General features: G+C 46.1%; 1 protein-coding gene across 5 annotated transcripts; it reads left to right on the top strand.

The window, feature by feature from the left end:
- The first annotated feature begins 8,076 nt into the window (after positions 1–8,076).
- On the top strand, positions 8,077–88,947 carry LOC144115642 (uncharacterized). 5 transcript variants are annotated; one of them, XR_013311485.1, is made up of 25 exons: positions 8,077–8,245; positions 8,767–8,798; positions 18,753–18,931; positions 19,342–19,413; positions 19,541–19,619; positions 19,719–19,811; positions 22,881–22,952; positions 24,559–24,712; positions 25,867–25,955; positions 29,389–29,598; positions 32,938–33,094; positions 33,974–34,047; positions 34,135–34,201; positions 34,527–34,637; positions 38,007–38,143; positions 43,737–43,778; positions 46,148–46,290; positions 49,239–49,343; positions 57,840–57,904; positions 59,951–60,104; positions 65,553–66,032; positions 75,976–76,102; positions 83,573–83,628; positions 84,696–88,135; positions 88,430–88,947. XR_013311485.1 is itself a non-coding variant. In XM_077650080.1 (24 exons), exons 1-24 carry the CDS (start codon positions 8,217–8,219, stop codon positions 84,777–84,779), a joined length of 2,811 nt encoding a protein of 936 aa, XP_077506206.1. In that variant the 5' UTR covers positions 8,077–8,216; the 3' UTR covers positions 84,780–88,947. The 5 variants fall into 5 exon arrangements, 3 of the variants coding, with proteins under 3 accessions (XP_077506206.1, XP_077506208.1, XP_077506207.1); XR_013311486.1 differs by lacking the exon at positions 43,737–43,778; XM_077650080.1 differs by having other exon boundaries at positions 84,696–88,947.
- Positions 88,948–144,179: the final 55,232 nt, after the last annotated feature.

The following is a 144,179-nucleotide window of genomic DNA, read 5'->3' on the forward strand; positions in this document are numbered from 1 at the left end:
GCTAAAAGATGCATCAATCCACGTTAAAAGATTAACATACGAAACCTTTATAAGACCTAAATTAGAATACGCGTGCATTGTTTGGGACTCGCATATATACTACCACTAACATAAAAGATCACTTGAGAAGATCCAAAGAAAAGCTGTCCGTTTCATTTTTTCGCAGTACAAACTATTTCCGTCTCAGCGCTGATCCAATCGAATTTAATCCGAAGTCATGCACGTTCCCTTCTTCCCCTAAATCTTGTTTTTTTTCCTCCTTCCAATTCAACCACACCACATCGAAGATTACAGATTATACAGTGTCGAATATATTCGCAGCTATTTACAATTGCGGCAGCGCTGCTTTGCCGTCAGGGTACGGCCTCTCTGCACCGTGTCCAAAACTGTTCTTGTCATCTCAGCTGTCGGCCTCGTCCTCAGGAGCCCTTTCTTCCCCTCATCCCCCGGGCTGAGGGCTCCTGATCAGCGGGTCCATGCTCGCTTTTCCACTCTTCCTTTCCCAACGAGCTCTGTGTGGCCTCCGCAGACGCTTCCTGCGCACCAGGAAGCCAACAGTCTCTGCCGGTTCTTTGAAACGCGTTGTTGTTGTGCAGAGTTCCCCCACTTTGCACACGGGTGGCTAGCTCCTCTGGGGATGGCTGACGAAAGATCCAATGTCTCTTCGAAGGCTGCGCATGTGCTGGCGCGTCGTGGCGACCGACACCAGCCGAGTGGCGCTGGCTTCGGTGGCTGATCACAACGGAGAAAAGCGTAGCCGGGCCGTCACACTCAACATCGACCCCGACGGCATGTAGTGGGAGTTTCAGGCCATCCGAGGGCGATTGCGCCTGTCATGAGATGCACCGACCATCCTGAAAGGGATTACTGACCAGATGACTGAGAGACTGCACGTTGCCCACTTGTTGCCCCCATTGGTGCACCAAGACCCGTGCACGATATAAAAAAGTCGCGCGCGGCTTTGCAGGGAGATAACGGAGCCACCGTAGCAATATGCTAGATCCCGGGGCAAGAAGGTCACCTTGGCAAAGAAACAGGCCCACGATCACTGGCGAGCGAAGCTTCACAACATCGCTCCAGGCGTGGAGACCTGACGCCAGTCACGCTTCCGAAAGACCCCGATGAAAAGCGGCGATGCCGTCGCCAACAAAGACGGCGGGAGCCACGAGGTGCCCAGGTGTTGCTCACCTGGGCGCAATCAGGGTGTGCGTAGAGACGACGTTCTCGCCCACTGGCTCCGCCGAACGCAAAAAGACACAACACGCAGACCTATAGCGACAGATTTCCAGAAGCATCCCTACCATTGAGGCGGTTCGCCTGCGGACGTGAGGCTACCACCACGATACGGCACCTTGAGTGGGGCTGCCCAGGGTTGGTGAACAGACGCGTTGAGAGCACCGTGTGACCTGAGTACGGTGTCGCGAACTGGTTGCGCGTCGCCAACTTGTTGTTGTTGTTGCCTGAAAAGATTATGGCACATACCCACGGTCAAACAAAACAAACTGAGATCAAACTGAGATCAAACAAAACAAACTGAAGCCGTATTTATAATCTAATTAAAAGAGCCAATAAGAAAGGAAAACACCGAGAGAAACACACACTCAACACGCGTACAACACTACAGAAATAAAGGAAAGTGTTCCCCAGGTACTGAGCGTACGAAACGCCGGGTACGAAACGCCGGAGGCTTAGAGCAGGCTATCCAAGAGTGCCTTACGGCAGCACGGACCTTCAGTCCATCGGCTGCCACCTCCACGCTTTCAAGGAACGCAGGAGGCTTGCGTCAGTGACCCAAGGGAGGTCCACGGCAGCACGAACCCAATGTCCGACGGCTGCCACCTCCACGCTTGAATGACCCGACCTCCGCTGCGCTGTCTACCTTCACACCTCGGTTTTCTGACACGTCAGCTCTCCGCTCCTCGTGCTCGCCAAGTTCTTTGTCGCCGTCGCCTCGCACACACCATTCGCATGCGCAAACGCGCAACGCCATGGGCTGGCAGGAGCAGCACTCCGCTATCCGACGCACCACTATAGACGCACCGCGTTCAAAAATCCCCGATGATTTGGTGTGCACCTCACATATGCCCCCCCCCCCCCCCTCGAAAAAGTTTTTTCGCATAGAAAAACTTCCGTTGGTGCACACAACACATGTTCATGTACGGTAAACAGACAAGTACGACGCCGCCGAAGGCACCGAAGGCACTTTACTCAGTGACACATGGAGGCACATGGAAACGCGCACAGAGGGAACATGGGGTCGAACCTTATATATCAGGCAAAAGGGAAAATAAAAACCTTACAAAGCATCAGACACAAACTTTACATGCGTCTGTACCATAAAGGTGAATATATGTACACACTGAACAACCCATAACCGGAGAACGAATGAAAAAAGAAATAAAAACCACCCACAAACACTACCAGGCAACATTTGCACAGGTAACAGTTGTAAACACCGGATAATAGCACTGTACATTGGGCATCACCCTCCGGCAATTTATAAACCACTCATGCAATCAGCGCCTACGTTTTCTGATGCTGTCAACTTCTTCGATTACAACGAAAGATGACGCTTGCACGGCCTCTTGGGACGCACGCACTTCGTATCGCTTAAGCATATTGATGTGGCAGAGCTTCTTAGCGTGGCCCAAGTCGATCCAATAATCCACGTCGTTCTTTTTTCCACAAACCACAAATGGACCTTTCCACTGCATCAGGAATTTATTGTGGCTACTCGGCAAAAGAATGAGGGCACAATCTTCTTGCTTTTCCTGTCATAGTATCTCTTCTTAGACTGTTGGGCACGCAACAGATTTTGATGTACCGCTCTCACAGTTTACTCGAGACGTTCTCTTAGATTGAGAACGTAACCATAGGTCGCCTTCGTGTCTTTTCCCAGCTCTTCCCTGGTCCAGAGCTCTCTGAGAACTGCGAGCGGTCCTCGCACGTGGCGTCCAAATATCAACTCAAATGGAGGAAACCCCAGACTCGCCTGCGGCACCTCTTTGTATGCGAACAGAAGCGGAGCGATATAGCGATCCCATGTTTTATGCTGCTCCTGGCTGAGCTTCCGCAGCATCTGCTTGATTGTGCCGTTAAATTTGTCCACCCTTCCATTGCACAATGGATGGTAAGGGGACGTGCTGAGATGTTTCACAGCCAAGAGATCATTGAGCTCTCTCATCATTTCGGAAGTGAAACAGGAGCCCTGGTCACAAAGGATGATCTCTAGGAAAACCTATTCGTGAAAACACCTCCACCAAGCCTGCCACGGTCGCTGAATCTATCTTTGGCAGAGCCACGGCGTCGGGATACCGCGTGGCAAAATCGACGAGAGTGAGAATATGGCAGTTTTTTTTTCACCGATATGGGCGATGGCGGACCGACAATATCGACAGCGACCCGATCAAAGGGAGTGTCAATAAGAGGCATGCGTCTCAATGGAGCTTTCCCTACTTTGCCTTTCGGGCACATCCTTTGGCAAGTGTCGCGCGACCTGACATACCTCTTAATCTCCTCCTACATTCCCGGCCAGTAGAATTCTTCCAGAACTCGATCTGTAGTCTTATTAATGTCCTGATTCCCCGGCAATGGGCTATCGTGGGCAAGGCTTAACACCTGTGATCTATAGACTTTGGAAGTACTACCTGTCGAACCTCTCTGCTGGAAGCGAGATGATATAGGCTGTACAGTAAGCCCTTTTCAACGGACGAGTGCGAAGTGCCGTGCTTGTCATGGAACACCTTTCCTACTTTCCCCCAACACGCCTTCAATGACTCATCGTCTCTTTGCTCTGCTTCTAGCATTTCCTTGCTGCACCTCATGGGACCAACGCTTAAAGCTGTACTTTCCCTCCTTCGTCCAGAAACTTCCTTTCCAGCCAACACCACTTTTGGGCCCTCGCCCTCACCATTTTCACTGGCAACCTCGTCACTATTTCAGGACATAATTTAGCAACGCCCTCCGATTTCTTCCAATTAATACCCGGATTTGATGGCTCACGGGCCACTGGTATATTTCCAATTTTGACATCGTACAATGGTGTCTCCATGAACCTTACTAGGGTCATGCCAGTGAAATAAGGGGAAGAGATATAGACTTCTGCTTCGGGAACTTCCAGACTACTGCCATCAACAAGGAACACCGTAGATCTCGAGCCGGTGAGAGTTGAGTCAGGAACTAGAGCTCTCCGCACAACCACTGTACTGCTCCCCGTGTCCCGTAAAACACGCACGGGTAGGCATCGGAGCTCGCCCTCTGGTACAGGCATATGTTGGGCGTCTGCAGGATTTTTCCGGACAAGTCCGACCACCACCTTATGCTCAGCTGGTTCTAGCCTATCTGCTGTTGTGGACATCGTTCCAGGCGCAACACTCTCTGGCTGAACACAACAGGACGACTGCTTCTGGTTTTCGGGCTTTCTTGAGCAGGAGCTTACATCATGCCCTGTTTTTCGGCAATAGACGCAGTAAAGCTGTTTTAGCTTAGGGCGACAGTCGGCAGCCTTATGTCCAGGTCGGTTACAAATGAGGCACCTTCCTGACTGTCTACTTGATGAAACATCCTTCTCTCTCGATCGGGATGCCCACCCCGAACGATTCTTTGTATAAAGACAAATTTCTTTGCCGCTGGGCCTCAAGGAAGTTTTCTGCTGCCTCAGCCATTTTGTCTAGCGTCTTGCGCTCTCTTTCTCGAAAGGAAAATCGCTAGACGACTATGACAGTTCCTCAGGAACTGTTCGGTCACCACCAAGTCTCGTAAATCGTTGTACGTTGTGGCCTTTCCCGACATCTCGACGCATCGATCGAAAAGACTGAGCAACCGAGCTGCGTATTGCTTGCCTGTTTCTTTATCAAGCGGCTTACATTCACGAAACCTTTCGCGGTAACCTTCGGCTGTAAACAGAAAATGTTGGAGCAGGGCTAGTTTTGCCTTATCATAATCCATTGAATCTGCCTGGAGACAATCTACAGAACACACGGAGTGCCTCTCCTGTCAAAGTCATGCTCAGTGCTGTAGCCCATTTTTCCTTGGGCCAGCTGTGCCCTTCTGCGATACGCTCAAAACGATTGAGGTATGCGTCCAAATCATCCCTGCGATCGTCGAAAGGTGGGATCAATTTGTGTGGGCTAACCGCTGCTGAGAGCCCCAAAGCGGGTTCACGATTACCCTTACCAGCTTTTGCGAGCCTTAATTGGAGCTGCAATCTACGCTCTTCAGCCTCTGCTAGCGATTTTGCATGCTCGCGTTCGGATTCTGCTTGCGCCTTGGCATGCTCACGTTCGGCTTGTGCTTTACGCTCTTCAGCCTCTGCTTGCGCCTTGGCGCGCTCGCGTTCGGCTTCTGCTAGCGCTTTTCCATGCTCGCGTTGAGCCTGGCGTTCGGCTGTACTTGCTGCGCGTTCCCTCTCTTGCTCGGCAGCCACCCACGTGCGCAGCTCGGCGTCTTTTAACCCCATGCGTTAGCCCAACTCGACCAAGAGAGAGAGAGGGGTTTATTGATAAGAAAGGCAGAGAGGTTGGCCTGAAAAATTAATATCTGGCCTGCTACTCTGCTCTGGGGGACGGGAAGAGGAGATAAAAGATCACGATGGGGGACGATGATGATGGGAGGAGGCAGATGAAAAACTACTTTAAAAAAAAAAACTCGACCAAATCCTTTAGTGTTGCCATCGTTTCTTTAAGGACTCACGAAAGAAGAAAAAAAACACGGCTTCGTCCTGTCGCGCGGACGCCAATGGTCGAGAATTGGTAACGCGTCCCCGACTTTCCGAAGGGGAATGCTGTCGCGTGCAGGTTCGAACAAGAGAAGAGAACAACAGATCAAACAAAACAAAACGAAGCCGTATTTATAATTTAAAGGAAAACGGCCAATAAGATACGGAAACGAACACAAGAAAAACACGCTCAACACGCTTACAACACTACAGAAATAAAGGAAAGTGTTCCCCAGGTACTGAGCGTCCCAGGTGAAGCGGGGATGTCTTGCAGACAGGGCGGACGCGGGTGGTTGTAGTGCGACGCGTCGCTGGCGTTACGTCGAAGAAAGCGGCGGAAGGGAGCCAGGTGGTGGTAGGAGCGGAGAGAAACACAGGGAGACGCCAGTGCACTCCCGTCAGCAGCCCGAAGAACTTGGCAGCAACAGAAAGAACAATCGTATCCAGGTCCCGTCGACGGCGTCACGAAACGCCGGAGGCTTAAAGCAGGCTATCCAAGAGTGCCTTTAGGCAGCACGAACCCTCAGTCCATCGGCTGCCACCTCCACGCTTGCAAGGAACGCAGGAGGCTTGCGTCGATGATCCAAGGGAGGTCCACAGCAGCACGGACCCAACGTCCGACGGCTGCCACCTCCACGCTTGAATGACACGACCTCCGCTGCGCTGTCTCCCTTCACACCTCGGCTTTCTGACACGTCAGCTCTCCGCTCCTCGTGCTTGCCACGCTCTCTGTCACCGTCGCCTCGCACGCTCACACTCGCAACGCTGGGCTGGCAGGCGCAGCGCTACGCTGTCCGACGCACCACTGTCGACGCAGCGCGTTCAAAGATCCCCGATGATATGGTGTGCACCTCACATACGGACGTACGAAGTTGAATTTGGCCGCGCGGTGGCACAGACACTGGACGCGCTGGGCGCTTCGTATGCGAGGCTGCCATAGCCGGTAACAATGTATCCCCCACCGCTCATCCATTGCGGACTCGAGCCTATGCAATACAGATTTCTAAACTGTTTTGAGGCCTCTATGCCATAACACTGCTGCACATGGCTGAAATAAGCATATTCGCTGTGCCGCACCGGCACTGTGGCATCTTGAAGATAATATATCGGGCCGACGAGGCTGGGGCTAACCGAACGACGTCCAAGATCCGCATTTGAATTTTGAAAATACACTGACGTCTCTTATGCCCAATAAAAGAAAATATAGCTTCTTCATTTTATTTAATTTCTTGGAATCAACCGGATCACAAAACCAACAACTCAGAATTGTTGGAAGTACCGCCGCCCGCGAACTTAGCCCTAATGCTTTTGCGCGTGGATTTTACAGAGATTATCACCGCTGAGCATTGGTCGCTGGGTCCGAGACCCCGCTATGGTAGCTGCAGGGCATCCGCCATCGTCAGCCACCGCATACCCACCGTGCAGCATGGTTTCGACCCAGCTGTCAACGCTCATCTTTGCGAATGTCTGAAGCCACACGTTTTAACATTCGCGTTAGGTTTGCAGGAGACGCTACATGTTCGCGTGTTCCGGCCCTTTGGTATTACTCCCTGCAAAGCAAACCGCAGGGGCAACAGACCGAGGCTCCGAAACAAGGGGAAGGAGGCTGGGAGGAGGAGGAGCATTTCTTCGCCGATATGCAGGTCCTTGCCCCCCCCCCCCCTCACATACACACGCACGTGCACTCATTTCGCATCACTCACGCTCACATTCACATCTGTGGGTGTGGATCCCTAGTGGATGTGTGCGTGGGTGGATGAGTGTGAGTGAACGGGCGGGAAAGAAAATACTCTCATAGTGCCGAGGTATGCAATATCACCCAAAATAGACTTCCAGAGTACAGAAACTATTTGTGATGTGGAAAATTTGACATTGAAATGAGTGAACAGCAGCAAGGGTACTCCTAGCCGCATCTTAGTTTTTCACCCGCATCAGTTGAAAATCATCCCTTGCATTCTTGGCCAGTGCGTATGTTAAATGAAAGCAACAAATAAAAGGCTCTGACGAGAAAGGTACAACACCGCGGGTGCAGGAAAGCTCCTCCATCGTGTTGTGTCCACGCTGATCACGCGAATAATGAGAATTCGCGAAGGCTCGACGTGGTGTAGGTTTATGATTCGTTCTGTGCAAATTTGCCTTCGTTTTTTGAATATGGCGGCAATGGCGGTACGAACATAACACATGTATGTAATACCTTAATATAAAGCACTTAAACTTAATTATAACACTTCGTTGCTTTATTATTTACATCTATTTAACTTGAGTGGTTTCTATTATTGTTTTTGTTTTATTGGGTTAAATATTTAGCGCCCTCTAGGGTAGCATTGTGCCTTTTTGTGCTTGGCGGTTCTGAAGAAGCCTACGGTTGTCGGGTGTGTTTGTAAACGTTCGGACGGACGCAAGATGGGTGCCAGCGTTTGTAGTCTTTTGTACAGCGCTGCAAACTGCGCCTGAAACAATCTGTACCACGTGCTGTCCGCCTTTTTTTAACGCCGTAGAAATGAAGGCATCAGTTTCAGAAATACTGAAGTAAGTAATCATTATTCAGGTCGCCGGTGTACTGTGCTCGTATAAAGAGACTCGCTTTTTCTGTTTCGAACGTTGTCTGTGCGACGACCGCGTGCTTGTTTCGCTGTGTTTGCGAAAGGAGATGAACGCGAAACATTTTTCTCGAGGAGCAGGGGGTCTTGAGCAGCATTTCATCCGTTCGATTGATTGCCTGCCGCTTGCCATGTTCGAAACGTGATGTAAAACGGTGAGCGGTAACTAGCGCTGGAACCAGCGTTGAGGCTCACTGCCTTGCATCAACCTTGATCTTTTCAAATGATTCGTGCGTGCATATTATTATGAACTGGTTGGCAGAGTAACTAAAAGCTGTCAACGTGAGCATTGCTTATTCTGTGGATACGAAGAACGCAGTGTGCGTTCTTCTTAGCCATAGTTGCTGCTTTTTTTTTTATTTGTTGTGTGCGTCTCGTTTCTCGTTGTTCTACTGTAGCATGTTAATCGTCTTGTTAATCATGCTAATTGTGGCATGCATTTTTGTCCAGGGAGGCTGAAAGTGTCAAGTCAGCCCTGGCCGGTAAGTCTTATCTTGCTAGCTGAGCCGCTGGAAATTGCGCAGCTGGCGTGAAGTTTGCGTTTCCATGAGAGTGCTGTTGGCAGCATGCATGTATTCTGTATGCCTTTTTCTGTATTGCTTGCACTTACCACTGCTGCAATTTGTGTCCTACGGTCGATCATTGCGTCAGGTGTTGTGGCGGGACGCGCGTCGCTATTCGTTCGAATACGCTCCTAGTTCGAAGTGAGTGCGCGTTCGATCGTCAAAGTATTGTTGTCTGTGTACTCTAAAAAGGGCTGTCGCGTAGAATTTCTGCATAACTTTTCTTGTTTCTGTTTTGTATTACAAAGGTGAAAAAAAAAAAACGAAAGGCAGTATTCATAGTATCATCGACGGCACTCTGGGCTAAAGCAAGGCTTCTAACGTTGCGCCACGCGCACTTTTCAGTGCCGCCCGGCACCACTTCTAAGCAGCTGTCGTGGGCCTTTGTGATCGGGCGTGCCGAGCCGCTGGTATATATATGCTCTCTCGCCACGTAACAGCTCTTAAGAAAAATTGTCTTGAGCCATGTATTATCAGTTCGAAGCGGCTATTAAGGTGTACGGGCTTCCATTGGCGGTACAGGAACGGCAAAGCAGTGTGAAGTGTAGCTAGGTGGTGGTTTTCAGGTGAAGTGAAATGAGGTTTTAATCTTTTACTGGTGCTGTGAATGTATTGCTCTAGTGTTATTAATTGGCTCTGGCTCTGCATCTGCAATGTCACTGTCAAGTGCACGACACTTCCCTGCCTTACAGCGGTAATTCCGACATCTCCACTCAGTTTCTGTGATGCATAGAAGTGAACATGACTTTGCTTATTGACTCCACAGTTGTACTGAGGCTCCTGTAACAACAATCTTACAAACACAACCAGTACTATGGGCTCACTGCTTTTACATTGCAAGTGAAATGTGCTCCAAGAATGGCTCTTAAAGGTTGATGGACAAGCTGCTGCTGGAAACATGAGAGTTTAAGCCCCAGCAGTGCCAGCTTTCTGTTCCTTTTTGTTGTAATTCGTTTCACACAGCTCAAAGTGCACTGCAGCCAACTCGTGCTAGAAGTAACGTGCATGAACCAGCATTTCTGCAGCAAGTAGCACTCTCTGTTGGTACCTGTACAAACCACAATGAGCATTCTGCATTGGTGATTTCATTCTCTGAAAGTGCAAAAATACTTGCTCAGAGCTACCACGTGACATAAAATGTCCATTTCCGTGCAATTAAACTAGGCCCTCCAATGACCTAAGTGTTATTGGCGGTGCACTAAGTGGATGAATCTAGGTAACCATTTTAGAAACCACTGCAGTGGGGCGCCATAATGTTCACTTCAGATAGCATTGTAAATGTTAGATAGTTACATCTGTAATGTATATCTAGTAGCTTCTTTTAAATCTAGCGATAATGCTACAACTCTGAACTTTAAAACTTTTGGTGTTCGAATAACCGCGGAAAAATCACACAGGGACAAACTGTTTAACGATAACAAAAACATTGGCTATATTCAAGAAGCATTACACACGTCTTCTTCCGACGACTGTTCTTTTCGCACTGGCCCCGTCCACACGCTTTTTCACCCTCAGTGTCCACGAGGCACTCTTTCTCTCTCACCCGCACGTGCACATGGTTTGGTGGTGGCGTCCCCACCCCCACACTTGCGCCGTGTTTCACATCTGGAGTTCATTCGAGAAAGAGACCGCTTGCGGGCGTGTAGCTGAAGCGCCGTCTGTAGCCGACCGCGCGGCTCTCCCTAATGTCGCTGCCCATTAAAGGCGCCAGGCTGTTGGTGGTCTTTTGTCCGCTCTCTTCGGGGTGCCGCCGTTCGGGTGTCTCCAAGGGCGCCCAGGTTTCTGTTGCCGTCTATTTCTGCTTTGTAGCACTTTACTCAAGCTAGGCGCTTCTTTCCAGGGAACTGCTGTTTCTGCTTCTTCGTTTCCTTATTTCTTTACATCCTCCCCCCCAAAATGAGTGTACTCATTTTATGTTCGTTTCTAAGGGGTAGAGGAGCTGTACCGGTCGTCTTATGATGACCCCGGATGGCATCTTGACGGTGCATGATCGGATATGTCCATCTCGCCCCTTAAAGACCTCCACAACGCGAGCAGTCTGTCACATATGCCTCGGCGCATTTTTTTTGTGCATGATCACCAAGTCGTCCACGGCTATGACACTCGCAGGGCTTGAAGAGGCGAAGTGGGCTGACCGTAACTGAAGGATGTACTCCTTCAATCATCGCTTCCAAAATGAATTCATTATAGTTTTCCGGTATTTCCATCTCGACCTATGTCTGTTGCTGTGGCCGAAGGAATGGACGCTGTCCTTGCTTCGGGCAAAGCGATCAGCCGTTTGCCCGTGATGAGATGGGAAGGCGTCAGGACCGATGGTTCCCTTGGGTACTCTTTCTGCATGCCCAGCTTCCATGTAACTTCTAATAGCCGAGTTGTGCTGTTCCAAAAGTTCTTTGTTCCGCCCAAGTCGCCTCGCCAAGCTGTTTAGCCGTTGCACCGCCATGTGTCTGTTGTCACTGAGTTCTTGCGATGGGTCTTTCCATGGCAGTGCAACTTCATAATGCTGGCCTTTCTTTTCCAATTGTATTTTGTCTAGTGGTCGCGCGTTCGGCATCTCTGGGTAATCTTTTATGCCAATGGTGTCCAACTCCCAGAAGTTCTGCAGCGTAGTGTGGACTTTTTCAGCCGTCTCCAAACCTATTCGTAATATGCAAACATTGTTTGCTAGTATGAGGTTGGGGGTCACACTGAACGGCCCTGGATGGTCCAGCCAAGCCTGGTGTTAACGGCTGCCAACGCTTCGTTTTCGTCGCTTCGCTGCACTTCAACGTTTTCGTCGCTTCGCTGCACTTCACCAGTTTGGAATTTCCAGAGGTTATCGGCGCCAATTAATAATCCAATTCCTGGGACCGATGCCAAGCCGGGATAGAGAAATTTGTCTGCGATTAATGCACCTCCGAGCTCCATCTTTTGCACAAAATTGTGATCTGCGGGCACCTGCCGGACATCCTTGCATATAAAGGGCACCTCAATAGCCTCTACTCTGGTTTCTTGGCCGCTATACTGGCTCCGAAGGCGAAGTTCTACGAGCCGGCATCTTTGCAACTGCGTGGCAGGCTTCCCAAAGGTGTTCAGATGGAATTCGTTCTCTCCCAATGTCTTCAAACCAAGTGTTTTTGAGATGTCTTCTTGAATGAACGTTTTCTGGCTTCCACCGTCCATTATGCCCCGGATGTAGCCGTATTTAGTGTCCCCCACAGCAAAGGCACGGAAAGTCTGCAGCGCTGTCTCTTGAGTCTATTTTCTGTTAGCGGTTTCATGCACGTTCGTGGCAGTGACCTTCGTTGGCCCGTCGGTTTTGTCTATTGTCCAATTTGGATTGCACATTGAGGTGGCGTGTCTTCTTTCGCAATGCTCGCAGCTTATCTTTCTCCTGCAATCTTTAGATCTGTGCCCCCACTTCGTGCACCGAAAGCACCTTTTTGTCTTGGCTAACTTCTCTGTCTTTTCTTTGTTTGTCAGCGCAGCTGTGCAAAACTCTGTGCCGTGCTTGCTTGAATCACAGAACGCACATTTCTCAGCATTTTCCGATTGCGTAGAAAGCACAGCAGCACTGGCAGTATGCTGATTCGGACGTTTTCCTAAGCGGTCCATGTGATATGGCTTCTTCTCTGCCACAATGACAGGATCTTGCTTGCACCGCTCTCGGCACTCGGTCTCCACTAGCAGAAACTCTAATATCTCACTTAACCTGCTGCAGATCTGTCTGCTGTGTGCGTAGAGGCGGACTGCTGCGCTGGCGAGGCGGGGCTGCTATCGGCTGATGACAACGCATCTGTCTTTGTAGCTCGGCTTGTCAGTCGATGAAACTCTACCACCATGTCTCGCGGCAGCGCTGTTAGTACGATGTCGCAAAGCATTGCAGAGTAAGCATGCGTGGTCACTCCCAGTCCCGCGAGTCCGCAAATGTGTGCTTGCACATGGTCGTAAAGCCGGCGGAGTCCCCTCACATCTCCTGAAGACGATACAGACGGCAGCATCCGTAACTTGGTAAGGTGTTCCAGCTCTATTTGTCCCTTGTCGCCGAAACGGCGCTGCAGCATCTGTACTGCGTTGTCTTAGCAGGCCTCTGTTGCCTGCAATCCTCTTACTGCCGACAAGGCGGGCCCGGTGAGGAGGCTCTTTAACTAATGGAACTTCTCCGCTTTCGACAAGCTCCGATTTTCATGCACCGTCTCGCGGAAGCATTCCCAAAAAGTCTGCCAGTTGGCAAGCTCACCGTTGAAGGATTCTAGATGCAGCTTCGGGAGCTTTATGCCACTGTGCCTTGGTGCCGGCAGCGACGCTTGCGTCGATTCGGCACTGTGTACTGCAGGCGTTGTCGGTCGCGAAGCTGCAATCCGAGCCTTGAGTAGACCGATTGTGTTCATGGCCCGGTCGTCGTATTTGATGGCCTCGGTGAATTCGGTCTCGAAAGCTTGCTCCGGTAGATGGTCCTCCATGTCGTCGTTTAACTTCCGCAGTTCATCGTTGCTTACTTGTAATCTGTGCAGCAGCGCTGTCAGTTGATCAACGTCGGCTGTCGGCAGCACTGCTGCGGCCTCGTTGATTATGATGGTGTTCTGCCCTCGTCGACTTCTCCTCTTGGCCTTGAGCTTTTCCATGTTGTATTTTCTTCAGCTCAGTCTTTGCAGTCCCTTGTGGTCCGTTTGGATTTCACCGCTGTCTTCTCATCCCGGGTTTCGGCACCATGTAATGTATATCTAGTAGCTTCTTTTAAATCTAGCGATAATGCTACAACTCTGAAATTTAAAACTTTTGGGGTTCGAATAATCGCGGAAAAATCACACAGGGACAAACTGTTTAACGATAACAAAAACATTGGCTATATTCAAGAAGCATTACACACGTCTTCTTCCGACGACTGTTCTTTTCGCACTGGCCCCGTCCACACGCTTTTTCACCCTCAGTGTCCACGAGGCACTCTTTCTCTCTCACCCGCACGTGCACATGGTTTGGTGGTGGCGTCCCCACCCCCACACTTGCGCCGTGTTTCACATCTGGAGTTCATTCGGGAAGGAGACCGCTTGCGGGCGTGTAGCTGAAGCGCCGTCTGTAGCCGACCGCGCGGCTCTCCCTAATGTCGCTGCCCATTAAAGGCGCCGGGCTGTTGGTGGTCTTTTGTCCGCTCTCTTCGGGGCGCCGCCGTTCGGGTGTCTCCAAGGGCGCCCAGGTTTCTGTTGCCGTCTATTTCTGCTTTGCAGCACTTTACTCAAGCTAGGAGCTTCTTTCCGGGGAACTGCTGTTTCTGCTTCTTCGTTTCCTTACTTCTTTACAACATCCATATTTCAATATTCAGCCACTGCAGTGGCACAGTGATTATGGTGCCTGGCTGCTGACTTAAAAAACACGGGTTCGATCCCGGCCATGGTGATCGCATTTCGATAATGGCGAAATGCTAGAGGCCCCTGTACAGTGTGATGTCAGTGTTCATTAAAAGACCCCAGGTTGTTAAAAGTATCCGGAACCCTCTATTACGGTGTCCCTCATAGCCTGAGCTGCTTTGGGGCATTAAGCTTCATAAAACGAACCATAGTTCACTATTCAAGACTTGTGTACATGTGTATTACTTACTTGCCTTGGAGGCTATTGTTCTTGTTTAGAGTATATTTCAATCTCAATTCAAAACCTGTACTGTGATGGTCAGCTAGGCAAGCTGTGCAGTTTCCAGCTGCTTCTTTATAGTTTCTAAATTTCTTTTTGTTCTGTTTTCATTTATGTTTGGCTGTATGTGCTGTTTTAATTTATCATCCTGTTCCTAAACAAAAATTGTGTACTAAACTTATGGGCAGGGTTGTCAGATTGGGCTATTAATAGCAGAATCGGGCTGCTTTTTGTCTTGTCTTTTTGTCTTTGGCCTCAGAATTTTTTTATTTTTTTTTGGCTATGTGGCTATTTTTGGGCTACATTCTGTTTTTCAGTTACAGCTTTTTGCGGCTTTGTGCCAGCGATCGATGCATGTGCGAAGAGGTGATTTCCTCTTTTGAAGCGCTGTTAGCTGATAAAAAACTTGAAATATTGTGTGGGCCTCGGAAGAGGCGGGCCAAGTGTCCTGTGTGGGCAGCCCAACACCCTTTACACAAAAATAAAGGCAGAAAATGCACGTTTCTAAAATGTGTGTGTGTCATTCTCTAAAGCTAGCTTCTAAGCTGACCATCGATGTGCTACCCATCCACATTGGCTGCCTTGTACTGAAATTCTTGTACGCGAAACCTTCAAATTGATCATATATTCTCCAAAAAGGCAGCAAGAGTACAGGGGAATGTACGCCGCCATCACCTCGGGCGATGTCACTAATAATTATTCGGGACATAACCCGAGGTGATGGCGGCAGTGCTGGACATCTTGTGATGGCCATCTTATTTCATCTACCAGCTTCTGTGTGACAAGATGGCTAAGCATTGTACCTGCCTTGCGATGAATCGTGAATCAATGGGCTGCACTGGAAGCCCGCTTTGAAGCAGTGAAAAGTATAGAAGGCTGCTACGCAGCAAGAGTGCTTGCTAAGCGTACACTGTACACTGATAAGTAAATTTTGCTTTTTAATGAATTTTTAAGCCCACTCATCGACGAATTCGAGCGAATGAGCAAGCTCCTTCGGCGCGAGGCCCTGACCCCTGTTGGTCTAGATAACAAATTTATTTCTTTTGCGAAAACATTAATGGAAAGAATTGTAACGTTTGCACATGCGCAGAATGACAGCGCTGAGTGGGAGCAGCACATATTTCATTTTAGGGCAGGCGTTATGGGGAGTTCTTTTTCTCGACAGCTTCGACACGGCTCCCCTCGGAATCTCTTACATGCGTTTTCTGTTGGATAGGTGCCACAACTTTATTTTTGCATGCATCAAAAGTGCGCTGAAGAGGCTTCCTGCGAACCTAAAGCTTGTGAGCGACTAGCCCCTTCCCAAACCGAAAATTAAGAAGTACTCTTTGACTTTCTCCATTGCTCATTTGGTGGTTTTATAGCAACAAATTCAATTTATGCAGAATAATCTCAGTATCATCTGCTCCAAACGAAAGTTGACTATCTGGCAGAGGATTCAAAATGAATTCTGTGTAATCATGCGAAATTTTTAAAATGTTGCCGGCAAGCCGATGTCCACTGATGCCTGAGCTGGCACACTCTTCTTTGTCACTACCCTTATCAAACGCCATTGTTGAACGAGTGTTCAGCCAGGTCTCGCTCACTAAAACTGACCTCCGAAATAGAACGTTTACTAGACTCTGCAAGCGCTCCTCTACATGAAGTTTGGCCTGGCCTGTAATGGAGGCTGCTACAAGGATTTTAAACCAGCCAGGAATTATTGCCCTGTTTCAGCTCTAACATTTTTTATGGGCTATGCAAATCCACTTCGAAATCAGCTCATGATGCCTGAGACTCCTCTCTAGCCTACTTTCTTCCGTCCATTGTGCTAGGTTTGTGCTAGCCGCCACCTGTACTAGATTTTATCTTGCAATCTGTTGTAGTAATTTCGTTTATTTTGTTGTGAGTTGTAACTATACTGTAAGGCTGAACGCACACCATTACTCAGGAAGCTCATTGTGCGAGGCTATTTCTGTGTTGTTCTTTTTGTGATATTTTATTCTTTGAAAAAAAAAAAGTGATGAACGCCGCATTTGCCTCATCATGAATTCGCTTGCATGGCAGCTTTGCTCCACTCCTAATAATAATACTTGTGGAAAATAATTTACATGGCTAAGGAGTAACCTTACAACAAACAAAGCCTTTCGACTACTTTTGGACTGCCTAAAATTTTCGCTTTTGGCTACATTTAGGCTACAGTGTAGGCCAGTTTGGCTACCTGCGGCCGGAGCTGTCTGACAACCCTGCTCATGGGTTGTATTAAGGTTATGTGCCAATTAAATATTGTTCACCAAATAATTTAATTAATGTCATTATATTTATGGCCAGTTGAGTAATGAAGATACTTTTTTTTAATCTTATCTCAAGCAGTGGTAACTCAGTTTGGAAGTGAAGTTTCTAAGAAATGCAGCAATTTTTCAGTCTAAAGCTACAAGTATCTGTGGTGTATTATGGGCTTGGTGATCCATATATTGAAAGTGAAAAGTGCAAAACAAAGCACAAAAGACAAGAAGACCATACAGCAAGTGCTTATGACAAGCACTTGCTCGGCTTTTGTCCGTTCTGTTCTGTCCCACGCTTTTCACTCTTGATGTAGCTGTCAGGTGGCTTGACAAACCACTGCTGTAATCCCTGCTTGGGGTCATTGTGTAGGCTTGCATGTCCTATTGAGGCAGAGGTGGCCATGTTGCTGGAGTAGGTGAAATTGGGTGTATTATTGGGGTGCAGTGAAGTATGGTCAGAATGAAATATGAGTGTGCTTTATGCGTTATTATTCACGATGCATGAAGGATATTATGAGTAATAATGCGCAAACATCGCTATTCATCATCGGTGAAAATTCATGATGTGACTTCAAGGTGGAAGCAGTGCATAATGTCCATTAGGTTAGGAGGGTCTTTCACACGTGAAATGTGAGTCGCACCAGTTGCCTGCATGAGCGGCCGTTGTGTGTGCATATGGGGTAGTGGTAAGATATACACACATCTTGTGTGTTTGCCTTGATGGCACGGCAGCCATTGCTGCAGCCAATATTGTTTCATATGGTTTGGTTTGGTTTATGGGGGTTTAACGTCCCAAAGCGACTCAGGCTATGAGGGATGCCGTAGTGAAGGGCTCCGGAAATTTCGACCATCTGGGGTTTTTTAACATACACTGACATCGCGCAGTACATAGGCCTCTAGAATTTTGCCTCCATCGAAATCTAACTGCCACGGCCGGGATCGAACCCGCGTCTTTCGGGTCAGCAGCTGAGCACCATAACCACTGAGCCACCGCGGCGGCCATTGTTTCGTATGATTCTTGTGCACAATAAGATGTGTGTTAATTTGCACGGCCAGTGAATGCAGTAGCAAAGAAAAAAGGGAGGGGACTCATATGACTGCATTCCAAATTAACAAACATACTGAAATAGGCTTCTTGTTTGTAACATTGCTCTTGCTATCACTCGTGTCACACTGAGGCTGACTCAAGGTTTGGAATGCAGATGTCACAAATTCTTGTGCAAGACAATGTGTGCACCGTATTTATTAGTTCAGTGTTTCTGAATCACCTCTGTCACCTCTTGTGGAAGTCTTTTTTTTTTTTTTCATAGTGAGAGCTATATGGCCATTGTTACATGCCACATGCAGCTGAGATGTTTTTCTCATGTTTCTCAGGTGTGCAGGACTCGCTGCATTCACTTGTCTCACTTCCTCTGCTGGTCTGTTCACAATGCTGAAAGCATGCAGCCATTAGCAACAGCTCCACAGAGCATGATTAGGGATAATGCAGCTCAGAGGCTGATGAAAAATGGCAGGGATTTCAAATACTGGGCTGTAGACAGCAAGAATTTTCATAGGCTTCCTGCTCAGCAAAGAGCAGCTATGTATGACTGATCTTTCTTTGGCAGTCACTTCTAGCAGATGCTCCAAATGTATGCTGCGCAGTGGTCTGCCTGCCGTCCTATCATAGTTTCCTACCAGGTACAGCTTTATTTTTACTGCTTGAGTCAATGGAATTTGAAGGAAATATAAGCACTTGTGTTTCTGTGCCCAAATGTGCAAGTGTAACAGCTGGCAGCCTGTATGGTGGACAAAAAATCATCTCTTTTGTTTTCTTACTTGCAACACTAACTTTCTGCATGTTTAGTGCAACTGTACAAGATACAGGAGCTGCATCCTTGCATGGCAAAATGCAGGCATGTGCAAATTGTGTATTCACATGCATTCAACTGATAAGCTTATTCCCCCTCTTTATCGTTGGTTTCTTTTGCTCTGCCCAAAGCGTTATTTCTTTTCTTGTGTGCAGAGGACAATCCGCGAAATGCAAGGGCCTTTCACCTTCGCACACGGCTTTGCTGGCTGCTAGAAGGGTTACTTCTGACCGACTTGGAGTTTGCACTGGACAAGAAAGTGGAGCAGGAACTCTGGAACAGTGCTTTTAGGAACCCTATTGCGGCATTCCAGGCCAAATCAGCTGATAAGAAGGTATGCAAGACGGCCGTTTGAGTTTGGGTCAAAGGCGGTGTTGCTGAATTTGCATGCAGTGCTGTGCTTTTTGTCAAGAAATCTGTTCTTGTCGTAGTAGATGTGCTTTCATAGATTAATTTTCTAGCATCATTTCGTATGTTACAGGGGATGTCCTTAGATAGGATGCTCTTCTGTATTCTACAGTCATTTGTACTTTTGGGGACTAAGCATTATAAAATTGCTTCAAATTTATAGCTGCATTTTGCCAACAAAAACTGTAAGCGTTGGGATCGCGTGTATTTTAACAGTGTTGCCTGTTCTTTGAACCAGCTATTCAGATCACCGTGTTCACCACATGAGCCTACTGTTTGACAAGATGTGTGCTTTGTTTGCGATTGCTATATTTGTATGCAATGTTTATTTTTCAGGAAAGAGCAAATGGCGAGTCACAGACAATGCTCGCAGCACTGCTGGAAACAGCTAGTGGCTTTTACCTTCAGGTACAGCTTCCTGTTGCTCTTTTATGGTGGTTTGTTAATTCCTTTTACCTGCCTCATGTCTGCAAATGTGAGGAGGCCGGCCCCCTTTTAATTTGGCAGTGACCTTTGTATCTACTGTTTGTTGCAGCTTTTCCGAAAACTCTGCTTCATGTATGATATCAGCTTCAAATGCCATTTAAAAGACCCAAGTTATGGCATCTTGCACTGTGAGTTAACTCAAAAATATACTGGCTAATTGTAACGAACGCACAAGGATATTTTGTCAGGTGGTGAAAATTTTTCCTCTTATTGTGTTCCCTCTGCAGTGGATAAGCATGGTGACCTTAATGTTGAAAAACCAAAGAAGTCATCTGTCCTGTACATTTGTCAGCATTGCCTGGTTCACCTTGGAGACATAGGTGAGTGTAATTGTCAATGTCTTCCTTTTTTATTTTCAGCACTGATGGGCATGAGTGGGCTGTGGCTTTTCAGTTGTACTGGCCCTAAGCAGTAGAGTTTTCAAGTCTGTGTTCTGTAGATGCCTTCTACGTGCACAACCATTGGCTTATACAGTGAAATTCCTCAGCATCATTCTTGAGAGAGCATAAGAGTTGGGGCATGGTGGTGGTTAGCTTTGGATGCACAAGGGTGCTCCTTTGTATTGTGTTAGCTCCGTTTTGGTGAATTTAGTGCAAGGGAAATGCAAACATTTCTGCTAAGGTAATGTACCTTTTGGGTACAAAAGCCACACCTGAGCAATAAGGCATGCCTTAGTAGAAGATAGCTTCTGATCAGTTTTAAATGCTTGCAGCTTTTAACATGCACTGAAGTCTCTATACATGAGTTTTTGCCTTTGATCTCAGCCAAAATGTTGTTACAACCAAGCCTTTTGGCTCACACTTGGTAGCAGAATGCCATTTTTAGTAAAAGCTTGGAGCAGGTCATGTGTAAAAATGCGTTTGTATCCAGATTGTTTTTTGTATTTAACTTATCTTAGTGTGGTCGAAAACAGGCAGAATACAGAATTAATGGACTTGTGTTTTCTTGTTTTCTAGCCTTGATATTACCTGTTGTGGCAGCTCAGTAGCCATGGTGCTGTGCTGCCAAGCATGTTGAAAGTGGTCTATGCAGTTTTTACTTTGACCTCTTTTCAAAATTTTTTCTCCTGTTTGTTTCCAAATTTCACATGTAGATTGCATGTTGAGACCTGGCTTGTACAGTAGCACATTTGGCATCTCTGGAAGTGAAAAATTGTCTGCCAGGATAGCCCTTTAAGGGGCAGCGTTAGGCAGCTGAATGTATTGGTGCTGTTGCCAGCAGTAAAGGATAGTACCAACGAAAACTAGCAGAATTACATTTTCCTCGTACAGTTATTCACACACCTGTCTAAAGCAGCGTTCAAATGACACAGTACACTTTTGTCATTTGCAAGTGGCCTAGGGCTTGGAGCCTTATCTTATTGTGCATGTACGTTCCCATGGGTTGTGTTTAACTCATGTTTTTAAAAGCAATGCCATGGGGCCCGCGAAGCAGCAGCGCTTGTCATAAATGCACAGAAGAGCGCGGCATCGAAACGCTCTAGACAGGTGTGCGCACGACTGTACATGGCAGTGTTGATCCACTCCTCTTTCCTACCTTGCTCTTCCGAGGACCTAGTCTCGCAGGCAATGGGAGCCTCTTATTTCTACAATGCGGACTAAGCAAATAATGATAATGCATTACTATGTGGATAGGCTTCATAATATGACGCACTTCTGCGCATTGAGTGCAATCAAACTGTGGCAGTATTGGAGAAAGAACTTTTGGAAGGTGACAGGATAAATGAAGGATCAGTGTGTAATGAGCATCGTGTTCATTATCATCACTGACAGCCCCCACATGGCTATCATTACTTTCATCTCCAGTGTTAAATATAGTCATCGCATTTAGTCTTCTGGCACCACTGAGCACAAGCACCCCGTGGACTATCTTCCCTTGCTGTATCAAGAAATTGTGCGCTATCATTGTAGCAGACTTCAACATTGTTACAGGAAGTGTGCGATATCGCACCTTCGCGGTCTGTGTGCTTGCTGCTGTATAGCGTAGAACCTCATTGATCTGCTCCTGGTTCATACGTACAAAATCACTGGCAATAAAAATCTCCCACAGAGTTACACCTTTTTCTTCCGGTTAATGTGTTCCCGGATAAGACGTTTTCCAAGCTGCTACATTCAGAATTTGACAGATTCTGGTCATATGATAATTTTAGCGACCAACCGCTAATGTGCAAACATACCGAGTAAACAAACCTGGGGGCGCGTGGCATGAATAGCACGAATGCAGTGGCATTCACCTACTATGGTGGTTTCTCTGCAGTACCAAAGTGTGAAAGGGTGAAGAACACAAAAGGGTGCAGAAGGGCGGAGACGTGACATGAAGAGAACGGCAGCAGCTTCTGCGCAGTGGCCAAGGGCAAGGGAGCAAAGCATCTGAGAACTAAAATGATGCACTTGCATATGAGTGGATTGAGTCTTGGGAATGCAGCTTGAAATGCAAAAGCACTGCAATAGTTGCATGCCGCGGCGGCTTCCCGGCACTGTGTTGGTACGAGGTGGCAAAGCATCCGACCCCCCACAAGGAAGAGATCCTGGCTACTTCCGCTGTTAATGCTAAAAGCAACACAGAGGTGACCTCAATTCTGAAAGCGCTGAAAGAAAAGCTGTTCAAACTTTGTTCCAGGATATGCGACGTTTTTATAAGGTGAAATTGTCAGTTAATGTTTTTGTACCTCACTCAACAGTTCTATTTTTCAGCTGGCACGGTGGCTCAGTGGTTATGGCGTTTGGCTGCTGGCCCGAAAGACACGGGTTCTATCCCGGCCGCGGCAGTTGAATTTCGATGCAGGCGAAATTCTAGAGGCCCGTGTACTGCATGATGTCAGTGCACGTTAAAGAACCCCAGGTGGTCGAAATTTCCGAAACCTTTCACTACGGCATCCCTCATAGCCTGAGTTGGTTTGGGACGTTAAATCCAATAAACCAACCATTTATATTTTTCAGAATTAGGTGGCTTGGATCACATGTTTCCTTGGGGAATACGTTTTTCCACTTTTTTTTTTTTTTTCAGAAGCATATCAGTGAATTTCTACTTATTGTCTCTAAGGTATATGTGTGCTGTTGAGAATAGGCTATGGATGCTGCTCCTCTTCGATTAATCACAGATGTTTGCAGTATGGTGATAGTTTAGTGTTTGGCGCTACAGTATGCTCCCTGTTGGCAGTTTGCCAAGTTTCTGTTTTGAATAGTGTTGGTAGATGTGCTGTTCCCTGCATTACCTTTGTGAGACGTAGGTTATTTGTATTTTTCTCATTCCATTGGCTTTTCTCTAAACAGTGGTTTTTTTTTTTTTTTTGTGAAGCCACAGCCCCTCCTCAAGGCATTTCATGCATAGCAGAGAAATTTTTAATTATCTTTTTGTGTATTGATTGAAAGCTTGTGCTTATTATGCAGCGCGCTACCGCGGTCAGTCACTGCAGGCCGAAAACTTCTACCGCCATGCTGTTGAAATGGGACCACGAAATGGTACTTCACTTTTTTGTACTTTTCTCATTACCAATTCAAAGATGGCTATGCATTATCTGGACGCGTTTCATATTTTTGAAGCTGTGTTTTTTTATTGGGAGCATTTTCTTCTTGACTTTGGAAAAAAAAAAATTGGTACACTGGCACATAGAATTAACGAAGTAAACACAAACACTTTACAAGCACACCTGTTGTGTTCTTGTGTTTGCCTTTTATTGCACTTTACAACATACGTCCATGGTCAGTTAAGGGCTCTCCATCCTGCATGCTGCTACGTAAAGCTTTATCAATAAAGACCTGTTTCAACTAGTGAAGAAGTTTGGATTCATTCCCATAAGTTGTGATTTGGAATAGGAGTGAAATAAAAAGATGCACATCACTTGTACTTTTTCACGTGCAGTTCTGTCTGCTGTTTTGTATTGGTGTTTAACATAGCTGAGTGGGACAATGAAATTCTTGTTATTTTGGATGAGACTTACTAGGGTAACTGTATGACCTGTCATGTTCAGACATGCTCTATGTAAGAATTACATCATTGTCTAGTTTGTTTTCCTGCTGTAGAGAAATGTATTGGTGGATGTGTGTAACTGCAGCGTTTGTGATGCTCTGTGAAGTCTAAGTGACGAAAGAACCTGTGTGTGTACTGTCAGCACGCATACAATCAGGAGTTGCACATATAAGAATGCTATTCCATGTAAAACTTGTAATGATCAGTGAAGAATAATGCGTTGGTAATGAATTGAGAGGAAGTAATTTTTGGAAAATAAGGATGGTGCCTTGAGAGGCCCTTAGAACTGCTAGATGATTGCTTCCAGATGTGAAGGTTGCAATATAATTGTGGTGGTTTTGTTACAACCATTAGATATTGTAATGAAAATTTAGATGGGACACTGGATGCAAGGAAACATCAGAATGAGTGGTATGAATGGCTGCATGCACACAGGTTTTGTGAGTTGCGTCAGTTGTTCTGTTGTGGGTGATGTGAATCATTTCCTTTTATTGTGCCCAACTTTCTGTGACGAGTGGGGCACCGTGTGTATCCCGAGAAAAATGAGCATTCTGGTAGACAATGTGTCACATTGTGTACCCCTAGGTCTCACGATCTAAGCAGTGAACAGTGACAAAAACACTCTTTTCTAGAGGGCACTGGCCTTATAGAACAGTGATAGGCACGCATTCATTCAAATAAGTGACTCAGGCAAAGTAATTGCTGAGAGGCCACTGTAAGGTTAATCCTGCCTGTACATAAACACCACCACCGCTCTTCATTTTAGTAACCAGGGATCTTCTGCTGTTGCCTTGTATGTAGCTAAGAATTTAATATTACAGTGCCCGGCTTATTTTTTCATGCTTTTCATTTGAACAGAAAAGGTTGGCTTTCATTTGGTTGTTGGTGCTGTCAACAGAAAATAACCAACTTTTAGCATTGCTAATGCTGCCTAAATTCTTGAAATTGCCTCTTCTACTTGCCACGCTCAAAAGAAACTTTGAAATTCTAGAACACTTTGTTCTGAAGCAGCCCTGTGTAGCACTATTTTGCGCACGTTTCTGAGGTACGCATTGTTGCTATTTTATTTCGCCACTGAGCCGTCTCTGTTCTTTGCAGGGCACCCTTACAACCAACTTGCTCTTCTTGAAGCAGCTAGTGGGGAGAAACTTTCTGCAGTGTTCTTTCATGTGCGCAGTCTGGCACTGCAGCACCCTTTCCCAGCCGCTGCCACCAACCTTTCTAAGCTTTTCTCAAAAATGGTGTCTGATAGGTGAGTGGGCTGTATTTATGGAAGGGCCACTGTTCCAATCGTGGTGGCACCGCCACTCGGAATCGCAGCGGTGCCGGGGAGTGTCGGTAGCCGACGCCACTCACGCGTAGTTCCTCTTTGGCTCCGACGCGTTTGACTACTGCCAGCCTCGTTTCACAAGTTTTTAATGCAGTGCTTTGTCTTTCGTCATTTGTGCTCTGTGGTTCATGGCTATATTCAAGATGACTGTAATTCTTTACGCCGAAGAAACGAACAGCTGCGTGCCGGGCCACGAGTTCGACGGTCGCAGCGGGTGATACAGGTGTGGCAGCTACAGCGAGGCAAAATTTTCAGCTGTTCCACAAGATGTTGTGATGTGGCTGTTTGCAAAGTGTGGGATTTCGCTGCATGATGATGTTAGAACGATGAGCTGTGGGACCGCAGCAGCAATCACGATGGCAGCACTAGTGAGGACGATGGCGCAAGTGTGGAAGAGTAGCCCAGTGACTAATACATTTTCGTTTCAGAATGTGCCCACGGGCGTGCCCGCGCGCAGGAGCGAATAGCAGCTGGCGATAAGTGGAGGCCGCAGGATAGTGCTATCGTGTTCTGTTAATAAAGACCAAGTGTAAACGACCTCCAGGTTTTTTTTTTTCTGAAATGTGATGTGGGCGGTCGACTTACAATCGTGTAAATACGGTAACCCTGCACATATAACTGCTAGCAAATATAATCTCCTAGCATGCGCTACCGTTACGAGCAGACTGCACGCCAAAATAAAGGTGCATTCATTATGTGAGTAAATGTGCCCTCCAGAACAACATGCCTTATTGACAACAGTGTTGCTTTGGCATGCAAAACTTCATTGACTGCAGACACAGGATAACATTAGGATGATGGGAACTCAGGAATGTAGCAGTCTTTTTTTTTTCATAATCCAGTAAGTAGTAAGCAGCCACATTTGAAGCATAAATGTCGCAGTCTATTTTTTTCATTATCCAGTAGTAAGCAGCCACATTTGAAGCACAGATGTCAACTTGCTGGTAATCTCCAAATTAAAGTGCTTTATGTGATGTGAAGTACCTTTTAGGACAATAGTGGTAGGAAAAGTTGTCAGCGAAGCTGGTGCGTTAATTGTAACATGGAGACTTTGTTGATGTTTTGCCTTATTGCAGTTGTATATCCATTGGCAAAAGCAAAATGACACCTTACGAGTACACAACAGCATTTCTTCAGTTTCATGCCCATATCTATCTTCTCACAGGTAAGTTTGTGATCACCTTATGCTTGTTTGCTTAGAGGCCAACTTCAGGAGTTTCTTGAGACCCATGTTTTTTAACAAAATTTTTATTGTAGGTTCTCTTCGCCATGATAATTTGTGAAATATACTCAGCCTTGTGCCGTTTTGTTTCTGTGCATATCAGTTTAAAGTAGACCATTTCGGGACCTAGAAAAACAGTTTAAGTGTATGCAACTCTGGTGAAATCATGGAGTGTGCTGCTACAATTTAGCATCTTCACCATGCCTATTTTACAGGTTTTGTTCAACCTCTTCGTAGTAAAGCCGTTATATTTTTAGCCTGTGAATACTTCTATTTCACTAGTGTAACTACTTGAAAGCACCGTTTGAGTTTAGTCACTTCTCTTTCCTTTAAAAAGTCATAGTGCATTTCCTTTCTTAATCCGCAAGTGTCACCACAGGTCATTCCTTTATGGAGTTTGCTTTTGCTTTTTGCAAACAGGTCATCATGTGTCATTTTACTTGGACCATCCCTATAAAGCCAATCTTGTGTATATGCAAATATTGTGTAGTTATTCTCTGCTACTACTTGCCATCTCTGAGAATAACAGCCTTCCCAGGGAAGCTGTGGCTATCAGTGATTATGCATTGTTCATTGCTATACTGCATTGAGGTTTCATATTGTTGCATGTTTATAACATTGTTCTGCCATGTTTATTTTCTGTACAGTCATTTTTTCTTGGTGTTGCTTATCCTGTATATAAGTATGCGTGTGGGAATAATGAGGGCCTATGCAGTAAATAAACTAAAGCATAAATGGCTTGGCTAGCAGTGTAGCTACCTGTGCAGCATGGAGAACCTTCGTGTCATGTGCAGTCATAGCAAAGGCATGCAGTAACAGTGGTGCAGTAGCTTCATAAAGGACAGCCTCCGAGTCATTTGCGCTGTTTGTGAACAATCTCTTATGTGCAGAGCCATGTACTTCTGCTGGCACTTTAAATACTGACACACTGTAGTTTTTCATTGTGTTTGCTGGACAATTGCCGCGACTGATTCCTTGATAGTTTTCAACTTTGCTGACATGTTTTTTTTTTTTACTGCACATTTCCTGTAAAGTTCATAAGCATAATTTTAATTTGGTGGTATGGTAACTTGTGTTTGTTGTGTCATGATTTTGGCTTCCCCCCTGGCTAAGCTCTTTTCTAGTCTGTCATGTCTAGTTTTAAGTAGTGAGCTTCTTGCTCAAAATTCATTTTTCTGCAGATTATAGTTTCCTGGCTTGTTGTTGTAGGATGCATATTTTATAGTGTGCAGGCTCTTGGCAGCCATTGAACTGAACCAAAACATGACCAAAACTCATTCGTCCAAAGATTGAATATACATCAGCCATCTGGGATCCTGATCAAGCCTATCTCATAGTTAACATTGTGTCCTTGCAGAACCGTGCGCGTTTTATTTTTTAAGATTATTCACCTACTACCAGTGTCACTGCCTTAAAAAATAGCGCTGAATTAGAAGACTTGTCTTATCGCCGTAAGCTATCACGACTAGCACTTTTCCATAAACTGTATCACCATCCTTCACTTCACCATAATTTTTTCCAATCACCATCAGCCTTTTTTCCACGGATCGACCATCCGCACAAAGTTAAACGCATCACGTGCCTTTCACCACCCGCATTTGTGAAGTCATTCATGCCAAGCGCTGTCATAGAGTGGAACAATTTACCAGTGGATAGCCATTGAATCAAACACCTCCACATTTCTTGCTCTCATTCGCAGCGATGTTGTCATTTGAAATGTTTGAAGTGTTAGAAGTTTTCGAATGTTTTTTTTTCTTTTTCCAGTTGCTGTACTTTTGCGATTACAGTGAAAGCTCGTTAATTCGAACCTCTATAATTCGAATTTTCGAATAATTCGAACTACACTACTTGGTCCGGCCAAGCTCCCTAGAGATCTGTGTATAAAAAAGCCCGTTAATTCGAAAGCGAGTCGATTCCGCTACGGATAATTCGAACTATGCGCCACCGCGTCTGGGCGGCCTGGCACACAACACGTGGCCAAAAAAGAAAAAAGCACCTCCGCATAGTTAGAGGTTGCGCACGTCCTAAACGGGGACAGAAGATGGAACCAGATAAAACCATGGAAGCGGCCAACATGGGCTATCAGTGCGGACCAATCACTGCGCGACCGCGTCCGACTTCCGCCCGCTTCTAAAACATGGCCGCGCCTGCCAAAGCGGCCTCTCGCTTCACCACGAACTCGTCGTTGCCGCTACACTGTGTGTGCCTCATGTTCACGGCAAACAAAAGTCAAAGATGCCCGCAGCACAAAGTTTTAGTAATGAAATGCGCCAGATTTTCAGAATGCTTCTAGAATTTCAAGGCTGCTAGGCTTAGCCACTACTCGTCGGTTGATGTCAAGAAGCGCGGTATGTTCAAACAGGTTAACTATTTTGATTCAGAAAGGGGCCACGAAAAATAATTCGTCCTCTTTGTCGTCATTGAATAAATAAAAGCTTAATTGTAATTGCACAGCCGTTCTTTTCAGCATTTCACTAAGCATATGGAATCATGCCGTTTTTAAATCCTGGCGGCAGTGGGCTGGCGGCAGCCGCCCGTTTTCCGCCGCTTGTGGTGCTGCACGGCTGTGACGCATCGGCGTTTCGCCGCGCCGCTCAAAAAGGCTTGCGCAACCGGATAAGCGCTGGCACTCTGCTAAGTTCGCTTCCCCCCCCCCCCCCCCTGCTAGAGCTAAAGTCAAAAGGTAAACGCATCGTGTTGTTATGGTGGCGCAGCACCTTGGCGCACTGCCAAGAAATGCGTTGTGGACCATGACGGTGCGAAACAAAGGGAAGCGTTAACGCTTTTTTTTTTCCCCCAAATTCTTAGGCAAAAATCAGGAGTGGGTGGGTTCATTATGTGAGTGGGTTCGTTACGCGAGTAAATACAGTACATATACCGTAATGCAAATGGTTCTTGTCAGTTTTTTTGAGGCCATTCGATAATTCGAATTTTTTTTCCTGGTTTCGTGAAGTTCGAATTAACGAGCTTTTACTGTACTTCTGTTCCTTTCGTGCCTAATGTGTACACTGTAGTATTTTTCGTTTCTGTAATGCCTAATCATTTTCTTTAAACCTATCATTTGTATTTTATTGTTTTTATCGCCTGCTTCTTTATTGACTCTCTGGTGCTTAATTATTTTTTCCTCGTTATACCTAGCCTGTTTATTGTTCCTTTGCTTTTTAATAATGTTCCTTGTACATGCTTTTACACTGACCCCCCCCCCCCCCCCCCCCCCCCCCCCCCCCATGTGATACCCTCGAAGGACGGCCTTTAGGGGTATGCTGAATAAATAAATAAATGGAGTAAGGGAAAACAGCCTCTTGTGGCTTAGTTTGCATATTGTTGTAGCATCCTGGTCAGTGCGACAATTTGTCACACTCGATGGTGAATGCAGACATGAGCCAAGCGGAAGGTGTACTGGGTTCGCTCACAAGCTGCTTGCCAGCACTGGTGATGGTGGAGAAGCTGGAGACATGGCAGCTGCTGCAGATGGTGGCCATCTGTATGTTCAACCAGGAGCACTGCACCCAGGTGTCTGGCAGCACAGATTCGAGCACTGCAGCCCTGCAAAAGAAGGCCCAGCACCTGTTGCTCGACCTAGTCGGTGTGTGCATTTGCCATATTTGGTGTGCTTTGGGCTTTGTTGGAGAAGCATCCAGAGATGCAGGCAGAACTGTCACTGGGATCAAACCCTTTCCCTGCCACGATAAAAACAATTCCCTCTCCTTTCTCCATGTCAGGGGGGAAAAAGGGGGAGGACTGTCCTCAGTCAACACCCAATGAAATTTAATCAGGCGCACTCTGGATCTCATCGCTTTTCCACCACAAGTGCAAGTATGTGTGCTTTTCGTTTTTTATGCCTGCGTGCATTGTCTGAGTGGGAAGCAAGATTGTCAGATGTGACATGCAAGATGTGTTTCACAGCTGATGGATGTGCCAGCAGCACTGACCCTTCCAGTCTTTTACTGAGCTTCAGGTCAGGAATCTGTGAACGTGATAAATATGGCACGTCGCCTTTGAGAATGGGTAGTGCGCCACATTCGGCGCCAATTTTGTGCAAAATAGTGACAGTTGTGGCCTGGCCTGGTAGGCTGCACCAACTTTTGTGCCAGCCTCACCCGTACTACCCCAGGTGGCGCAGCAGGCGGCACGCTCATCACTATGATCAGGATTCACTAAACTGATCAGGACTGCTAGCAGATAGCAGGGCAAGGCTGCTTTGATCAACAGATCAAAATGGGAATAGAGTTAGTCTATTTTATATAGAGGAACCTCCCAAGGTGGAGTAGATTTTATGGATAGAATTTGGGGATGAGCAGTTACTTTTGTGAATGAAATATTGCTTGTGTCGTACCTTGCTCATCAGAAATGCACATTGAACGCTGATGTGTGTGTCGGGTGGAGTGACAAATACGTGTGCAGACACGCATTATCTTTGTGGGCCTTGGATCTGAGAATTATGTAGCATCCTCACAGGTTTTAATCAAATCTTCAGTCAGCATTTTTATACAGACGAATGCTGTTTTGTTTTAAAATAAAGATCTAAAAAAGTGCCAATGAGTTTGTTGTATTGTGCAATTCATTTTAACAGTTCAGTAAATTTAACTATATACAAGCACGTTGAGGCACACAGTTTCTATCTGAAAGCCACTTACTGCGGACATACTATTACCAAGTGTAATCATGCAAATTTTTCTGCTGCTTTGTCCTCATTGCTTCTTATAGAAAACATTTCTTTATGCTGTCTGTGAACTCTAAACAGATAAGGCTACAACATTCTGTAGTAGCACAGTTATGACAAACATAATGAATATGTGGAGCGTATGGAACTGTGTGGGCACTGCATCAGTCAGGTCCTTGTTGTAGTTGGCAGCACTAGTGTTCTGGTCATCCATGGTATTGGCAGTGATATCGTCCTTGTCCACCAGCTCCCCCATGGTCTCAACGTTGCCTGCAGAAGTGCAGTCCCATTACAAAGAGCATCAGGTAATTTACACAAGTGGTTCCACAGATCAAGCCCTGTGACAGTTTTGTCGAGCTGCATAAAAAGAATTTGCACTGTCTTTTCTGGGAGCTTGGAAAACAGAACTTAGGAAATAGTTTTTGTTGTCTTATGATACTGTGAACATAGAGGGGTTGCCTAACAGTTTGGCATTCAACTCTCGTCCAGTCCTCAGGTTCTGCAGAAACTTCCCTAACAGATGATTTCTCTAACTGGCCTTCAGGGTGTAATTCTCTGGCTGGAGCACTGACAGCATTACAGTGGTGGGAAGCTGAGGTCTATGTTAGGGGAGCTGACACTGCATTGGTGGACAGAATAGTTGTCAATGAGCAGGTGAACATTTGCAGTTTTGGTCTACTAGGTCCTTGCTCCAATTTTTCAGCCACTTTCCACTTGACTGGCTATCCATGCTTTTTCAGTTGTGCCTCTGTGTGATGAGAGCCAAAGCACTTTCTGATCATAAGTGGTTGTAGTTTTGTCGATTCATTCCGGTTGGTGGCAAGCAACATTGATATTCTAGTCTCATTCACTTTCCACTGTGGGGCTTGTGGTCATGGCACGCCCAGCATATTTCTTGGAGGCATCTGCCAAAATGGCACTGTTTCATCTGCATTGAAGGTAGTGCAGAGGCAATACTGTGTTGTGATATGTTGTCCTAGGCTTATTCGATCCACTTGTTCACGGTGTCAGCGTCCATGCCATGTCTCTCACTAGTGCCTGCCAATTGCAGCCACTGTGGCAAGGAGGTCTGCTAAGAATAATTGCAAACTCGTGCTTTCTGCTCAGTCATGGAACCAGGAAAAGAATTTACAGTTGTGAAACATTGAGGAATCACTTGTATGCAACTATTTCAACATCTGCACACACATTTGTGCATACACGTCTATCATCAGCAGTGCTCAGCATGGCTCATGGGATCTTGTTCACTGCACAGATTTGAATTTATAAGTGCTTTGCTCGACTCCCTTGACAGTTTTCAGCTTTGCAGAAAGGCGAGATTCTGCTGTTTAGCAGACGCCAATTGTGCACACACAAACGCGACAAAACTGTACAAAATTTTGCTGGTGGCACCACGACACATTGCATGTGCACACTGCGTGTTTGCGATGATGCAATTGGCACAGTGTATCAAAAATGCCATATCTGGTTGACGGCGAAATGCTCGTTGGCTGTGTCATGAAAAATTTGTGTCGTCATCATTGGTTGTTGCATGTGCTGCAGAGAAGTGTTTGTGGGAAAGCTCATCTCAGAGATATGTTGAGGGAAAGCAAGCTTTCCAGGTTAAAGCATGATAGACACGAAATTTTTGGTCCCATGTTTTCTTCTTTTCAGTGACTAGGACTGCTATATAATGTATAATTGAATTTCGGTTTCGGTTTCAACACTTGAGTGATGTGTAGGATGTCAAAAGTCAGTATATGTCGAATGAGACATGAAAACTACGATATAATCGCTCCTTCCTCGTTTTAATTCACTACAATGCTGAAGCCAGCCTGCCTCCAGAGCTGGAATCTCAATGAGTAAAGAAGCAGCGATTATATTGCAGTTTTCTTCGTGCCTCACATGACCTGTATGGAACTTTGCCGTTGTAGCCATCGCTCGACTATTGAAACAAAAGCAGGTGAGAGAAGAAATTCAATTATAAATTATTTAGTGATCATAGGCAATTACTATGTGGTGATTCATGTATAGTGATGTCTAATGCATCGTTATAAAGAAGAAATCATGCAACCAAAATTCAATGTCCATGCTCCTTAACTACTGCTATCTGAAGTCCAGTCTGTTGGCTGTTAACTTTGCTGTTAAACTATGCGTTCCAGTTTTGTAGGTTTGAAGTATTCAGAAATTGTTTTGTGTGAAGGATAATTCGATCTAACCAAGTTTGATTTATCACCAATGTGGTGAAATTATTTGTGCATCACTGTTTTCTCTTTCTTCCAGCAAGCATGTTGCACGCCTTCCTGCTGCCCATGCATGCGCTCCAGGAGCCTCGAGACATGCGTGACTGCTGCAGCGTGCCTGTTGTGAAGCCGGTTCTTGACTGGCTGGTGCACAAACAGGAGCTGCTGCACAGTGAGCCTTTTGTCCGAAAGCCACAGTGAGTCTTATCTCTCTCTGCTTCTCTGGGCTGTCCGTGGTATGGACTAGGTTGGGCCTAAAAAGTGCATTTGTAGAGGTTCCGCATAGTAGTGAAACTGTCCATCATATTTTCTGCAATTGTTTTCATCTCAGGATTGTACTGTGGCAGGTTGTTAACTTTTTGGAAAAGCAGAAGTGAAGCCCTCCTTGCTGACCTTGGATGTTTCTGCATTTGCTAATTTTTTTTGTTGTTGTTGCCTTTTAAATAATTATTGTTAGAGTTGTCACTGTTGAATGTGCCATTCTTGATATAATGTAGTTCTTTTTTTGGGGGTTCCATGAAGATGCGCTAGCCAGCATACTATGTCAGGGAGGTAGGCTTTTCTTAGTTACGAAGAATTCTTTGTCATGTGTGAGTAGATCACAACAAACATTTGATTTGAGAGAATGCTTTGTTTAGAAAAGAGAACAGGTTTTCCTTTTCTCACTAGTATGTAATTTTTTTGTGTGACTACAAGTGCATTATTCCTTACCACTTATCTAGAATTGTCTTTTTGCACCACTGTATGCAGGTTGTGCAGAACATTTAGCTCAAAAGAAATGCAACTGTTACAGCTAAAAAAAACCTTTCTTATTGTGTCTTAGCATCATGGATTGGCATAGGAATTGAAGCCATTGAAACACCTAACGGACGCTGCCTCTACCTAGCACCTTCTCTCGCTGGAAGCCTGACGGTGATAGCGCTGAATAGTAATGAGACCAGAACTGTGAATTTGGACTGAAAATTGTTTGGATCTGCGTATAATATGAGGGTGAAATTTGACCTGCTAAAAATCTGGAAAAAAGACACGGGTTTTTGCAGTACTTTTGTATTTAGTACCCTTCTTTTTATTTGAAGGATCTGGCATGGATTCTGCAAGCTGTTGAATGCCTTACGCGTCGTGCTTCCTGCTGAGTTTCCAAAGGACAAATGTGAGTATTTTAATTGTAGAACATCGTTATAGCCGTGAGCTTGTGCTGTACTCCAGTTTATTGACTCTGTGTTGAACACGATTGCAGACTTCACAGTTCCTTTGCCAGAAGATTGGGAGCTGCAATGCTTCATGCCACTGTTTGATGCCCACAGGTAGGGTTATTTTGAACACAGGTCACAAGAGGAGGAGACATTTTTGTTGCTCATAGTGTCTCCTAGAAGTATATTTAGTCATAGCTGGGGTGACTGATGCTGCTGTTCCAAGGCAGATTACACATCTGCACCTTTAGAGGTATCAAATGGGGATGTGCATATGGCGACAGGATAAGTATATGGCATCAGTTTTTGGCAAATGTGTTATATGTTTTCTTCCATTATTCCCACCTGAAATAGGAACTCAGGAACAGGAAGTCAGCTTAGTGAAGCTCACCTGGAGTTTCTCTGCTCTGTGATGAAGGTCATCGTTTTCCTTTTTCAGTGAGCTCCATTTTGAGAGTGCCCCGACGCTAATGAAGAAAGAAGCTGGTGACTTGAGGGCGAGTAGGCTTCTTGACATCGCTGAAGTGTTGAGCCAAGTCATCATGAATGGGTGAGCATTCGTAGCCAAGTTTTTTTCTTATGTTTTCTCACAGCTTTAGCTGTACTACAGGCCTTCTTGCTGTTAGTATTGGTATTGTAGTATAACGTAACCAAAAAAACTTCTACATTCACGTGCTGGCTGTTGGCTTGTTGGCTTGTTGGCTCCCAGGCCATAAGGGACATATGGGCCAGTGGAAGGATGTTCTCGAATGTGCGACCTGTGTTCACGTAGGCCGACTGTGCCTGGGAGCGGGTGCAATCATCGAAGCAGAGAGTGGTATGTGGTGCAGGTGTTGTTGCTGCTACTTTGCTCCTGAAGACGTTGAAAGGTCTGTGAAAGGGGCTCTAATAAAATCGCGGTATGTCTGGGATGTTAAAAGGGCTTCACTTCACGAATATCCTCTAGCAAGAATTTTTTTAATGTGCTTTGTAGAAGCTGAGCTAACAGCAGTTAAAATTTGAATTTCAGCGTCTTCGCACCTTTCCCTCTCCTCTCGGCACTCTTTGTACGCTGAAAGGTCGGCGCTGCTCCGCCGGCCCCAGTGCCAGGGGTGGAGCTTCCTGATCTGCCGGAGCTATGCGGCTTACTGGCCATGGCCATAGCTGCCTTACGCCTGAAAGAATCTAACCAATAGCCATTTCTGAACCGATATATGCAGAAGCGTGCGATGGAAGAGGGGCGAGCATGAAAAGTCACCATAAAGGGCTCGCCAACTTCCGCGCGTGATTGTGTATTTGTGACAGCACAACACAATGCATTGATTTAGCGAGTTGATGAGCTCTCCTCAGAAGGTGTTTCAGAGCCCCTTGAAGGTGCAAGTACCATTGGGGATATTTGCGGTGCTTAGACAGTGCTGCAGATATCGCAGGGGATGCACAATTTGGTAATGTGTCTTGTGCATGGATAGTATTGTGTTAGAATGACTTACTTATTTGAGGACACAATATATATATGGGTAAAAACAAAAATAAAGCGCTATGCCAAGAAGATACAGTAGGACCGCGATGATTCAAAATTTGAGTAGCCAGTGGCCCTCTTCCCGGTCAGTTCGTCACTTTCATTTATGACCTCCAAGATTTCTGATGCAGGTAAATGCCACACTGGCAGCGCTGGTTCTGCACCACTGTCAGTCTCGTAATCCACAAGTTGACAACCTCAACTCGTACTTTTGTTGGCCTGCGTGCCTTGCCTGATTTCAGGCTTTGCTCTTCTTGCACCTCTGATCTCCTTCTCTGCTTTTGTTGGGATAGTTGCTTGGTGCCTCAGTACCTTTGGCATTCGCGTGCTGAGCCCAAGGGCCAAATTTCATTGGAGGCAAAATGCATACATGCCTGTGTGCTGTGCTATGTCATTGCACATTAAGAATGCCAGGCGGTCAAAACCTCCACTACAGTGTCTGTCACAGCTCACATGCGACTTTGGGGCATTAAACTTCACTTACCATATCTGTGTAGTGAGCTGCAGTGCAAGCAGTCTGGCATGCATTTATTTTTCTACCATTTTTCACTTACAAAATAAAAGTTTCTAGCAATATGCACGGTCCTATTATAAATAATTAGGTGCATCTGAAGGTGTGCCTAATTAAGCAAACAGGTCAGCATGTGCAAACCTGCAACTCTCTGAGCTGCATTTCCAGCAAACTCTTTAGTAGAGCATACGCCATCATGCAGATGGTGGTGAGTCCAAAATCAAGCTGGGCTGATAAGGGGCAGTGAACCTCATTGATTATTGAAGAAGTACGTCAGGGATGTGTGTACATGCTGTGCAAGTTTTCAAACTGACGCACCCAAGATTCTGCTCGCCTTTGATGATGATGACAAAATGCACTCAAGCTTCTCCTTTAGCAGTAGTTTCTTAATTGTGAAATGTCAGTGAGAACTTTATTGACTACAGTGGCGTAAACTTGAAACTGCTGCATGCAGTTAGACCCTAGGGTCAATGAAATTGTGAAATCATGAACCCCTGCATTGGGGACTGCTACAGTAAAACCTCGTTAATTCAGACTTCAAGGGAGTGGAAAAAACTTCCAAATTATCCGAATGTCGAATTATCAAATGGCCCCCCCCCCAAAACTGTCAAAAGACGTTCGCGAGAAAGCAAAATTTTATTTTGTGGGAACTTGGGCAATTGTTGTCTTTTTTTAAGACAAAAACTGGGTGACAAGAGGATTTCTTGCAGTTTAATCAAATGTTTTAATTCATGCATGCTATGGGAAACCACAATGGCAAGGGTCTCCGCGGCTTCTTTCAGGGACCAAAACTGTAGCGCTGGAGCGTCTGCCAGTGTGGCATGGCATATGAGTAGCCTTCACTGCATAAACGGTGAACAGCATGTGACGAGCAAGGAGTTTTGGCGTACTGGCAGAATGGAAATATCACGTGGATGGAAGCAAGGGAAGCGCGCATTGCCGCCGGAGCGGCAAGACACCTTCGAAAAAGGAAAACGAACAAAAGATCAGCATCAAGGAAACTGTCGTACCAAACAGTGTGTGGCTTGGCTGGCCTGCTGATACGCGCAGCCGGTAGCCGCCGTTGCTGCAGGCTGGCAGCAAAGCTCTGAAAACGAAACTATGCGGCCAGACTCTCTCTAGGCCTATCGGCAGGAACCTGCCGACCATCAGCATGCCTGCTTTTGCGCGCACATCAGAGGGGCGCGGGAGAAACTATAATATGCAATTCAGGCTTGTGGACAAATATCTGGACGATCGCCTGTTGAGCACGTGGCATGTATCTTGGCACGGCACACTGTGGCGGACCGTCCGAATTAACTGATGTGAGCCCGGCAGTGTCCAAATAAATGAGCTTCTGATGCCATAGACTTGCAGGGGCATTTGGTGGGAGTCCGGCAGCAGTCCAAATTTCCAAATTAACAGGGGCCGAATAAACGAGGTTTTACTGTAGCAACATTGCCCCTTGTACGTTTTCGGTTTCGAAGTGGAGGGTGGTTTCTGGTCCGGCACTGTTTTTCGGGTGATGACAGTAGCGATGAGTGTCTCAAAAACTGACTTCACCGCTGTTCCTGGCATGTCTTCAGTCCAAATTAACCGGTACGCACGCAATTTCACTCCGAATTAACGAGTGTGTGCTGCCATTGACTTATGCACTTTTTTGACGGGAGGGAGCAGGGAGTCTGAATTATCCGATTTTTCGAATTTACGGGAGCTGAATTAATGAGGTTTGACTGTGTTTTGGATATTTGTAAAAATATAAATAACGGTGACATGATTGTACAAGAGAGTTTTGCATTTGCGTCATGTTGCAATAAATGAGTTAATCTGTTGCTTCTATCTGAGGGGTGTTATTAATGGACCCACTGGGGTTGATGTGACAAAGTAGACATACTTAAAGCTTTCCTTTAATGAGAATACATGCTATGCAGGAAAAATGTAATCTCACTGAGTAAGGACACACCAGCCCGGTATGTAGCAAACCACTACACAGAGGCCATGCGTAACCAGGTGATGAAGCAGATACAGCAGCTCTCCATTGAGCCTGAAGGTGACTCCAGGAAGTCTGGTGAGTGGGAAAGCACGTTGATTGCTCTCAATGCATAAGTGTCAGGATCATGGCCTCTATCTCATGCCAGGCTCTTTTTGCTTGAAGCCCCCCAATTCCTGTGCTTTATTTGCATTTTCCTCAGTTTTACTTTGTTTTTTGTTGTAGCAGCAGTCTCATTGCCTGATCGGTGCACCATCAAGTTGCATATCGATGCTGTGCTACATTGGGCCCTTATTGCATGTGCATCATGGCTTTTTCAGTGCCTCTTGTGCTTCGTCCCTGTGTGTTGGCTTGTTCTCTTCAGGCATGTTTTCAAAGTGTGCTTTGTGTCCCTTGCAGGAATTAAAATAGAAGGGTTAGCCTAGGCACCTACAGCTGTGTTTTTTATTAGTGGGTCAGTGTCTACTGCCCACTTAGGTTCTGGAAAGGAAAGTTAAGCTAGTAGTGTTTGCTATTGATTTAATTAATGTCACTTATTTTAATTGTTCTCTAGCGTTAAAATTGAATACTCTAACACTGCGTTCCCAAACATTTAATCACACAGGAGACACTTCTACAGCATGTTGGTGATGTTTGAAGTGTCGTATTTATAGTAACACCTCGCTGCTTTAAAAAAAAAATTGCAGGGAAAACCTATTATCCGGAAGAACATATGACCCAAACTGCCTGATTTTTAGAAATGTAACTATAGAATACAGTACAAATGCATCTATTGGTCATTTCACATCATAAAAATGTCGAATAACATTTCTTGGCACAAGGCCTCAACAGCCCCTTTTCTAGTGCTTGCAGAATTCCGTCAACATTTGCATTGTCTTAAGCGAGGGAGAAACCACAACACATTCAGTCTGTTGACGGTAACAGCGAAAGTAGCAGGGATTCTTCTGCATTGGTTTTAGACGCTTCGCCCCCTTGCAGTAGATTGCGGGGACACCATCGCAGCGTTTTTACTCTTCATGGTTCGTTCACCAGACACGACTTGCTCGTATGCAAGCGCATTGTTGTTCTGAGGTAATTTGCCCCCTTTCCCTTGGGCACTGCGAAGAAGCTGCTGCGTTTCTCGTCTTCGTGTTCCATCCCCATGGGAACAGCCCTCTCACATGGTAGCACACTGTTTATTACTTTATTTTTAATGCTTTGCTGTTTGCACTAAGGCACTGGAGAAAAGCCGCGATGGCAAATGACTGTTGCGGCATTCCAGTTTTTTCTGCTGTGTACCCCCGGGTTTGGCCCAGTCGTATGTGTGCAATTGTGCAGGTGGTTGCCAAACATACTATACGAACAAAATTTGATGTCATTTTGAACGTAGTAGCCAGCAAATCTTGTTATGCAGGAACGTATTAACCAGAAGAAAAATAGTGAAGAAAAAAGAGTACATCTGTGTTTCCAGCACATCATCCAGTGCATTTGATGATTCTGACACTCATGTATCCATCCCGTGCCTGACACTTAGTGTTGTGACAGCACATGCACCTCTCTGATGCCAAAGCACCTACCCTGCCAGCACGGTTTTCATGCATACACTTGTGGAGTGAAAATAGAGATGCATCGCAGCGGCACCATTACTCGGAACCAACGTTTTTTTTACGTTGCTCGGAACAGCGGCACTTCCGAGGAGTGACGGTAGCTGATGGAACAGCCGACGCCGCTCACGCATAGTTTCTCTCTGGCTCTGTTTGATGCATTTGTCTTGACTGCTGGCCACATTTTACCAGTTTTTACTGTCGCGCTTCGTCAGTCATCATTAGTGCTCCGGGTCCAGTAAGCGTTCGGCGCTCGTTCATGGCTGCATCCAAGATGTCTGTCATTCTTTGTGCCGAAGAAACTAACTGCACATTGGGCCCCAAGTTCGACGTTTTGGGATGTGTGATGCAGGTGTGGTGGCTGCAGCGCGGCAAAATTTTCAGCTGTTCCATGCGATGTTGTGGTGCGGTGGTTTGCGGAGTGTGCGATTTCACTGGATGATGACGTTAGAGTGACGTGCTTTGGGACTGCAGCAGCAATGACGACGGCAGCACTAGTGAGGACGATGGCACAAGTGTAGACGACTAGTCCATTGACTAATACATTTTCGTTGTGGAATGTGCCCACGGGCACACACTTGTCTTTTTTTTTTCCTGACAGGTGATATGGGGGGCCGACTTACAATCGTGTAAATACGGTGAAATTGCAGAACCAACAGCACTACTGAATCGGCCATTCATAAGAATACAGGGATTTAAGTTCTCAGGAGTATATGCATGCAATGCAGTGGTACTATACACTCACCACTTGCATTCACCTGATTCAAACAAATGTTTGCTCAAGCTAAGGTACCATTCAGAGAGGTTTACCTCGTATATGCTGGCAGAGAAGTGTGTCATCAAAGCTATCTAGATGAATTTTGTGGTTCTTTATTTAGTCTGTCTAGCAAAATGGTGGAGGTTTTCCTGCAGTGTTCTTTTAGTTAAAGGGTGCTGTCAATATATACCCTTGAAAATAAATTGTTAGTAATAGTTCTTGTACAGTAGAGCCCACATCTATAGAAAACTAGCTCGGACCGGGAAAAAACTTTTCTTTATATGGGTTTTTACTGTATCAGTAGTTGGTGATGGCATGGCTCTTAGGATGGCTATTTACTAAACACAAAGGGTTGGTTTATAAAAGAAACACACAGAAATTCCTTCCATCCTGCTCTTATCGACCCTTTATGTGATATTTATTTTCAGTTCTCTTTTGACGAAACGTAGGACGCTGACCAGTGAAAAAAATAGCTTTGTATTGACGAGTTCCCAGCACAGGGGCCTTGTTCACAATGGAAGTCGCCAACCTGTGTATGGGCCGCACCCTGTTTTCCAGAAGGAAACACTAGAAAAAAAAATAATATCCCTGTAAGTGCCACACCCAAACTTTCCCCACGACCCAGGCGGAAATAGCCTTCGAAATCCACACGCCGTGGCCTCCGCGATCAGCTCTGGCTGCGAGCAATGGCGCGCTTGATCGCGGAGGCGACACATGCACCCAGGAGTTTCCAGGTGCCGCCCACGGATGGCGGCAGAGGCCGCAGCTCATAATTACCATCGTCAACTTTTCCTCCACCGCCAGCTCCCGCTATCCATATTGGCATCAGTATCACCAGCTCCAACAGAGGCCTTCGGATGAACCGGGCATTTCTTCCGGTCCCTTGAAGTCCGAATTACTGAGGTTAATAGTTATCATGTTATTTTTTTGTTGCCAGTCTTGTCATTTTATGGATTTTGTATTCCATGACCTCATTATAGTTTGGATACTTTTATGCTGTCTAATCAAGTAGTATACATTTCTGTGCACATCATGTTTTTTTATATGGTACTGAGGCAGTCTAGTTTTGTTTATTTTAGTTGCAAAGACCATACACTATTTTGAAAAGAATAAGGGCCACAACGTTTGCTTGCTCGTTTTTTTCTGAAATTTTTTTTTGTACTGAACAGATATACGATATTCGAAGCCATTATTTCTTCAGATTCGTATTCGAAAATTTCAATATTCGCACACCCCTAATGATTAGTGATTGCAGATGTAGTCGTGACGATTTTCTTTCTCAGTGTCGACGAACCTTGCCTGGTCCCAATCAATGTTATGGTTATTCATGACGGTGTGTTCCGCTAAAGCGTTATTACGCACGCTTTTGTTTCTTACGTCACGAGTGTGCTGCTGCAGTCGCTTTTTGTAATTTCCTGTCTCACCGATGTACACGCCATCGCAGTCTGCGCAGGGGACTGCGTTAACAACCCCGGGGAACCTTTCGGCAGCTTATCCTTCACGCTTCCTAACTGATGGTGCATTTTTTGGAAGGGATATGTGCCACCTGCACATCATATTCCCGTAAGACATGTGCAATACATTCACTTGTACCAGGAACGTATGGCACAGAGGCCCGTTTCTTGAGGGGGTAGGAGTAGTCGGGACGTCCATGACGTTACAGATGCCGTTCCGCTGTGTTGACGAAATGTCTGGGATAGCCACAGCTAGCGAGGTCATTTCGTACTTTTTCTGTTTCCAAAGACGCGTCCTCAGCTTTTGTGCACAACTTCCTGGCCTGCTGAAGTAAAGTATTGACAACAGCCCTCTTGTGGGCAGTGGGATGTACCGAGCTGACATGCCGGTAGTGGCCCGTATGTGTATCTTTGCAAAATACGCTGAAAGACAGATTCTGGCCCTCCTGTGAAACGAATACGTCGTCGGGAAAGGGCAATTTGCCGTTCACCTCTTCTAAAGTTAATTGAATGGCATTTTCCATGTCGTTCACCATAATAACCATAAATCGATTGGGACCAGGCAAGGATCGTCGCCACTGAGAAAGTAACATCGCCACGACAACATCTGGAATCACTTATCATACAAACCATATCAGGAACGTTTAACAGAAATGACGATAATCTCAACCCGATATACGCTCATTGTTCCTTGCGGCGATTGTTCAAAACTGTTTAAATACGACCAACTTCTGATGGTGACTTCCATTGTGACCAAGGCCCCCGTGCTGGGAGCCGAAACGTCATAACAAATTTATTTTTTCTCTAGTCAGCGTCGCGTGTTTCGTCAAAATGTACCCCCCAGGCCAGACGGGATTCCGTCACATTCTCAATTTCATTCTCAGTTCTCATATTTTATTTTAAGTTTTCGATCTCGTTTGCGTCTTGTGGAAGTACCGCATTTGCATGAATACAGTGCGGCAACGAATATAACGCCTGTTTGATCCCATGTAAAAACCAAAGCTTTGCGTGGACGTGGCATCGTCTTCCTCAGCGGCATTTAAGAGGCAGTAGTTCAGAAGCGCGCGCTACACAGTCAAGTGCAGCAAAACCGCCGACACAGTGCCGCTTTGCCTCCGCTTCTTGGCTCATGGCCACTTGATAGGGCTATAACCCCACACCAACTGCTGCCTTGGTCGATGAAAATAAAGTATCCTCCTCCTCTTTCCGCCGCTCCCCGCTCCTTCACGTTGCCGTGCTGTGAACGTTCTATTTTTTCGTCCGCGCCGTGCACTTTGCCTCATCACACCAAGGTCTTCGAAAAGTTGGCTTCTCGTCGCGCTCTCCAGTGTGGTGGTCAAGCAATCTCGGAAAGCTCAGTTTTATCATCTTTGGTATCCATTTGCCTCCTATTGTTGGCCTTGCGATCTTGTATTAGGGAGGTACGTCGCCACGACCAGACGCTCTTTATTATAGCCATTTCTTGTAAAAAAATCATTACTATAAACGAAAAAAATGTAGTCTATGGAGGGTGAAATGGGACTACGGTTTCACTTTACTATATCCGAGTTTACTATAGCGGTACTCTACTGTATAAGACTGTACTGCTCTCTTTGTGGTCACTAAGATAAATAGTTGATTGGTGCTAGCTCAAGGCTTCTGCCTAACATTTCATAGCTTTTAATGTTGTAGCTTGTGCCTCCTCTTTACTCATACCATTTTGCAGGCAAGTTACTGAGACTTATTGAGCACACGCTGCGAGTGACCACAGAAGCGTGCCCAAGCTGAGGCAGTGAACAGTTGAAATGTCATGCCCCATCATTTCCTATGTTTTGTATCAAGTGAAGCTCAGTCCAGTTGCTCACGTATTAATTCTGGACGTCCGTCATTGTTTGCAGCAATCGATCTAAGACGTGGTGCTCTACAGAAAAGGGACATGAGTAAGCATTTTTTTTTACTGTTAGCACAAACACTTCATTTTGTTTATAACTGTGTAACCATGGGAAAGTTTTTATATTCATATTAAATTCATAGTTTCAACATATTTCTGCCACTGCTTAAAAATATTCAGTTAAAAATTCACCTCATATTTATGTAAATTCGCAGCACCGTGCTTCTTCATCTTGTCTAGGTTGGTAACCTTTTATAGGGGACATGAGAGGCAGTTCTGTTTTTAGGTGCTTCGATGCCAGAACTATTTACATACAAGTGGTGAAATATACTGGACCAGTATCTGACTTTTACAAGGGGCGCATAGTACTAGAAGCAAGTAAGTTGAGTGTGGAAGAGGAGAATGCTTTCCTTGAGTTACTGTAGGTCGTGAAAGTGAGGAATTGGGAATTAGTAAGGGACCGGGCACCCAGTTCTCTTGTTGCTGCATCAACATTGGCCAGAAGCTAGGGCAACATAGAGGCTGGGTAAAAATATCTGTGAAATGTGCTGGTTGCTTTGCTTTATGTGTGCTTGCATCAGCCTCCTTTTACTTTTGCATGCTGAAGTGGTGGACTCTTGTTTTTTGGTTGTGTGTGTATCTGTGTGTGTGTAGCTGGAGCTGTTTTAGGATGTGGCTGTTACCGTGATCTCTTGAAAGCTTTTAAATGCATGGGAGCTTTCTACAAGAGCCAGGGCTCAGGTGGTGTTTCCTCTTTTTTTTTTGTTGTTGAAAAAGTAATGAGTTCTAGTGAAACTTTATTTGCAAGCCACCGGGTGACTTAGAGGCCAACTGAAACAAAATTTTGTTGAAGAAATTTTGTTCTCTAGTAGTATATCATGAGAATGTGCTAAAAATAAGGGGTGGCATTTGCAGTTGAAGTGAGTGTCAAGAATCACATCTATTACCGAGCACTGGAGGCGACGGAAAACATTTGAAAACACTCCACTCCGTAGCTGTGTCGCTTCAGCAACTTGCTGCTACCCACAGCAACCACAGTGAGCGGGCACATATTGCATGTACCATGAGTGATATGAGCGTGATTTGCTTGAATCAACCACACTGCAAACAGACACCTACAAATTGTGAGCATGCTGTTTCGCGGCGTCATGGAGGCCTGTTTTTTGTTCAGATTTACTGTAGGCGATGCAAACTTCTTATTCATTGTGATCAATCAGACTAGGACCCAACCCCCAATGCAATAGTAAACAAAACAGATCACCAAATGGCACACATCTTTCCTAGCTTTCCATATTTTGAGAATGCATGGAAGCTTGCTTAAGGCACAACATACCGTGAAATCTCGATACAATGAACTTTGCGGGATCGCCAAGAATCATTCATTATACTGAAATATCGTAATAATGAAGGACTCTGAAATCAAAGCTAGGGCTTTGAAAGGTTGTTAATTTGAACTCAAAGGACCAGAAAAAAATTTGGCAGAAGTTATGTTGTTGACTGTTTCTTCGTCAACAGTCCTGCACCCAACTTCCGGTGCGAGACATGATGATGACAGCTATTGGCAGAGATGCACACTGTTAAATCAAGCACTTCAGCAGTGTTTTTGGTGCCTTTAATCTGAGGCAAGCTCGTAATAACAAGGTGCCTTTACTATGGGCGACCAAATAAATTACACGTTTTTCTGAAATGTTTAGTATTTGAAATTCATAGTAGTGAAATAATATTGAAGGTATAGCGATTGGGACAGGAATTTTTGAACAGTTTGTATATCTAAAAAAAGTCATTAATATTAGGTTCATAGTAACAAGAGCAGCATTTTGGCATTGAGCTCATACCTGAAATTTCAATAAACTATGCCACAGTGCCAAACCAGGGACTGCCAAATGCCACTTTAGCCTTCAGCCTTCACACCGTGCCATCGATATCCCATTCATGCCCAATGGGTTTGACTTGGGATAAGCTTTCCTGTTCTCTTTAGTTTCTCATATGAAGCAAGTCAGTCACCTAATCGTGTATCACGCTTCCAGGTGCATGCATCATAGGCCACAGGCCTTTTTAAGTTTTTGGGCCAAGCGTGAAACTTTATTCGATTAGTTTTATATCACATGGCCCACATTAGATGCCATTCTAGACAGAGTGAAATATCATTTCAATTGGCCTCTAAGACTGCCTAGCGAGGCTGAAGATTGAGCAGGCTTTTCTTATGCCTGCTGGTTGCCTTGCAGTAACATTATATGCAGGATTTTTATGTTGATTTTATGTAGAGAAAAACGGCCTTATTGTAGGATTTACTGCTCGGTTGAGCCATGCACATAATGCTGGGAATTTGTGTGTTGTGCATATCGCTTCTGTCTTTCTGATTGGAAAAAGGGGTGTGCTTGTTTGTGAATGGTTGTGTCGTCATTGGCATTACCCCAGACAAGAGTGGCTCATCAGAGGGGGCTGCGCTGGAGGTGCGGTTCAAGTTGGATGGTGACAAGACTGGGGAGCCAGAGAAGAGGGGCCCCAAGGGAATGGCCTCAATGAAGGAGAGACGTCCAGGCCGCAATGTGGCCATGCAGGTATGACAGCTTCCGTAAGAGTGTAGCATGGAAATGGTTGTAATGAGAGGAAACCTTTTCTGTGGTGTACTGACAGAAAAAGCACCTAACAGTGCAACTGAATGGAAATGCAAGTACAGCTTATATGGTGCCAGTAATGGGAGCAATTTGTGGGTTGATTACTAAAGCGCACACTACTGTCCAACCTTTTATTGTACATAATGGATGTACAAATGACAAAGGAATGCTTATGACTGGTTTGGGCGTCTAATCTGGGGGAGGAGTGTGTCCACAGGGCATATCAATTGCGCAGTGGCCAAGTAGCTAATGCAGGACTTTCCTTGTGAATGTAGGGTGCACTGTTTTGTCTTTCCTGGTTCAGAAATAATCTTTATTTTCTCCTTTTTATTAGTATTTGCAGGTGTGTTTGATGCCTCACTGTCTCCTTCTGTTTGATACGCACTTGCTGTACCTGTGCCCCATGTTTGTTTAGACTGCAGTTTATGCCTGGAAATACAAAGGTTGCAAGCATAAACTGCAGTCCAAGCGAACAGGAAGGAACAGAAACAGCAAGCACACATCAAACAGAAGGAGACAGTGAGGCAACAAACTCACCTGTGAATACCATTTGAAAGGGGAAAATAAACTGACTATTTTCGAACCAGATGTGCTAGTTTTTTGTTAATTGTGCACGCATGACGAGTTCGTATAATTGTCAGACATCTTCAGGCATCGTGCCGCTGAAATGATGGGCCAGATGGTGCTACACTTGTTTCTGATCTATCAGCGTGTGAAGCAGCCAAGCAAAAATCATTCGGCAGCCCATGAAGTGCATCAGTTCATTAGTTTATGTGATTTAGGTCAAGTCGATCGATACACAGAGGCGCTCAGATGGAATACTCGGTAGTACTGCTGCTTGTGCTTTTGCTGCATGCTGGCAGTCAACTGTGTGTAAAAGAGGAAAGTTAATTGATGCGAGATCCTGTAAGTGAACTGATGAGCACCATTTAGAAAAGCTAGAACAATAAAGGTGTGATATGATTCAAATTGAATCACAAATACTGTTCACATACTGTTGATATTTTCAAGCCCAAAGAGCATAGAGCTGGTCAGAAGTGTTGTACAGGGGTGGTTTTTGAGTTCAGTGTATGAATATCATGTATAGGTATACTTTGCAAATTTATAAATTCTTGAAGCGTGATTGAACAAGTGTGCTTCGATTATTGCATACATTGTGCCTTCAGCTTCCTTTAGCAAACAATATGACATGGCTATCTGTCCTAGACGTTGAGGTATTGACGTACTAAGACAGCCAGGTGTCCAAAATTTTCATGGTATTAAATCGCCTGCTCCTGCACAAATTGAGCCCACACAGTGATTTAAATTTAATATTTTCGTCAAAATACCGATTTCCTGCTGGAGAAAACTGGTAGAGTTGAAGAATAATAGGTATAGGCCCCAAAAATGTCATTTTTAAAAAATTGATTTTTGGGTCATTTTTTGGTCCCAAAGACCAGTGTCCCCCCCTTAAATGCATATACCAGCATAACACTCGTGCATGCATATGTACATCCAACCGAGACTACCAAAGCTATAAAGGTGATGGCTGGAGTGCACAAAGAAATGAAGGAATTGGTTATCGGGAATTTCTGTAAGCATGTCTGGCTAGGAGCTTTTCATGATGAAACTAAGACTTCTGTAGCGAGCTTTAACCTGCAGCCTGGAGAGACTGCTTCCATGCATCGGCAGCAGCTTTGCTGACTTGATGTTGTCCTATCAGGTGCTATGAACTTTGATGACTGCGTAGGTAAGTGCTGATCTGTAGACATAAATGGTACAGAAACTTGTGATGGTGGAAACATTCTGAAACTTGCTTCCAGTGAGGGACAGGTGTCAAAAGATGACGATTTGGATACCACCTTAAATTTTATGTTATGTTATAGAATCCCTGGTGGTCGAAATTTCCAGAGCCCTTCATTATGGCGTCCCTCATAGCCTGAGTCACTTTGGGACGTTCAGCCTGCATAAACCCTTAAACCCAACTCATCATGAGCCAATCAAGTCAGTGTACACTGTAAGTTAACGACATGGTTGCTGCCTCGGTGGTGGATGAGGAGGGAAGGGAGGGAGTAGCAGTGAAGGGGAAAGGGCAAGACTGACATAGACCGTGAGGTGATGTCAACTGATGTGGTGACAGTGTGTATTTTATATGTGATACCAGTGTTTTTATAGGCAGTGGTGCACTGTGCATCTGGCAAGAGTATTTCCACATGTCTCGTCTAGAGTTGTGTGAAGAGTGGCTGTGCATTGGAAGCTTTGCACGTGCCACACTTTTAGTGTTGCATATGCTTCATCAGGCCTACTTCTGTAGCTTCCAGTTTGGCAGCAGTGCTGTGTTAGGATAGCAAGCCTTAAGAACTCAGAGGTGGCAGTTTGACAACAGGTGATTCTTTAGAACAAATAAAAGTGAAGAATGTGTGCCCAGAATTGTGCCAAGTGATGATAAGCAGCTTGGTTTGTAGCATGTTGGCACTGAAGGCTTGGCAAGCTCACGTGCAAGTCCAGAGGAATGCTAGGTGGGTTGGGCTTGCTATCTGCCAGTGAATCAAGCATGGCGCACCAAGGGTGCAGTACTTTTCTCAGATAGCTGCCAACGAAGATGAAACAGGGGTGTGCATGCCAAGAGATATGAGAATGGGCCGCTGCCGGTAAATGTGCACGAGTGTACTTGACCACACCAGTGGGCATGAGGGAGCAAAGAGCTGCTGCGGTTGATCATTCTTGGAGCACCATCTGTCTAGGCACTGCTTTTGATTGAAAGCAGTGCATGTTGTTAAGTGCAAAACTAATGAATTTGGCTCTTTTTAATTGGGGCTGTTGTTTCATGGACTACATGCATTGCTATTATTGCTGTCAGTGTAAACTTCGTGGCTCCATCCCTTCCCCTTGCAAATTATTCCTGTCATCAGGCCATCTTTCAGCAGCGGGAGCAGCGAAGTGCAAGCCTGGCTGACAGCCATAGTGGGCGGAGGGATGCGTCTGCTGATGCTGTGTCAACGTCTACTGTACATAATGTGAGGGGTCACTTTTATGCCACTATTGTGAAACCGAATTTAAACTCTGGAGAAGCAAACTGCTATTGCTCTGAAAAAACACAGGCGATGATTAAGGGGAATGTGCTGTGAGTGCTGCAGGGAGTAGAAAATGCAAGGTGGGTGTACAGTAGTGATAAGAGAGGCTGCAGGGGAGAGGCCTGAACAGACTGGTTCTTACGTTGGCTGTGGAGTGGAAACTTATGGGTAAGCGTGTTCATTGTGTATGAAACTTGGTGACGCCGACTCGAAATGCCCAAATGTTGTAAGGTGCACCCATGTGTGTTTAAAAAAAAAAAAAGAAAGCAGTGGTTAGGTGTAAAGAGAACATTGAGCAAGGTGTCTTTATGTATGAAATCTTACTAACTGTTGACAGTCTTGCAGCACGAAGTTTTTACCTTCTTGGATTTAATGCATTCTGTTGGGTTTTTATGTACTAGTTTTAATGTAACTGGTAGATTTTTCAGTTCAGGAAAAAAAAAACTGTATACAAGTATGCCAAATTCATTTTTTGCAGTTCAATTTTCACTTGATATGGTTAGTATCAGTGAGTTGACATGCACGCTACAGCTAGCTGACTATTCAATAGGAGTTGCACTTGGCCACAGGGGAAAATTATCAAAGTGCGGAATCCAGCGCTGAGGTGAGACAGTGGTATCATTAGATTAAGCAGCGTAGTTGTGAGACGCTGCCGTGCTACCTAAAACAAACGCAACTGCAGATGGATGTGGGCACGGTCTGTTTCCGGTCTGCGGCGTAGATATCTCCACCTCCTCACCAAGCTTTATCTGCTATTGTAGCACTATCGGTCCACAGATTGTTATTATTTGCTTGGGGCTGTTACATGGTCAAGTAAGTTTTTCCACTGCATGTAAGTGACAGCATTTGTGAGTGAAACAAACCACTATCAATGCAAAGTCGTGTAATCTCATGTAAGGTCCACCCCCTGTCTTGGACTACAGTCAAACCTCAATATAATGAACATGGATATTACGAATTATTGGCTATATTGAACTCTTCATAAATTGCATGTTTCTACTTTATATATCGAACGCAGTTGGCCGTGAACTGGATATATCGAACTCCCCAACGGCAAGCAGTTCGTATGGCAGGCAGCAGGCTTCGCCGCACTACACAAGTAACTGGTGGTGATGCAGCAAGCATTAGCGCCAGAGTTTGCGCTTTTATCTCGCACTCGCCAACAGAACGTGTAGGGTCCTGCAGTCATCATGCATTCACGCCTCTGGCATCCGTTGACAGCACCCTGAAAGCAGCAGGGCAGGTTCTTGTAAGCTTGCAGTAACTACCTTGCTCTCATGTCGGCTGTCGCGGAGGTGGTGAAAACGGCAATAGCTTTCGCTCTGTCGTACCGCTTTCCACACAACACGGCTGTCATGCGAGGAAGCCACTGAAGCTGGTGCTTAAAGGGGAGCATTATCTTAAAAAGTGAACTTTTGATCCGCTGGCTCGATTTCATTGAAACTTGTGGGGCTAGTTTATATCACTGCTGGGACCATCTCTGCCAAATTTCATTATTGTAAAACAAGTATGAAACACATTACGCAACCTTTATGACGGTGATGAGTATGCTTAGGAAAACTTTTGTTTGGAAAATAAGAGTAATTTTTCCAATTTTTGTGTTATATAGCCTTAGGAATGTTTAGAGCACATAACTCACAACTGTGTAATTGTTTTGCTTAATTTTGATATATTTTAAAAGAATGCTACCACGTAAGGAATTACATTGGTTTTACATTTTGCACTTGCTTTTAATCATATTTTAGTATGTAAAAAAAAAGAAAAATAGATAAACTGTGCACACAGTTGTGTTCCTCACAAAATTTCACTCCACAAAACCTGCTACAATACTAATATTGTGAAGTAATATTGGAACGATAGCTTCCCTAAGCTGACAGTTTACTGAAAATAACAGGGAACAAGAAAAATGGGCTCACAAGATGGAAACTAGCCCCACTTTATTTTCAGTGCTCCAGTGTTCAAGAAAAACCCCCAGCCGAATAATGAAATTTGGCATAGATACCACCAGCAGTGATATAAACTGGCCCGGCAAGTTTCAGTGAAACCAAGCAAGAGGTTCAAAAGTTCACTCCTTAGGGTAGTGTCCCCCCTTAACCTGCGCTTGCAGTGCTGTGCGAGAAAGTCAACTTAATGCACTCGGTTTTTGCGGTCTCTGGAGTAGCCACGAATGCCTTCGAAACACCACTGAAACCTGGGAAAAATGTCTCTCTGTTACTTTAGTAGGGATCTCCTGATTTTCCATTCCTTCACTGACTGAATTTTGCCTCTATTGCATGCATTTGTGGCGAAATTTTATATATTACTAATTTTGGCTACATCAAACTATTTCACGATTTTTTACCTGTTCACTATAATGAAATTTCACTGTATATAGTTGAGAAAAAAAACGTATGTTTTTTTATTCATGTGTGGGTTGCACCTTCAAAATTCACACCCAAATTTTAAAAAAGTGCGGCCCTTACATTTGATTACATGGTATAAATAAGTTAAAAATGAATATAAAAAATTTTCGTATTCTCTGCAACCATTCTGCAGCAGTTTCATTGCTGCTATCAGCACAGGGGCCGCATGTGCACATTTCTCTCTCTGAACCGAAAGCACAGAAACAACATAGCAACCCAATTTTTGGAACTAAAGATTTTTGGCGCTTGATCTCTAACTTCACGCTGTTACTTTTCCTTAGACATTTCCTTCTACAAGCAGAGATCTAAATACGCTGCTTTTATTGCTGGTAAATTTACTGCTAGTGCCAACAAAAAAAGCCAAGATAACTTTACATGACTTTTCGACCCATGCTTGAATACCACATATACAACAAAAAAAGTGTTAATTCATTTTCAGGAAATAATGTTAACCAAAAAGAACCCCGAAAATTAATTTCGAAATAAACTCCCAGAAAACTCCATCAGATTTTAAAGAGAAATGAAGTCCATCCTCTAGTTATAATTAGGGGTTGAACTTTCGGTTTTTATTTTTGGATAGTTGTGCTGAATGTTTTCGGTGCCTATTTCAGAGCGCAATTTTCTTCTTTGTTTTCGGCAGATAATATTTCTCGGGGAAGAATTACTGGTTTGTTTGTTTGTTTGTTTTGTGATATATGAGGCACTCCTGTGTGGTCAAAAAGTCATGTTTTTATTTATATTCACTTGTTTGTTAGCAAAAGCAGTTGATGGGCCAGTAATTAACGCATGAAAGGTCGTGCTTAGAGCAGTGGTTACACACGAAATGCTATCACTGCAGGAAAAAGTAACAGTGCAGAAGTTAGGTGATAGGGTCGCAAGAAAAAAATTAAATAGAAATTTATTTCTAAATACTAATTTTGGCAAAGATAAATGAGTAAAACAAAACAAGTGAGCGAAACCAATAAGCCAGCAACACACATACACACTAACCTTGCTTGAGCAGTAAGTGGAACCAGACTTTTCTGTCTGGTTGCCTTCATTTTAGAATAACTGCCTGGTTGTGGGAGGGAGGAATAGATACGAGTGGTATTTCTTGGTTGCAGCACATCGCGGCCTCCTTCATTCACTGTGAAGGAGAAAACGCTTCACAAGAACAAAGCTTCTGATTTGAAAGAAAAAAAAGTTACTGCAGCAGAAATTCAGAAAGTGCCAGATGATCTCGAATCACTTGGTTTTTGTGATGGCAGCAGTGACTGAAGATCCACAGAATGATTGCAGAGGCCAGAATGTGACACTTTTTGAGACGCCTGTGCATGGTGTCAGGTTGACAATGGCTTGTGGTTACAAACATTATCAGTGACTTCACATGCCATGAAAAAAACCTCCTTAAACAAGTAACGGCCCTAATGAGGTGACGACAGTATATGAGCAAAAGACGTTACGTTAGTAGAAGCTTGATGAGGTGGTGGAGCCTCTCGGTATGCACTCGGCATGTCTAAATTAGCACAGCAGTACCTCAAAGCATAGAATTGCCATTGCCTCATTAATTCTCTCGTGCGACTGATTGTAACCAGTACTCAATGTCCAGCAAGCTGTGGCATACCTCTGAAGGATACTGACCTTCTTTGGTTAAAACACAATTTAAAAAAATGAACTCAGCGGGGTTTTTTTGTATTTTTTTTTTTTCGGAGGAAAACTTCAACCCCTAGCTATAAACCGCAAATTTAGTTAGTAAAATCTGGTTTCTGATAAATGTTTTTGCATATGTGTACAACTTCTGATTATAACCGATCCTATTTTACAGTTTTACTCTGACATGAAGTTGTGAGGGAGAAGAAATATTTCCAGTTCTAACTAGTTTTGTTTCATAAAAAGGTTGGCATCAGTTTCACAATGAACCACACACTTGTAAGATATATAGTAGGCAGCCTTTAAGACAAATATGACAGGTCGTTTTAAATCCATTCAGCTTTTTGGACGCTGAGCTTAGCATAAGTTCACTAAATGTACTTTAACATTGGAGCACATAGGGGCTCTTGGTAAATTGGGGCTGAGACTAGCTCAGATGAAGAGGGTTTTTTGAGGAAAACAGATTTAGTACTCTCAGTATTTTCAGAAATCTCACAGCACCTGCATTCAAGCACAAGTTGTGAGTTTCTGGTCTTTTTTTTCCCTACGTTTTCCTTTGTCACACGTGACATCAGCTCTATGCTTGCTGGGGGGCCACTTAACTTTCATGCGGGGGGAAAAACTTGATGTGTTCAAGAGCAGGAAGTGTTTGGTTATGCCACGTAAAAGGCTGCCTTCTATTTGCTATTACTCTTGCCAGCTGGAAGAGTAGCCTACAGGCCCATTCAGCCACACTCCCCAGCTTTCATTAATTGCTGTCTTAGTTATGTCCCCTTTCCTCACATAGTGCAACAGTGACATAAACCAATTGGCTGTTTGGTGCTGTGGGATACTAGTAAGCATGAAGCAAGGTTTCATGTTAACCAGTGGAAATGAGTGTAATCGTTTTTGTCCACCATTTTTTTTTCCTCTCTGTTTATCTATGGGAATAGAACCTGAACGGTGAACTTATCAGGGGAGTTGGATTACATTGTTTGCCTGAAAGGGAATCCACCGTATGTTATACCATTTGACTTCAGTGCAAATCAACCTCCAAATTGAGAACTGTGGTATGTTAAGTTGGTATTACTGCATTATAAGCGGCACAGAACCGACATGCATGAAAAAAATGAGGCAATTTCAAAAATATGTTGACTATTGTCTGCACTGTGATAGTTGGTGGTTGGTGTTATCTTGTTGTTTCATCTTTGTGTCATTTGCAATAAAATGAGTACATCTATTAATTATATGAAGATCTTTAACATCTCGTAATGAGTTGTTGTACAGTAAAAGCTCATTAATTGGAACTTCAAAGGTTCGAATAAAAAGTTTCTGTAGTCAGATAGAACTCGAGAACGAAGTGTCAGATGCCCCTCAATGGGAGGAGCCTCTCCAGCCGGTGGCGTCAACCGATTTTCTCCCTCTCCCCCTTGACGGATTGGCTAACCACGGCTTAATCGGATTAACCAGAGCGTTATAAAGATCAATCGACGCCATTGGCTGGAGGGCCTCCTTTGAGGGGCACCTGCCACTTCGTTCTTGAATTGTTTTGGACTATAATTATCCAAAAGTTTGTATTATCAAATGACCCCGAAAAAACTAAGTTTGTCTGGTGATAGGGAACAGTTGCTTGATTTTAAGATGAAAACAGCAAAGAAATGACTGTTTTATGCGTTTTCATCAGTGCTTTATCGCATGCATACTGTCGGGAACATCGAAGCAGAACTGCTTCATTATCGTTAATGCCTTCCACATCCTTCATGGTGCAATGCAGTCGAGATGCCCCGCTACCACATCACACCCATCATAAGCGTCACTGTCGCGTGTGAGGAGGCTTCACCCCACAAATAGTGAACGGCACGAGACGAGCGCAGTTATGGGGCACTGGAACAGCAGAGCCATGCGGAAGGAAGCAACACTAAAGCGGCGAGAAAAGGGGGGGGGGGGGGGGGGGACACCAGCAACACACTGTACAGAACGGTGTTCTGCTGGCTGATGCTGGCTGGCGTTAGTGCGCCCACAGAAGCGAAACTGAAACTAAGTGGTCAGAGTTAGATGGGGCTGCCCGTTCATCGTCACACCCGCCATCGCATGCACATCAGATGGGTGCGAGCGACTCTGCAGCATGGAACTCAGGAGGGCTATTTTCACTACCTTTTGCCACAGCGGTCATACCTGTACACAGCTTCCCCTCGGGAGTTCGTTCAAATTATATGATGTGAGACCCATGGCATCCGAATTAACAAGCGTCTTGATGCCGTAAATTTGCATGGGTGTTGGCCAGAACCAAGCCAGCAGTTCGGGTTATCCGGATTTCTTAATTAGCGGGTGTTAAATTAACGAGCTTTACTGTACTAAACATGTAAAGTTCTGGTAAAATAAAGAAGGCTAAGGCAACTTGAACAAATTTATATCTTGCTCTTGCCAAGTAGATGGAGTCAAAGTACTTTCAAACTTTTTCTGCATGGACTTTTATTTGCATGTCAGTGTTGTTTATTTGTTGTCATAGAGAGCTGCACAGGAAATAGCTTAAGTAACGCTCATCATATAGGCACTTGCCAGAGCTCTGCAGCTCACCAGATGATCCTGAGATTTGCAGCAAGCTGAGACTTGGTGAGACAATGCCTTCCTGTGCGCATGGCTTGACAATTTTGGCCCTGTCACGCATGTGAACAAAGTTGCTTTCCACACATTCCTTCTTTTTCTTACGCACTTTCACAAGTGCACACAAGGCTTGGCTGTGAATGTTCCTTAATCCTGCTTTGCGAACACTTTTATTGGAAACCTCGGCATGCTTCCTGCACACTGTTTTTATTTTAATAATTACATAATTACAATCTAGTTGGTTAAAGTTAGGACATTAGTGGCCTGGGTGACAGTCAGAAACTACTAGGCAATATGGTAGTTACATTGAATGTATGAACAATGTGTGCATGTATATGTGTATATAGCAGCTATTTTGGTATGCAACAGTTGGTAGTAAGAAAAGCCTAACCACTGTGGTTTTATTCGGTCTGCATGCACTGTCAGTTTAGTTTTATTCTTTAAAGGCCCCCGTTCAAGGGGGTGTTATGTAAGGGGTGGGATTACAGTTGAGTATAGGAAAACAAATGGCGATGATTATGTATCATTGAAAATTATCAGTTACACAATGAGGCGATGGCGACGATGTCATAGGGTAGGCCGTTCCAGTCTGTACCTGCTCGAAAAAAAAAAAAAGAAGTAGAAAACGTAGTGGTATGTGATGGCGGGCACGCAACTTGAAGTGGATGACTGGGGTGGTGCACTATGAGCGCTGCGGGTGTGATATATATGGTGCTTGATTGAGAGGGCTTCCAATTACCGAGCAAAAACAGAAGTCTACCATTTATTGTGATTACATTATTTGTATTTTATTTCTGGCTACCTGAGAGTAAGTCACAATGCATGAAGTAGTATACATTGTGGCTGCAAAAAAAAAAAAAAATCTCATATGTGCTGATTGTTTCCAACAAAAGAAAAAAAACACTATTTCTCAACCCCTGACTGAAAGTTGCCAAGGGTTTTTAATCATAAATTGCGTGTTTACTCACATTATTGCTTTAAATATCTTTGTTTTATGCTATGTACCGTGAACGATGTTCTCTTCATTTTCTCACTATAAAATGAAATACCGTACATTCTCGTTAATCTGCAAGTTCAAACTGATCATTGGATTCCTCACTGAGAGTTCATATTGAAATATCGAAACATTTTTTTGGATTTGAATTTGGAATGGTGGGCACTGTTAAGTTTGTAATGCTTATTTTAATATTTTGAAGCTGCCCATTATCAAAGGAATCTCAAATAGTGCCTCAAAGCTTGCATGAGTGCAAGAAACGGTTAAATAGTAATGTCATTTTCAGCACGTTGCCAAGGGGCTACACAAGCCTAACCTGTCATTGCATGGCAAAATGAAGATGCTCATGCAGAAATGGGTTACGTGTGCATGACTATTGCCTGGCTGGAGCCCAAGCATTTATAAATGGTTTCTGTCCAAGATTTCACTTTGCTTCCTTGTGCCTGCTTTTCTGCTTTATGGTTGGTCAGTGTGAGCATGCACACATTTGCACAAAATTTATGTATTTCTGCTACTTCTCTCAGGTTTAAAATTAAATGCTTTTTTTGGTTATGCTGGTTGCATTTCTGCTGTGGCATTCGCTGAACGTGTGCTCTTCTGTGTGCCTATCGCTCTGCTCAGCGCAAGTTATCTGCAGCAAGCTAAACCGGCGTTGTCTGTTTAAAACTAATCTTTAATCAAATCATTGTTTCAATTTCTTCTTGCATGGAAGGTTTGTACTTCCTCATACCTTCCTGCCCTGATCGTAATACTTCAGTGCAGAGAAAATGTGCAAAAATTCACTTGTATGACACCAACCTTACAATACATCCTGTTCTTATGCCATTGCAGATACATTCTCGGAGCAGCCATAAGACTGACGAAAAACCTTGGTATCACCAGGCACAGCTGCTTCCGTGAGATTTAACTTTTATTTTTGGTCGTTGTTGTGGGGCAAGTTTATTTCATACATGCTCGTGCTCTGCTCTTCTGTCTTGACATTAGTTTAGTGGTGTCACCGAGCAAATAACACTATGTCAGACATTGCTTGAGCAAAATATTTACATAAGCCAGCACCACCTTTACTAGATACCTGCAGTGTAGCTTGTATTTCCATTGGAGCCTTGTTGATGCGAGTTGCAGGCAGCTGCCTAGAAATAGTGTTGGATACCATCTGCATCTCCAGTTGTGGGAAAGTGGAAATAGTAATTCATTGCTAACGATTCTTAGTGTTTGCTCGGTGTATCGGGACGTTTTTCAACTTTAAGCATTCAAATTCACCTGCTACGTATCACATTAGAAAACACACAATGGTTTCTTTTCTCTGGTGGTCCAACTGGCAGTATGGCATGTAGATGTAGCACATAACTGACCTTAAAGTACAAAGGGCATTCCATTGAGCAAATGGTTTTGCTTATTTTAGCAGGTGTTATTTGGGCTCTAAATTAATATCACATCACAAAGGTCTATGCAGACGCATTTGTATGTTAGACATTCATAGATGCACATTTTTTTCTAGATTGCACGCAAATCTGCACTAGCTTGCTGCATCAAGCTACTACATGAAGGACAACCAGATGAACACTATGTAAAAAAGACACTCAGATGTTGAGCATAACATTACTTAAATCACCAAAGTACCATTACTCAGCAGAGGAAACAGTTGCATAACAATACACCTGCTATTATAAAGTGGCAAAACCCTTGTAACTAAAAGTTCAGGAAACTATAGAAAGGTAAAATATTGTTATTTGATATTTTATTCGCATTAAAATGTACTATGTTGATGAGGTGAATATCAATTAAAGCACAGCCAACCGTGGACAGAATTATCAAGCTAGCTGAGAGCTCTTTCCTTGCATTTTTTTTTTTTGGCATGAATCAGTTAATCTTATTCCCCTGGAGTGAGATGAAAGTGCCATTCTCATTTTATTACTTGATTCCTTCTTTGTCTAGTCACATGTGCTGCATGTGTATCATCCTATTGTTGAAGCTTCAAACTGTAGACAATGAAACTCTACTCCTTTTACTCGAAGCGTGGTGGTAATGGCGCTCGATTAATAACTAAACCGAAACTACGGATTTTGGCCTAAATTTTTTTGGATCTGCATATAATGCGAGGTGGAAATTTGACATACTGAAATACGGGGGAAAAAAAACGTATTATGCACGGGTTTTTACGGTATATGCTTCAGTTTTGCATTCTCCTATAATGTCCTGGTATATTTTTAAAGCTTGGCTCAAGTTATGTGTGACACACGTTACAATGACCAGCTATAATACTGCATGTTACTAACACTGCTCCTCGCATTGTACTTTTTCCTATTAGAATGTGTGTTGTAAGTGGAGCACTTGTCTCGTGTCTTGTCTTTGTTCATCATTTCTGTTGCACTACTTTAATTAAAGCTGTTAGTACTCCTGTTTTTCGTTCCGTGCAAAATTAGTGTACATGTGTCTCGTGCACCCAGTTTGGGGCTTTGAACATGCAGCATAGAACAAACTCTCATTCTGTGATTTTAGCATGTTCTACCACCATTTTTCCTGTGCCTAGTAGATATAGACCCGTAAGTATTTATTTGAAACATGTACAACATGTCCTCAAAAAGCATTTACAGATCTGTTTAACTTTGCAGTGCTGTCGCAGGCAACTTTCTGGCAGAAAACAATCTATTAAGTGTGTCAGTACCTTTTGTGTGCTCCAGGTAGCACTTCAGCGAGTTGGAACTCAGGTTGGGGATTGCTGAAGCTTTTTTCAGTGATCAGCATGTGGGCTGGTCCTTTCTTTGTAACAAGCACATTAGCAGTTTTCTGAAATTGTCTATCCTCCTCCGTCCATTTGTGTTTGGATTCGCTGGTGCCAACTGTGCTTCTTTGAATCTGGGCCCTAACTAAACGCTGTGTGTGGAGCCTGCTTTCAAGTCCAATTTGAGACCTTTATCTCGAGCGTTCTTTCTTCCCTGCAGCCATAACCTAGTCAGCAGCAACGGCAACCGAGGGAACTTCCGCCTTCCCAATCCAACCAATGGGCAGCCCCTGAATGGGCCCACAGCTCCTCTCACCTTTGACCCAGGGGTGGCTCCAATGCCGCCTCCACAATCGCAGCAACTTTTTGGCATGGTAGGCATAATTTGATTGGGTGGTTTCTTGTTCTTGTTCCTCAGTTATCAAGTTGCTAAGGTTGTGTTGCATATTCAAAAGCTGGAATTTTTTGTTTAGAGGCTTTGAACACGAAAGAAAAAAAAAAGGAACAAGGATCATTCCAAGCCTGCCACAGCTACTGAACTCATCAGACTTCTGTGTTGAGGGCAAGTGTGGGCGCTCTTATGTTAGAGACCTGCCAGGAAGCCTCCCCGATTGGAGATTACATATTGTTTTCTTTATCTGTAATGTGAAAGCATTTTCTAAGCAAGAAAAATAGTCTAGTATGTTCTATATGTGCATGCTTTGAAAAGAAAAATGGTGTATATGTAACCTGTAAAAAGACAAAAATTGTGCAGGGCACTACGACTATTTACGTGCTGTGAATGCAAAAGCACGCACACGGTGTTTGGCAGTGGCGATGGCATACTACTCAAATCCAGTGGCCAGGGAAGGTGATCCGTTTGCGCCACCCGTTTGGAAGTTGATGAAGACTATGATATCCAAACCCAGCGCAGGCGACTTAGCGCACGGGGTGTTGTGCTGCAGTGATGTCTGAGTTCTCTGATGAAGTGGCCAGCGAAGGCAGAAGTTTTACTTTTTTTTTCTTTTCTGATGATGTTAGCACTGCCCATGACATCATGAGGTCGCTTGATTTTTCGGACCGTCTAGTGTGGATAACGACGCCGTCTTTTCCACCTCATGAGCCATATAATCCTTTCGCATTAATAGCTGGACCTGCACATTGAGTGTTGAGTATTTGTGTGCCCCAAGTTATGGTGAAGTGCTGAAGGTGGAAGTGAGACAAACCTTTCTCACATTGCCAATTTATTTGTGAGAATTTTGCAAAAAAAAAAAAAAAAAGATCAAGTTACGGCTTTTTGCAGGAAACAGTTTTATATGTCCAAGGTAGCTCTTTTTTCCTCTGTTCATCTAGATGTGACACAAAGGCTGTTGGTCACATGGGTTTTGCAAAGCATCTTTGCAGCATACTTGGTTTACCAGCTGCCAAACCTAATGTTTCATAACGAACCTCTGGTGCGCCATCCCTGGTGTTCACGAGATTTTATAAAATGGAGTTGTAGTGCTGGTAAAGTTGTAGCGGTGTCTTGCACATCAGCGGTGTGAATAACACAATGTACCAGGATGAAGAGGGATAACACTGGGGTTCTGTGGCGTCATTGAAAGCAGTTTGCTCAGTCATCATGCATTCATCAGTGTAATATTGTTCTATATTCGCACATCAGGGACATGGAACTGCAGTGCACACGTCTGCATTTCTTTGCAACAGTTATTAGTTTGTTTGTTTTGTTTGTTTTTTTTTTGAAGCTTGGAAAAAAATCCACCTTGGCACAAATACTAAATTCACACAGACAAAACAAAAGAAACAAGGAGACAACAGACAGGCGCCTGTCCGTTGTCCCCTTGTTTCTTTTGTTTTGTCTGTGTGAATTTATTTGCGCCAAGGTGGATTTTTTTCCAAGGTTCAGAAAATGCTAAACCAACTAGCCCAGCAACATGCCTTACTGAGCTATTAGTTTACAAGTGTATTCGGCGAGATATAGGATACTACGCTGTCATAAAATCATGTAAGTCTTAAAGTTACAACCTTCATTAAATCAAGCTTCATCTTTTCACATTTCTTGTGAGGAAATTTTATTGTGTTTACATAATCTATGTTTCTCACTTAAGGTAGTGAACTTGTCAGGCCCTAAATAAATTTATACAGGGTTGTTCAGTGCTTGTGAATATGCTTTGAGCATGTGCCATGGTGCTGGTAGTTCCCAACATTTCACCACTATTCTCAGGCATTCTACTGGGCTGAATAAAGTGCCGACACTAGTTGCATTTCTTCCAAGTGCCAGATAGGTGCAGAATGTGCACATTGCTGGTGCCTTTTTTAGTTGCTGTGCAGGGTGCAGAAGGAATGCCACATTTCAGTGGAATTTTATTCCTAGGGCACAAACCTGCAAAGAAAAAAGAGTGGTACAGCATAGACTGCTTATAATGCATAGCGCGGGAGTCTGGAAAATCCGCATTATAAGTGGTACTACGCTGTAACCAAAACGTAGCTTTTCCATGCATTCGCGTTTTCAGAATGGCCAGCCTACCTTTCAAAGTGCGCCTGACAATGCATCAGACCTGCAGTACTGCAATCACTGGCAACAAAGCAGTTTATTTGATCTTTTTGTCGAAGCGTCACAGTGAATGAAAGAACGTTATTTTAGTCTGGCGCTGCGATTGAACTGCGTTTTGCTAATGACTTCATCTTCAAAAACAGTGAAGCACTTGAGAGCTTGCTCTGAGGTTTCTCTGAGTGCAGTAGAGGCGCAGTTTGTTGCAAAATTCAAGCACGTCTTTGCACGATACTTCTGCTGCACTTTCACTCATTTCGTCACGCTCATCCTCGGGTAGAGGCTCATCGGGATCGCACACCACTGCCACGATGTGCTTATCTGTGGCGTTTACTTCACACACAATGCCATCAGGATTGGCGATGACAACGCCGAGCTTATCTCGCGCCGGTCCTTGAAACTCTAAATACAGCCATTCACTGGGTTGAAACCGTCATGCCCCAAAATGTCTGCAAGGCGCCTGGTCTTGGCTTGCAATATCGAGCCACTCACAGGAACACTCTAGTCTCGGACCTCGCAAAGCCATTCAAACAAAGCGGCAACATCTTCATACTTTGATGCACGAATCCACTTCCTTGCTAGCAACGTGGAGTCTTCCTGCAGCTGTTGTCACAACTTGTCTCTGTTCTTCCAAATGGCAGACACAGTAGCGTCGGCAACACCTTAGTTTTTTGCCACGGTAGCCTTTTTCAAACCGGTCTCAATGTCCCTCACTATGCTCTGCTTGGTTTCGAGAGCTTGCCGTTTCCTGGCTTTCTCGAAGGAGCAGACGCCATAGGGAACTGAAGACAGCCGAGGCTGGTAGACTTACTCACATTGTCAACTGACTTGGCTAGATTGTCAGCTTTTTGCTACACGCGACGACACATGTCTCGCTCATAGGCTCAGGTGTGATAAGATGCTGCCACACGCGCACGTGGCACACGTGGTAGGAGCAGAGCTTATAGCGTCATGCCATGCGCTCGCCACCACTGCCGCTCCAGCATGCTCCAGTCAGGCTGTGCTGTCACGTGCTTTCAAGTTTTGTCCAATCAGTGTGCCCAATGGAGGCGTATTGGACAGAGAGAGGAAAAACACCTGCATTTCGATTTTTTTTTTTTTTTCATCTTCTCCTACCTTCTGCCTTGCCTTTAACTATGCTGACAATGCTCCCCTGCCCCGCCTGTTGCCTCCTCCTTGCGCAGTCTGGAAAGCACACTTGTCGCGCCCGCCGGTACTCATGGGCCTGCGCCGGTACGCGGGCCGCCAGGCTTTTCAGAAACCGCATTATGCGTGGTCTCCAGTTACGTGCTGCCGTGTATTGAGCGGTACGCCAATACATTTAATTCTATGGGAAGCGAAGTGGTTGTCACAAAAAGCCACATATAATCCTGTCCCGCATTATAAGCAGTTACGTTATAAATGGTCTGAGCTGTACTTAATTATCTTTAACCAGATAGGGTACCTCTAACTGTAGTTGCTGCTTGGAGTCTGCTAAAGAATTGCCACTTCTGGCAGCCAATATTACAAAATTGGGGCCAGGTTAGCGTGTCGTGCCCCAATCTCATTTTATGTTACTCTACTATAGTTGAACCCTGTTATAATGAAGTTGAAGGGGCCAAGCAATTACTTTGGTATTTATGTATGTATTTATTTATTTTGTAAAGAAGATGACAAAGCAGATGACTCGTGACAACGAAGAAGATGGCCCTGCGCGTCAGCCGTATTGCTTTCACCACGTGTGCCTGACCTGGTTGCCCTTGGACGGTTCTCGCCGCTGCTCCCATCCTCCCAGCTCGTTTCAATAAACCCCTGCCTTACAATTTATTCTTTCATACTATCAGTCCTAACTCGGATCCTGAGTTGGGACCCTTATCTTAATCTTCATTGTAGCATCATTAGCCCATGTTGACGGAGCTTCCAAGAGGAATCGTCATTTCTTCGTTGCATCCATTATTTCGTTATAAACTTTAGGTATAGCGTGGTTTGACTGTACACACTTTATCAATGTGAGGTGGTGCACTTTTCAGTAATCGACTCATGGCCTGTGACCTAAAAATACCTATGCATAGTGGGTATGCTGAGTAAGAAAATTTAAATCATTCTCATGAGATTGATGTCTTCACTTTCTTTCTTTGCTTCTTCAGGCTTCACAGTGTGTTTGTGTTAGTTTATTGAAGTGCAAAGGAACCTGTGAAGGGACCTGCCACTCAGCAGAAGCATGCCAACATTCGTTTGAATGGACTACAACTCTGTTAGGATAGTCAGGGAAACACAGAAGTTGTGAAATATTCAAGCAGAGTTCAAAACATTAAAAATGGTTGATAGCAGTCCTAATATGAGTTTACTAAAGGTCACTTGGACCATCATGACAATGCACACCATATATATTACAGTTGCTACTGTAATAAGCTATAGACGCTAGACTGCCAGAACTTCTTCAATTCACAGAGACCTGCCAATAGGCATCAACATTTCTGCCTGTATGAGGCATACATTTTCATTTTATGCTGAGCTAATGGGTGACTGACCAACAGTTAGCAGTGGCTCTGAATTTTGGGCAGGTTTACTGCCAGATATCAGCACCTTGTGAGTTGCATGTTAAAAATCACTCGGCTATTCTTCTCCAGTTATGCCGGTCACCCACTGGTTTTCCAATGGATAGAAGCTTTCCCCTGGCCTGGTGCTTGTCTTCGCTGAGGTGAAAGGTTTTGAAAATTGGTCTGTGACTTCTTGGGGTGGTCAGAGACCCATTTGCCAAGCATTTCACCCAAAGTCAAACTCCTTGTGCCATGGCTCTCTACGGCAAAGCGGCCCTTGCGCCATAAAAATGCATCATCTTTAGTATTCCTGTGATGCTGACCAAAATGTGCAACCGGCTGGCTCTGAAAGTGCAGGCGGCATGGAAAATATCGATCGCATACTTCAACGTTGGACTATTGTAATCATGTACAGAAAGAGTAACCTCAAGGGTAATAATGATAGGGATGGTAATGTGTTGTGGGTAGGTGGCACCTTTTCATATGCAGGACTTCATCTGCGTGCATCAATAACACCAAAACATATCTTTGTGCACGATGTGCACGACTGCATGATTTTCTTTTGCTGCTCATTTTTGCCACAGCTGTTGGGCCATTTTTCATGATTTAACAGCGTAGGATAGAACAATGATGTGTTGAGTTTAAATGGTATGCAACAGAACAGCCCAGGATGCACTTCTCACGCTCTGCTGTTCATTCTAGTCACTGCTTTTGCTGCATGAAATGCAAGGACAGCCATTGAGCAGTGCTGCACGTCCCTTTGTCCCCTGCAGATTGAAGGAGGTGGGCAGCAGGCAGCTGGCCAGCAAAACCCGTCCTTTGTGCCTGGTGGGCTGGCAGGCCTGGCTGCACCAGGTGTAGGCCTGGCTGCGCCAGGTGTGGGGCCCTCCTACCTTTGGAACTACTATGTGCCCCAGCCTATGGCTACGCCAGGGGCCCCTCAGCCTGCACCTTTGCTGTACTTGGGCACTGGCCAGCCAATGGCCAGTCATCAGCTGGAAAGCCTCCTGCGCCAGCAGCAGCAACATCAGCAGCAGCAGCAGCAGCTTCAGCAGCAACAGCTGCAGCAACAACAGCAGCAACAGTTGCAACAGTTGCAGCAACAGTTGCAGCAGCAGCAGCTGCAGGAGCAGCAGGCAGATCTGGAACCCAACAAAATGGCGAGCGGCCCGGACCTTTTCCAGGGCAACCCGGTCTCGGCCATGGCTACACCGCCTTCACAGCCCCCATGGGTGCCACCGCACACGATGGAGGTGGGCACACCTAATTACGCAGTGCTCATGGAGGTTTTGAGTTCTCTGAAAAATCCCGATCCCCTGTGGGATCGGAAGCAAAAGCACTGCCACATTTACTCAGCAGCTGAGGCATTCCGGTCCTTTGTTGGGAGCCGTAAGATAGACTTTTGGCCACGGAGACTCCACTTTGGTGGAGGTGAATGGTGAAAATACTAGGGATGTGCGAATACTCAAATTTTAGAATACAAGCCAAATACAGCTGTAAAGAAAAAAAAATGTGTTAAATTTTTGTTCAGTATGAAAAATAAAATTCAGAAAAGGTTAAATAGGCAACTGAAACAAACAAAAATTGGAGGGGACACTTAAGCTCCACCTTAATGGTCTGACGCGGTAGCATTGAAGTTGAAAGTTGATTAAAGCTATTTGAGATTCTTAAATGAGTTAATGCCCATATACAGTGGAACCCCATTCATACGTTTTTCACCGGACCACGAAAAAAAAACCTAACAGCCGGGAAAACGCAAGAGTGAGGAAAGGTCTGAAAATAATGAAAACAGTGCAGCTTTGCCTTGAAACAATTTATTTCGACATCAAGTGAGCTTAGGTCTTAACAAAATCGAGAATGGTCGTCTCAAGTGAGCTTAGGTCTTAACAAAATCGAGAATGGTCGATTGCCGTTTTTTCCGCTCGCTGGAAAACACCACGTGTTTCTCGATGGCCTGGAAAGCCGCATTGCTCTCAGCGTCGCTTTGAGGTGCGACGTACCTGCGGAGGAGGTCCAGAGCCGCGACGGCTTCTCCAAAGCTCGGGTCCGCCAACTCCCCGGAATCATGCGGCTCGTGCTCCTCGTCGTCATCACAGTCTGAGGCTTCACTCGCGACCGAGTCTGCAAAGATCTTGGCGATACTCTGACACTCGGACGTCACGACAGCAGCATCGACGGCGACGCTGTTAAGCGTCGAGGGTGGCAGGCCAAGATCCGTGGCGATGTCGACTCTTTTCCGCGCTGGCTGCCTGTCGACTGCGTTGAGAACATCCAGCTTTTCCTCGAGGGAAAGCGCCTTGCGCTTGCGCGACGCCATCAAAGGACGACAAATCGCTCGCAGTGTTAGCGAGGCCCGACAAGGCGTAGGCAGCGTGGGTGTTGATGGGAAGACACAGACGACTCGGATGGGTTGAACTGCACAAACAAAAAAGACTGGATTAGCGAGGCCTGACGAGGCGTAGGCAGCGTAGCTGTTGACGGAAGGACACGGACGACTCGGATGGGTTGAACCGCACAAACAAGAAAGACTGGATTGCTGCGGGCCCGCGGGTTTTACTCGCTTCGGCTGACGAGGCAGTGGCCATCTAGTGGCAATCTCTCCAACTCGCGTGCGGCTTTTTATGGCCTCCAAGATTACCCACACGCGTGCATGGGGGTGATCTCGGAGGCCATGGTCTTGTAGCCTATTCCGTAGCCAAGCCTGGCCTAGACTCGTCAAAATGGCGGTTGGCACGCGTTACCCGGCCGGGTTCGGGGTGCCAGGTTGCGACGTATCATGCGGGAACGTTTTCACAGCTACAACGTAACAGCGGGGTACCCAATACATTGGATCCTATGGGAGCTATGCCGTGACCGGACGAAAACGACGTAACAGCCGGGAAAACGCAGCAGTGAGGAACGTAACAGCGGGGTTCTACTGTATGTGGAATTTTACATTCAGAGACCCCTGGGAGTCCTTGTACCACTCCTGGTGCAGTTGTGCAGCGGTTAAGCGATGGTTGTGCGATGGCAGATGCTGCCATTGGTGGGGCTTGTGCTAACCAGGTTGCTCTTCCTGAGTAACCTGTTGCCACCAATCTTTAATTTAACTGCCACCTGCCACGATGAGCAGGCGGCACTGACACCACAAGATCACATGACTTAGGTGGCCCACCTAGGTTGCTTCTCTGGGGATTTTTCGTGGATTTTTCACTCGCGGTCAGTGATGCCGAAAATCAAAATGGATGCTGATGATGATGGCGGCTCTTCTGGAACAAGGGCTCCTTGACACTATCGTGTGAAAACTAAACTGACTTAACACTATGCAAAAAAAAGCATGATGTGTACTGAAATGTACACACCTCAACTAGACAGGCATAATACCTAGTATGCAACCTGTAATGCGGTTATGCTAAAATGAGTAACATAAGGAAGTCATGAATTGACACGACTTGAAACTAAAAATAGCTTGATGGGTAGCTGAAAAATAACTGAACCACATTAGTCCAAATTATCCAAATGCCACTCTCTTCCCGAAAAAAAAAAAATAATAACCTGCCAAAAATTGTGATGAAGCCTTGTGAGAAGGCTCCAATGCACAAACAGCGAACAGCCCATAGTGAGCACACCATTTCGGCATGCTAGAAGAACAACATGGGCGTAAGGGAGGGGAATGCACATTGCCATGGTGTCGGAACAGCGAGACTGCTGTTAAAAATTGAAAAATGAACTGCAACGCCCCATGAGACATCCGAAAGCGGTGCGCAGCTGGGTTCAGATGGCTGGTGAATGCATGGCTGACAGCTACTATCGTAGCAGGCTGGTGGCGAAGCTCAGAAACAAACTATGCTGCCATACTGTAGAGGGCACAACCTGGACCAGTGGGTGCTGCAGATGTCGGTGAACATACAGTAATCTCTCGTTATAACGAAGTCAGGGGGACGGCGAAAAAATTCATTATAAGCGGTAATTCGATATAAGCGACCACCCAAAAAAATGTAAAGCAGTCGAGCTTTAATTGCACCGCAACAGTGAGGAAGTCAAAAGACTATGTATTCAGTGAAGCAAAACTTTATTCAGGTGCAAAAAAGGCAGTGAGCTTTGGCTGTTTCAAGTTCTTACTGGGCGCGTGCAACCCCTGCTCTAATCTGACCAAGCATTGCACGAGGCCGTGGTCGCCGCCCATGCAATCAACTTTCAGGGTATTTCGAATCGCGAATACAGTGGCCGCTTTCATGCGGGGTAAGGGTCACGGAAATGCCGTGGCTCGAGTCTGAGGTTGTGTTGGTTGTGCTCAAAAAACGATTAGCCGCTCATTGTAGGTACGCAGCGCGATCGTGAAAACTGAACGGTTTTGCAGTAGAGGCTTCGCATGATTACGGGCAGTTTTTTTTCCCGAGGTGTACAGCTGTGAATTTTGCAATCGAGTATTTCGGTGCACCATTGTCGACGACACTGTGCTAATTCTACGGTTCAAGTGTCAGTGTTCGCGCAGCGTCATGTCCACGCCGTTGACAGATGTCTAGGAACAAAATTCAATGACCCTAACACGCATTTAGACTGTTTGTCTAGTTGGATGGCGCGAATCAAGCATGACCGGCTCGAGAAAATCGCCGGGGAAACACCGTGGTTGCATTGACCCGCCATGTTGACAGCCTACTCGCCGTTGGCGACGCTCGGATTTTTCGTGTTTTCAGCAAGTTATCAGTCGATTTGCGCCGTCAAAAGTGCAACAAAGCTAAGGGCGGTGTTTTAATGCGAGGAAGGCCGATTATGACAAGTGGCAAGCAACTTTCTAGACCGGCTTCCGCAAAGTCATCTTCCCGATTTGTTAACGTAGCTCCTCGCGTCAAACACGGCAAAGGGCATGCGACCAGCAGTCGCTTGCGACCAGGCAGCAGCTCGACAACACCGTTGTTCACGCTTGCAATCGCGACCTGCGGGGGTCGCCTTCCCGTTTAAAGCGAAAACTCTCGGGAATGATGTTGTTCGCGCACTTTCGAGAGTTTCATCTGCTTTGGCCTATGTGAACAATATAAAAGGCAATATAAAAGGCACACAGTAGGTGCAGGTTCTTCAGGGTTCGATCCTCAGTGTCGCCGGGTGCCCACCGAAGTACGGGAGGAGAAAGAAGGGGAAGCCAGCGGCCAATCGGCGAGCGCCCGACCTCGCGGGAGCCCGGCCCACAACTGCCTGGCTTTTTCGGGGGTCGTACACTAAAAAATAGGTTGTTTTAAAAAGAAATCAAATATTACAAATAAATGGTAGTACATATTATTTAATAAGAAGTCGCAGTACGTGCAAGAGAGTGCAGTAAAAAACTATTTTGACGTTTCTTGTGGTACATGTTTCTCTTTTCTGTCAGTAGATGGTGTCGCATACGCGCGCGCGCGCGTGGTGCCGTCTGGGAAAACGTGCTTTTTGGCGCGCGTTGAAGTTTCGTCTGCCTTTGGTCCCGTTTCTGACAAGAAGACTCGCAATGGCAGAAGCAGCTACTCGCCGGCCTCTTGGGCCCCATGTTTCACCGCGACGGCGTACTCTGCTTGTAGAGTTCATGGAGGAAGAACACTTGTGGCTCGTGAAAGGGTCGTGTGTTTTGACGCCAGAAATTATTATAATAATAAATGACGCCATTTATATGTTGCCTTGCTGAGTATCGCTGTTATATATATCAATGTTAACTGTTTTCATGTAGGGCCACAATAACTGTATTGCGACGCAGAATGCAATATATTGAGAAAATAATGCGGAAACCTCGGCAGAATTTGTTTCTCATAAGTATCGTTAACATGCTACCCGACAATGTAAATGACGTTTCCTCACTCCGATTTTGAGTGCATTAAAATTTAAGCATACAAAAGCACGAAACCCACGCAGGCGACTGAAATTCGCGAATTATGATTTTGTTTTAACGAGTGGACAGACTTGTAGTACTTACCAACATCGTGTTAATTTAGGGCATAGTAGCCCTTTCTGGTCATGAATGCCTGCGTTTCACCAGGGCTGAGGCCTTTGGGCTGACTGATGGCAACGAGGGTTCCATCGATGCAGCCAACAACACCAGGAATTCGGCCACGGTGCAAAAATTCTGCCACTGCCTGCTGTTTTTCCGCTGGCGCGGACGTAAAGGTTACCCACCCTTTTCGCTTGCCTACGTCGCGAGTTACAGCTAGCGCTACTGCGCTGATGCAGCGGCTCATTGAGGATTGAGGCAGTTGGATGGTCACCTCACTGCCGACAGAAGTCTGAAAGCTCCCGGTTGCAAAAAACCGAAGCGGGCAGAGAACTTTCGCTTCTGTCGGCAGTCCAGTCGGCCCCTTTGCCCCGATTTCGCCCTCAAGATCAGCACACAGCCTACGCACCAGCGCCTTACTCATCCTGAAATGGCGGCGGAAATCTTACTCTGGCAGATCAAAGGCATCTTCCCTGTTTCTGGGTCTTCTCTGCCCAGTGCAGCCACAAAGAGCCGCGAAAAGATACGGGGTAATGGGCGCCGCTATGTTTGTTTACAAGCGTGCAGCAGCGGTTCCTGCGAAACGGACTTACTCGCCGCGATTCTTGTGCCGGCAGGCGAAACGGTTCCTTTCGGCGCCGTGGCCACGCCCCGTGACGTAGACTAAAAACGCGGAGCCGCCTCCGGAAGTTTTTCGTCACGCCGGACGTGACGACGGACGGCCAATGAGAGGAGGCGAAAGGAACTGGTTCCTGGACGGAACCGCACTGGGATCTGGCCCCTGAGATTTGCGATGTTTTAGAGCGCACGTCGCACATGCTCTAGAGGCTGCCAAGCAACTTCGACACTACCGCACCTTTGGAACGCATTCAAAAAATGTTGCCTTGCGGGGAAAAAAAGAACTGCATTGAAAATGAAATTTTGTCTAACTACAAGCCAGAAGACTCACTGTGCCCGTATGCAACCCGGAAGGCTCCAAAGTAAAGCAGTGAAGTCATCCTTAGCAGGCAATGAGTGCAGTACTGCACCTTTGCGTAGTTTCTGCATGTTAAAAACATGCTGCCGTGCGGAAAAAAAGAAAACTAGTACTTCAGAAACAAAACTTCACTTCTTTGACGACAAGCCAGACATGCAACTTGCCCGCAAGCAACGCAGAAGGTACCAAAATCGGTGCACGAAATCATTAGCGGGCTAGCGATGCTCAGTGGGTGTGGTAGGGAAAGAGTTAATGGCAGTCTCGTGTTGCTTAGTGCTTAATGTGAGAAGCTGTGTGGAGTTAAATGTAGAGAATGGAATTTGGATGACGTTGTTATCTTTGGCAAGACCTTTCAAAAGCTAAATGAACGTCTCGGTATCGTTCTCAACTGCATCAGCAAGGCTGGACTTGTCTTAAATTCCAAGAAGTGCCACTTCAGAGAGCGGCAAACTCTCCTTGGATTCCTCATGGATAAGGAGGGAATCCGGCTCGATCCGGAGAAGCTTTCTGCAGTTTTGAATTTTGAAAAATCACACACCCTGAAAGGCCTTTAGAGTTTCCTCGGCCTGTCGTCATATTTCCGCCACTTTATTCTCGGTTTTGTGCACCTTGCTCATCAGTTCACTCCTCTTCTGCATAAGGACCCGCAGTTTGTGTGGACACCTGAATGTGATTCGTCTTTCAACCAGCTGAAATTTGCTCCGACTTCGGCACCCCTTCTGAGCCCCTTTGATCCTACTGCAGCCACAGAGATCCACACTGATGCCAGTGGTGTTTGTCTTGAGGCGGTGCTTGTCCAGATTCACAGTGGTGCCGAACACGTTATTATGCAAGTCGCACGTTAACAAAGTTCGAGAGCAACTACGCTGTAAGGCCCGAGATACATGCGACGTTTTTTCCGACGATGTTCGCGCGGCAGAAAACGTTGTGGCGGCGCGACGCCCGGCCGGGGATACATGGAGCAAAAAAGCGGCAGCCCGCCGCCGCGTATCTCAGCGCGAAAGCAATGTGATCAACAAGGGGCAAATACCATTGAGCGAGGAGCTGTTTGAGAGCAGCGACGCAGACTCCTCTGTCAGAATAACGAAATTGTTCATTTAGACACCACTGTACTGATTGCAGCACGCGTGCATAGATATCTACAAGGTTTTGCGTGCTCGAATGCATGCGGTCGCGTACCTTTCGATGCCCGCTCAGCCGTGGCTACCATCGGCTGCGGTTTTCTTCGGCACCTTCGCTTCAGGGAGGAAAAGTGGTCATTTCGATCCAAGATTCGGTCGTGTTCTCCAAAAAAGTGACATTTCATGTCTCGTGAAGCGTTTATTTCCACGATAAGAACATTTCCGCGCAATAAACACAGCAGTGCTCGTCGGCCATGGCAGCCATGTTGGCGGCGGCGGAGGCGGCCAAACCGGAAGAGCGGGCTTTCTGCGCTGCTATTGGCTTGCTCCGGCTGCCGCTTCCGGTCTCTCCGGACGCCGCGCGTCAATATCTGGCGGGGCTAGATCGGCGGCGGCGGGCGTTTTTTTCGAGGCCGGGCGTCAAATGCGCGCCGTCGGGCGAAAATCGCCCAGAAAACGCTCCATGTGTTTTCCCACTTATTTAATTTCCGTACTTTTTAATGTGTAATTTATATACTACTGCTTTGCCATGTATATTCTGTTCTATTTGAATCACCTGACGCTAATTTCACGTCAAACTTGTTATTCTTGTTTTTTTTTTATGCTTTTTTATGCTTACATGCCTTTGTGTGACCGTTTCACATCACTGTCTTCCCCCCCCCCCCTTATGTAATGTCCCTGACGGGATCTTTAAGGGTTCAATAAATGATGATGATGTATCCCGGCCTTAACTGAATTGGAATGCTTAACTGTTGTCTTTGCTGTCCACAAGGTCCACCGGTAGCTGTATGGACGTCCGTTTACAATTGTGACCAATCATCATTCCCTAAGCTGGCTCATAGGCCTGTGCGATCCGTCTGGTGGTCTGGCACGTTGGGCTCTGCGCCTGCAGGAATACGACTTTTCTATCGCCTACAAAAGTGGTTGTCGCCACACTGATGCGGACTGCTTGTCATGCTATCCATCGCCACCTACATATAGCGGGGAGGAGGATTTCGAGGGGTGTTTGGCTTCGCTCTCCCCACCGTTCCCAGATAGAGAAGCTTTTCGGCAAGAGCAACAGATCGACCTTGCATTGCAACCTTTTTTTGCTGCAGCCCACACAAAAGCACAGTCTACGCTGTTCACCCTTGAAGGCGGAACCCTGTACAGGAACTATTTGGTCGATGGTGCCTCCCAGCTTTTGGTTGTCCCAGAGAATCTTCACAATGATGTGCTGCACGACATGCACGATGACATTCCATCGGGCCATCTTGAGTTCGCCCGTACATTGCGTAGACTTTATCAATGCTTCTACTGGCCTAATATGTATAAGACCACTAAACAATATGTCACAAGTTATCCCCAATGCCAACGTTTAAAGCTAAGCACACAACCCCTCCTGCAGACTTTCTACAGCCTGCCAAGCCACCATCGGCGCCTTTTGAAAAGTTGGCGTCGACCTACTTAACCCCTTTCCGAAATCTTCAGAAGGCTGCCGCTGGGTTATAGTCTGTGTCGACTATTTGACAAGATACTATTTGACTATTTGGCTTGTAAGGCAAGTGATGTGTCATCTTTTCTGCTACACTCTCTTATCCTTAGTCATGGGGCTCCCTGTGTTATCATCAGTGACCGTGGCCGGCAGTTTACTGCTGATGAGCGCGCAAACTGCACCCTCACTAACATGCTGTCCATGTGTGTGGCATTGGATCTCCTGAACTGGGACTCTGAGCTACCATTCGTTACCTTCGCATACAACACCGTGAAGCATGAGGTCACCAGATATTCTTTCTACCTCCTCTATGTCAGGGTGCCGCGGGCGTTTCTGGGCACCATCTTTCCCTTCTCGTTCCACAAAGACATTTCCACCTACCAGTTATGTCGCACTGAAGAAGCTCTGTGACTGGCCCGCTTGCGCACTTTGTCTTCTCAACTCCGATCGAAAGACCGCTATGACAAGCGTCACGTTGCGCCATTGCGCAAGCGCGGTTTGTGCCAGAAGTTTGTGTGTAGGTATTCTGGCCCTTGCGTCGTTGCGAGTCAATTGAGCTGTGTAAACTACTTCATTGCCAAAGTCGCCACAAATGATTGCTGCTCCTGCGAGACCGAGGTAGCCCATGTGGGTCGTCTCAAGCACTGCCACAGTCGGCTATCTTGACTGGCTCGAGGGCAAGCTTTGTCTGCCACCAGGAAATTGTCACGCAGCCAGCACGTTGGAAGAGAACAAACCACGAGGGCACCGTGTGGAAGGTGGACAAAGCTGAAGACGCGCAAAGGATGTTCGCTTGGTGGCCTGCTCCATTTCCTCTCGTCCGCCCAGCCTTCACCTGTAAATAAACCCGTTCCAACCGCAACATTATTATGGTGCTTGGTAAAAAAAAAAAAAGGAAAATTGCACAAGAACAGCACCAACAGAAGTTGGAGAAAGAAAGCCTTCCAGCTGAGAAGTAAGCAGGGTATCTCCTGTAAACAGTTGTGAAAGCTCTTCAAAATATCTTTTATTACTCAGAAAAAAGAACTATTGAGAAACTTGATGCAGATGTCAGGAGTGCCTTGAAATGTATGTGTACTGAATGATTCTCATTTCGCAGCTCAGTGGATGCCTGTGTTAAGTCTATTCATGAAGCGCGGAAATGTGAAAAAAGTATGAGTTCCTGGGTGTTATACCTTGTCCCAGACTGCTTATGCAAATGTTAGATGAAGGGCTTATGTAAATGACCCTGTATGTGAGGCAAAAGCCCATTCCCAAAAGGCTTAATAGTGACTTGCACACTCTGATGTGTCAACTAGCTCTCGTGATCTTGTTCCAAAACCAAGCCTGAGAGTAGTTGTTGCTTCATACGTTTATTACAGTTATTAGCGAACTGCTCTGTTTAGGCAAAAATATACCGGGGTCATGGGCTCAAGTCGCACTTCTCTGAAAGTTCTGAATCTTTATTGAGAACCCATTATTCTATCACTACCAAAACTGGTAGTGTTAAAGCAGTGAAGATTACTATTTAAAATGTTTCATTCTTTCTGCTTGAGCATAAAAGCAGTTTTCAGGCACTTGTCAGTTATTAAACTCGATAAAAAAACATTCATGAAAGGTAAACACTTGGCTTATGTGCAGGTTTGCTACAACTTTTGTTTTAAAGAGGGATGGAGCCCGGTATGCTGAGTGGAATGATGTTTTATTACTGCAGGTCAACGGCTGCGAGGTGGTGCCCCCCGGTGGCGCAGCTCAGACCTCTGGGTCCGACTTGCCCACGAACACTTACTCGCTGTTCAACTCTCCTTGGCCGTCTGGTCTCCACCACATGTCCAAAGAAGGTCTGCTTGAATCGGCACCGCTTTCTTATCTGTTTCAGTGTGGCGTTGCCATGCCACAGGCACCTTTCCCTTCCTATCATCAACAGTTTTGACACCCTATCCTGTCTCTTGCCTGTTTCTTTTTCTTTCATTGCACGACGGGTACCTGTTCGGCACACGCTTATTGTCTGTGTGAGTAGAGCAAAGGAAACATGCTGAATTTGAAATGGATATTGTACAACATTAGCTCCTCTGACGGCTTCTCTAGTATTGCAGAACAGCACCTACTGCTGTGCATGATTGCACTTCGCTTGCACCTTGCTTGTACCTTGCTTGCGCCTTGCTTGTTCAGCAGCTTTGGCTGTTTATGCTATGCAATTGTTAGAGGCTGCTGTTCCAAACCCTAATCCCAGCCATGGAAGCTGCATTACGATGTAGGCAAACTACAAAAACGTCTGTGTGCTGTGATGTCAGCTCACGTTAAAGGACCACAGTGGAGTTGAAATTAATTCGGAGCCTACGTACAGCTTCGGGATGTTGAGAACCCCACAAACCACACCATAGAGTGAATCAGACAGGGCACAGTCTGAGCGGGGCTTTACTATCGTCTTTCCATACTGAAATAGAGCATCAGTGTACTGTCTGGCATGTTAAAAGGGTCACATAACTAGTAAGTACCTGAGGGAGTGTGCTCCATCACTACCTAGTTCTCTGTTCTAGATGCAGATGGTTATACTTCTAGTACGCTCTCGAAGTGGAACATTTCTAACCTCAGTAACATAATTGCCAGCACTCGACACATCAGTGTGCATGTGCTCTCAAAGGCTAGATAAAGGGTAAAGTGCTAGGGTACAGTGCAAAGGAATGCAACGTTAAAGAGTATTCTATGTACTTACATAGTGATCACACCTTTTTCCGAAGAAATATACAAAAATTGAGGCTGTAAAACACCGGTAGAAGTAAGTCCCCAAAATCAATTTCATTTGTGATATTACATACGTCATAGACTTAACCATATGAGATGCATTCAGACCCTTTGACCAGGCTCCAAAACTACGTAAAACTCAGAAATAGAAAAAAAACACTTAGGGACTGTTTGGTCACTGATGAACTAGTACTTTGCTGGACATAATGATACCATGCATATTGTTTTGGTCCTTTTGGCTTGAACCGCAGGAATGGCCTAGTGGTTTGAGCATCTGTCTCACATGCGGGAGGTGCAGAGTTCGATCTCCAGTGCAGCCAGGTACCCACCGGTGATGCATTGAGTACAAGCTTTCCCCTGCCTGGGGCTTGGCTTATTTGGGGTTTTTGACCTCACCTCTTTTAAACAAAAATATCTTGTGCCATAAGAAATCATCATCACCGTCCTTATGGCTTGAGTATACTCGTTTAGTCAGTGAACCTTCAGGTAAAGCAAACGGCTTCCATTACTGTGAGTACCAGCTGAAACCTGCCCATCAGGGCTTTTATAAAGACGTCGTGAATGGTGTCACAGGTTGTATTAAGTGTGCTGGAAATACAGATTGCCACACTGAAGGTGCTTTCCCCTTGAACGAAGGATATCAAACACACATGAAAAGCAGTCAGCTTGGTCAGTGGACTCTGATCTTCACTTTCTTTAAGCAAATGGACAGTATAGGAAAACATCTGTAGTGTTCTTTTTACAACATTTCTGCACGGACTACATGGATGCAACACGTTTGCACTTGTACACTTTGACGATGTCAAGCTTTCATATACCAACTAATTTGCTAGGTGTTTCAACAAGCCTCAAAGTTTCTATTTGACACTTAGCTTAGCACATATTAAATCAGCAGACTCTCAGCATCTGCTTTTAGGCAGAAACAACACTATTGGAGTTTACAGTGGCAGATTTGGGACAAATTTTACTGCTCTATTTGTAGCTCTGTCATCTATAACATGCCAGGAATGCAAATTGTGTTCCAATGGCACGTCGGGAGAGGGTGCTTGTCCCAGTTCACTCCACTGAGCGACAAGACTTGCTCCACTGGAGTCAGCAGATTTCTGCTGGAATCTCATGTGACACATTTCCTTCACCCATGTCTGCTTCATCTCAAGTCATCTGCTGGCATGATCAGCTGTGCACACGCAGGAAGCTGTGCTATATCACTTTCCAGTGCATTTTGCATGAGGAGGGTAACACTTCGGACCAAGGCACCTCAAACACAGTCCAGTGAAAGTGATCTTGACAGACTGTGGCTGTCCAGTCACCACCTATGACTGGGAATTGACATACGGCTTGGCTTCTTGCCAAGAAACCTAAACAGGTTGGCTTCATAAAAATCGGGACTTCTGAAGGAAAAGGTCTCTTATCACTACCCTTTATTGTAAGTAAGTTCCATGGGCACTTCAGGCTGTCATGGCTCACTCGTTTGGGACACCGTGGAGACAATCCAGCAGCTTATTTCTTGCAAAGGAAGTATCCATTCTCACTTTGTTTCTTCAAAAGTAGCACTCCTGATTTCATGTGTGTGCATGTGCATGATGGATGCTGCGTGTTAAAAAGGCGCTACTTGCTTAACTCCAGAGCAGAGAACCGTTTTCATTCATGAATGCTAGTGTAAATAAATCCCAAATGAAGCATCTGTTATTGGTTTTTAACCTTTAACAAAATTGTGTCGAGTTTAATAAACTCTTGTACCAATGTGCATGTACTGACACATTAGGTTGAACCAAATTGAATCAATGTCACTCGGTAGAAAATAAGTTGAGTTTGAATGCTGGAAGTTGCACACAGGGCTAAGATAGGTGTGTCAACAGTCATGGTCCACACATTTCACTCCAGATTTTTCTGCTATTGGCTTACCTTAATATAATAGACTTGCAATGTGTTATGCAGCAAAGCAACACTAAAGGGTATGGCTTGCAATTCAAGGAGCATTGTGCTTGGAAACTGATCCAGTAGCCTAATTAAGCAGTTCCAGCATTATCTTTGTTGGAAGTAAAAAGGAATGATTATGCAGAAAAATACTATACTACACAATATGCAAGCAACACCACCTGCTTCTACTGCTTCAAATTGCTATAGCATAGCATACGTTGTGATTTGCCCACAAGTTTGACACTGCTGTGAATTGAAACACAAGATACCCGCACATGGTTCACACACGAATGGCACTTGGGCATCAGCTTCGCAGACTTTTCACACCAACTGCAGTGTTTTCACAACTCTTCCCTTGCCTACTTGACCTCCTATTCTGAACAGGCACAGAAGGTGGAGAAAACTGGAAAATGTGCGATGCACATATGTTGACTATAAAAGCTTGATAAGTGCACAGTGGCATGCACACACCTATTCACAGGTGCAAACACTCCAGAAACTGGTTACTTTGGCTTTCAGGCTTAGCATTGGTACTTGGTTGTAGAATTCATTCTCAAGTACAGTGCAAAGGATGGCTATTTGAATAATACTCGCACACTCAATAGGCCATTCTAATGCACACAGAACTTTGTTTTTCTGGGTGCCTTCTCTGCTCAGCAGTGACTTAGAGAACTGAAACTCGGCCAAGGGATGCTTCCAATGTGAGCAGTTGGTGCTCTTTGTGGTCATTTAATTGGCTGTGATCGCACTTTACTTCGCATCTTCGGTGATAATGGAGCCACAGACATCACAAGGAATTATGGAAAGAAGTCGTGAGATGCACACGTGATGCGCACAAAGCAAGAGTCGATTGATGGTCGAAGCCACTCTCCACCTGGGCAGCAAGCTGTTTCCCAGATGTGCAATACTTCATGCAGTGATAGCTGAAAAGTTTGTAACAAATGTTGCCTGAACTAAGAAGCATAATGTTTTGCTCACAAAATGGAAAAAACTAATTATTCAGTCTTCAGCCCATATTGCTTATCAGGGCAATTGGAGTGCCGGCTGATTTACCTCGGATATTGTGATCATCTAGGCTACCATTTCATATGGCCCCTGAAAGACCAAGTTGGGGTCCTCCAGAGAACCCGCCGCAGTGGCTCAGTGGTTAGGATGCTGGGGTACTGATCTGGAGTTCCCAGGTTCGAACCCGGCCTTGGCGGCTACGTTTCGATGAAGGCGAAAGGGAAAGGCACCCGTGTGCCGTGCGATGCCAGTGCATGCTCCCCAGGTGGTCAAAATTATTCCAGAGCCCTCCACTACGGCACTTCTTTCTTTCTTCACTCCGACCTTCCTCCTTTCCCTGTTCAGGTGCCTACCGAGATGTGAGACAATTACTGCAGCACCTGAAATTAATAACACTAATTAATGAAGCTGATTATAAGGTTTTTAAATATGGCAACCGGAGATGTGAGACAATTACTGCGCCATTTTCTTTCCTCAAAAACCAATTTTAAATTTTCTAGAGTGATTATCAGCCATGAATCGCACATTTTCTTTCATTCGTCACATACTTCGAACTCTGTTAAGTTTCATCTACAAATAGTCTGAACTCTGTTTGAGGGCATCTATTGGAGTCATCTGTAGTGTACTTGAGAGTGATTGCTTGAAAGCCAAAGTAACCAGGCCCTGGAGTCCTTGCATCTGTAAATAGGTCAATGCACACCACTGTGCACTTATCAACACATGTCCTGAACTGTGGTGCATTAGCTCTTACACAAGTATCTGCACAAGTGCCTACAAGCCACAAAGATATCCTCCGATTTAGTCATGGCATCCAGATGTGTTGCTTGATGGCTTGCTACTTCAGGTGGTCCTAAAGGTAGTAAATGCAAGCTCGCAAGAAGTCACTGAATGAAGAAAAGCATGCAGCATCATTTTGTCAAATCTGAAATGGAAGTGGGTTGCTATGGAGAGCTGTCATTTATTTGAAAATAACTGGCATGGGAAGTACAATCTGATCTGCAAGCAAACTACCAACTAAGTCCCCTAGATTCAACCCTGAGGCTTGGCAATCACAGTTGCATGTTGTAGTCTTTGGGTACGCTGCAACTCATCATATTGCAGTTGCGCATGTGATTGTAGTGCAGCAGTGCAGTGGACAGGTATGAATACTTTCTGATAATTTCCCAGTAGTGCTATGAATAATGAGCTGGCATGTTGCTGACTGAGGCATTATCAAAAGTAAAGCATGTAAATATTGCAGCATGCCAGAGGCAGTAGGAAAATACAATGTGTGCCAACCAGTGAGTGTGATACGAAGTGCAGAAATGCAGCTAAGACAAGATAACAGGGTTCCTGAAAAGTATGTGTGGTCAGCATCGGTCTCCAAGCTTCTTTGTGAGCACAGTTTTATTGAAAAGGTCAGTAATGTGTTTTGTGTTTACAACAGTTGTTAATAAGGACTGAAGAAATCTTATTCTCAAGATTCAGGAAAGTGCCATTTTCAGGAACTTGCTGTGATACTGATACAAGCTGTGGCACGTGAGCCAGCAAATTACACTTGCTTGTTTGCACACTGGGTCACAAGCCCTCTAATGTGGCTGTTAGAAGGATAAACTGCAGGAAAGTAGCGAACACGGAGACAAATGTAAAATTGTAAAAGGAAGGCAGAAATTGAATAAATGCTTTATTCAGAGAGGATAGCTCATTGCGAAGAAAAATGAAACCACTGAGGCAGGCAGAAGTAATCTCCCAGATTAATAGATTACAGGTATAGTTGGCATGCATCCCATAGAAACAGCAGCTTTGATAAGGTGCTGCTTTCTCAAGCATTCTGTTTGCACAAACCAGTGACTGAGCAGAGATGACACAATAGATTGATTGTATCTCTACACAGAGAACATGTGGATAATTTGTAATCTCCCAGATTAATAGATTACAGGTATAGTTGGCATGCATCCCATAGAAACAGCAGCTTTGATAAGGTGCTGCTTTCTCAAGCATTCTGTTTGCACAAACGAGTGACTGAGCAGAGATGACACAATAGATTGATTGTATCTCTACACAGAGAACATGTGGATAATTTTCTGCAAGCACTTGTGGCCATGATGAGGCCAGCTATAATTTCAAACAAAAATGATTTAAAAAATGTTGCCAGCTTTTGGACGAGATTTGTGGGTTTCATTTACTGTGGAAAAAAGAACAACAAACAGCACTTTAGGGTGGCATGTCTACGGACTAACTGAGCATTATTCACTCTCAGCAGCCAAAAATTTCCTTTGCTGTTGTCTTCAGTGTCTCATTTGTTTACAGTTGCACATTTGCATGCATTCTAACGTCTCCAGTGTAATCATTCTGCCTTTGTGTGATAATAAAGCTTTATATTTTGATTGTTTGCTTCCCATTGTGAATAAGTGTCCAGTTGTTTCAGCCAGAATATGCGGGAAAAGCCTGGGAAATAATGCTCTAAAAAAAAATTCTTTGGGCAGATATAAAGTTTGGAAAAAAAAAAATGAAATCTTTGTCCTTATATAAAATATAAAGTTTATCTGGAAACTGGAAAAAAAATGAACTCTTTTTCCTTAATGTATTTGCTAAGATTAGAGTATGGCATGATTATTTACGTCCTTTGTCATTGAAAGGGAAGTAAAGGGAATAGAACTAGTATGCCTTCTGCTGTTTTTTTTTTTTTTTCTTAATGCAAAACTGAACTGGCAGCCTTCTTTATAATGTTGCCCTTTTGCATATAGCGGTGTGTGCGAGTACGTACATCTGATTTCTAAAAGACATTCCAAACCTGATTCGGTCCCTTAGATGAATTCCTTTTGCTAGGTGGAGTGCAAATGGGTATCCCTGCCTGCACGAAGCTCATATCTTGTTTAAGCAGCTGCGATGCATCTTAAATATCCTTTGGAGTTGCTGTTTGGATGTAAGGAGCACAAATTTCCTCTCTCTTTAGCATTTCATTTTTTGTAACTTTTTTTGGTAATGAGTTGTTTTTTTTTGTGAGTGCAGAAGAGCAAGATTTTGCTCATTTGCACTTGATGTGGGATTACTCTGGAAAGGTGGCTTGTGGCATTGCAGCAAAGCTAAGAAATTTGTGACTGTGCTAAAGCTTGTGTGTGTGCAATGGCAGTGGCGAATGTGGAGGCGCCTTGGTAACTTAATGATACTGTCCTGTGACGAACCCTATTTATTACAGAGAACCTCATTGTTAAAATTCATTCTGGTGCATTTTGTTGTGCAGAATCAGTTGTTGCACTGTGTAGGCACATTGCCATCACCTGCTGATCATATTGTTCTGTTTCATTTACCGGTCACTTGTCAAGACACATGTCCAAATGATCAGATCAGATTTAAAAAAAGGTGAAAAACGGAGTTCTACAAGTCAAGCATTAACAGGTAATCTTCGTTACTGCTTGACTTGTAGAACTCTGTTTTCACTTTTTTTTTAAGTTGATCTGATTATTTGAACATCTGTCTTGGCACGTGGCTCATTGCTGTCCGTTTCAGCAACTAGGTAGATCACTGTGTTGTGCACACTGTAGCTGAATAAAGATTTGCTACTTCCCAAGTTTGTGACAAATGCTTGGCTGCCTTTGAAATATTAAGTGCTGTGCAGGCTCTTGTGTGTGCTGTTTCAGAGGGTTTGTGTTTTCCCGCAGGTGGCAAGTCGCCAGCTGGAGCAATTGATCCCATGGTGATGCATTCCAGGATCCAGGTGAGGCAGTGTGCTGAGAGTCCATCCCGACTTCTGGGAGAAATTATGTTTATACAGGCTTGGCCTTCTCAGACTACCTTCTAGTCGTCCATGTTGCATCAGAGTCCGTAGAAGTAGCCCTAGCAGGGAGGTTTTCTCTGGTTTGCGTTAGTATGGTAACAGTATTAGTAGTAGTATTTGACAGTAAACTCGGTCGCATTACCGTTACCAGGACATATCGTATAATGGCATCACCATTTTGAGATTAAGCGCTCCTTTTCGGATAGATGTGCCAGGCAGGTAAGAGTTGTAAATGTTTTCTTTTTTTCTCTCTCTGAGGGACCTGTGCTAGGCAGGTGAGCATTCTCAGGCTCGCCTGCCTGGTACAGTTCCCTCAGAGAGAGGAAAAGGAGAAAATGTTTACTTGAGAGGCGGCTGTACATCACTTGCTATCCCGGTCACTTTTTGCTCCCTGGGAGAATGATAAGCAGGGGTACAGTTTTTGCAGATCTCACAGGTTTAACGGTGTTGCCTCGACAGGTTTTTTGGGCACAGATCCCAGAGGCTAGGCTAGGCTGAATAGTGTCTATATTGTCACAAATGAGTTGACACAACTTTGAGGTCACGTGAGAAGTACATAAACAGTAATAACTGCTTGTTCATTTCATGGGTGCGGGGGGCAGGCTGGCATGCATAAGAGTTACTGTGAAATGAAAAGATGAAAGAGCGGTTGTATCGCAGTTTTTATGTGCCTCAGGTGACCTCAGTGTTCTCATCTGTGATGTCACAGCCACCATTTGGCTGTTGCAACTGAAACAGAAACAAACAGGAAAAAGAAATTAATTAGAAATTATTTAGTTGCCAGCAATTTCGCATGGTGATCAATGTATACTGTCTTACAAATCATTCAAAAAAGAAAAACTCAGCCAAAAGTTTGGTGTCCCTACTTCATCAAATGTCAACAGTGTTTTTGTAAGCAAGACGTTGGAAGCTAGAGCTGATTCAGCCAATAGTTTGTTGCCTGTATTCACTGCTGTGCATCTCTAGATTTCAGTTTCAAGCTTGAAATTTTCTTTTTTTTTATGCAGTCTCTGTGGTCAGGACCCGGCCCCTCACCGCTGGAGCGTTTGCTTGAACAGCAGAAGCTGTGGAGAGATGGTGCCGCACAGTGAAAGCTCCTTTTCCGCCCCTTCCAACTGGGGAGCAGATCAAGTACTTGAGACAAGTCTCATGCTGACTGGAGGCTCCAGCATGTTCACTTGCCCTTAGAGTGTGGCGAACAAAGTCACTGGCTGGCGTTGAGCAAGCGTCGAGACACCTGTCCTCCTGGCTGTGGAAAAAAAAAGCCTTGGCGGCTTCCGGGGACGATGTCAGGGCTTGACCTGATTCAACAGAGTAGCTGGCCTGGCTGGAGCATGCCAGCTATGATCACTACATGCTTCTCAATCAATCAAGTACAAGGCAGAGTGGTCAGAGAAAAAGTTTGGCTCCAAGTGATGAGCGTTCTTTCTGGCCAACTGGAGCAGTCATTGTTGCTCTGTTGGGGTTTCTGACATGCTCCCTTCCCCGAAAAGCTTGTACCCATGCAACATGACCCATGGGTAGCTCCTTAAACATCAGCTCTTCTGCTGGAGAATCCATGTTTGCCTGCTACTAATGCAAGGGGAAAAAAAAAGATATGGTATTCCTCATTTCTTGTTCTGTTAGGTTTCTTTTTTTTTAATCTTTCCATGGGCGCTGGGAAGGCTTGAAAACGCAGTTATTGTATTCGACACCAAAACTACATGCGTAAATAGCAGGAAATTTACATAGTTTATGCTCTTTTTCATCTTGTCTCACGCTATGCTACAGCAGTGGTGGTCCAGTTGCACTGTTAAAGGCTGATATGAAAGAATCCTGCCAGCCCATCCTGGACATGCTAAGATAGCAAATTGGTCAAGGCGGCACTGCATCGCTAGAGAAATAGCTGTGCACATTTTCAGACAGCCTTTTGAGCAGGTTGGCATTTTTCATCCAGTGGTGCACTGGGGTGTGTTCTGAACTGCCAATCTGACTCGCTTGCTAGTTGTGGCTCAGCTGTGTTAATGTAGAAATATTGCTGATATGCTATTCTGATATCCCACATATTTCAGATCCAGCTAAGTTCCTTCAGATGGGCCTTTCTTCAGTATGACAAGTTTTTTTCTTGCAGTTTTAGAGATGATTGAGTGTTACTTTTTTTTTATGACTGTGCATTTAGAGGCTAGGAGCAGCTTGGTAGAAAAACTAATGCTTGCACATGATCCTCTTTTTGATGGCGTGCTTTGTGCGGAGCTCATTAGTTCTGAATTGTTTTACTTGCTCAGTTCATTTCTGTTTTGGCCACCGTAGCTTTCCTGCTGGTGCGCCTGCAAGGAAGTGGAAACACTACAAATGTTAATGCAATTAATTTCCACCTTAGTGGCCTCTTCCTGCTTCACTGCATCAGGCATTTGCCTTTTGTTCTTGTGTTGGCTATTCAGGCCCTTGATTTGGGTCCACACCATGTCTTGCTAGTTTGTCAGCAGCATTTTGTTAAATAAGTAACCAAAAACATTCTCTAGCAGTACAGAAAGCATTCGGCCAGGATGCCACATTACTATATTGTAAAACGAGCTTTTTTCTAATTAAGAAGTCCACAGCATTTGAATTTTCTGTGTTGCAGAAGTAGTAGTCACTGTGAAATACTTGAAACATCTGACATTGTTTCCCAATATTTTTATGTCGTTATAATTAGTGGCAAGCATAGCCACCTCTCTACTTGTAATGACAGCCTGGCCTGCCATTTGCAAGTTTTTTTTGGTACTTCCTTTTTATTTTTTATCTGAGCAAAGAGCATACCCTCTTTCAGTCATTTAAGTTGCTCACTTCCATTTGCTTTTTATAGTATACTCAGATTTTTGAAGGTTTTTAAGTTGATGCTGTGGAAGCGCCTTTTATGCTGACCATGGCTGTTTTTACTTTAGATATTACTTTTACTGTTAGCTTGGACTGTTAACATCCACTGTTGCTGTTCCAGGTGATGGAGCTCTTTTTGCCGAGATGGGGTGTGATAGGACGTTTTCTTGTTCAGACATTCTTTTCTTTTTCCAAAATTTGGTGAAAAGCACGAACTACCTGGACCACCACTGGTTGTAAGCACATCACTTTTTCCGTGTCCTGCTTTATGTGTACTTTTCGTTGTTTTTTGCCCGGCACTATTTGTGGCTGCAGAAACGGTGAACAGGATGGGAGGTGAAAATCTTATATGGCTGAGCACAGCGTTGCCCTGAGAAATGGTAACGAGCCTGTGGCCTGCAAGGATTGCTGCTTGCTTCTGCAGGCCAGCTCAGCTGTCGTAGCAGTACAAATCTCGCCGTTATGAAGTTCTGTCTTTTTCACTTGCAACACTGGAGGGTAATGAGAGCAAGGAGTACTGAAACAATCGTTTTCGGGGCTGTCACCTTTATTGTATGCTCATTGGCTGGAAGCAAAAGACCAGACGTGGTGGGCAAAATCTGTCGATGGGCATGCTCATTGGCTGGAAGTGAAAAACCAGATGTGGTCGAGAAAATCTCAGTGGGCAAACATTCTGTGTGTATCACGTTATTGTTGTGTAGTTGTCAGGCATATTGGCAGTTTGGAGGACAAAGCTGTCCCTTGTAACTAGTTTTGAAAATTGTCCAATGGCTGCCTTTCTGCCAACTCGTTGCACTTGTGTTTGGTCCCATTGATGAAAAATGTTGCTCCCAGTGGAACTGCAACCCATTTGACACGCTTAGAAGAGCACTGTGATGCCATTATTGATGCAGGAGTGACTACTTTGCGTGTTTGATCAAACAGGCTAGACACATTGTGTTGGACAGAACATTTCAAGAGAAACATGGCAGTATCACAGAATGCCCTCCTAACTGGATGCTGTGTCATGAAAAAAAAATATAGCATTCCCAAAAATGATTGCTTGCAAAATGCAAGTCTGGTTTTGTAACAAGATGTCAGGCGCACCCTTTGGTTTGTTCCCTGAGAGTCTCCTGCAAGTAGATTTTGCATTTCTTAGGACTTTTTATGCATACATGTGTATTGAAACACTTGTCATGCAGTATAATTGAGGAAGCAGGTATGCTGTCTCCATCTTCATTCTTTGCCATTTAAGCACAGTTACGTGGTTCAGTGAAGATGTAGGGAAACATCTTGTATGCCAAACAGCAAATTGTTTTTGTGCCATATCCACGCACTTGCTGGTTTTTTGTTTGTTTGTTTTTTAGACTCTGTGTCTGCATTCTTTTTAGAACTGGGTCATAGAGATCCTTATCACACATGCACGTACAGACATACTGCAATTTATTCTGTACAAGCAGCATTGCTGTAGGAACAGCCTTGTCTGCAAAATCCTTGTTGTCTGGTCAGCAGGCTTCTGTACTGTGTGTTATTTGTCTCTGCCTAGTTTTTTTGGGCATTGTGTTGCCTATATGTACAGTGTGGTACACTGTTAAACGGAACATGCGGTCGCATGAAGTTGACTTTCCACGAGGCACTGTTGCGGAAAGCCGGAAAGAACGCCGAGCTGATTATGGTCTGGAGTTTTTTTGGGCATTCTGTCCCTGTGCATGGATCTACAGTACACGTTGAGTGGCATATGAACCAAGGCACTGACACATGGATAATCTAATCCAGAGAAAATGTTGCTTATTTCGCACGAAACGCGACCACAGATAGGAAAAAGCCAATTCAGCAGCGAGAAGAGGTAATCGATGTGTTGTGGGTGTAAAAAATGAGATCCATGCATGGGGACAGAATGCCGAAAAAAACTCCAGACCATAATCAGCTCGGCATTCTTTCCGGCTTTCCTCGGCAGCGCCTCGCGGAAAGTCAACTTCACGCGACCGCATGTTCCCTTTAACAGTATACCATAATGTACATGGTGCGCATTATCCTTACTGAGCTTTGAAGGTGCAAAGTGAGTTGCAGCTGTGCATAAGCTCTACTTTTGAGTTCTGAAGGTTGTAAGGCAAGTGGTACTTGGAATTTTTTGTTATACACATTCTCTCATGTGATCACGTAGTTGAGAGCTTTTTTTTTTTTTTTTCATTAAGCGAAGTGTGGAATCCCATATTTTGAGCACTGTAGTTCAGGTCTTCAAATCAGTTAATATTGATGTTATCGTTCCTGCACAGCCATGCTGTAGTTTTTCTTTTTTTTTTTCAGTACTGCATTGCAGTGCAGAGCACTGTTCATGCTAAGCAGCATTACTGAACTGTTTCAAAATTATGGTTCCTGCTTGGCCTCGAGTTTCAAAGTACCCAGGCAACATCCAAATAAACAGTTCCTTCACTATATTATAAAGTTGTGTGTCTACAGATTCCACCGTTTTCCTGCACCACTGCTTCCTCAGAGAGTTGCAGTATTATGTTGCATACCACTGGGCAAACTACTAGGAGCACTTGAAAGCACTCCCGCAATAGCAGTTGCGCTGTGGCTAGTAGGTGAACAGAAAGGAGAGCACCGCTCAGAGAGTAGCAGAACAGTGGTAGTACTGCTGTAGCAAAAGCAGTCTAAAGCTGTCCAGACCCTCGGCAAAATGCGACTTATCATTTCTATGGAAAACTGCACAATGAACCCAAAGTTGTTGCTGTCACATAGTCTTGTGCCACAGCATAAGTGACTGATCAGTCTTTTCTGCAGCAGTAGCACTTTCATGTGCTTCATTTACTGCTTACTCAGTAGAACACTGCATGGGCTCAGGCCAGGCCGGAAGATTTCTTGCTTCATTAGGCCTGGGCCAGGCTCGGGCTTGAAGTTGCAGGGCCGGGCTCAGGCCCTTGCGTAGTGGGCCCGTGTCCGGTTTTAAGATTCATTACTATAGGGTGCAGTACACCTGGGACATTCTGCCAGTGGCACTGATGAAACGGCCATGGTGTGACCTGAGAAAAGGTTACGCTTATTTGCTGACTTTTTGGTGTCTCCTATAGTTGCATATTTCTCGTGCAAGGAAAATTACATTGACCTGCTGCTCGGGCTGTCTCGGAAATGGAAGAATCTCGGCGCATTAATCTCCCCGGAAAGTTCTTCATTGACCCGGCGCGAGAGGCATAACTGCGTTATTTGTAGATCAAGTTAGTGCCACTCAGTGCAATGTCAAAGTACCTTTGGATGCGCACATCCGGCCACGCTGAATGTTACAAGTGAAGTTAAATTGCACCTTTCAGTGGTTTAAGGACAGTGGCGAAAGACCGCTATCGCTGGTTCTAAAGCGCAAAAATCCAGCAGCTGTCTGCACTACTGCAGTGTTCTTAGTAGAGCGTTGTAACGCCTGACACAGCACATTTGCACGACTGCATTCGCCTAAACTACAGAACACCCCTGGCATTGGCTGTTCCAGCTAGTGGCGAGGACACTGCGTCGATTCTACCAAAAGTCGCTGCGCATCTGCTAGGTCTCTCAACAGGACATTTGAAGCCTCGGAAATCGCTGGTGAAGGACCCTCATTCGACTGCTCAGTGGGTCGCCATTTGTCTTCATTTCCCAAAAGCACAGCTGTATGCTGTGCAAAACACCGTTGGGGGAGAGCTTATTGGTTTAGGCCACTTCGAACCTGTTAACACAAACTACGCAATAAACGGGCACTTTTTCTTTTCGTCTTCATTGAAATGCTGCCAATGCACCATGACTTCAAGGCGCAAATTGTGTTCATTAAACATGCAATTGCAGCTGAGAGGTCGTTTTAATACTTGAAGATCGCAGGCCGTAAAAGTCTGTATAGGAATGTAGAGAACGCAGAGTATAGGCGCTTATAGGCAACCCTTTTCATTTGGGTCTCGGAACTACTCACAGGAGCGTTCACCGTTCAAAAAGAAGAGTGGGCGAACACCCTTTTTTTTTTGCTTTTTAAAGCGAGAGTGTTAGGGAGCTCGTGAGGCGGAAAGGCTGGCATCACCTTGAGCTGCCGCGGTTCCGTCGCGTCGTTCGTGGTGAAAAGTCCCAGGAGCACCCGTGGCGGATGCCTTGCGCAGCTGCTCCAGCAACGCGCATAACCGGCACCACCACGCGCTGCTGCCGATAGATAGCAGCTGATGGTAAGCGGCCTCGGCCGGATAACGCTATCGCGTTTAACTTGAGCGTCCTCCAAGTTCTATCGTTATTGCGACTTGAGCGCCTTTGCTGGCCACTTCTTTATTTGTGTAGCGGGAATCTATCCGCATGCAGAGCAATATACGCAATGAGGTGCCGCGGGAACGAGCTTGGCCGGGCCTCTAGCCGAGCTTGGCGGGCCGCTCGAGGCCGGGCCCGGGCTCAGCATGGTGGTAATATATCTAGCCCGGGCCTGAAAATGAGGCCTCTGCAGTGCTCTGTTGAGCAGGAAACCAAAGCAGGACATTATGCTGCGAGAACAAACTTCACTGGAGATATTCACGTATACTTGTGCTCAACTAAAGCAAAATGCACAGTGCCTTTCTGTAGTTCCTGGCAGAGGATTGGTTTCAAGGCCTATGCCCATTTATTTACTTGTTTGGTTGGACTTCTCGCATTTCATACAAAAGTAAAGGCGTCAACGACTAACGCAATTAGTGCAGGGCAATCTAAAACTTGCTACAGTGAGCGCAAATGGCCTACGTAATTTACCCATGTAAACTATACAGTGCAGCTCGACTGTGTACCCTGTCGCCGCATGTGAGTAATACATGGGCATTGTGGCGCCTACAAAAGTGGCATGCGCAGTAGTAGGATCGGTCTGCTGCTCGCCACTTTGCAGTACATGTGGAGTATTCCGCCTCGCTTGTTCCGTCGAAAGTACGAGCAGAGCCCTAAAAAGGTCTGCACCTCTTTTACTGACTGGGGCACCGTAAAACTTTTGACAGCTTTAATTTTCTTTGGATCTGGTCGAACACCTTCTTTATCAACTAAGTGACCAAGAACAATTGTTTCACGGTTCCCAAAATGACATTTCTTTGAATTCAGGACAAGACCAGCTCGTGCCATGCAATCAAGCACGATATCCAGATGGCTGTTGTGCTCACGAAATGTTTTGCCAAAAATTGCAATGGCATCCAAATAAGAAACAAATTTGTCACTTTAGTCCACGCAGGATTCTATCCATGAACCGCTCGAATGTTGCAGGTGCATTACATAATCCAAAAGGCATAACGTTAAATTCATAAAGTCCGTCTGGTGTTATGAATGCCGTTTTTATCTGCAGTGTGCATGGGGATTTGCCAGTAGCCTGTTCTCAAATCAATAGAAGAAAAGTATGAAGCTGAGTGCAGACAGTCAATTGCGTCATCTATACGTGGAATTGGGTAGATGACGAGAAAGGCTCATGTTAGTATCTACTTTGACGTCTTTTGACAGCAGGCCCCTCTCGGAGGCGCTTGGCCAGAGAGTTCGAAAACTCTGCAGGCAACGCGGGTGCTCTCAAGCTTTTTAAGCGACATGGGCCTTGACTCGCGTTTGTAATGCTAGAAAATGTGCTTTGTCTTTTTTCGTCTGCCTTCTCCCATCATCATCATCGCCCATCGTGACCTTTTTTTTTCTTCTCTTTCCCTTCCCCAGTGCAGAGTAGCAGGCTAGATATTCATTTTTCCGGCCAACCTCTCAGCCTTTCCCATCAATAAACCCCCCCATATCTCTCTCGGTTACAGAAGGGAGAAAGATACAGGCTCACAGTTACGGTAGAAACAACACCCCTTTACTGTTAATTCAAGTTGCAGTGATTGCCAACAGAAATGGAAGAATTTCACCTTCGTGCCCTGTAGCTTACAGAACATTTGTTGTTTACTTTGTAAGCACGATTAAGGCCATGCGCTCTTCCACGCGTGGCTCCATGGGTTCAGCACTGGCAGCTTCAAATGCATCAACTGACACATTCCTTTCATTTGGAGGAGCAACGCTACAAGCCGTAGTTCTCGAGATGCGCTAGTGAACCATGAGTTTCTTAACCATACCTCGATGATCCTCAAGTCGACATCGCTATGCTTCACTCTTATCCGTTGATAAAAATTCGAGACACTTAGGCGCCGCCTTAAGGGTATAACGCGGTAGCGTCAATGCGTCCTTTCAGCGGCCTGGGGTCCGCTTTTGCATATCGCTACGCAGACACAGACACTTCTATATCTGATATTTATTTTGTTTTTTTTATTTCTATGTCAAATTCGCACAAGGCCATCCTTTTACCAAGTCGAACGAACATTTAAAAATCCATGAGGTGATGAAGGAAAGAGACTATGATGAAATTATATTGCTGTTCCGAAACCTGCAGATGAAAAAGTTTGAATGTTCACTGCCAGCTGAGAATGCTTCAGTCTGCAAATAACCACCCGACTTGTATTTCATTTTATTCGTACACCTTTGAAGGCTATAATGAAAAAAACATTTCTTCAGTGGTCGAAGGTACGAGTCCAGGCTCAATCGTTTTTTTTTTTTTCAGCGCAATTAGTTTTCTTTCTTCAGGGGCACTAAGTAACGGTGGTGGAGCGACGTCACGACCCTCAATAAGGAGTTGTGTAGTGATGTCATTGTACTGTCAGCAGGGACCCCACCATTGCACCAATCTGCGGAAAACCAGATAAGCTGCACCATCCTGATAAAGACCGCGAAATTGCTCCAAACTCGCTGCTTTCGAATTGAACAGCGCCGTGCGCTGACTATCCAGGCCGACGTAACCTAGATACTGCCGCCATTGCAAAAGGTTAAGGTCCGTTGACGCCTACTTATAACGAACATGACTGTGACACGGAATTCATTCCTGTGTCCCGAAGTTTGCAATAAATAGACAAAAACGAACGTCGCAACGCGGACTTCCGTGGTGAATTTTTATGCCATATGCATGCGTGAGCAGTCTTAAAAATTTGGACCGGCGAAGCTTTGGCACGCGTTTCCGAGCCGCTGCGCTTCTCTCTCTCTCGCTTACAAAACACGAGCAGCAGACGCATCGAGATGGAGGCCGATCGATGTCCTCAGGTTTGCGTGTCTTTAGAATGTATACCTTTAATCCGCCTGGTTTCGTCTGGCCGGCCGATTAGGCCTAGCGCTAGTCACACGATCGAAGGTTGGTTGTGACGCAGATATAATTTGGTGCTATAATTCACACGGGCAGATATGACTATTTCCACGTATACAGCACACCAGATGTACCAGAATGTTGTCTTTGCTGACTATAGTGTTCCTGTATATATACCTCCGATGTACAGGACGAGTGACAGTTTGTGGAGAGAGCCCGCGCTGCCGGTACGCGCGGTAGGCCAGCCACGGGTAGACAGCATTCCATGCTGTTGTCAAATTTTTGTACCAACTAAATGGCAGTCATTCTTGTCAAGTTCGTTTGTCAGAATGTCACTGGCAACGTGGCCAACAGCAAAATGGCTGCGCCGCCTGCCCACTTTAGGATAAAAGCCATGCAGTTACTCGGGTTTGGTGACAAGCTTAACCTCAAGTACAGAATGGATTATCAAGAGCTTTCTTTGCCTTGTGAAGTCAATTTTCAATACTCGTCTTGCCAATCGGCTCTTCATATCAATGCACGCTCTGTCAATGGGAAAGAAGATGAAATTGCTCTCCTGCTGGACCAGCTTTCTTCCAAGGTTGACATTTTACTGCTATCTGAAACCTGGTATTCACGTCACTGCAGAATGCTCAATATTGATAGCTATCAAAACTTTTTCCTAAACCGTGCCAATAAACGAGGTGGTAGTGTTGCGATCCATATCACGCCGAGAAAGAAATGCGATATTGTGCCGGATTTCAGTCGGATAACAGATGACTACGAAGTGTTAATGGTGCAAAATAAAAATGAAATTGTTTCGGTTGTCTATCGTCCACCAGATGGAAACGTTGCACTGTTCCTAGACTTTTTTGAAACTTTATTAGAATATGTTTGCGAAAACAGTCTTAACCTGATTTGTGGTGGAGATTTTAATATCGGGATTTTAAAACCTGCTAATTCTGCTCAAGAATTTAACAGAGTACTGCTATCATGTGGTTTTAGAAATGTAATTAGTACGCCTACATGTATAACATGCACTACATCGTCGGCATGGATCTTTTTGTCGTAAATGTTGATGCAGTGGTTTTGAATGCTGGCACGATTTCTTATGACATAAGTGACCATGTTCCAGTTTTCTTGGTTTATAATGCCGGTTTGACTTAAAAACGTCGTCGAACACAACAGTTCAGTTATCAATGCATTACAGCCAATGGACTTGACATGTTTAAACACGCCCTTATGAATCAAAATTGGTCATCTGTATTGACTAAAACAAATTCAAACGATGCTTATAATGCTTTCATTGAAAGTTTTACGCGTATTTATGCCCAAAATTTTCCGATGAAAACAAACAAGTCTTCCAAAAAAACGAGAAAACCATGGGTTACCTGTGAACATCTAAGATTTATCAAAGCAAGGAATCGCCTGTATCGCTCATTTTTACGAACGCGCTCTGAAATAACGTTGAAATAATTTAAGAAACTGTGAAATAAAATAAACGGTGAACACAAGCGGGCAAAGCACGCCTACTACGAACACTTGTTTGCTGATATTGCTTCTCGGCGCCCCTACAAAACCTGGAAAGTGATAAACAATGTCCTAGGTCGAGAAAGCAAAAAGTGTATGCCAGATTCTCTGACGATGATTACATGGCAAAGCACTTGCGGACTATTTGGACTATCATTTTGTAAACATAGCCACTCCAAAAAATGATCTTCCTGATGCATTAGACTTTAGGAGCATTGTTAACGAGACCATTTTTCTGTACCCAACAGATCAATTCGAAGTACATAGCACTTTTTTGAGCTTGAGCAATAGTAAAGCATTAGATATAGATAACTTACAGATTAAACCAGTTAAATACATTTTACCACTCATCACCACGGTACTTACACATATTTTTAATCTCATTCTGGGTTCGGGCACTTTTCCTGATGCGATGAAAAAGGCCAGTCTCTGTCATCTTCAAAGGCGGTGACTAATAATCGGCCAACAATTATCGACCAATATCAGTGCTTCCATTTTTTTCAATGGGCATAGAAAAGATAATTTTCTCTCGCATGAATAAGTTCCTCGAAGATAGAAACATTATCACAAATTCACAGTTTGGTTTCCGGAAAGACAGATCAACGGAGATAGCTCTGTTGACTCTAAAATAATCTAGAAAATATTGAAAAACATGCTTACACTTGCAATATTTATTGATTACAGTAAGGCTTTCGACTCCCTCAATCACAACATTCTTCTAAGTTGCAGGCTTATGGAATTCGTGGAAACTGCTTAACGCTTCTGAAATCTTAACTGCATGAAAGGCAACAGTGCATACATATAACGGGTAACATGTTGTCATTCTTGCCCATTTAATGTGGTTTTCCGCAAGGCAGCATATTAGGTCCTCTTCTATTTAATTTATATGTGAACGATATAGTAAACATAAATAATACAGTTCAGTTCATTATGTATGCCGACGACAACACAATGCTGATCTCTGGTTCCTATATTCAACATATGATAATAAAATGTAATCAGATGCTTGAACAGTTGTCTGCTTGGTCAAAGCAAAATCGAATAAACCCATCTAAGACAAAAGCTGTTATGTTTCATTCTAAAAATAAACCAGTTTTAGCGAGTGAAGTTATTATGTTAGAAGGTCAGGTAGTTGATATTGTCGATCATCATCATGTTCTCGGAGTTCATTTTTCTTCAACACTAAGCTGGGACGGGCACATAAATAACCTTTCCATAAAACTTTCCTCCATCGCTGGTGTAGTATCACGCTGTCGTAGGTTGCTTCCATTATCAGTCAAGCTTGAAATATATAATGCCCTCTTTAACTCTCACTTAACATAGTGTTCTTTAGTTTGGAGCGCAACCAGGAGGTCTAATTTAAGCAAGCTTGCAGTTATTCAGAAGAAGATTGTCCGTTGCATCGCAAATATTGCACTTATGTCATCTTGTAAAGAGTCCTTTTCCTCCCTTAATATTGTTCCAATAGATAACGTATACGACTTTAGTTTATTACAGGCAGCCTGCTACTCCTCCCCACAACAAAAAGCACTATATCTTCGTTGGAGTCTTTAAAACAGCGCTTTACAAATTCAAACAAACACAAGAAACACAGACAAATGGGCAATCCCGCACTTTCTATAAAGATCAGTCCTTGACCCATAACCTTCCTGTTGCGCTCAACAAATACTATTCTATTCATGAATGCAGTGTCAAGCAGCTGCATTCCTTTTTTGCTAATGTATGATTTCTACTGCTGTTGTTGTTCTGTTTGTGATATTTCGTATTGAATTGCACATTGATGTTATTACTCTTTTGTTGTTGTTTTGCTTCGTGTGAGATCTTTTTTTTGTGATATGCAGCATCATGTATGCTAAATGCTGTGTGTAAGCTATGGAAATAGTATAGATCAGTTTCATTTGTGAATTTTTTGGGTGAATGTGTATTTATCTCTTTTTTGTAAACACACGCTACTGCCATGTATTGGGTCTCCTGGGCCTAGTCAAGCTCATAGCTTTTAGCTCAGGAGGCCTTTCGAATTTCTGGAAAAAATAAAATATGTATGTATAACGGGGACGGGGGGGAGTGGAGGGGGAAGGACAAGAAGTTTTGATAACGAATTACAGCAGTGAAATCGCGTTAATTCAGCAGCAGCAGCCTGACTATGCCCACTGCAGGGCAATGGCCTCTCCCATATCTCTCCAGTTACCCCTGTCTTCTGGCAGCTGCGCCCATCCTATCCACGCAAACTTCCTAACTTTCCGCCCACCTAACTTTCTGCCGCCCCCGATATGCTTACCTTATCTTGAAATCCATTCCGTTACTCTTAAGGACCATCGGTTATTTTGCCTTTGCCCTGCCCAAACTTATTTCTTCCTCTTGACTTCGACTAAGATTTCATTAACCCGCGTTCCCTCACCCATTCTGCCCACTTCCGGTATCTTAGCGTGACACGAATCATTTTCGTTTCCATAGCTTGATGCATTGTCTTTAAGTCGGGCCCTTTTTGTTATCCTCCATGTTTCTGCCCCATGCATTAGTACCGGTAAGATATAGCTGTGATATTCTTTTCTCTTGAGGGATATTAGTAAACTACCACTCATGATCTGAGAGAACCTGCCAAATGCGCTCCACCCCATTCTTATTCGGCTAGTTATTTCGCTCTCGTGATTCGGATCTATGGTCACTACCTGCCCTAAGTAGTCCTTTACCACTTCCAGCACCTCGCTACCAATTGTAAACTGCTGTTCCCTTCCGAGACTGTTGAACATTACTTTGGTTTTCTGTATGGTAATTTTTAGACCCACTGTTCTGTTCTGCCTGTCTAACTCATTGATCATGATTTGCAGTTCACCTCCTGAGTGACTCAGCAAGGCAATGCCATCAGCGAATCACAGGTTACTAAGCTATTCTCCATTAATTCTTGTCTCCAACTCTTTCCAATTCAGAATACCTGTGGTGAACAGGAGGTGAATAGCATTGGCGAGACCGTGCCTATCTGCCTGTCATCCTTACTTATAGGAATTTTGATGATGATGAGTTTTTTATGGCGCAAGGGAAGCTTTGGCCAAAGATCGCCATGGCACAAGTTCTACTTTTCATTGCACAAGGTGGGGTCGAAGACCCATTTCCCAAGCATTTCACCCTTAAGAAGCCGAGAACCAGACCAGGGGGAAGCTTGTGCCCATTGTGTCACCGGTGGGTACCCGGTGGCACTGGGGATCGAACCCTGCGCCTACCACATGCGAGGCGGATGCTCAAGCCACTAGGCCATCGCTGCGGTGCGTATAGGAATTTTATTGCTGAGTTTATGGAGTACAATGATAGCTGTGTCTCCATTATAAATATCTTCGAGTATTTTTACACCCTGATTCCGCAGTGCCTGTGTGACTGCTGAGGTTTCAACTGAGTCAAATGCCTTCTCGCAATCTGTGAAAGGGTCTGTCTGACCACTTGATTTCAATACGGTACCATAGTTTCGGCTTCGCTTTTCTTTGCTTCGCGCGAGCCCGCAGCGGCGGCTGTCGGCCGTGCATCAGCCAGCCAACAGAGGACAGCTGCGTGCCGTTTCAGACGCTGATTGGCGCCGCTGCGCGTTCCCCTCGCTTCCATCCGCAAGATTCTTCCATTCCAGTGAGGGCTCCAAAACTGCATGCCTTCTCACTCGTGACACGCCCGCTTGTGAGAGGGCTCCATCGTTACCGCGTCGCGCCGTGAAAGATGCCGCGAGACTTTTATGATTTTGGAGCTGTTCTGCTTTGACGCTTCCGGCAGTGGGCACGCAGTATAGCATTGATGGAAATGCGAAAAATATGCATTATCGCGCTGTGCCCATCTCAACAGCAGACGACCATTATGCAGTCCTTAAGAAAAAAAAAATACCGTGATGAAAGCGTTTTCTGTCACTTTTGTCGGGATGATTCGATAATGAACTTCGGCTAGTTGGAACATTTTTTGCGGTTCCTTGAAGTTCGAATTAACGAGCTTTGACTGTATATCCACACCGCGTCCATTCCGCGAGATTGACACGTAGCTCGGGTAGCCTCGCAGTGAGCTCGAAGTCCCTTCGAGACAAGGCAATGCTGGGCTCGCATGGATGATTTTAAAGGGGCCCAGAAAGGGGGTCTCAATAAAGGTGCAATATGTCTGGGTTTTTAAAAAACGACGGTTCATAATTATCCCCCAGCAAGAATTATTTTAATGCGTTTTGTGGAAGCTGAGTTATATGCAGACAAAATTTGAACTTCCGCGTCTTCGCGCCTTTCCCTCTCTCGCTAAAGTGGTTATTGGGGGGGAGAACTTTCATACGCGGAGGAGGGAGAGAAGGGGGGAAGCGCAGCCCGGTAACTGCCTCCTTGTGCAGGGGAACACCGCAACTCGGCTGCACGCCAAAACCGCGGCGCTCCTCCGCCGGCCCCACTCATTCGGCCCCTTCCCTACGTCCGCCGGCTGCGGCGCGCGCGGAGTGGCCGCGGTAGCGCGTGACGTCTGAAAGAATTTGGTGCTGTGAGCCAATGATAACCCCCGGCTGCTGACGTCATTTGGACGACGTGACGCCGTATGCCAGGTTTTCGCGCGAATGCCCGGCACCGCGCGTCCGTCGCCGCGAGGTGCGAAAGCGGGAATTTTTAAAAATGTACTGTAAATTTCCCGCTCGCTTTTGAGGTCTCGTACGCGGCATGGACGCTCGGTGGCCTGTACTCTACATAGTGCAAGCATTTTAAAGCCAAGCTCAAACACCCCTTTCTGTGGCCCTTTAAGGAGTAAGCCTTTCTTGGCTCACGAGTGGCGTGAAGAGAAGTTGTAGGCGGAACTTTGCGGGCTGAAGTTGTCCGCACAAACTGTCAAGTTGTATGGTAAATAAAATAAATTGTAAAAGTTGATTAAGCAACAGTTGATTAGCCACATATATGTAATGAAATAAAAACCAAAAATAGAAACAAATTAAATTAAAAGAAAAAAAATAAAGGTAAAAATTAAAAAAAACAAAACCCAATAAAAAATAAAACCTTAAAAATTGAGGGAGAAAGAGAGGACAGGGAAAGGCTTTCGCATTTCCGCTCTTGAGCAGACTCAAGTGCAATCATATTTTTCCCCTGCTTTCTGTTGCATACGTGTTACGCCCATCGTTATCGCCTTGTACGCCGAATATTTTTGACGATCATGCTCGCGATGATGGCCGCATTCCTGCACGAGTGCTTCTGGCGCCTGCGTCTTCGTTGCAACCGAGCACCATGTCCGGGGGCTGTCGAACTATCGAATTTTTAACTGCCGCGTCAATCTCATTCTTGCGAGTTGTAAATGGGCACAGCTGCATGGTGTTGCTGCGTTTGTACTTTGCCATTTGTTTCAGTTGTGCAACACGGTGGCCCTTGCGCTCTGCCAATTGTTTAAAAAATGGAGCTCTGCACATTGTGCAGGGTTAGTGCAGGATTTGTGCGCTCCATAGGCAGAACTGTCGACGATGCTTCAGCCAGCACAGGGGCTGATCAAAGCTGTCCTGGCTCACAAGGATAAGGTGGTGACTGAGTCGATGAATTGCTTTTCAGTGACGTTAGCACAAGTGTGCAAGAAAGCGTGACTGAACTGGCTAACATAGATGAAAAACCGAGATGATTTAATGCGGAGAGAATATAACAAAGCTTTTGTAAACCTTTGTAAAGCGAAGTGTGGACCCACCCCTCAGCACATTGGAACTACTGTGCTCGAAAGTGTGGACAGAGTATGTATGGGCTGTTCAACTAAACAGTGTATGCCATATTTCACAAAGGTGTCTCTTCAATTATACAGCGTAAAACTTGGAATTGAAGACCCCTCAGGTGCGACTATGCGCCAATAATTACAATTATAATGGTGTAGCGCGTCTACATTGCACTCAAACTTTTCTGGCGCTGTTTGGAAATCTAAGAGACTTAGAAACTAAAAGTTACATACTCCCTAGTTCTTCTAAACCAATGTTTGAATGCTTCAGATTCGAAATTTTTAGTGCTCCAGACCGCTCCTATATCGACGTTCCCCTGCTCCAAAGTGCTCAAAATTGGAAATCTTAATGCTCCAAAAATAGCTCCAAATTGCATTTTATCAGTAGCATCAATGATTTTGTGATCGTTATGGAGTGTTTTAATTACCCGTTCGAGGTCGTGATGTCATAACCGTCTCGACCAATTCCGATTTTGTCGACACACCAACTACGGTGGTTTCTGTGCTGAACGGGATCCTTGAGGCTATCGCGTTGAAAGGCACCGTCGTAAGATGCAATACGGAAACGTTCTCACGTGCACCTTTATTTTTCATTTGCTTCGCATAAAGCACGGCCGCGTCGCAGAGCTCTTTCGGACCGGTGGTTTGAAGAAATCCTGTTACTACTGTTAACTAACATTAAAAGGCATCTAAACAACAGAGATTAGGCAGATATGTTTTACCTAATAAAAGCTTGTAGTCTTTTTATTTTTCGTTGTTCCCTTTTAGCCATTAACGAAGAATGCTCCAACTTAAACACCTGTTAAACATAGTGTTGGGGAAATAACTTTCAGCTTTCCCAAGCGCGCACATTTTGCACAGGGAAAAGGCAGAGGCAACTGGTAAATACTGCGGTAACAAACGAAGACATAAGAAACAGTTCCAAGTTTATTCGTATGTAGCCAACTGCCCAGAGAGCGGCTCGCATGAAGAACATTAGCTTTAAAAAATGGTTTCGCTAGGCTGCTTGTGGAAGGTATCGTTTCAAAGCCACCATGGCTTCATTCCAATTCTAAAGTTTTAACGAAACCAGCTGTGCCGCCAATGCAGCTTTGGAGAAATCCGTGTGGCCGGATTCGTTCAAACCCTTTCAAATACAGTGCGCTATATCAAGTACATAAAAAATTACGGAAACCACGGAGAAATGTTTTAACTTAGTAAGTCGTATTACCGGCTTTCTATTAATTTTCGTATTTCAGTGGTGTATCGAGTATCTGTATCGGAAACCAGTTTTGGTTCGCTAACTTGTATAGGTATCGGAAATGCAATTTTTGAGGGCATCGGTATCGAATATACTTTTTTTAAGTGCCGTGCCCTGCCCTGCTAAATACCACTTCGTAACTCAAGCGAAAATTCCAGTGAGTCCACTACTCCCTCTTCCTCATGGTCGAGCAATGCCAAGCCGTTCCCCACACGCATAACGCTTGTCAAACCTCCGTGGCGGAGTGGCCGACTGATACCACCCCGCTGGCCAGGACTGGTGGTGCGAGTGTGGCTGGTGGCGCCGGCACCTATGGGGCTCTGCCTCGATGCGCGCACTCACCGCTAGGGGCTCCACCTGGAGGGGTACGTGCACCGATAATTGACTTGTAGCTCCTCCGTCGTGAACTGAACGAAGTCTCGAGATCACGGCAGCCTTGGTCAAAATGCAGTCCACGGCTGTTTTACGGCGCATGCCTGGACACGACACCATACGCCGATCTTGACACCAGGCACACGCCGTCAGTAGCACCGACGTGTACGTCGGTCACCGCTACCGAAGCCTTTACGTTTGCTGGTGATAGTCCGGCAGGGTTTGCAGAAGAACGTCCGTGATAGCAGGATTTACGGGAGGACACAGGGCGGATGGTGTGTTCGGACGACTAGGGAAACGACCTTCAGAACTGTCTGTTCCTCCACGCACACACGCGCGCAATTCTTTTTTGATCATTTTCTATTTTTCCGAATTGGGGGGTGCATTTCGATGGAAGCGAACTGCGAAAACGCCCCTGTGTTGTGCGATGTCAGCGCGCGGTGGTCGAAATTAATCCGGAGCCCTCACTGGCCATGCGTCGCTTCCGGACGTTAAACCCCGCATACCACCACCTCTTCGCCTTAAGCCCGGGATACGTGGAGCGTTTTTTGGGCGATTTTCGCCCGACGGCGCGCATTTGACGCCCGGTCTCGAAAAAAACGCCCGCCGCCGCCGATCTAGCCCCGCCAGATATTGACGCGCGGCGTCCGGAGAGACCGGAAGCGGCAGCCGGAGCAAGCCAATAGCAGCGCAGAAAGCCCGCTCTTCCGGTTTGGCCGCCTCCGCCGCCGCCGCCGCCAACATGGCCGACGAGCTCTGCTGTGTTTATTGCACAAAAATGTTGTTATCGTGAAAATAAACGCTTCACGAGACATGAAATGTCACTTTTTTTGGAGAACAGGACCGAATCTTGGATAGAAATGCCCGCTTTTCCTCCCTGAAGCGAAGGTGCCGAAGAAAACCGCAGCCGATGGTAGCCACGGCTGAGCGGGCGTCGAAAGGTACGCGACCGCATGCATTCGAGCGCGCAAAACCTTGTAGATATCTATGCACGCGTGCTGCAATCAGTACAGTGGTGTCTAAATGAACAATTTCTTTATTCTGAATAAGGAGTCAGCGTCGCTGCTCTCAATGAGTTCCCCGCTCAATGGTATTTGCCACTTGTTGATCATATTGCTTCCGCGCTGAGAGATGCGCGGCGGCGGGCTGCCGCTTTTTCGCTCCATGTATCTCCGGCCGGGCGTCGCGCCGCCGCGACGTTTTCTGCCGCGCGAACATCGTCGGAAAAAACGTCGCATGTATCCCGGGCCTTACGGAGAAGAGTGGTTTTAGAAGGGCTGTGCGTTAGTTGTCCTCAGCTTGAAAGGCCTGCGGGACTGTTATGAAGCCGCCTTGCAGGGTCAAAGCAGCAGGAGTGCTTCCTCCGTTGTACTGACCTTCAGAACTGAATCACATCGACTCCCGCGCTAAAATTTTTTTCTTTTTGTTTTTTTTTCTCTCTATTTCTCTACTGCAATTCACGCCCTCTCCCCTGTTATTTTATGCTCACCTGACTCGACTCCATCGCGCGCGTTTACCACATTCCCAGGTAGCACCGAAACATTACAACACTGTTACATTTTTGTTTCGGTCAAACGTTAATTCAATGCTCTTAATGTTTTATTTTTGTCGAACGTTTTCCTAATGTTACAAATAAATGTTCGTATAATATTTCCTTAACATTAATTGAATATTTGACAACATAAACTTAACATTCTCGAAAACTGGAAAGCAACCCTGCAAAAGCATTCTTGTGTATGTTTGGGCAGGGTTTCAGGTTCGGCAGTTGTGTCGATATCGCAACTTACACAACTTGCAATACTTTGCAAGAACCAAAAATAACGGCAGCACTGGAGCTCCGCTATACAGCGCAACATGCAACTCGTATTCACTCACCTCCGAACGGATACCATGGAGTCAAGCTTATAAACCCATTATTGCGGGTGTCTCATGAGGGATAGCCGCAATTCATGGAGTTCAGTTAGGGTTCAGCATTTGAGGTCGCTACCCTCAACGTGAGGGGTAGCGAAATCGAAAGTGCCATAATCGACTTAAGCACCTCTTGCAGAGATGGAGCGTCAGTGTAGCTGGCATCCGGGAAACGAAATTATCTTCTGAAGAGGAGACTAAATGTGCTCTCAATTCGTTCTTGCATAAATATAACATTATTGTCAGCAACTCGAAAGGCCTCTCTGGAGGATATTTGCTTTTCCTCAACAAATTAGATTCTTCCAACCTCTCGTTTAGGTGAGGAGCGCCTTATATGCTGTGACCTTGCTATTTCAGGTGAACAGTGGCGTGTCATTTGTGTGTATGCATGCGCCTGTAAATCAACGAGAAAGAGGGGTTTTATTTATGTCGTTGGATAACGTTCTGCGCATGGATCTCAAAATCATATGACTTGGTGATTTCACTTATTTTGCATTGATGAGTACTGATCAGTGCCACGTGTGCGTAATAACCTTAGTTGTGCTATTTTAACTAATTTGCTCTGTGAACACACCTTGTTGACATTGGGCGAAAAAAATACGATGGTGTTCATTTCACGCATTTCCAATCTTCCTCAAACACTCTGCTAGACCTGATCTACGCTTCTGCTGGACGGTTATCTAATGTGCATTCCTGCTGGGTACGGCCGATTTTCATTAGTGATCATTGCATGGTGCTGCTCAGATACGAAGGCACAGCCGCGGTGGGAGTTCTGGAAGCTGAATAATTGTCTCCTGACAGATGAAATGTATCCGCGCTCTTTCACTTCTTTTCTAAAGGATACCCGTGGTGACCTTTCGGGTCTTTCAGAACTGGGATCTATTCAAGCAGGAGGCCAAAAATATGGCAATCGAAGCGTCAGCACGAATCGCCTTTCTGAACAGTCTTCACCATCGTGAGCTTGGACGTACCTTAAATGACCTGCATGAGCTAGAAAGATGCGCTTACGTTGATGATATAAATAATGTTAAAGCACAGTTGCGACAGTTTACCGCAGAAAAATTATCTGGGGCCTTGATTAGATCTCGGACGCGTAAGTTCCTTGAAGAACAACCATCTCGACAGGCATTAAGTGATGAAAGGCAGGTTGCTCTTGAAAGGGGGGCATTACAGGTTCAGTAAGATTCAAATACTTGACGACCTGGGGATTTTCGCGGCTTTTCATGACTATTATGTGCGTCGTTATGGAGCTGGTTGTAGCCAGGCTTGTGGGTCAGGCTTCAGTTCATTCTATCCTCGACTTGGCGAAGAGCAGCGAGGCATAATCGAGGGTCCTCTTTGCTTGGACGAAGTCCAACTGGCCATTTCCAGTCTGCAGGGGCAGAAATCTCCTGGCCCGGATGGCTTGAGTAGCGAATTCTACAAAACGTTTTTGCCTTGCATGGAGCCTGTCTTGTTGGAGGTTTTCAAAGTTGCTTACGATGTTGGCTTTTTACCTCCCCCTTTTTATGCTGGTCATACACCTCTCATTCAGAAAAGCAAAGATATGAGCTGGTTGAAGACTAACGAAGGGTACCATCCCATTTCATTGTGGAATGTAGACTATAAATTATTTGAAAAAACCCTTTCTTCCCGCTTGCAGCTTGTGGCACTGGATTTAATTGGTTCACATCAAGCATGTGGCATTCGAGGCTGTAATAAACAAACTCATATACATATTGCACGTTCGGTGTTAGAGTCAGCAATAGATGAGGCCGGTTAGGTTGCTCTAATTGAGATTGATCTTGCGAAGGCATTTTATAGGTGCTGTTGTTGTTGTTGTGTTGGGTTTTATGGCACATAGGCATGATTTTTTTGTTTGCAACCTTGGAATGTGCAAGCTTTGGGGATGTATTGCTTGAGGGAATTAAACTATGCTACAAACAACCCCATACAAGGTTGATCGTAAATAACGAACTTACCAAACCAATTTCACTAATCTCGTCTGTCCAGCAGGGTCGCCCATTATCACCTCTGTTATTTGCTTTATACCTCGAACCCTTGTGCTTTAGTATCATCAGATCCCAACATATTCTGCGATTCTCACTTGATCGGTCAGAAATTAGAATTTTAGCCTATGTTGACGACGTCGCCCTTTTCTGTTCTTATAAAAAGAGCGAGCTTGAAGCTTTGCATTTAGCAGCGCAGTTCTGGGACGTGTCTGGCGCGGTTCTAAATTCGGAAAAATCTAAAGGATTCTGGTTGGGTTTCTGGGGTACCAAACCTAGCCGTTTTTTTTTTTTTGCGATTAGCTGGGACTCTGATTCCCTACAGTATCTTGGAGTTCCCCTTCATCAGGCCCGGAATAATGGGTTTTTTGGGAGTAACAAATTCTCTCTGTGAGGCGCCAAACGCAGGCGTGGATGGGTCGGGAGCTCTCGATTTTTGCTTGGGCACAAGTTTGCATCATCTTGGTTGCAAAGCTTGTCTATGCGTTGTAAGTGATGCGAGGAAGAAGGTAGCTGTACAGACTATCCGCGACCTTCGTTTGGCGCTCTCAATAGGAGCCCATGCGCAGAGACAATTTGTTTATTTCTCTCGAGCCTAGAGGAGTTGGCCTTGTTCACTTTGTTCACCAGCCGGTTTTTCTTGTTCAAAGCTGCAAGCCACCTCTTTCTGCAAGCGGCGCTTAGAAGCGACTGAATTGTCGTCTGCCTTATCTGTATGCTTTGACTGGCCACGGCCATGAGGGAGCTTTGTTGGGCTTTCTAGCTGAAGGAGGTAGTTGATACCTTTGATTTTCTAACTGTTCGCTTCTCGTTGCAATATTTATTCGACCTGTCAAGAAGGCAGGTGGCACAAGTATTAATAGAATCTCTATTCTCTGTGCCCGTGTATTGGCAGCCTTACCTAGGATTTATGGATTCTAGTGTATTAAAGCGAGTTCAGCGAATTTATATTCAATCTGCTGCAAAATCTTTCTTTTTTAAACTCCACAGTTCGACTCTACTCGTCAAGGCCTGGTTTCGCGCCAAGGGGACTTTTGTGCCATGGTCGGTGAACTGTCGCCTGTGTGGCCAACCAGAGACGATCGATGATTGCTTTGTGTGGTGCCGTGGTGCAGTGGGACATATTACAGCGGACAATCAAAAAGGACATTGAGATATCGCCGTACACTATAGGGTTCTTGCCTGTCTTGAAAGACTGGGATTCCACGCGATCTGTTAACGCTGATTGGACTTATTAACCTGTTGAAGAGGCGCGTGATGATCAACACGCAGAACCACCTCGTTCATATAAGCCTCTGTTCAGTGAACAGTGCGCCTTGGTTAGGAGGGTGTATGCTGCGCAGGATCGGCCGCGTGAATGGTTGCTGGTTCTTGGCGCATGTGTATGTCTCGCGCAGTTTTGATTTGCGGGCGGAGTGCAGTGTACGAAGACATGAGAATGTGTGTCTGCATCGCGGAATAGTATGAGTGTACGTAAAGCATTTGGTAGCTCAGTGGGTTTCATTTGCACGCAATAAAGAACAAAAAACTGTGGCGATAGCGTAGTGCACTCGCGGAGTGGTCAGCGAAGCTTATCGGTTCGCGCCGCCCAGGTTTCGAATCTCAGTCGCGGATATTTACTTTTATTTCTTTCACTTGGCACAAAGCCACAAACATCGCAAAATCTTTCTCGGGGTTTACGCCTCGGAACAGTGCTTTCGCACCAATGATGGCGCTGTGCATGCAATATATGGCGAATGCTGTCTATGAGATGCAGTTGTAACTAGTTGAAAAACGCCTTCACTGTTAGAACAGTCGGAAAAGTTTCGGGAGCCAGTGCATGAAAAATATTTGAAATGTTTTATAGTTGTAACTCAAACATGACAATAACTTTTAGAAGACTGCAACTTGCATAAAAAACTTTATAACATGTTCGGTGCAACCTGGGTTCTCCTCATTACAAGCGCTTCTGGTTCCCTTGGCTGCCACCACGTGACGCATAGCTTTGAACATTAAAAAATAGCTCGTTGAAATCATCCACCATCCGTCACGTAAGAAAAGAAAGGCAGTGACCGAGGGGCTGATAGGTCGCTAGGCTTAGCGGCACTGGATAGGCGCTGTCCTGATTCCCTGCTGATGCTTTCAAAAACATTTACTTTCTTATACATGTCCCGGCTCTCGGCCGACGGCCCACTGGGGGCACTAAATGTCGCTAGGAAATCTACTGAGCGGTTAAGAAACGACAGCAAATCTGAGTCGATCCCAGGGATGAACTCTCAAGTGTACGAAACACGTTGGCTTCCACTGAATGGCGATGTAGACGTGGAAGGAGGTGGCCGTGCACGCGACGACCACCCTCCATCGGGGCGAGGCGCACGCTTTTTGCCGCGTAGAAAAAGCGCGCCGTCGTATTTGCGCCTGATTGGCTCGTGGCTCATTCCATGCCGAACGCGCCAGAGTTTCCTCCCGATTCTTGCCGATTGCTTCTAGAACGCTGGTGACTCTGTCGAAAGTAATTTCCCGCAATATTTTGTGGGGAAAAAATTCGCCGGTCATGTGACAACCCTTTGACTTTTTCCCGAGAGTTGCGAATGTAGGTCTCGGTAAAAAGTCTACAAAAGATTAGTTCTTTTATTTTACGCTCAAAGTTTTTTCCTGAACAACGTGGACAGATTGCATGTTAGTACCAGCCAAGAATAAACTGCCTTCAGGAGAGTTTATATATGTTTTACTTGTTTAGTTCAGCCCTAAACGTGCCATTTATACAGTTTATTTATATGTTTTTTTTTTCAGAAAAAGTACGAGACATTCGTTAGCAATACAAAACTCTTCGTCGGTTGTCTGGGACACGCACTACTTTCCTAAAATGTTTGAATGCGAACGGGGCAGAATAAGTTATTGGAAAAAAAATTTCGAAGTCGCATTAAACTGCGATTTGCCGAGTATTCAGCCTTAAATTCTATAGTGAGATGGTCCAAGCAAAAATACAAAATATGGCTCATTGCATAGCTATTGTAATTGTAATTACGCTGAAAGAGTTTTATCGGAGTCTTTTTTTTTTGTTCTTGTTTCAGGCGAGAAAACGTTTTCGAAGTTGAACGCCATCACCGCCGCCCGCCGGTGATTGATGTGTCCTGTAATGTCATAGCACTGCACAGCACTCCAGAGAAGCTGCTAAAAATCCTAATCTGCCATGTACTCACACGTTCAGGCGTTCATGGTCCCACGCCCTGATCGTAGCCGGCATCGGCGCTTTCTCGCGTGCAGTGTTCACAGAAGTAGTGGCGTGCGCGGTATCAAGCGACTCGGTCATCCGGCGCGGCCCATGCATGCGGGCGCGTCCCGCCATCGGAGGTTCCGCTTTGCCTTATCTTGTGGCCTCCCTAGTCTCGCCCGAAGCCGACACGTTTCGCCGGGCTTCCGAAATACGCAACAGCAGTTGCATATACAGTAATGGAGAAGATGCAACACAGCCCTTATCCCAAATACAGAATAAGGCATTTTGTGCACCAGTGGAGCATCAGCAGCGCAGTCAGGTGCTGAGGCGTATACTTCTTGTGAAGGTTCTAATAATAGAATTTGCTCTATGCCGAAGATTGAGCCCCAGTTACATACTAAAGTCGCCCCACTAAATGCGAAAGAGAAAGTACGTTGAACCTCATGAGTCGATAAATTATTTTCCAGATAGTTTATTGTTTTTTTACGAGATAGTCAATTTAAAGTGCACTTTCTGAAACGACATACTAGCCGACGGCTACAGAATGCACGCAAGTATTGAGGCGGCTGGTTATTGCGACGACTCTCAAAGATTATGCGAACAAATCTTCCTCAGTGGTCAAAGTATACGCAGCGTATAGGACAACCAAAGAGCCACCTCGCGTTGTGCCTAAACAGCTTTGGTCCCAGCACGGCTTCTCTTCACTGCCCCATGTTTACTCAGCTGACGCGATTAAGCTGGCACGTCGTTATAGTGACAACCGACTTTTACTTTTTCGCGGGCCTACACACGTTTTATAGCCGAAACAGAGCCCGCGGACTGTACAGACCTGTCAAGTAACTGCTGCAGCGCACTTAACACGAGAACGGCGCTCCGAAAAGTAAACTCCCAAGTGCAAGTTGAATGAGTAATTATTGTAGCGATAGCTACATTACGCTAGCATTTCAAGCCTTCAGCGTGGCGGTGCCGCCATGTGGTCACGTGGTTGGTCACGTGGTGCGGAGCAGCTGCCGGCGGCGCGGCGCGCCGGCGAAACCTTGTGGGGGGGGGGGGGGGGGGGGGGTGGAGATGGGTAGAGGGGGGAGAGAGCGAATCCACGTCCAGGGACAGAGATGAAGAAGGAACGCCCAGCGAAACGGTGCGGCGAAGGACTGACTTCGCAATTCGATGGAGCGAGTTCCACTCGGCCAGCTGTAGCTATCGCGTCACTCCAGGTTTAACCAGAACTAAACCACAGCCATTTTTTTAAACGTGGCTGACACGAAGGCTTGTTCTTGCACGTGCGATCCCCATCTACGGCGTTTCAGGGAACACAGAGTTCTTGATCACTGTGAAGCTGCTGGGAGCAATGGACTAGACAAGGTCCTGTATCGCCCTTGGCACGGGGGGTGTTTCGAGCTCCACAAGAATACAGATGTCACCGCCTCAGAGCTGCTACTCGCAACCGTCAGTGCTATGTAGCTTTCCGACGACGTCCTGGAGTCCTGGCAGCACGTCGGCATTGTACGCTCTTGAAGCCAGGAAAGTCCCGAGACTGTTCCCGTTATGTGCTGTCCAATAGCTCTAACTTCCTCATTGCTCAAGTTAGCGGAGCGTATGCTAGCTCTGCGGCTCCTATGATATGCTATGTGGGTGGGTTTCGACGTCCAGAAGGTGCACGTGGGCTACGAGTGGTGCCGTGATGGAGGGCTCCAGATTAATTCAGACCAAGTGGCGTTCTTTATTGCGCGCTGACATCGCATAACACTCGAGCATTTTTGCATTTCGCCTCCATAGAAACGCGCTCGCTGGGGCCTGGATTAGAACCCGCGGCCTCCGGCTCAGCAGCCGAACGCCAATGCCACTTGAGTCACCGCGTCTGGTTGGCGTCAGTGATGGTAAGACACTCTGGCATGACACCCCGCAGGGGGGCGCCTGCAGCTTGCAGGCGTCGCGACGGTGAGTGGCGACACCGCGGGTTCCCGAGCATCCGCAGGGACATCCCCGCAAGGGGATGATGGTGAACTGTGCATCACCACGGACCCGAGCACCCGCGCCTCGCCGTGCGTGGCATCGCCGTGTCCGGGGAAAAGGGGATCCTGGTGGTTGAGCCGATGCCGAGCGTTTGGACCCTTAAGGCCCCTTGGCAAAGGCAACACACCACTTTGGCCCCAGCTTCCTGCAGACGGCACCTCCGGCCTGACCCGACCGGGGGGAATCGGCAGTCGCCTTTTCCTATCCTCCTCTCCATCTTTCACTTTCCTATCTCTGTCTCACAACTCTCCTATATCCTACTCACCCCTTGGTTTTTCCTGTTTTCCTGGCGGCGAGGGTTAACCTTGTGTGACCAACTACCCTGAGTTGAGTCATATTTGGTTATAGTTGAGGTGTACAGCTGGCGTGGGCAGGACTTGCTTTCAAGTTCCTGTCCCGTCCCCTTGTTGGACTCCGTGGTGGGTGGCTGGCACCATGACCGAATAACTAAATTTTCTTTATGGCTCCCCCCCTTTCAAAACCTGATCGCTCTCTGAAAAGAGGGCGGAACGAAGCAACAGACTTTTTCCCGAAAAAGAAAACAACCTTCCCAAAGTTCCACGTCATACATAGTACAGTAGAAGGAAAACAGGCAAGAATACTATCACCCTTTCTGGTGTCAAAGTGCCTAACAGATGCACTGGGCCCCGGATATAAGCTATTGAAAATGGCCAGTGGCGACTTATTACTAGAAATCCGTGACCATACCCAAAACTCCAAGATCTCAGACATTCTCGCTATTGGAGACATCCCAGTCTCCATAACAGCCCACAGATCCCTCAATACCGTCCGTGGTGTCATCTCAGAAAACGACTTCATTCATCTAACAGAAAAAGAAATGCTAGAAGGTCTCAGCGACCAAAATGTCACAGATGTCTATCGAATTAAAATCCGCAAAGACAACAAAGAAATAGATACTAAACACCTGGTACTCAGATTAAGCACAAGCACATTACCTGAAACCATCGAAGTCCGATACGTTAAAGTTAATGTCAGGCACTACATTCCTAACCCACGCAGATGCTTCAACTGTCAGAGATTCGGGCACGGCTCTCAGAGTTGCCGCGGCCGCAAAACCTGTGCGAAATGTGCTTCTAAGGACCACAATTCAGAGGAATGTGACTCAGCACTGCGCTGCGCAAATTGCGAAGGAGACCACGCTGCGTACTCCAGGGCGTGTCCGTCCTGGAAAAAGGAGAAAGAAATTATCACCATAAAGACCAAAGAAAACATTTCATTTAAAGAAGCCAGGAGGCATTTTGCACTAACCAACACATTCTCGTTCACAGCGAAACCAAACTTCGCTGATGTGGTGCGCAGGGGCGTAGCACCACACAGCACTCCGGCACCTGCCGAGGCCACTTCCACCGAGCCTATGGCAGGGCCATCCACGCCCCAGGCAGGGTCAGCGAAAGCTGCCCTGCCATTTTCACAGCAGGGAGCGCCGGTCCATGGGTCGGCATCCCGCAGGACTTCCCCCCGTCAGGGGAGGCCTGAAACTAACACAACCGCGGCTGCGCGGTCCTCCAGCACCTCTGGCGAGGTGATGGATACAACTCCCAGTCCGCCCGCTTTGCAGCGGCGGAACAGCTCTCTTGAGCGAAAAAAAGACAGACCCCACATAACGGGCCCTGAGCATAAGTAAACGCCTTAGCGTTCTCACCCCAAAAATTAACATGGCTTTCTTAATTCAGTGGAATTGTAGAGGAATTATGCGGAACTACAGCGACGTAACACATATTTTAGGGTCAATGCTACCCACAGTTTTATGTCTTCAGGAGACCAATCTTGGTCCACAACATGTGCATATCCTTAAACATTATAACATTTTTAGACGCGATCGCGAGCAGGCAAATCGACTCTCGGGAGGCGTCGCGATTGTCCTTCAAAGCGGCGTCCCTGCTCAAGAAATCAAACTTTACACAAAACTTGAGGCAGTTGCAGTTAGCGTCAATACCTACAAAACAATAACAATTTGCTCTTTATATCTCCCCCCACACATCACATTAACAATACAAGATTTAGAAGGCCTGATCAATGAATTGCCGGAGCCATATCTGGTAGTTGGCGATTTTAACGCTCACTCCCCGTTTTGGGGAAGCGAACGCTGTGACTCTAGGGGCAAAATAATCGAAGATTTTCTACTCTCGAATAATGTCTGTCTTTTAAACACAGGAAAGGCCACATATTGTTGCCCAAGCTGAGCAAAAATGAGCTTCCTTGATTTAGCTTTCACATCACCGTCTCTTTTTACCGATTTTAAATGGGATGTTTTAAATGATCCTCTGGGAAGTGATCACCTACCCACTGTCATCAGGCTCTCGTCTTCCACTCCAGTCATCCCCACAAGACCACGGCGCTGGAAATTTCACCTCGCCGACTGGTCACTTTTTACAGAAAGTGCCACTCTAGATAAGAATTTTCTGAAGACCTCAGCATAGATGAAATTAATGAAAGATTTACTACATGCATAATATCTGCTGCAACACTCGCTATACCACAAACAACAGGACTCGTACAGAAGAAACACAAAGTATGGTGGACAGAAGAATGTACATTTGCAAAAAAACAGCAAAATAAAGCATGGGGCACCTTGCGCCGGTACCCCACTGCAGAGAACTTACTCATTTTTTAAAGGGCCAAGGCGAGATCGCGGTACGTGCGCAGGAATGCTGAGAAAACCTCCTGGCAGAAATATGTGTCCTCTATAAATAGTTCAATACCATCAAAGAAAATGTGGGACAAAGTTCGTAAATTCACTGGTGACCATACTTCCTTCACACTTCCGCTTTTGACAACACCCGGTACACAAACATCGTTGGAAGAACAGGCCAATTTATTGGGCGAGCACTTTGCTGAAGTCTCAAGGTCATCCCACTACACAAGCACATTCCAGAAACACAAAGCTATAGCTGAAAAACAAAAACTTCCATTCGGAGCAGGCATGCAGGAAGACTACAACCAGCCCATTACACTCCAGGAATTAAATAGAGTATTATCTTCCGGTAAAAAGACAGCACCAGGCCCATACAATGTGCATTACAATATGCTTGCCCATCTCTCTGATACAGCCGTACAGGCACTGTTAAAATTCTTCAATAAAATATGGATGACTGGCAGAATACCTGAGGAGTGGAAGAAAGCAGTAATAGTACCTTTTCTGAAACCCAGAAAACCACCAACAAGTCCTGACAATTACAGACCAATAGCCCTCACCAGCTGCATTGCTAAATCTTTTGAAAGTGTAATAAATATTAGACTCACCTTTGTACTCGAATCTCGGCAACTATTAGATGTACATCAATGTGGATTCAGAAAAGCATGCTCAACCACCGATCACCTTGTCCGCCTAGAGAACACCATACGGGAGGCGTTCATCCACAAACAGCAGTGTATCGGGGTCTTCTTCGACATGGAGAAGGCATACGATACCACGTGGAAGTTCGGAATCCTCCGCGACCTCGCAGAGCTAGGTATCCGAGGCAGGATGCTGAACTGCTTGAACGACTTCCTGGCTAACCGCACATTTAGGGTCCGCCTAGGAACAACTCTCTCCATGACTTTCACCCAAGAGAATGGCGTGCCCCAAGGTTGCATTCTAAGCACGACACTCTTCGTAGTAAAAATGAATTCGTTAGCCAAAGTAATACCCAAGTCCATAATGTATTCGGTTTATGTAGATGACCTACAGATAGCATGCACTTCCTCCAGCATATCGTCCTGCGAGAGACAAATACAAATCACACTAAATAAACTAGCTGCTTGGGCAGAGATAAATGGGTTCAAGTTCTCTCCTCAAAAACAGTAGCCGTTCTGTTCTCGTTACGACGAGGCCTACAATTCAATCCCAACCTATACTTGAATCAAGCCACACTACCAATTAAACCACAACATAAATTTTTAGGACTCACTTTTGACAAGAAACTCACATTTCTACCACACATTAACAACCTTAAAAAGAAAGCATCCCAAGCCCTCAATGTATTAAAGGTGCTCTCGCGAAAACGGTGGGGGTCCGATAGAACATGCCTATTACACATCTATCGCTCTCTGGTACGCTCCAAGCTGGACTATGGGTGCATAGTATACGGTTCAGCAAGAGCATCCTACTTGAAACGACTGGACCCTGTTCATAATCTTGGTCTGCGACTATCAACTGGAGCATATAGAACATCCCCGATAAACAGTCTTTACATTGAAGCTAATGAGCCTGCACTAGAGGATAGAAGAGTCACACTGACATGCGCTTATGTCCTAAAAACCCGTTCTCTTCCTAAACATCTCTGCCATCCCATTGTTACCAAGTGCCCATCCAAAAGATTATTCAACAATAAACCACAATCCATCCGGCCACTAATAATGCGCTTTGAAGATAAATGTGAAGAGTTAGGAGTACTGGATGCCCTGCCGAATATTGCACAAAAATATGAAAATTTACCACCATGGTACAGCCTGCCTTCAGTGTGCGACTTCACACTGACACACTTACATAAAAAGGAAATGCCACATCAGCTCATACTACAAGAATTCATTGAACTGCAAGAAAAATATGACACCTTCACTGAATTTTACACTGATGGGTCAAAAACAGAAAGTCATGTTGGAAGTGCAGTAATTCAAGGAAAAAATGAAAAAATGATACGACTGCCACAGTATGCATCGGTTTTTACTGCCGAGAGTTATGCAGTCCTTGTAGCCGTAGACCAAATAGTAAAAGAAAACATTAAAAATAGCGTCATTTACACCGATTCACTGAGTATGCTCAAAGCGCTGCACTGTAGAAACGCTGCTGAACCCATTATAGGAAACATCATACATAACATAATTAAAATAAAAAACAAAAACATAACATTATATTCTGCTGGGTGCCCAGCCATGTTGGAATTGTCGGTAATGAGAGAGCAGATGCATGCGCAGCACAAGCTCGAATTGATCAAATAAAACAAGGTAACATACCACACAGGGATTTTTTGAAATTAGTGCACAGTAAACTCAGAATTAAGTGGCAGGCTGCATGGGAAGAACAGGCAAACAACAAACTGCATTCTATAAAACCCGTTTTAGGAGAATGGAAATCATGTAGACATCAAGAACGTTTCACTGAAGTTATTTTATGTCGGCTACGCATTGGGCACACACACCTTACACACAACTTCTTACTGACAAAACAAGACAAACCTCTCTGCGAAATGTGCGGCGAAGTACTCACTGTAAACCACATTTTAATTTCATGTACAAAACTGGAACAACTGAGAAAAAATATTTTACAACACTCTACAATGAATACATCTCATTGCACCCCAAGTTGCTTTTAGGTGATCAAGCACTGGTTGATCTTTCAAGTATTTTTAAGTTTCTTAATGAAGCCAATGTTTTAAACAAACTCTAGGTATAAAAAGCGTAACATTTAACAAAAACCTAACCTTGTGTTTGGCGCATCATAGCCATAGTTGCTTTTGCGCCATTAAAATCAATATAACTAACTAACTAACTCTGGCATGACACCGGCAGAGCTCAGATGCAGATCCCACATGGGATATCTGCCGTCCGTGGTGCTCGCGTTAGGACACACTCACCACGTATACATACGCGCAATACTCGTCAGGAGTATACTACGCAAAGCTTACGATGATTTCGGCCACAAGGCGACTGTGGAGATCCTGTGGTCCGCCGGCTAATGCAGGCCTTCCTCTGGCGCCATAAAGCTGCAAGGAGGAGACGCTGGCCGCTTTCACTCAGCCCGTGACGTGGCTTTGAGCTCGGTACTTGCCGCCTTAAATTTTAACACACTGCCTTTCCTCCGCGGCACGTCAGGCCACCAAAGCACTGCGGCAGTATTTGAAATCTGCTGCCTTGAGTGGATACCAGTACAAACTCTGTGGGAGTTTTTCTTTTTCTTCACAGGACGTGCTTTACTCTTCTGATTCCCTCCTCTTTCGCTCAATTTTATTCTATAGCATAGAAGCCTCTATGGAGCGAAAACCCGACGTCCGGCGTGCTCGCACATTTTGTTACGGAATAAAATAGGAAAAAGGGATTGCAGGAGCTGGTATGATGAAGGAGCCCTGGTAGTACTCAGCTTGCCTCGCGTGCGTGCGGGCGTGTACGCGCGCGCCCCGAGGAAGGACGCACAATCTTCTCCTGGCGCAATTGTCTCACAAGTGCAGAAGGACTTGTGAGACAATTGCGCCAGGAGAAGAAGGACTTAGCGTTCGAATCTGCGTGCGATCTAGCACTGAACTGCTATAGTCGCAAGTTGAGTCAACCCTCGTTCGGGAGTCAAACCGTCAACCAACATAAACGTGAGCGTCTATGGCAGCCGGTGGGTCCTGCATGCGATTGGTGTCCATTCGCATTTCGCTCGCGATTCAGGTCTACTATCATTGTTCCTGCAGATTTCTATCCATCAGTCGCTCATTTCGTTCAGTCGATCGCTGAACGTGAACTATATGTCGCTGCTTCTTGTTCCTTGCGCACCGTGACGATAAGAAAAGATTGGCCTAAGCCAAACTCGTGGACAAAGTGTCGCACAGAGTCTCATGGGCGTTCCTTTTCGGAGCAGGTATACTGTGCGCCACTTTCCCATACGAAAAACTCGAAAGCGTCGAGCTCAGTATTTAGTTATTTTATTTATTTATTCAATACTGCCAGCCTTGGTAGGCCCAGAAAGGGGAGTCAATACAATGAGATACAAGGCTAGGTAACATTTAGCGCACAAATTAAAAGATAGACAACCAAACACAACACTTGCATGATTCGAACAAAAAAAAAATATACAAATTGAACACAATTTCTTGCCAGAACTGGGCATACAACATTCAAAGGTATTTATAAAAAACTAGCGATTCTCTCAGTGCTTAAAAGTACATTCAAAGGAAGCTGGTTCTACTCCGTAATTGTTCGGGAAAATAAGAATACTTGTACAAGTTGGTTCTGCAACGATAAGGACTGGGCGTGACGATGTCTCGTTAATCGCGTCACTCGCGGTTTTAAGTGAGGGTCCGGGATCATTGATAACTTGTTATTTTTCAACAAAAAGAGTAATTTTAGTCGCAAAAGCTTTATTCGAGTTTCCAGTGTCTGTATGCCATTAACATTCATTAAAGTTGTAGGAGAATTGGTGTGCGGAATTTAGAAAAAATAAAACTAACTGCTTCCCTCTGAGTCATTTCTAACGCATGGGTATTAATTTTAGTGAAATGATCCCACACTGTACAGGCATATTCCAATATCGGTCTAATGATTGATGTATCAGCTAAAAGTTTGGTTGCGGAAGGGGCTCGCTTTAATCTATATCTAAGAAAACACAGTTTACGGAAGGGTGATGCACAAATGCTAGAAATGTGAGCATTCCAACTTAAGATATTAGTTATTGTTACACCAAGGTACTTATACTGCGTTACTTCTTATAGGCACCGTGATGATAGGCGGTACTGGTAAGATAGACTATGTATTTTATTAGTTATTCTGATGTTTGGTTTTGTTTATGGGGTTTAAGGTCCCAAAGCGACTCAGGCTATGAGGGATGCCGTAGTGAAGGCCTCCGGAAATTTCGACCACCTGGGGTTCTTTAACGTGCACTGATATCGCGCAGTACACGGGCCTCTAGAATTTCGCCTACATCGAAATTCGACCGCCGCAGCTGGGATCGAACCCGCGTCTTTCGGGACAGCATCCGAGCACCATATCCACTGAGCCACTGTGGCGGAAGGGTTGAAATGCGGGCCAGTTGGTTCATAGTAACTTGAAAAAAACCAGTCACAAAAGACAAAGGACAAGAGAAGGAGTGTACACGCCACAACGACTGGCGTTGTGGCGTGTACACTCCTTCTCTTGTCCTTTGTCTTTTGTGACTGGTTTTTTTTTCAAGTCACTGTGGCGGCTCTAGTTATTCTGATGTAAACTGTTTTTTCAGCATTTAGTTTCATATCGTGTCTGCAACACAAATTGTTAATGCTGTTGAGGTTAGAGTTAAGCACTACTTGGTCCTCTGGAGTTTAATTTCTGTGAATAAAACGCAGTCATCCGCGAAGAGCCTAATTTGAAATGGTTCTATGATAACGTTAACATTATCGTTTATATAGATAAGAAACGATAACGAGCCAAGGACGCTTTTTGAGGGACTCCAGATGTTACCGGGAGGGAGCGTGAGGAGTGACCACCAACACAAATTGGGTTCTGTCAGTGAGGTATGCTGTAATTCATTTGATTAAAGAAGATGGTACACCAGTGAAATTGAGTTTACAAATTTGTTTTTTAGGTGAAACAAGATCAAAGGCTTTCGTAAAATCTAACATAAATTAAATCTATTCGGCGCGATCTATGGAGGATTTCTGCCAAGCTGTGCACAACTCAAATTAATTGAGTTACAGTTGAGTAACCTTTCCTAAAGCCATGCTGAAGTTGAGTTAGAAAACCTTTGTTTTTTAGAAATTCAGTCACGTAATTGGCAGTGATGTGATCTAACATTTTACAACATGATGATAGCAATGAAATGGGGCGATAATTCTGGAGGAGGGGGGAGTTGCCTTTTTTGAGCACATGGACTGTACAAGCCGCTCGCCAGTTAGAAGGAAGGTTAGCCGACGAAATGGACGCTCGGAAAATAACGACTAAGAACCTTGATAAGATTTCAGCGTAACGGTGCAGAAATACATTGGTGATGTTATCTGGCCCTGGAGACGATCGTAGTTAAGTTCAGAAGCATTGCACAGACACCGGGTAAACACACCAAGTCACACTCATCATCGTTTTGTTGGTGGAGGACATTGCTTTGCGCATGTCTGACTGCAATGGAAAAACACTCTGGAAATATTCGCTAAAATGATTCGCGATGACTTGCTTGTCATGAATGATAGCACCGCCATGCAGTATTTGATCTACAGGCTTTCCCTTTTGGATAAATGGCTCCAAAATTTATCAGCCTTATTCTTTATAAACTTAAGCAAAGTAACCTGAGAATAGTGCCGTTTGGCACCTCTCACAGCTTGAGTAAGTGTGGCCCGCGTACGATCAATGGTGCGCTGGCTGGTGCGCTGGCAATGGTGCGTTTCGAACGAAGTGGCGCACTCAGTAACGCATTACGCACCGAAGCGATTCTTCGTAGCCACGTTATTTGCTTTACAAGCCAAACTAGCATATCCACGTGCACGGTGGAGGCACCTTCTCCGGGAGCCGCTGTACAAAAATCCGCCAGTTTGCCGAAAGTCTGTACACTGAAACAAAAGGGGTATTGCACTGCATTTCTACTGGGCGTAAATTTCGAAAATTAGAGAATTTTTCCTAATAGTCAAACTTCGCCCACCCGCTGTATCTCCTATGTCATGCATTTCTTTGGGAGATCGCCCACTCGTGCGACGCTGACGTCCCTACTTCAGGAAGTCCAGTCGAAGCCTTTCCTTGGGCAGGAACTTGCATGAGTGAAACAGTCGCAGGCTTGGAAATTGCTGCGCATGACGCTCTGTTATAGGACACCTTCTGTGACGCAAATAAACCTGGAATGTCGAAAAAGCGTAGTGGCGGAACCGAAATACAGCACACGATGCCGGCACCCTCTAACAACGTCGCGCTTACGAGGGCGCCTGATACTGGTACGAAGATACTTTAGCATCTTAACCTTTGACTGTGAGGTTATTGCCGCTATGCATGGCTTGTCGTTGCGCGTTCATGCCAACTAAGCAGTCTAGACTTTCTCTGACCGCAGGCTGGCCTAACACCGTGCAATGGCCGCTACATAGTTTGGACAGTTTTTTTACCGAAATTTATTGCCCCAGGGCATCAATGATGGGTGAAGGTGTGATGAATAATGTAGTAGAGATTAAATTAATGTAAAAAGGTTTGCTGATTTGATGAAGTCCAGTAGAGAACGATGGTGCGGTCCCTGCGTCCAGGCAATGTATGAAGCAGGGTTGCTTGGTGAAAGACCTGCTACCATCAGGTGCCGGATCCTTGTAGGCTTGAGAGCTGGGCAGTCCCACAATAAGTGATGAATGCCGGCCTCAATGTCCTCGTGTTTACATATCGGACACACTGGCCGAGGAAACAATTCTCGGTACTGAGGCCACTTCCGAGTGATGGCTGGTGTGAGGGCAACCCCGACCCGGATCCTCCTAAGCGCAACCTCCTCTGCACGGGTAAGACCGCGGGGGAGGGTTACCTCACACGGAGGGATGAGAACACGTGTGCGGCGCCGGAGGAGTTCCTTTCTTGATGAAAGTAAGGTAAAATTGTCCAAATCAAGGAGCCGAGGCGGTGATGAGTTTGTATTCGCAAGGCGGGTCGCTAAATCTGCCTGGCTTTGATAGGTCAGCAGATCCCGTGGGACCCACTCAATACGTACTGGCTGCGGGATGCGTGCCGCGAGCCGGTGGATGTCCTGACATATCGTTGGACAGCGGCTAACACGTCGTAGTAACCGGACAACTTGAAGGGCGTCAGTGCGGATGACAACGCGGGCCGCAGGGAGCATAGTTATGTCGCCCACGGAGCAGAGTGCTTCTTGAACTGCAACGAGCTCAGCACAAAAGGACGAAGGGGGTTCCGTAAGCAGAAACCAAGAGGTTTGATTCAGGCCAGGTCTGCACGGGCAGTAGATAGCTGTTGTTGCTTTGCAGTCTTGTATGCTTGCGTCTACGTAGACAACAATGGATCCTTCAGGCAGGCAAGCATCTTGTTCCTCAAATTTCTGGCGAAGCAACGATGCCGAATGAGCAGATGTTGGCCGGCGATTATCTGTTGGCTTGTTGTCGCTGAGCTGTACAAACTTCCATGAGGGAAGAACTGCCGTTGGCGGCTGAAGAATGGAGTGTGACGTCACATAAGTCCTCAGTGCATGCATGGAGTGCGATAGACTGGCCTTGAGGCTGCGCGCTTCACGGCGCTGCTGCACCAGCTCATCAATGGTATTGAGCTGCGCATTCTCTTGTAAAGCTATGACCGGTGTGATGCGTGGAAGGCACAGAATGGTCCTCATAGCCTCTCGGTTCACGGCTTCAAGGCGATCCCATTGGGCTCTTGTAAGATGTTGAAACTGGGCTTGATAAACAATACGAGGCTGCAGAACTGTCCTCACCAACTGCCGTGCAACGAACGAGCCTGCGCCACCAGTTTTAGGGGCAATTCTTCTAATCAAACCCAAAGTCTGAATAGCTTGCCTTTTTGTCTGAGAAAGCCATGCAGTCGCTGATCCTGATTGGTGAATCATTAAGCCAAGGATTTTTACACTCGGACTTTCCTATAGTGCGGTGCCTGATAGACAAAGACGGATTGGACTTGCAGCAAGTTTACGGCGCCCCCAGCGGTTGGCGACCGACGTGTATGTTGTTTTATGCACGGAAAGTTGAAGTCCGATGGATGATGCGTAATTAGAGGTAACATCCAAGGCAGATTGAAGGGCAGCCTCCTGAGTACGCAGATCTTGGTGAGTACTCCACACCGTGATGTCATCAGCGTGCTTCAGAAATTTTATGTCATGGATGTCATGTAAGCGCCAAGCCAGCGGGATGAAAGTGTAGAGCGGTTTATTGGCACGATGGAAGCGCCGGCTACGAAGACCTTGGCACAGGCAATCTACGAGGCAGAGAGCCGAGAGACCAGACACAAGCGGCAGTGTTCCATCCAGCACGAGCATCCAACCGGCGGCGCGAGCGCTTCGTCGTCGTTGGCTTCGGGGCTGGTTCATCTTCTTCATTCCAAGTGCCCCGGCGGAATTTCGCCCAATTTCCCAATTTCGCCTCCATCGTCGCGCCCCTGACGAAACTTCTTAATGGTCCCGCCGACCTGTCTACGTGGGACTCGGCCTGCGACGACGCTTTTGCTGCGCTCCGTCGTTTTCTCACCTCACCACCTATCCTTCGACACTACGACCCCAGTGCCCCTACTGAAGTGCACACCGACGCAAGCGGAATCGGCCTCGGGGCTGTCCTTGCCCAGCGCAAGCCCGAATTTCCTGAATACGTCGTTGCTTACGCCAGCCGTGCCCTCACCAAGGCTGAGTCGAACTACACCGTGACGGAGAAGGAGTGTCTCGCCGTAGTGTGGGCTCTAACAAAATTCCGCCCATACTTATATGGCCGCCCGTTCACCGTCGTCACCGATCATCACGCTTTGTGCTGGTTGGCTTCACTCAAAGATCCCTCAGGGCGCCTAGGCCGCTGGGCCCTCCGTCTTCAGGAATTCGATATCACCGTAGTTTACCGATCGGGCCGCAAGCACTCCGACGCCGACGCCTTGTCCCGCTCCCACTGCCCTCTCTTGCGCCCTCTTCGCCAATATCTGCATCCCTACTCGCAGCGCTCACTACCATGGACATGCCCCATCAACAACGCCAAGATCCATGGATTTCATCGTTGCTCGACGTACTTCGTGCACCCTCTACGGCCTCCTTCCCTCGAGCACTTCGTCGCCAGGCTTCCCACTTTGCCCTTCGCGACGGTCTTCTGTACCGGCGCAACTATCGTCCAGATGGCCGCAAGTGGCTTCTCGTGATTCCCCGACATCTCCGCACTGAGATTTGTGAACACCACCATGCCGATCCTCAGAGCGCTCACGCTGGCTCGCTGAAAACGTACGAGCGACTACGCCAGAGGTACTATTGGAGGGGCATGTACAACTTCGTTCGTCGCTACGTTCGCTCCTGCACGGCCTGTCAGCAGCGGAAGTCGACACCTCGCCCTTCGACTACCCCGTTACAGCCAATACCGTGTCCGGCTCGCCCTTTTGATCGTGTGGGCATCGACCTGTAGGGGCCACTTCCCTTCACGACCGCTGGGAATCGCTGGATCATAGTCGCCGTGGACCACCTCACTCGGTATGCTGAGACCGCTGCCCTACCTGCGGCTACTGCTCGCGATGTAGCCTTCTTCCTTCTTCATCACTTTGTCCTGCGTCACGGCGCTCCTCGCGAACTTCTCAGTGACCGCGGCCGTGTTTTCTTGTCTGAAGTTCTTCACGAGCTTCTCGCTGCGTGCCACACAGTCCACCGCACCACTGCTGCTTACCACCCTCAAACCAACGGCCTCACCGAACGCTTCAACCGTACTCTTGGGGACATGATCGCCATGTACATTCACTCCGACAGCTCCAATTGGGATCAGGTTCTTCCGTTCGTCACCTATGCATATAACACCGCCTCTCAAGCAACCACCGGCTTTTCCCCATTCTTTCTTTTATTCGGACGCGAACCTTCTTGTATGTTGGATACAATCCTTCCCTACAACCCCGACAGCTCGGAATATGCTTCCCTCTCTGACATCACCCGCCATGCTGAGCAGTGCCGCCAGTTGGCTCGCTCCTTCACCGCCGAACGTCAAGGTCTCCGTACCCATGCTTCCGATCAAGACACGCCCGCGGTTCACTTCTCCACTGGCTCACTGGTCTGGCTCTCTGTTCCGAATACGTCCAAATTTTCGGCCAAGCACATCGGCCCTTACCGCATCTTGGAGCGTACGTCACCGGTCAACTACATTATCGAACCGGTGACACCTTCTTCGGACCATCGCCGCCGTGGCCGCGACGTCGTTCATGTCAGCCGCTTGAAGCCGTATTATAGCCCCCTCGTAGTCTCCTCTCCTTGAGTCGCCAGGATGGCTCCCTCTTTCCGCCGGGGCACTTGGAATGAAGAAGATGAACCAGTCCCGAAGCCAACGACGACGAAGCGCTCGCGCCGCCGGTTGGATGCTCGTGCTGGATGGAACACTGCCGCTTGTGTCTGGTCTCTCGGCTATCTGCCTCGTAGATTGCCTGTGCCAAGGTCTTCGTAGCCGGCGCTTCCATCGTGCCAATAAACCGCTCTACAAAAGCAATATTAAATAACGTCGGCGACAATACTGATCCCTGGGGCACGCCGCAGAGAGGAACAAATGATCCGACCGCTTCGCCACTGAGGCGTATTGCAAATTTTCTGCCTTCCAAAAATGATTGGACAAAACTACGCACTCTCAGAGGGAGATGAAGCATGTCATTGGAGTTCAGAATGGCTGCATGACTGATGTTGTCATATGCCTTTTCAACGTCCATTGCTAAAACAGTACGCACATTGCGGCTGCGGGTAGATGACAGAACTGCGGATGCTAAGACAGCCGGCCCGTCCTCTGTACCAATATATGGACGAAAGCCGATTTGTGCTGGGTGATAAAAACCGTGCTGCTCTGGCCACCATGACAATCGTGTAGCTAGCATTTTCTCCGCCAGCTTGCACAGCGTAGGAGTTCATGAGATAGGTCGCAAGTTGGCAAGGTCCGTCGGAGGCTTTCCTGGTTTCGGGATAGGAATCACGACAGCGGATTTCCAGCTCTCGGGCACTATGCCATCCAACCATACTTTGTTTACGGTGTCAAGTAGTTGAGGGAGTGCAGCGCTACTCAGGTTCTTGTACACCTCGTAATGAATATTGTCCGGGCCGGGCGCTGTTTTCCGTCTGGCATCATCTATTGCAGCCAGCAACTCCGGCATTGAGAATGGACACGCAATTCTATCTACGTCGACATCAGACGGCATTTGATATATATGCGCGGGGATGCCTGCCATATTCAAACTACCGGCTGAAGAAGGCACAGCATCGTGTTTTGGGAAAAACTTTCGCGCTGCTTCTTTGGCGAAATCATCTGGTGACAAGTTAGCCGCGAAGCATGCGGTTGCTGCTGCGTCAGTCGAAAGGTGACCGCGTTCATTGTACGGAATGTTCGCCAGAGAGAGGCATTCGAGGATTTTGCAGAAAATTGTTCGCACCACGCATGCCACTGCCGCCGAGAGAGGTCGCGTTCATATTTGCGTGCCTTAGCTGTAAGATAGTGCAATCGCGTACGTGCCTGCGACGAAGTAGGGTCTCGCGTAGCAGCCAGCTCGGCTTGACGGCGTGCCGCCCACAAGTTAAGAAGGCCGAGGTCTGGTGCCGGTCGACCAACATCAGTCTAGGTGGCAGTTGTAGCACTGTTGAGCGCTGTTTGTATGCGCTCAAGAAGGATTGGCGAAGAATCTGAGGAGAGATTTTCCATACAGGAGCGAAAACTGTCCCAGTTGATCACAGAACATTTGTAGCGTAAAGGTCGGAAATGTGAGGTGTGAAGACCGATGATGATAGGGTGATGATGGACTGTTCAAAGTGGCATTGAAACGGAACCAGTGAGAGAAGGAGTTTATTCAAAAGAGGAACCTAGTAATTAATAGAGCTTCATACGTGCCAAAGCAACACCTATGAGCGAACCTACGAGCCACATCGGAGGGCTCCGGATTAGTTGAGAACTCCTGGGCCAGCTTGTTCATCGTGCACGGAAATCCGAGTACGCGGGCGTTTTTGCATTTCGCATTCATCGAAATGCGGCCTCCGCGACCGGGACTCGAACCTTCGACCTCGAGCTTAGCAGTCGGCGGGTATATCAAACGGATCTAAAATCGCAGCTCCGAGTGTGCGGGCCGTGCTTCGCCGTCGTCATCGGCGGTGGGGCATGGCCGACCTCGGGCGCCCGGTCGTGTTCCGAGGCAACTCCGGTGCGCAAAGCACGTTCCTCGCATTTGCGCGTGCACGCACGCTCGCTCTGCCGGCCGCCGCCTGTCGTCAAGGGCGCGCTTTCTTCCTGATGCGCCATTCTTTCGAGTTCGTCTGGAGGGGGAAAAAACATATATGAAAGGAGACAAACTGGAGAGTCGGAGGAAACACGCGCGCGTCTATAGGTGCCGCTGCTTGTCTCCCGAGGGCTTCGCTGCACGCTGTTACGGTTGGCGTCTGGCAGCAGGTGCAGAAAGGAATTTCACCCGACCGTCTCTCGCCATGCTTCGTCGAAATGAGGCGTGACTTCTCCTGGCAGGGTTGGTGTCTGGCACCACGTGCAGAAAGGAATTTCACCCGACCGTGTCTCACCATGCTTCGTCGGAATGAGGCGTGACTTCTCCTGCTAGGGTTGCCGTCTAACACCACGTGCAGAAAGAAATTTCACCCGACCTTCTCTCACCATGCCTCGTCGCAATGAGGCGTGACTTCTTTCCGCCAATAAGACTCTGTGCAGGTCACGTGACGTCGACGGAAGCAAGATCCCTCCGACGATTGTAGAGAGCCTATTTAAGGGTCTCCTAAATGTCCTTTTGATATATTCATTCATTCTCTTCTCTTCATCTTTCACCAACCTTGGAATAAACAGTGCAAGTTCCGCACTAGAAATCGTCTCGTCCTTGCTCGGTCGCCATGGTCTACCGGATGCCTGCAGCCCGCCGACGACGCCACGCTACCCAATAATAACGTCGGCCGAGCTTCGGTAGGCATGCGTCGCAACAACTGGTGGCAGCTGTGGGATACGCAACCCTGGAGACCCCAACTTGGACAACTGCGAGACCGTAGCCTCTTCGTCCTGGCGACAACGTTCGGAAGGAAGGTGTCTGGATTCATGACTGCATATGGTGAGTGCACGGCTTTTCTTCACTAAGATATCACTTGGCTTTACGTATTTTGAGGAAAGTACAGTGCAGTGATTTTTCTTTAACCGTTGACGGAAGTTTTGAGTACGTCAAGGTTGTCATAGAGTGAAGAGTTAGCAGCACTAAGGGCAGCCATGAACTTGAAGGCACTAAAGAAGCCGAAATTGTTCAGCTTGGCCAAAGAGTTGGGCCTCCAAATTGCCGAATCAAGGAGAAAGCCGGAGATCATAGAGGCGATTGAAGCGGTCGGGGCAGACGACGATGAACTAGAGGAATGCCGAGAGAGCATCGCAGAGAAAGAGGAGGAGCGTAAGCGCCTAGAGAAAAAAGAAGAGCGTATGCGCCTAGAGACCAAAGAAGAGCGGGACCTCGAAATGAAGCACCTAGAGATTGAGCTTCTGAAAGCTCAAAATACTGAAAGACCTAGCACAGAGGCACGTGAAAGCGAGCGCAGAATGACAGACTTGATGGCACCGTACGCAGTAGGAGGGAACATAGGTCTTTTTCTGGTACAGTTTGAGCGCATGTGTGAGAAGGCACAATTCGTGAGAAACACGTGGCCGCAACGCTTGCTTACGTTACTGCCACTTGAGGTAGCTGATATCATCGCTGGCATGGGGAAAGAAGAAGCAGAGGACTTCAATAAAGTCAAAGCAAATCTGCTTAAAAAGTACAGATTATCAGCAGAAGCATTCAGGCGAAAATTCAGGGAAGTCGAGAAGATCAAAAGCGAGTCATACTCAAATTTTGCATACACCTTGGAGGTAAACCTGAAGGAATGGCTCAGAGAAGAGGGTGCACTCGGCGACACCGAAAAGACAATGCAGTATGTTGCCTTAGAACAGTTCTACCGCCGGCTGCCAGTAAACATCAAGTATTGGGTTCAGGATAGGCCAGGCGTAGACACTATCACGAAAGCGGCCAATCTCGCTGAGGAGTACGTAACCCGCCGTGCGTTCGAAGGCAACGAAGCTCCCAAGAAGGAGGTGACTAAATACAGACCCGACATGCCAGAGCGATGGTCAAGGTCGAATCAGTATAAATTAAAGAAAGATCAGATTCGGTGAAAAGTAGTGACGAGAACAGCAAGGGAAGGGAGGAGTCACCCGAACAGAGGGCAGAAAGGCAAAAGAAAAAAACTTTCGAGGCCAAGAAATCAATAGTTTGCTACAACTGCCAGCAAACAGGGCATATCTCCGTGGGATGCAAAAACCCCAAACTTGTGTTGATGTATCTAACTAGTAACGAGTAAAATCTGAAATTGCTAGAACCGTACATTCGAGACCTCGTGGTAAATGGCAAACCGTGTAGAGTGCTTCGCGACTCGGCAGCCACAATGGACGCGGTGCATCGGTCGTACGTAGAGGAAGGCCAGTTCGCGGGAGAATGTGCTTGGATAAGGCAAGCCGTGGAAACCTCCAGTGTTTGTCTCCCTGTGGCCAAGATTCGTATCGAAGGCCCTTTTGGAGTACTGGACACTGAAGCTGCCGTCTCGGCACATCTCCCGCCTCAAATCCATATTTGTTTTCTAACAAATCTGAGGATTTGCTGCGACGCAGGGGAATCGGGTTTAGTGAAGGGATAGTGAAAGCCTTAACTCTTTCCAAGGCAATGGAGCTCGCGGCCAAGGCAGTGTATGAGTGCACAGTGGTGGAGGAAACAGGTGTGACGGAGGATTCGTCACCCAGCACCAAACAGGACAGCCCTATAGGGGATAATGCAGAAAGCACGCCAGCTAATGAAGGGGTCAGGAAAGCAGCGGAGCCTTAAATGTCTCGCAAGGCAGAATGCAGACAATAGTTATTGAATGTAAGCCATTCCACATTGATTGCTGAGCAGGAAAAAGATTCCACCCTGCGTAACCTAAGGCCGGACGCTAAAGAAGGTGTGGCCAAACGGAACGTAATGTTCCTCAAGAGGGCAGGCGTCCTCTATAGAAAGTACACCAGTCGAAAGGGAGTGCAATTCGACCAACTCGTGTTGCCGCATCCCTATCGCGAGCAGCTCCTGCACCTGGTTCACGGGGGCTTTTGGACAGGGCATCTGGGCATTCGTAAAACAAAGGACCGCTTATTGCAGGAATTTTACTGGCCCGGCTGCTTTCGAGACGTAGAAGCATTTGTAAGAAGCTGCGACACATGTCAACGCATAGGCAAGCCCGGAGTAAGGCTAAAGCACCAATGAGACTTGTTCCCATTATCACGGAGCCATTTCGCAGGCTCATAATAGACACAGTGGGGCCACTTCCTGCAACGCAGTCTGGCTATCGACATATTCTTACTGCACTATGCCCCGCAACAAAATTTCCCGAGGCAGCGCCTCTCAAAGAATTAAGCTCGGTGGAGATCGTCAACGCGCTTTTGTCTATCTTCGCGCGAGTACGGTTTCCCGCAGAAATCCAGTCAGATCAAGGATCCGTCTTTACGAGCGCACTGACCTCGACGTTTCTGGAAAGGTGCGATATTAAGATCATCCATAGCTCAGTGTACCACCCGCAGTCAAGCGCGGTAGAGAAAGTCCACTCAGTCATGAAACGGCTTTTGCGAGCCCTGCGTTATGAGCACAAAGCCGACTGGGAGAGTTGCTTGTCTGCAGCGATGTTCGCGGTTCGAACTGCACCGCACGAATCAACAGGTTTTTCACCTTCAGAGCTCGTTTACGGACGCTGCCTTCGCTCCCCTCTTCGCATTGTTCGAGAAGGCCGGGCAGACGATCATTCGGTTGTGGCCTACGTTCTAGAGCTGTTGGACCGTCTGCACACTTCTCAAGAATTAGCAGGGAAGGAAATGCGGAAGGCACGAAGCAATCCTAAGCATTACTATGACAGGACGGCTCGCACGCGACGCTTTGAAGTTGGGGAAAAGGTAATGATCCTGAAACCCTCATTGAAAAACAAGCTAGAGGTTCAATGGGAGGGACCGGTTGACATAATTCAGAAATTATCTGAAACAAACTACGTAATCGCGGTACCGGGAAAACGAAGGACACCACAAGTGTACCATAGCAATCTACTTAAACCCTACCGGCAAAGGAGGCTATTGTGAACATGTCCCTTAACCAACCTGAGGAGATGCCTGTCGACTTTCCGGAGTTAACAGCCGTGACGGAGGCAAAAGACGTTCACGAGACCATTGACAAGCTGGTAGAACAGGCGGAGTTGAATCCCAATCAGAGGGCCGGACTGAGGGAACTCGTGTTTGAATTTAAAGACGTATTTTCAGACACGCCGGGCAGGACCACTGCGATCGTTCACGATATCGAGTTAACCTCGTCGGACCCAGTTCGTTCGAAAGCTTATCGCGTTTCGCCTCGTCAGCGTGAAATCATGACCGCTGAAATAAACAAGACGTTAGAGCTAGGTGTAATCGAGCCAGGAGAGAGTGATTATACCTCGCCTCTTATCTTGGATGAGGTCCCAGGAAAGGAGCCGCGACCATGTATCGACTACCGCAGGCTCAATTTAATCACGAAGGACCAGACTTATCCAATACCGCATATCGAGAAAAGGCTTAAGAAAGTGAGCAGTGCTAATTTCATCTCTACGCTCGATTTAGTCAGAGGGTACTGGCAGGTTCCGTTCACCGAGAGGGCAAGCAGGCTTGCGGCGTTTATTGCCCCGATGGGAACCTTTCGTCCGAAAGTCCTGAGCTTTGGATTGAAGAATGCGCCATATTGCTTCTCTGGCCTTATGGACCAGGTGCTACGAAGAATGGAGGACTTTGCACTTCCGTATATCGATGAGATAGCGACCTTTTCTTCATCATGGGCGGACCATCTGCAACACCTGCAAACCGTGCTGGGTCGTCTACGAGAGGCTAACTTAACTGTTAAGGCTCCCAAATGCCAATTAGGGCGCGCGGAGGTAGTTTATCTAGGTCATGTAATAGGGCATGTAATAGGGCAAGGGCAAGGGCAAGCCTTCCGAGGTTAAACTGACCGCAATAGACAACTTCCCGCAACCACGCACCAAGCGGGACATCAGATCATTCCTTGGCTTGGCGGGTTATTACCAAAGATATATCCCGCGGTATTCCGAGATTGCGAGTCCTTTAACGGATGCTATCAGAAAAACAGAACCACGAACGGTAAAGTGAGATGACGCAAAAGAAAAGGCTTTTAGTATGCTGAAGAAAGCACTAACGAGTCAGCCAGTGTTGAACGCACCCGACTACTCTAAGCCATTCATTCTTTAGTGTGATGCCAGCGACAGGGGTATGGGGGTGGTGCTCTGTCAAAAGAGAGATGACGAGAACGAACACTCTATATTGTATGCCAGTAGAAAGCTTTCAGTTCGGGAGGAAGCATACAGTGCATCAGAAAAAGAATGCTCCTGCGTAGTATGGGCGGTGCAGAAGCTAGGTTGCTATATCGCTGGTTCAAGGTTCACCATAGAGATTGACCACTGTCCCCTCACCTGGCTGCAGTCCATGTCTACGAAAAACGGCCGTCTTTTGCGCTGGAGCTTGGCTCTTCAACAGTACTCCTTCGATATTCGCTACAAGAAGGGTAAGCTTAACGGCAATGCCGACGGTTTGAGTCGTTGCCCCTAGAGTAACAAAAGCCTCATGCTCACCCGGGTTTCCGTGGTATTTTTACGTTCGTTCATGCGTTTTTTTTTCTCGAAGTGTAGCAGATTGTTAGCTGATTTTACTAACCACGTCTTAGCGCTTTCAAGAAGTGGCTGTTTTTAGTGTTCAGGGGGAAGGGACGCGCGTAAGGAATGGGAAAGGTGTAGCGTTTTTTTTTTTTTAAAGCCTGGTGTGTCTTGGAGGAGGGTGGTCTTGTGCTCGCTGTTTTGTGGTTGCGGGTCCGGCACTATCCTGGGGGATTACTTGCCCACGCCGGAGACGAAAAGTTGCGAGACCTGTTTGCAAGACCAACCCGCCTTTTTCATTTTCCTGTGCTGCCACCTCGCGTACAAAGCTGGAAGCTCACTGGAAGGGTACTGCGCGCCCAACCCGGCCGGACTGAGTGCCGCTCCGGAGCACGTTTTGTTGGAATCAGTCGACGATGGCGTGTCCTGGGCAGCACCTGGTACCTGGAGGATTTCTAGGATTGGCTGATGGCTGGGTGCTAAGTTCGAGGCAGGCTGCAGTGCCCACCGAAGAGCAAATTCTTCAGTATCTCCGATCATCCTTCGTGCGATGCGAACACCAGCTGAGCAAGGGCCGCCGCTTCAGAGATGAAGGCTGCATTTGGAACATAATGAAATATCCCCGATCAGCGAGGTTGACGTTTTCCGCTGTATATGCCGTGCACGCCGTAGTACAGAAAACGACTGGGGACAACAGTTTTCACAAGCAATCGCTGTGCTCAAGCGCTGCAGAATAGCTACACGAGCTATAAAAGCACGAGCGTACTCGCAACAAAGCACACCGCTGAATAGTTAAACAAGCTTGCGCGTCCATAAAGACAAGCGCGAGAGGCGCACATTGATCCATTCCGGCGATACCACGCAGAACTCTTTATCATGGATATGATGCGAATACACGCATAACGCACCTTCTTCTTCTGCCTCTTAATACATGGCACATACCCACACGGGGGGATTGGCCAGGGTGTAGTGGCATAAACAAGGAAATTTCCATAGGAGATTATGACAAAATTTTAGCACCATGCGTGAACATTCTCCTAGCTTCTTTTTCGTTGTCCGCTCCATCGCGCGTTGAAAGCGGCTCACAGCACTTGCCCATTCGGCCTTCTTACTTGAGAAAGCAAAAAGCGTCGGAACGAAGTCTTGGTGCAGCGGCGACATTTGAGGCCTTTCTGCCCGTGAATAAAACATTTCGTGATAGACTGCACACGCATTTAAACACAATATCTCGTCCGTACCTGTCACAAACTGATTCCCGTACAGTCTTGACGTGCTTGACGGTGCCCAAGGGCGGCCACGATCGTCGAGCCGGCGAACTGCTTTTAGCCACGCTTCGCGTCGAAGGCAGTCCCTGGAAGTATTCGGAAAGCGAAAAAATCCGAGTTTGCTTTCCTTTACATATTGGGCATTGCAGCCGTATGCAACACATTTCGTAGGTATCGCCAAATGCGTCGCGCTGAACGGCCGACGGCTGCAGCAACGCGCCCCGCGTAGGAAGCCGGTTTGTTTACACTTACACGGCCGGTCTCAAGTGGAGCGCGCGACAGTTCTAATATGTTTCGCGACACCGCCGCCAGGGGATGGGCGCATGCGCAGTCGCGTCGTGAAAAAGGCAGATTTCACCGGACAAGACCAGGGCGAAAAGCCACAAGAGCGCCACGAGGACTGATGACAACTCCCAGGAACCTACCAGCTACGAACTAAGGGGTCGTCACCTCTAAGGGGAATTCTGCTACTGAAACGCCGATCCCTCGCACAGCGGCCGCTGGCCCCTACGCGTCGGGATCTTCCTCCCCCGCCGGAGATGCTGTTACGGTTGGCGTCTGGCACCAGGTGCAGAAAGGAATTTCACCCGACCGTCTCTCACGATGCCTCGTCGCAATGAGGCGTGACTTCTTTCCACCAATCAGACTCTGTGCCAGTCACGTGACGTCGACGGAAGCAAGATCCCTCTGACGATTGTAGAGAGCCTATTTAAGGGGATCCTAAATGTACTTTTGATATATTCATTCATTCTCTTCTCTTCATCTTTCACCAACCTTGGAATAAACAGTGCAAGTTCCGCACTAGAAATCGTCTCGTCCTTGCTCGGTCTCCATGGTCTACCGGATGCCTGCAGCCCGCCTACGACGCCACGCTACCCAATAGTAACGTCGGTCGAGCTTCGATAGGCATGCGTCGCAACAACGCGCGCGGTTTACGGCTCGTTTGCGAGCTGCCCCCCTTCCCCCCCTCCCAGAAAAAAAAATCCTGGCAGCGAATTTTTTTTGGCAATTATCACGCCAAGCTTATCTCTTTCTTTTTGCTTCGTATTCTTTTTATTATTTTTAATCGGCCAACATGTGCGGGGTCAGCAAAACTCAGAATTTTCGCCACCTCAACCCCGCCGCGGTGGCTCAGTGGTTAGGGCGCTCGACTACTGATCCGGAGTTCCGGGTTCGAACCCGACCGCGGCGGCTGCGTTTTTATGGAGGAAAAACGCTAAGGCGCCCGTGTGCTGTGCGATGTCAGTGCACGTTAAAGATCACCAGGTGGTCGAAATTATTCCGGAGCCCTCCACTACGGCACCTCTTCTTCCTTTCTTCTTTCACTCCCTCCTTTATTTCTTCCCTTACGGCGCGGTTCAGGTGTCCAACGATATATGAGACAGATACTGCGCCATTTCCTTTCCCCAAAAAAACCAATTATTATTATTATTCGCCACCTCACTCCTCCGCGCTCACCTGGCGTCACGTGACACAGACGCCTGCGTGTCCCGCCTGGATGTCGGCTTAGAAGGCGGAAGTTTCTGGCCACGACATACTACGCCGCTTACCTCGGAGGAAGTGAGTCGCCCATATAGGGCCTTCACGCCACCAGTCGTTGTGGCGTGAACACTCCTTCTGGTGGCCATTCACAACTTGATCTCCTTTAATGCGATAATGCTCTCCATGGGAAGGTAAACAAGCCAAGAGCGTTCGCGTGCGTCAGTGTGCGCAGCCAATGTGTAATATCGGAAGATTGGCACCATGGGAATTTAATCTGGAATCTGGCCCGCCTCCGGGTTTTGAGACGGATGCTTTAGACCGCTCGGCCGCGGTGCCAATGTGGCTGTCTGTGCAAACTGCCAGCAGCCCGTGGAATAAAATGAGGAAAGGAAAATGAAAAGCGAGTACTATCTGCGTGCTTGCCGCGAGTAAAGGAAACAAAACACTGGAAGACCCCTGGCATTTGCTGTAAAGGACGTATTCAGCGTCACCTTGATCTGCTTGGGATGTTTGGGGTGATTTCTTTGACAAACTGGGTGCAGAACATAGCGCATGCTCGATTCCACACCATCGGGACATTTAACGTACAAAGGCACTGCACACACATTCACTAGACATAAAGTGTACGTAATGTCCACGCGTCACCTGTCCTAATGCGAATAGCAATGGTTAACACACGCTTCCCGTATACGCCTGGTCTCCATGGATTCCGGTTGACCTTTCAAGTCCCGTGGAGCTAGCGACGCAGCTGCTGTCCAAAAAGGGTCCACCTTTCGTCGAAGAAACCGTTTGCTCGCCCACGGGGCTTTTCTCTCGCCGTTGATGGAAGGTGTACAAAAACCCGGGACGCATGTTTTGGCCGTTACAGTGCGCGTGTTGTGGCGCTCTTGCTGCCACCTACATCGCGTCCCCGGGAAGCGCGCGTTGAACAAATAGAGCGACTGCGCGTGTCTCAAGGCATCAGGGGGCCACGTTGATGCTGATGGTCTCACGACTAGTTTTGTGCTCTGTGCGTGAATCGCCGACGAGTGAGAACTTCTAGCTCAGAGCTGGGCAAGCTTCTTCGCGCCGTTCTGCTGACAACATTAAAGGACAGCTCCGGGGGTTTTTGGAGGTTATATCATATTGTAATGAAACTTATACTGCATATTTTTCTCGTGTTCCTGACAGTTTCAACCAACTTTGGCAGCCATGCAAGATTTAATTTCGTTGCAAATCGGTTTTACAGTGTGCTGCTTCCGTGGCATCAGTTTAAATGATTTCTACAGGCAACACTGCGTTTTCAGCGTCACTAACATTCTCAGCACGTTAATACTCGCTCCGCCCATCACTCACAAAATTTTGGGGTTTGTATTAGCTAGTCTCAGACATTTTATGAAAGGACTCGTCGTTTTCAGTCACCACTTCAGCGATTAAAAGCGCGTACGAGTGTTTTTCTAGTGATTTTTGCGACGTCATCGCCCCATCATGCCAAAAATCGTCCGCATCGTCCCTGGCCATGGTCTGAGTTTCGGTTTTGGCTTGCTGCTATTTTAAAATGCTTCCACTCGGTGTTTTTGAAAGCGGTTAAATGTGGCGGAGAGAGGAGACTAAGGAGTGTGATTAGGCCGTCGACTCGAAATGTTCATAAAGCCCCCGGAGGTTCAACTCGGAGCATTTTTTCGAGCATTTTTGAACATTATTTGAACAAGGAAACTGCGTGGGAGGTATCTGCAGTGACTAAGCGGGGCGTGGACCGAACCAGTATGCGTGCGTATCAGTTGTCAGGGCGGGCGCCGCATACCTCACAGCGGGGGCGGCCAGACTGGTTTATTGTGTGGTGAATGTAGAGGTCGCAAAGTACACTCCTCGTCAAAGGTATACGGCTCAGGGGGTGTGCTTGCGAGGCCTGCTGCATGCCTCGTTATGCATCTTCAGCTATTGTAACCTCTCGAAAGAGGAATGACATCGCGTCCTCAATCCTACCAAGCTTTGGACTGCTAGATGTGCTAGGAAGTTCCTCTGAACAGCTCAGAAGTAAACCACTTGGGCTGTGTGCTTTTGACGGGGGCTGTACGTAGGAAATTAGTTTGCGCTTGTCCGGTTGAAGTAGATTCGCGGGGAGCGAGGTGTGGACAGAGGGGAGGAAAGAGTCGGCAGGCGGCAAGTCTTTATCAAGACTGGTCCGCAGTCGACACGTTAGTGAAACCTCGTCATCGTTGCTCAGCGTGTGTTAGTCTACTTTACTGAGCATAATGTATACCTTCAGGTTAGCAGTGATTTTTTTTGTATGCGTTGTTTGCGTGTGGGAGGGGGAGAAAGATGGGAGAAAGAGTTGGAGCTTTAAGTGTCATCCTGTGGTCACATGAAGGGAGGTCTTCGCATTGGGCGCTCTCGCAAGGAGGCGGGGCCGGTGGTACAGCTACTGCGGCCACGCACGTCTTCGTCCCCAGAGGCGACGAAAATTCTTCCCTTCCTTGTATTCATTCACACTATCTGTCGTTTTCATAGCATTCAGATGTGCGTTGCCACCGATCCCATGAAAAGAAGCACTTTCACAGCGATTCATTATACGTCTACAGCGCTTTCTTTCGCATTGCGCCAGATAAGAGCGAGCTGGTCTGCAGACCGCTGACGTTTTCACTGGCGCAGGCAGTCCGATCGTCTCTTCGTGTAGGGCGCGTCTGAGCAGCGCGGTACGACGCACTGTCCTCGCCAATTTTAGCCGACATTCGGCTTTCCCGTATGTAGCTGAACATTTTAGTATATCTTTGCCGCATACGGCTACCGTTACTGCTGCCGTTGATGATGGCTGAACACGCGCACCTCGCGCATGCGCATTGTATTCCGGACGTCGGAACTGTGGCCTCGCTTTAGCATATTAGCGGTGAGCTAAAACCTTCCACTAATACTGTATGCATGCAGAGCATGTTCATCATGGGCGCGGGGGCAATGACTCCATGACTTACGTGCTCCTGCTTAGCGCTCCACAGGCAGCCGTAGCATTCCTCTTGCCGTGGTCGTCGACGCGTCTTTTTCCTTCCGCCACCGCCGTCAGAGCAAAGCCTAGCATGTGGCCGACCAGATGATCATCTGCGGCTGGATTTCCTCTCATCGTCGCACACGGTCCTCCGCGCACCAACGGTCGAAGATTATGTGTGCCCTGGCAGCTGCTTAAGCGAACGCCAGCGCGACGCATTCTTCAGTGGGCACGGGAGCAACGACGCCATGGTTTAAGTGCCGCGCTGTTGCGCTCCTCTGCTATGTGAGCGTTTTTCACTCTATGTCAAGAATACCAGCTGCCCAGAATTGGCGTTGCTACATGCCCACGAGTGTTCTTTGAATTCGTTTGCGACTGTTTTTATTTTATGATGCCCTTGCTGTTCCGTTCTCGTGATATGGAAACGAGCCCGAGTCTAATCACTCGTTCCGAGTCTGCGCTATTCCGAATGATTCACGGTTCTATGGGGTTTGACGTCCCAAAGCGACTCTGGCTATGAGGGACGCCGTAGTAGGGGGCTACGGATAACTTCGACCATCTGGGGCTCTTTAACTTGCACTGACATCGCGCAGAACACGTCTCCACCATTTCGCCTCCGTCGAAATGCGACCACCGCGGCCGGGGTTGAACCCGCGCCTTTCGGGTCATCAGCTGAGTGCCATCACCACTCAGCCACCGCGATAAGCCTTCCGGACGTATGGCTACCATCTTCAAGTCCCCTCAGTGATCTCGGAACGCGATCCGCCCATTCTGCAGAGTCTTGTCGGCCACCACTTATGACTCTTCGGTTGACGACGGCTTCATCAGAGTCGTAAGCAAGAAGGCCAAACGGAGACTGCGCAAAGGTGAGGACTCGTCGTCGCCGAGTACGTTCATGATCACTACGGAGCGAGGATCATCGGCACATACTGTCCGATTTGTGCCAGAGACTCCCACCGAAAATCTCAACCACATCCATAGGCAAGCCACGTCTGCGTTCGTGGAGGCCCGCGTCCCGGGAGCAATGAAAGATGTGAGGGGGAATCGTTTTAGGAATGTCGTCGCCATTGATGTCATAGACCGGAACGCGCTTGAGAGTTTGAGCAACATCAGAACGCTCGGCGGCATCAGCGTTCGTTCCCATGTCCTTCTAGGCAGTGGCACTACAGCAGGCGTCATTTACGACGTCGGCGTAGCCATCTGCGACTCTGATCTGCCCATTTTGATTCAACCAACTACCGACGGTGTAGCCATACTGTAAGCTCAGCGTCTTGGGAGGACAAAGTGCATCAAGTTGACATTCCAAGGGGACTGCATTCCAACGTACATACGTGAAGGTTGGGCACTTTCGGCATGTAGTTAGGCCTTTTGTTCCGAAGCCTCTGTAGTGCCGGAAATGCATGAAGACGGGACATGTGAGCAGTGTGTGCAATTTCCACATCGTGTGCCTACAGTGTACTCAGCCACACAGCGGCGATGCTTGCCGGGCAACAGTCCTTACGTGTGCCAATTGCCGCGGCCCTCATGACGCTTCCTCAAAAGATTGTCCTCGCCTGGAAAGGGAACGGGCGATACTCAAACAAATGACAAGAGACAATTCCGCACACAGAGAAGCAGCCGCTAAGGTGCGACGACGTCGTCGTCCTCGTCACAGGCCTTCGAAAAGTGTAGTGTGCATTGGAAAGGATCGTCCAAGAATTTCCGCAACTTGTCCTCCCCCTCCGCATACTACTTTAAGGATCGGGAGCAATGTGACTGGCGAGACAGAGACGGTTGTCGCAGACGGGCCTTGGCCATCCCTGCCTGAGCTACACACACCCGCAGTGACCAAGCAGGTATTGCGTAACCAGTGTCCCGAGCCCATTGCTAATCAAGCACAAGTCACAACTCCGCTCCAAGACCGTGGCCGGCAAGTCACTTGAACATCAGTCCCGAAGCACTGCACACCCTCGATGATTGAACAATCACCCCCAGTGTGTTAGAGGGTAGTAGGTCAGAAACTAGACCAGGTCGCAAACGAGCAAGTGATTGCAATGCTAAAGCCAATCGTGAATGTCATGCGTGTGCTGCTTTCCAGCATGCACATGCCAGCTGCACAGGATGCACTGCAGGTGCTGGATTTGTTGAATCCAGTGCTTGCAGCTGTCCAATAGTTGGCACAACGCATCCTACAGCCTCATCCTTCCGAGAAGTCCGATGCTTACGTTGTCATCAACATTATCAGCCTCAACGGCAAGCAGCCTTTCTTGACACTGAAACGTCTGCACTGCCTTGTGATGGAGGGCCCTCGATCTGTTCCACTCAGGTCGCAGCAGTCGGCAGCCCTCATGGTGTGCAGGCTACAGCTGCGGTGGCCTGTGACTTACAGTGCTTGTGTCATTGCCTGCCGTGCTTGCTACGGACCGCATTTCTCTACTTCTTATTCTTTTACGCCCCCTCATCCCTCTCCCCCAGTGCAGGGTAGCCAACCGGAACATTTTACTGGTTAACCCCCCCTGCCTTTCCTCTACCACTTCTTTCTCTCCTCTCTCTCTATGCTCAACTTGTGAAAGAAGCGACTAGAACTACTGGGCTATTTGCAAATACCCTTGACCTAAATCTTGCTGCCAAATCTACTTTTGTGTTCAAATTAACGTGTCTTGACCAAAAAAACGTGAAAAAAATAAACGAAAGTATTCCGTAATTATGACAAGGCCTGTTTCGAGGTGATTTAGAGAGCTCTCTGTCGTTTTATGTGTTTTCTCCGCAAATGTTCATAATTGCAGCGTTCAGTCGAACCGAATCGTGTGTGGTCGACAATGAGGACGGAGACAAGTGCATTCCAACCCACAGGCTTACCTCTAATAACACCGTTGCCGGATGTGATGCCGACAGGGTGGTACAGGGTGATCAAAATTACGCTTCATAGATTTCTTAAAATTCAGCGCTGAGGTGCACGTGAAATCCACCTCTGCACATAAGTTATGTGGCCAGGGGGACACGAAGTGATAGGGTAATTGTCGCTGTCAGGCACATAATTAACTAAAATCGATTAATTAACTTTTAGTGACTGCAGTAAGTGATCATATCTATATTGGGAACTAAGAGGCAGTAGTAATGCTGGACAACGCCATTTGGTAGCATTCTCCTAGCCCGCGTGTGTTCCGAGATATTCGCGTCCAAATTATCAGCTCGATCCGCGTAATTACGCATATAAGGCGGTGACGATCGGCACGAAACTCCTCTTGCCATGACGCGGCGTTTCGTCTGCCAGCGGTTTAGAGCGACCGGCGTGGCTGATAACTGTTTCCCTTTCATTTTCGGCTATCTAAATGGAAGAAACGCCTCACACAACAGCTGCGCCACATCGGGGAAGAGTTTCTGGTGGGCCACCACCGCAATGCATGAGTAATCACGCGAAATCCGGGAACTTCGGGGGCGAATAACTCGGAACACGTGGGCTCTAGAAGAATTCTACCAAATGGAGTTGTCTAGAAATGCAACCGCTTCTATGTTTTTAGTATAAACATTCACGCTAGCTGCAGTACCTAAAAAGTTTATTCATATATTTTACTTAATTAGGCGCTCGATGGTGACAATTATCATATCGGTTTGTCTCCCCCGGACCGCTTAACTTGTGTAGCTAGAGAGATGGATTTCACGTATCACTCAGTGCCTAACTTTAAAAAATCTGTAAGGCTTATTTTTGATCTCCCTGTGAAAACAAAACAGTTTTTTGCATAAAAATGCCACAATGACTGGTGGTAAGCTTAAAAACTCCATTCACGCTAATACATAACTTAAATAAGACTGCCGAAGGAAAAATTTTCACAAGCGTCTTTTTGAACCATCCATGACATATGCTAGCACAAGCAAGTTGTGACGCTTCATTAATCACCAGATAGCGACACTATAACCCTCTTTGACAGTGAGTTCGTATATCCTTTATCCAGCGGGCTTCGACGCTAAATAATGATTTTATTTTCTACCATCATAAATCCCTTGCTTCCTGATATGTAATCAGTTTATTATACGATAATTTTAGTCACAATTGGGCCCTGATGGTGTAGAAAGACCAATATATTCATTAGAAATACCTGCTGCTGTGGGGTTCGATTTAATCAGTGTGAAGCTTACTTCTACACAAATCTGACCACTCAAGTATTGTCATTTAGTACTGTTTAGGTATAATAAATGTTAAAATAAATTGTTCTAATGAAGTGTTTAGTCACTTGCTCAGCTCGGCAAGCCAACGCAATGTTCTCTTACGCGTAAGAACTTTCCTCGCAATCTATTTCAAGTAATATTGGGGCAGATTTACACAATAGTTTTGTCGGACGGCATACAGTTGCATTTACGCTAACTTGCACACTGTGTACAAGCTAGGTCTAGCCAACTGAACCTGTGCACTCAAAATCTAAGCATGCATTATTGTCCCTATCTAGGTCAGATTTTTCTTGGTTTCTCTCTCTTATCGTCTCCAGTTTAGCAACACACCGCCTTCATAACATGGCTCAGTGAGAATGCTACGAATGCATGTTTATGCATGTGATTTTTATATATTCAGGATAGTGTTAACAGGGCTGTTGGTTCATCTTGAACAACAAAAGCCGTCAACTTCAATTTGCAGCAAAGAGACACCAGTAAAGACAAAAGTCATCACTGCTTTTCTGGGTTTTTTTTTGTGGCTTTTTTCGGCCTAACTTCAAATTGGCCTTTTCCAAGTTTCTGATGCCGATCCATGCCTCAATTAATTTCTTTCTTTGAACACCAGACTGGAAGTGAAATAGGTATATTTTTCTGAAAATGTTGATAGTCGGAAACTAATAGCACACTCTAAAATTCAACACATGTTGAGAGGTATAAACATCAGTTAACAGTAAGCAATGCTCACTTTTGCTAGCTAGATTGTGAACTGGTCACCTTTACATTCAATCAGTCTACATTTTACTAATGAGTGAAAATAACTCTTAAACATTGCTTTACAGTTGTATCAGAGAACATACGCATATATGTCTGTCACATACTTAAATGGCTCAATTTTTATTTCATTTTATTGTGCAACATCATAGTCCTCATACTGGAAATCCAAGTTTACAAATTCTGCTTAAGATGTTGGTGTTTGCTCGAGATAACCAGATTATAGTGTCATTGTATCCCGTTTCCCTGAGTGTACAAAGTATTCTTTCCCAGCCTAAGCCAGGAGCCATTGCAATGTAAACCATCCAAATTGGTTCTTGCATTTCCTCTACCTGTAATCCACTTTACTGGCTCCCACATCTCATTATGTTTATAGTAATAGAAACACATGTGTAGACTCTTATGCAATACAAAGGCAGCAACTTTGTTTTCCACTCACTGCGACATTTGAGAATGCTTTGGAGTTGCACAGAGTATATGCCAGCTTATTTTGTACATGGCAGCAATGACATGGCCTTCAGCAGAACTTCCCATACTTGTTTTCAAAGCTGTAGTCTGACTTGTGCAACGGCAATATCAGCTCATGAAGATATGCTAAAGAACTACCTGATGGCCCGCTGTCTCTGTGGAGAACAACGCGCCTTGCACTACAGCCAAGTTATGCATGTCTAAGCCCCTTTGCAGCCACACAGTGCTATTTCTATTTTGTCTTTAATAATGGACTGAAAAACAACAAAAATAAGTCACTATTTTTACTTTGTCACTGTTCTGTAAAATGTAGAACTGCTTTAATTAGAAGTGATTTTACCTGTTCCAAACAACTGGAAAAGTCATAATTTCTCATCTGCATTTGCATTTGTGTTTGATAGCAGTGTGCTCAAATGTGAATTTTTAATGCATACACAATTCAGACACACACACACACAACTTATATATTGAATAGATAAGCATGTCTTTTGCATTAGCAGTCAGCTGACTGTAGGTAGTTGGGGAGGGGGGGGGGGGGGTTACATATTGAAATGACAACAACTGTGCAAAAGACAGGCCAACCGTCGGCCGATTCGGTCTGC

Source organism: Amblyomma americanum, chromosome 1 (assembly GCF_052857255.1).
Source record: "Amblyomma americanum isolate KBUSLIRL-KWMA chromosome 1, ASM5285725v1, whole genome shotgun sequence".
In the NCBI taxonomy this organism is placed as follows: domain Eukaryota; kingdom Metazoa; phylum Arthropoda; class Arachnida; order Ixodida; family Ixodidae; genus Amblyomma; species Amblyomma americanum.

Bases quoted from the DNA above. Each gene is read 5' to 3' on its own strand.
- LOC144115642 (XM_077650080.1), top strand. From the start codon at position 8,217: ATGAAGGCATCAGTTTCAGAAATACTGAA. The intron at 19,414-19,540 runs GTACAGCTTCCT...TGTTTGTTGCAG, and splicing joins CTAGTGGCTTTTACCTTCAG to CTTTTCCGAAAACTCTGCTT. The intron at 29,599-32,937 runs GTGTGTGCATTT...TCTTTCTTCCAG, and splicing joins CCTGTTGCTCGACCTAGTCG to CAAGCATGTTGCACGCCTTC.